At 41.3% G+C, this 123,535-nt stretch overlaps 8 protein-coding genes across 19 annotated transcripts; 3 read left to right on the forward strand and 5 right to left on the reverse strand.

Annotated features, from left to right (window-relative positions):
• Positions 1 to 9,781: 9,781 nt before the first annotated feature.
• On the forward strand, positions 9,782 to 35,005 carry xpo7 (exportin 7). Of its 2 annotated transcripts, XM_067483923.1 has the most exons (28): positions 9,782 to 9,891; positions 18,526 to 18,672; positions 19,700 to 19,793; positions 20,179 to 20,345; positions 20,438 to 20,503; positions 20,585 to 20,689; positions 21,530 to 21,695; positions 23,863 to 23,936; positions 24,027 to 24,146; positions 24,239 to 24,385; positions 24,501 to 24,673; positions 26,018 to 26,211; positions 26,428 to 26,533; positions 26,697 to 26,832; positions 27,744 to 27,817; positions 28,158 to 28,238; positions 28,954 to 29,017; positions 29,163 to 29,271; positions 29,436 to 29,542; positions 30,175 to 30,263; positions 30,362 to 30,469; positions 30,561 to 30,643; positions 30,760 to 30,974; positions 31,213 to 31,351; positions 31,440 to 31,597; positions 31,817 to 31,915; positions 31,994 to 32,121; positions 32,270 to 35,005. In XM_067483923.1, the coding sequence occupies exons 1-28, from the start codon at positions 9,859 to 9,861 to the stop codon at positions 32,361 to 32,363; spliced, it is 3,276 nt and encodes a 1,091-aa protein (XP_067340024.1). In that variant the 5' UTR covers positions 9,782 to 9,858; the 3' UTR covers positions 32,364 to 35,005. The 2 variants fall into 2 exon arrangements, with proteins under 2 accessions (XP_067340024.1, XP_067340023.1); XM_067483922.1 differs by having other exon boundaries at positions 20,438 to 20,689.
• A 377-nt stretch (positions 35,006 to 35,382) lies between these two features.
• Positions 35,383 to 39,569, reverse strand: pbdc1 (polysaccharide biosynthesis domain containing 1). Of its 2 annotated transcripts, none has more exons than XM_067483924.1 (6): positions 39,451 to 39,569; positions 38,908 to 38,973; positions 37,823 to 37,882; positions 37,168 to 37,308; positions 36,106 to 36,217; positions 35,383 to 35,728 (listed from the first exon to the last, which is right to left on the reverse strand). In XM_067483924.1, the coding sequence occupies exons 1-6, from the start codon at positions 39,556 to 39,558 to the stop codon at positions 35,637 to 35,639; spliced, it is 579 nt and encodes a 192-aa protein (XP_067340025.1). In that variant the 5' UTR covers positions 39,559 to 39,569; the 3' UTR covers positions 35,383 to 35,636. The 2 variants fall into 2 exon arrangements, with proteins under 2 accessions (XP_067340025.1, XP_067340026.1); XM_067483925.1 differs by having other exon boundaries at positions 39,437 to 39,463.
• A 3,282-nt stretch (positions 39,570 to 42,851) lies between these two features.
• On the forward strand, positions 42,852 to 54,205 carry dmtn (dematin actin binding protein). 2 transcript variants are annotated; one of them, XM_067485120.1, is made up of 16 exons: positions 42,852 to 43,008; positions 45,086 to 45,140; positions 45,321 to 45,401; positions 45,543 to 45,686; positions 45,847 to 45,891; positions 46,378 to 46,486; positions 47,118 to 47,162; positions 47,260 to 47,394; positions 47,981 to 48,075; positions 48,439 to 48,544; positions 48,630 to 48,685; positions 49,644 to 49,689; positions 51,262 to 51,272; positions 51,554 to 51,619; positions 51,993 to 52,073; positions 52,733 to 54,205. In XM_067485120.1, the coding sequence occupies exons 1-16, from the start codon at positions 42,977 to 42,979 to the stop codon at positions 52,844 to 52,846; spliced, it is 1,221 nt and encodes a 406-aa protein (XP_067341221.1). In that variant the 5' UTR covers positions 42,852 to 42,976; the 3' UTR covers positions 52,847 to 54,205. The 2 variants fall into 2 exon arrangements, with proteins under 2 accessions (XP_067341221.1, XP_067341222.1); XM_067485121.1 differs by lacking the exons at positions 51,262 to 51,272; positions 51,993 to 52,073; positions 52,733 to 54,205 and adding an exon at positions 51,908 to 51,948.
• A 3,892-nt stretch (positions 54,206 to 58,097) lies between these two features.
• Positions 58,098 to 84,427, reverse strand: ppp3ccb (protein phosphatase 3, catalytic subunit, gamma isozyme, b). Of its 3 annotated transcripts, none has more exons than XM_067485118.1 (14): positions 83,868 to 84,427; positions 75,008 to 75,205; positions 74,211 to 74,335; positions 72,458 to 72,569; positions 72,158 to 72,303; positions 71,046 to 71,185; positions 68,227 to 68,304; positions 67,722 to 67,816; positions 67,468 to 67,593; positions 66,115 to 66,192; positions 63,408 to 63,492; positions 61,416 to 61,513; positions 60,064 to 60,090; positions 58,098 to 58,806 (listed from the first exon to the last, which is right to left on the reverse strand). In XM_067485118.1, exons 1-14 carry the CDS (start codon positions 83,917 to 83,919, stop codon positions 58,631 to 58,633), a joined length of 1,536 nt encoding a protein of 511 aa, XP_067341219.1. In that variant the 5' UTR covers positions 83,920 to 84,427; the 3' UTR covers positions 58,098 to 58,630. The 3 variants fall into 3 exon arrangements, with proteins under 3 accessions (XP_067341219.1, XP_067341218.1, XP_067341220.1); XM_067485117.1 differs by having other exon boundaries at positions 58,098 to 58,815; positions 83,868 to 84,426; XM_067485119.1 differs by lacking the exon at positions 60,064 to 60,090 and having other exon boundaries at positions 58,098 to 58,815.
• Positions 83,623 to 89,532, forward strand: LOC137104201 (myosin light chain 5-like). Its single transcript, XM_067485122.1, has 8 exons — positions 83,623 to 83,840; positions 85,498 to 85,745; positions 85,978 to 86,085; positions 86,813 to 86,888; positions 87,663 to 87,767; positions 88,685 to 88,763; positions 88,843 to 88,891; positions 88,993 to 89,532. The coding sequence occupies exons 2-8, from the start codon at positions 85,743 to 85,745 to the stop codon at positions 89,095 to 89,097; spliced, it is 525 nt and encodes a 174-aa protein (XP_067341223.1). The 5' UTR covers positions 83,623 to 83,840; positions 85,498 to 85,742; the 3' UTR covers positions 89,098 to 89,532.
• A 13-nt stretch (positions 89,533 to 89,545) lies between these two features.
• hpse (heparanase) lies at positions 89,546 to 97,180 on the reverse strand. Of its 2 annotated transcripts, none has more exons than XM_067485116.1 (12): positions 96,741 to 97,180; positions 95,688 to 95,812; positions 95,236 to 95,364; positions 94,983 to 95,156; positions 94,274 to 94,445; positions 93,069 to 93,116; positions 92,653 to 92,746; positions 92,465 to 92,571; positions 91,753 to 91,867; positions 91,413 to 91,537; positions 91,184 to 91,324; positions 89,546 to 90,805 (listed from the first exon to the last, which is right to left on the reverse strand). In XM_067485116.1, exons 1-12 carry the CDS (start codon positions 96,971 to 96,973, stop codon positions 90,646 to 90,648), a joined length of 1,623 nt encoding a protein of 540 aa, XP_067341217.1. In that variant the 5' UTR covers positions 96,974 to 97,180; the 3' UTR covers positions 89,546 to 90,645. The 2 variants fall into 2 exon arrangements, with proteins under 2 accessions (XP_067341217.1, XP_067341216.1); XM_067485115.1 differs by having other exon boundaries at positions 91,184 to 91,330; positions 96,741 to 97,177.
• A 4,964-nt stretch (positions 97,181 to 102,144) lies between these two features.
• On the reverse strand, positions 102,145 to 108,576 carry LOC137104202 (tripartite motif-containing protein 16-like). Of its 3 annotated transcripts, none has more exons than XM_067485123.1 (2): positions 108,447 to 108,576; positions 102,145 to 107,971 (listed from the first exon to the last, which is right to left on the reverse strand). In XM_067485123.1, exon 2 carries the CDS (start codon positions 105,777 to 105,779, stop codon positions 104,031 to 104,033), a length of 1,749 nt encoding a protein of 582 aa, XP_067341224.1. In that variant the 5' UTR covers positions 105,780 to 107,971; positions 108,447 to 108,576; the 3' UTR covers positions 102,145 to 104,030. The 3 variants fall into 3 exon arrangements, with proteins under 3 accessions (XP_067341224.1, XP_067341226.1, XP_067341225.1); XM_067485125.1 differs by having other exon boundaries at positions 108,276 to 108,552; XM_067485124.1 differs by having other exon boundaries at positions 108,265 to 108,552.
• Positions 108,577 to 109,698: 1,122 nt separating this feature from the next.
• On the reverse strand, positions 109,699 to 120,932 carry LOC137104204 (tripartite motif-containing protein 16-like). 4 transcript variants are annotated; one of them, XM_067485129.1, is made up of 4 exons: positions 120,807 to 120,932; positions 120,430 to 120,480; positions 116,696 to 120,324; positions 109,699 to 109,893 (listed from the first exon to the last, which is right to left on the reverse strand). In XM_067485129.1, exons 3-4 carry the CDS (start codon positions 118,202 to 118,204, stop codon positions 109,714 to 109,716), a joined length of 1,689 nt encoding a protein of 562 aa, XP_067341230.1. In that variant the 5' UTR covers positions 118,205 to 120,324; positions 120,430 to 120,480; positions 120,807 to 120,932; the 3' UTR covers positions 109,699 to 109,713. The 4 variants fall into 4 exon arrangements, with proteins under 4 accessions (XP_067341230.1, XP_067341229.1, XP_067341227.1 ...); XM_067485128.1 differs by lacking the exon at positions 109,699 to 109,893 and having other exon boundaries at positions 115,162 to 120,315; positions 120,807 to 120,928; XM_067485126.1 differs by lacking the exon at positions 109,699 to 109,893 and having other exon boundaries at positions 115,162 to 120,324; positions 120,807 to 120,928.
• Between the last annotated feature and the right edge of the window lie 2,603 nt (positions 120,933 to 123,535).

The following is a 123,535-nucleotide window of genomic DNA, read 5'->3' on the forward strand; positions in this document are numbered from 1 at the left end:
AGTCTGATGGGGAAACTCGAAACCTTCAAGTCTGAAAAAAAACAGAGCCTTTATATAAGAAGACATTTAGTGTCCAGCAGTTCAACTTAAATCTACGCAGAAGATTCTGTGTTTGCAGAATATAGAGGGAAGAAGGAACAGATAGGTATTTAAGGTTTTGTTAAAGGAAGCAAAAAAGAATTTGAAAACGAGTTTTAAAATGTAACAATATGTTGTCCAGGAGCCTTCCAAGACATGTTGGCAGCAGTGACTCATCTAAGGACACTTTGTTCATACGTGTTTTTACTTTCCTGCGCCTTTAAGCTCCTCTGGGGATCAGCCATAATTCACTGGTAGTGTTTCCCAGGTCTGGATATGATTTCAAAATGTTCAGTGCTGGTTCAGAGATGTGGGGGCTCGGTGGTGCTGGTGCCTCACAACATTTTTACAAAAACAAGAGAAGGAAAAGAAATTCATTTCTTCTTTCACACCACATAAAAAACATATAGCAATAAATGTTCCTGCATCACGTTTGTCTCCCTCCACCAATTTGACTATAGGAAAACTGCTTTGGTTGTAGATAAACCGTCATGTAAATGTTCAGATGTAGATGTTGGTGGTTGTGTCCTGCTGAATTCTGATGTAATGATCTTTAACTGAAAGCTGATTATGTCCCTGACAGGAAGTGAAAACAAATGAGCCCAAACAAGCTGTCGTGTGAAACGTTTTCAGATTCTTCAGGCACATTAGTTAAAAAACATTGAACCTTTAGTCGTTGAGTTTCTGCCGTCTTCCTGCTCCAGCCCTGCTGCATGATGGAGGATCATCATTTTGTGATCCACTGCTATATGTTACAGGTGACAGTCTGTCTGCAGCTTTGTTTCAGATGGGAAAATCTCAACAACCACTGGATGGAGAGAATAAAAACCCAAGAGCTGGGTTAAACTAGAAACCCTCTGCATGGAGGAAGTGGAGAAAACACTCAGTTGGTTCAGATATGTAGATGACACCTGTGTTAAGATTAATCAAGGTCACAGCAAGGACAACGAAGAAAACCTGGTGATGCCTGACATAAACACCACGTACCTGTTCACTAACACCCTGAGACAAAGACTTGTCCACTTGACAGACTGAATACACAAGAAGAGCAACATTGCGTTGCAACAATGGAGAAAACCAAACAGCCTCCATTCGGGAGAAGCAACACCTCATGACCACAGTCAGCAATGAACCTACACCTGAAGGACAAGGGACACTCGTCTGGAACGTTGCCCTTTCATCAATCCCCAGGAAGGTTGAAACCACGTCAAGCGTCCACTTGGAGACCACACATAACTCATTTTAGGGGTAAGGGGGGGTGTTAGGATTCTCAGTTGGGACTTGACAGCAGATGGAAGTGTTGCAGCAGTGATTAAGATTTGTCATTTTGCAGTACCCCTCCCCTACACATGGACCGCGGTTGTCCAGGGGCCAACCCTGCACACTGATGTCCCTGGGAAGATGATAATTCTCCTTTGGCTGAGTAAAACACTGGCCGGTGGAAATAATGTGGCTGCTCGTGGCCAAGCACGTTAAGCCAGGATCAACAGCGCTGTCACAGCCAAGTGGGAAACGTGGCTTCATACTCCAGGATGCAGGACTCCAAAAAATCTCTGCATTATTTCAATATGTGAGAATATTCCGAGACGTTTGTCTCCAGCAGCTCCTGCAATGTGGAGTTTTTGGGAGGAATCCTGTCGATTGCTGTGCCAGAAATGATGGAGCTTTTAGGTCCAAGAAAACGGAATAAAGTGAATGATGAAATGTGACATTTATCAGTTTAGTTTTCTCACTCTGTGCCCTTTGAACTAAGCCACATAAAGCACATCAACTTTGTGTTTAGTGCTTCTTTTAAGACTCTTTCTGTTTGTCACCGTCTGATGATTTTCCAATTATTTGTCATCATTTTGTGACAATTTTGATTGTCTGATTTTTCATATGCTTGTGGTCATATTTTTTTGTCATGTGTCATTTTCTGTTTTATGTGTAAAATGTTTTGGTGGTTATGTCTGTCACACATTGCTAATATTAGCACATACACACATAATACGATGACTTGTTGGCCTCTCAGTCTATAATTGACAAAGTTGCTCTGTTTGCTAAAAGTGCACAGAGCAGAGTGAACTGTCAGATGAATGTGGTGCAGTAAGAACTACAGTTAATTTGAATGGAACCCAAGTGGTGACAGTGCTCATCAGTTTTTGTTTGTGGCTTTTTGAAAGCAAATTCGACAGGAGAGAAGATTTTTAACTGCCGTTTGAAAACGATTACACCTGCACACACACAGTCACCTCCACGCTGTCACCTGAATAAAGTGTGTGTTCCCGTGCTGTGTCCATTTTCAGTTCACTCGGAGCTGCACTGAAAGCCAACAGAACGTTCGATATACACGAGCCTCCTGTGGCAGGTCAAAAAACACATCATCACAACCTCAGGGAGGGAATCTTGTTTCCATTAAGCGCGTTGCGTGTTGACACGGAGGAACGTCAGAGGAGCCCAGTGTGCTGCTCTGTACAACACACACTTCGTATCTCAGAAACGCACACTGCACACACACGCTCAGACCTCCCTGTGCTAAAGCTTCTGTCGCACAATAATAAAGGTGAACATTTGGAACACACACAGGATTTTCTGTGCCACATAAAGTGTAGCTCTGTGTTTCACCACAGCTCGCTGTGTGCAGCCCATCTATTCATACGTGTTCTGTAACAACGTGAACACCCACACGCAGAACAGGCTGTGCTGTCAGTGCTCACTGCCTTCTCATACATTCAGTCAGGTAAAAGCCTGACAACGATTCAAACATTTGGTGTTTGTCACATGCTCGGCACGACACGTACAGACTGGGACAGAAAATAAATACAAGCCAAAGTGTCATGTCAAGGTAACAATAGTAAAACAGAGACACAACCAAGTGAGAAGACAACAACGAACTTTTTCTAACCAAATAATGTCATGAGATTATTGGATTTATGAGCACAACTAAACTCTGCATCATGTAAATATCCACGAGTTAATGAAAGTATTTGCAGGTGGAATGTTGATACACACGCACATCAGTGAAATGTAACGTTCATCTGCTTTTACCCAAACATCTGCAACATTATCTGCTCATAGTAAATCAGGGACATGGACACAGGCCAGAGTCTCTGAGGCTACTGTTAATACTTCATCTCAAAAGACTCACAACCACCACACGTGAAGTAGCACATTTTAGACTTGGACCTGGATGCAGACCACAGGGAGACAGTGTTTTCAGCAGGAGCTCACGTAAGTAGCTTTAATGTGAGAACAGCTAAGTAAGTTTTTTTACTTTTCAGAAAGTAACTCATTGTCTCATTACCATTACCATGTTTATATTCACTCATATTTTCTTTTGCTCCATTCACTCTTTATGCTGTTTGTGTATTTGATCATTTCAAGGTTGGTGAACAAAGGATTCTTTACATTTCCCTCTGGATCACTAGTATCTATCTGTGTATAACCAATATTTTGACTTATTATTTGAAAAATATCTAATTATTTTGACTTTATAAGTCATTATTTTGAGACACAGGATTGTGATTTTCCAGGCTAAACCCCAAAAAACAAAAGTACTGCAAACAACACCCAGTACTGTGCTGGAAAGACAGTCCGAGCAGCAGCATCAGAGCAGAATATTAAACACAAGGTTCAGACAAAGACAGGGTTCATAAGGATCACACTGAGCGTAGCTGAGGTTTTAGGCATCATCATAACCGAGGAGACGGACTAAGGACGGACTAAACAGGATTTTAAATACTGTAGTGATCTGTGGTGTGTGTGACTGGGAGGAGCCTTCACATTACCTTCAAATTAAAACCACAGGTCAGAAGCTCTTTGCGTGTCCACGGTCCATCTTGACCTTCTGGATGCAGCTGCGCCGTTTCCTCAAAAGAGCCTAAAATGCTTAGAAGCGGTAAATTTTGAAAACGCGGGACATAAATCAGACACTTAGCTTTCAGCTGTCTTCTCATTTTGTGTCACCTTTTGATCTCTTGTGACCCTTTGTGGTCACTTTTGGTCGTCAGTTTGTATCTTTATAGTCATTTTGCGTCCCCCTTTGGGCGTCTTGTGACTGTATGTGGTCGCTTGATGTCTTTTAGAGGACTGTTCCACTCATTACATGTACACACAGGACTCTTTCGCTTATCAGCCATAAATCCCACATGATGTCAACATATTTAGTAGTGGGGGAGTCAAAGGGAGTGAGAAGGCTTGAGGGCAGCTGAGTCCGAGGAGGAGTAGATGATGAAGTTGATGGACGAGTAGAGGACAGAAGGGGACATTAGTGTTCGGGGACATGTGTGAAGTAGCTAATTTCCTTTTTCTGCTTCGTCTCAATCTCTCCTCCACCCATCGATCCTCCTCCCCCTGTGGACCACAATCTCCTCTGCCAGATAGACTCAAGAGGGGCACCTGTGGCCCCGGCTCACAAAACCCCGTCCCCGTCCTCTATATCCATTAATGATTTCATCGCATGTGACGCTCTGGTTGTTTTAACCTCTTCCACTTTCATTTCCGTCTTCTATTTACTCTCCATCTTCTCTCCTACAGCCACAGCGTTTGGTTTTATTAATAACCTTCCTCTTTCTCATTCCGCACTCTAAATGCTCGTTTTCCTTCCTCTTTCAGCTCGTCTTTATTTCCTCCATCACCCTCCTCTCACTTTTATTTACACCGCCTCATCTCACCAGACAGAGTGCAGAAGACTTTCATCTTTAAACTCACACGTCTGTGCTTCCCTCTGCTCTCCAGCGTCCTGCAGAGAGGCTCTTACCCAGCGGGTGTGTATGAACACAGACACCTGCAAGCAGAGTAATGACCATATATGTGAAGTTCAAGGGAAATTTGAACACCTTAGCTTCAGGTTGATCGTGCGATGGATGATGTGTGTGTGTACAGATATGGGTGTGGTGGTGTTTACATGGTTCACAGCTATTTGAGGCCCAGCACACTGGTGTACCTGATCCTATACTGCCCCCCTGAGGAAGACAGAGCCCCCAGATCTGTGGCAGACTTATGCATGTCTGCACACATGCCTTGTTTCTTTTTGTATGATTAATGTTCGTGCATTAATACCAGGGCTTCAAATATGACTGGTAATAATGACTAATAAGTAAATATTTATTTTTGTCAATCCAGCCAATGAAACCAACCCATGAATGCTTATTATTGTAAATGTTACAAAGATATTCAGTGAACCCAGACTAGTCTGACCAATGTCGCAAATTGTTGCTACCTAGTGTTTGTTAGTCGATGGATTCTTCATTTTATATGCAGTAGGTCTGTCTTCATGTTAATGTTCCTGCCTCATCAGTCCCTTAAAGAACCCATTATCCGCTTAAATGCAGCTTTTTATTTGTATTTTGAACCTCAACTAAAATAGTTTTGGATGATTTATATAGGGCTTTATGCAGTAATTCTTCTTCAGCTCTGTATGAAACAATTCATTTTAGATTCTGTCTCTTTAACTGCGTTAAATATTCCATCCATATATCAATTTTCAGTCAGTCAGTCAGGTCGAAGTGGCAGTAGGTTCAAGTAGTCTAACTGATCTGGCTGATCCTGAGGGGTGTAATATAATGTCCCCAGCATGTCCTGGGTGTGCCTCTCATATCAGTTGGATTTGCCCGGAAACCTTCTGATGGAAGGCACCCAGGACACATCCTGATCAGATGTCCAAACCATCTTAACTTACTTCCTGTAACATCTGAAGCCCAAACCCATACGGAAGAACCTGGATTGTTCCATAGTTTTCCCTCTCGTCATCACCAGGTTAGTGGCATAGGAACATATTTTTTTAGGAGACGGGGCTGCTTGAAAACATAACATGTGTTCTATAGCTAGAGACATTAAAGAGTAAAGAGTCCTGAGCACATACTCACCCTCAAGTAAAAAAAAAAATCTGCTTTTACGAAATAATTAGCTTTAGAATTAATAATAAAAGTGTTTGGTCATTGTAACAGATGCCAAATAGGCAGATTTGTGTTTGTAACAATCAGAAACAATTATCAAATAACAATTTGGGAAAGTAGCATCCTCATCCCCTGCAACAAAAATATAATAATAAATATCTCTCCTTAAATGTAAAAATTAAATAATTAAATTAGGGGTTTATTATGGGCCCTGACCCCCCTCTACCCTGGCCCTGTGTTAGAGCTTAACATTACATTACATCAAATTAGTTTATGTTCCTGTAATGACTGTATATAGATAGAATTATTTTCCATCTAAATCAGGTTTTACAATATTTACACTAATGGGGAGTAAGTTTCCAGCCTGGCTGGATGTACAGCCTCAGGTAGATTTTGTTATAAATCAGAGTCTCCAGAGAAACCAGGAGTCTAGACATCAAAGACGAGACTCAGCTTTACCTCCGACATTAACTGAAGGCAAAGAAGAGACTGTTTGATGATGAAATGTTAAACACATCTGAGCGATGTGATACTGCAATTCAGCAGGATGGTTTCTACAAAAGGTCAACTCTAAGTGGACCACTTTACTGCTTTTCTCCAGCTGCTGAGAAAAGGGCAGATAAAAACAGCTTTGGACCCGTGAAAGATCATCTGAGCTGAACTGAAACTAGTTTACACCAAACTGTAAGAACTGGTCTTCAGGAAGCTTTTGTAGTTCTCAATGAAGAAGTGTCTTTTCATGTTGGTTGGAAAGTATGAATCTGGTGTTAATGGCAAAGTTTTGTTTGATTTCAGAAAGAACATTTTAAAGCAGCAAAAGGTGCAAATTATTCCGTTTGGATTATGCTGCTTCTTCTAGATCTTAGCTTTGCACCATTTGCATAATGTCCGCAACAAAACATCAAAACATGTTCAAATAGGCCCAAAATAGAAGAGAAATAACTAAAAAGACACATAAAACAAGACTAATATAAAAAATAACCAAACATAGACACAAAACCAGCACAAACAGAACAGAGATGTACACAAAACGACCGCAAAAACACACAAGAGCACCACCGACATAATACGACCACCAAGAGACACTAAATAACCACAAAGAGAAAAAACTAAATTATAAGCAATATTACTACAAAGCGACACAAACTCACGGCAAAGAGATGCACAACAACCCCAAAGAGTCACAAAATGAATCACAAAGACTCAAGCTGACTGGTTTAATGTGTGTGTGTGCGTGTGGATATGAAACTGATATGATATTGAAAAGGGGGCAGATGATAAATGATTTTTGCCCCCTTCCTCCTTTTCTATCATGATTTATGTTGTATCTGATGTGTGTTGTTGCATCTATTGGACCAATAATGCAAAGAACCAGAATTATGTGCTTCTTATTTGTTTATGTATTCTTATTTTTCCCACAGGAATTTCATAAAATATGCCTGTGATAAAGATGCTGCTGTTTTTAAAGCTACTTTTGGCTTTTTTTTTTTTTACTCTCAATAGAAAACACAAAACAACAAACACAAAATGCAAAACTCTTACAAATATGTAGCAAAAGCAAACACTGAATTCAAAAACTGTTTTTTCTTTCCTTTTTTTATATTTGTTTTTTTGCATCAGAATGACACACAGCTGCATCATATGATTAGACCTTTCTACCAACCAAAAACACACGGAATATCTCATCAAAACATTGATGTATGTTGTGTTTTCCAGTGATTTGCTGTGGCCAGTTAGAAAAGATCCACTTAAATGTTTATTTGAGTAAATATATTAAAGTAACAAATGGTTTTATTTTTTCCAAAATACAGTATTTTGGAAAGTTTTTATTAAAATATAAAGAAATAAAAGTGGAAAATTAGTTAAAACCCCAACACAAAAGTAAACCAAAAAAGGCTTGTCAGGCTAAGGAATTGAACCAGCAACTCTATGATGTCATCTTTAACGCTGCCCCTGTCCAATGGTGTGGGTGCTGTTGTGGGCACCAAGGTCGTCATGGTGATGGAGGACGTCTTGCTGCCTGGTGGCTGCACACATGGTAAAATGTCCTCTGTACTGTCCACAGACATTCACACAGTGGTCAAAAACGTCCTGTCCCTTGGTCTTATCTGAGATATCCTTCATCCTCCTCCTCCTCCTCCTCTTTACTCTCATTCTCATTCCCTGATCTTTAGGTCCTGCTTCACCACTATTCTCCAAAACAGAAGAGCTCATCTGTGGCCTTTTGACAGAGCTGAAACTCTGACTTTTAAGTGGATCATTTATCAATTTGCGTTTTGATTGGTTGTGTGTTGAAAAGGTGAGCAGGTCACTTCATGTTCCAGTTTTGTGTCTTGTGTTTTGCAAAGTCATGTGCCATGTTTAGTTTGTGCCATGTAAAAATTGTAAAAAAAAAAAATTTAAAAAATAAGGATCTTGATGTGTGTTTGCTGCCCCCCAGTGGCTTCAGTCAGGACCTACACTTGAGACAGGGACCCTGCGTCTCTGCAGTGTCCAGACTACAGTTTCTCCAAATTCATAAAACACATTTCCTAAAGTCTCCTCTGCTTTCCTTAAAACACGTAACAAAAAACCAAAACCAAAAAACTAAAAAGCCGACTCGGTTACATTATCTTTAGTAAAAACCAAACACTACAGTCAAATGACACACAAACGAGACTACAACACTACACGGCCCTCATTACACACTGCACTAAATAAAAACACAACACTGTGCTCTTAGCATAGAAGGAAAAAAAACTTGACTTGTATACTGAGCATATTTATATATTCATGAAGTACCGTGTTTCTTTTTAGAAAACCAACAGAAATAAAAACCTTTATGAACTGGAGATGGAGCCCAGGACATCACATGTCTGTCTATAACTCCACAAATACAGGTCATGTCACAGTATTAGAGGTCAACATATAGTCCTGCAGTATTATTTTGACAAGTTCCCTCTAAAAGCTGTTATCCTGTCCCCTAGAGTACAGCTAAGCAATGTACTGCGCCATCCTACTGTGTACCTCATAACTTCCAGGTGTAACTTTCTGACTGTCCTGATCATGGAGGCCACTGAATATTAAACCAAATTCTGATCTATTTGTCTGATATGCTCTGGTTCTGGGCCTGTCTTGTTCCCCTCCTCTTCCTCTTCTATTGTTTCCCTCCATTACTGACGTCAAACACAGACTCACATATGGCACTTCAAACCCGTTCTAATGGTTTTTACATTGTGTACTTACAGGGTTCAAAAGCACTGACTAGACACAAGTTTATGCAGTTAGTGTGTGAACTATGATAATAGTTCACTTGTGTTGTGTAGAGCATGTGGCTTTAATGTTCACCACCGTGCACAATGTGTTTTGTCACTGAGAAAATGCTGAGTGAGTTTTGGTAGTTGACTGTTTTGTTCCCAGAATGCAGTTCAGTGATTAACATTTCAGAAAAACTGTAAATGAAACACTTAGAGATTTAAAGATTTAAATGAAGCTGGGAAAATGACAAACAAACAATAGGTTTCAAGACCTACTGTCTAAATGAATCCAATAGTAGTGAATCCCTGACAGCTGAAAAGGCTCCAGGTCCCCGTGACCCTGAACACAATAGATAGATGGAAGAACCACATTTGAAACGTCAAGTTTTTAAATTGAATTTATTGAAACTTAAAAAGTAACTTTGGCTCAGACAAGAAAAGACAGGCTTATACTGTCTCTCTTAAACAGAGGCTAAACTAGGCAGAATAAAATAGAGGAAGAGAGAAGAAAAGGTGGAGGACGACTCTAAACGAAGTTGATGAAAACGGTGCAGACCTGCAGGAGCCGGCGCTCTGCAGGCTGAAATGAATGAGCTGCTGTCCCGGCAGCTGCCAGCGGGGGCGCTGCTGCCGCTCTCCTTACCCATAAGCGGGGGAGTGAGAGGTGCATGAAATGGAGAAAAATGGCGGATCATGTGCAGGTAAGCAGAGGTTTCATGTTTTTGTAGCCGATATTTTATCCAGGAGCTTGGAAATGGGTGTGAGCGCGGATTCGGGCGCCGTGTTAACGGCGCGGAGGCTGCGTGCGGCCGCTGGTTGCGGGAGGCGGCTGTGTTGGTGCTGTCCGGCGGTAAAAGAAAGGATGTGGCCGCCTGTGTTGACTTGTGGCCTGCTGTCATTGCTCAGGCTGCTGGATGCAGTTAGCATGTATTAGCACGAGGAAGGATTTCAGGCTGGAAAACGAAAACAGAAGCAGGTGGACGTTTTGTGCCGGTGCGACGCACATGGTCACCGGGTCCGCGCTGGGTTTTCTCGGTGAATTACACTGAAGTAAACAATAAAACGCGGATGGCTTGGCCGCGGACGGATAGCTGCCATGCTAACGCGAACGGGTTAACTGTCAGTTTGGCGCCAGTGAACATTTAAAGGCGAACATTTCTCATCTGCGGGGCACAACATTAGGACTTAGCCATTAGCGCCTTCCAGCCACAAACCCAGAGGTTTGATTGTTGCTCTGCTCTGCTCAGGCTAGCTGAGCATTTAGCCGGCTAGGCTAACGTTAGCATCAGCCCAGACGTCAACTTCTCCCGCCCGAGCCCGTTTGAAAACATGATTCGGTTCGTTTAACTGTTTGTCGGTAAATCGGGCTTCGTGCCAGTGGCTGCTAGCACCATGTTGGATGCTGTAAAGGCCCCGGAGATTTTACACCAATGTTGTTCCTGTGAGTAGCCAGGCAGCGCTGTTTTGTTTAGCTAGCCCGGCAGAAGCTAGCGGCTCCGACACATGTGTGTGTGAATAGCTGCCATTCAGAGAGGACATGGGGACGCTGGGTGAAGTTTAAAGTCTAATGTCCTCATTCTAATGCATTAAAATAATTCCGCGTACCGGTTAAAAGCTGAATTAGTAGCTTGTGCTGGTTTGTTTCTGTGAATGCGTTAGCTAAGAAACTTATAACTACCAACCCTATGTTAACTAGCATAACATCCCACATCCACTAGCGCACGTGCTAATTTGATATATGAAATATGTGTCAATAGTCAGAGGTGATCATTCAGCATCCGTGCTAGAAGCAGAGCAGCCGCACTGATGTGTGCAGCGGGGAGCAGCTGCATCACCGAGCTCCTCTGGAAGTTCTCCAAACAGGCTTTATCATGTTACTACAGTGGTGGATGAGGTATTCTGCTCATCTACCTCAGTCAAAGTATCATTAGGTATTTGTTTAAAAAGTACTCGTAATGCTTCCTCCCACGTTATGTTAGTATGTTTTTTTTTTTTAACCTTATCATTGCTTCAATGTTACACGTTTAAATGTTATATATTTTAATTCTAATGATTGTATTGTGATTTACCTCTGCTGCTGGGTGGTAATCTGCTTCTGCAAAGTAGCCATAGATATCAGGTACCTGTAGTGGAGTAAAAGTGCAGTATTTGTGTCTGAAATGTGTTGAAGTTGAGGGATGAAGTAGCAGAAAGTGGAATTATTCAAAGTCAGAATGCCGCAGCATTGCATTTATACACTGTTTAAGTAAAATGTGTAATTTTAACTGAGTTTTAAGACTAAATGCAGTATTTCCATTTGTAATTGTATTTTCACCATGTGTCATTAGGCTGCTTCTGAAGAAAAGGATCAGAGGACTTACTGCAACTTTTATTTAGTGCTACTTCTCTGCTTCTTTATTCTCCATAAATTGTTTGCTCTGTGGAATGTTTGGAATCAGAAGTTCCTAGAGCCCAAGATGATGTCAACCAAAACTCCCCTGTTTGAAACGGTTAAGAAACAAAAGTATTCATTGTCTGCCGAAAAAAGGTCTGTACCTTTTTTGAGCAGCATTGCTCCAGTCTTTAAAATATCATTTGAGGGGGAAAAGGCAAAAACTATTGATTTATTATAAAAATAGTTAGATATATTTGGTCCATTGCTCCCACAGTGAAACACCTGTTGTATCTGTAGTTCATTGGTGCATCACTTCATACAGAAGGAATATGAAGTTTAGAGTGTTTGAAATTTAAATATGGGAACATAACATTTCTTTGTTTGGAATTCAAATTGAGGTGCAATTACTTTGAAGGAATGCAAGGTGGCCAAACGGCTAATGTGGAGGCAAGTTGAATAGAGATGTAAACAGAAATTTAAAATTGTTACTGAAGAGCTTGCTAGCAAGAAAGAATAGCAGCAATTGAGTCCCACGCATGTGTAGATGAAATTCCATGGAGTCGTTCATAAACAGCTGAAAATGCCTGAGTCCGGACGATTTTGTAGAAGTTTCCCACACCTCTGCAGAGGAAAAGCATTTTTTAAATTCATATTCTATCGATAATTGATAATTTTATATGAACCTCGATTATCACTGTTTGGATCAAGTAGGTTGTGAGAAAACATCAACTTACATGAATTAACATGAATTGTACTGAAGGATGAGTCATGTTTTAGGACTTGAATAAGGAAAAACCTGATTGGATCAAAAAATACAAACTAATACACATTTATTTTTGTATTTTATTGACTTTTATAGACAATTGATTCAAATGAGGAAGGTAGCCAACTAATCCAGAATGAAATCAGTAATTAGGTCTGTGATCATTTAAAACAACAATTTTGGTCTTTGAAAACAAAAGTAGTGAATCTAAACTAAAACTGCAAAGATTAGTGGGACTTAGGAAATGACTTGGCTGTTCACAATTGATTAGTTGTAAGTTGTTAGGCAAAATGCAGAAATATCTGATATAATATGGAGCTGACTATAACTGCTACATTTCTTAAAGCGTTTGCTAAGCAATATTATAAAATGTAAAAGACATAAGATTTCTTGGTCCAGAAACTGTGGCTTCGGGACGATTCTTGAGGCAAACTCATTGAGGAGATCATCTTGGGCTCTGATATTTTTTAACCAAAGTACTGATGAATGCAGAAAATCCTCACCAGCTTCATCAATAGTGAAAAGCAGTAGTAGTTGAGACAGTCCACTTACGTTGCTGTGAATAATCTCAGGCTGGCTCAGTTAAGCCGTGCAGTTTAATGAGGTCCCATCACGCTTCTGGGTCTGGAAGTTTAAATTGTTTATCTTTGGATGCTTTCTGCAGTAGAGTTTCACATTTCAGCAGCAGTATGCAGTGCTGCTGCTGTCTGCTCCCTGATGGCTGATGAAATTGAAAGCAGTAAACCATAAGTGAGCAAGGCGAAGCAAAGCTGCTGAATGGAATTTTATTGTTGTAAAACCGGCTCTTTGATATAGACACCAATTTAAAATGGGTTTTTGACAATTGGATTCACAGAGTTGTAGCAGGTTGAACTTGTTGTCATTTGTTGTGTCCCTTTGTCTGTTGTCCCCACATTTCAGCCATCCTCCATTCAGCTATGGCAACATATTTGTCAGTGGGTAACTTTTGTTTCGTTGGACAGAGTGCAGACAGCGTACCCCCACTCTAATGCAGGATTTCATTTTTGCAGCCATCTCTGTTCTCTGCATATTAATAACAGCTCCCTGGCTCCCATGAATTATACACAATATCTTTGAAATGTAATACTGTATTTCTTTTATTTTTATTTTTGTCAATTGCCTTTTATGTTCAGATTTTACTTTAAAAAAATAGGAAAATTAGTACAAATGTTTCTACATCAGAAATGAAAGTTACATTTGTATTAATTTTTCAAGTCTTTGTTACTAAAACCTTTTTACTATATATTCCTCCACCATTTTTGTTACTTCTGATGATGAAAAAATATTTATATTTGGTGGATTGTGCAACTTCCATTGAAACTGCATGTAAATGGTAAATGCTCTGCACCTCTATAGCGCTTTTCTACCTGTTTGCATTCAAAGCGCTTTACACTGCTTCTCATTCACCCGTTCACACTCACAACCACACACCGATGGGGGAGCTGCTATGCAGCTGGCCAACGCTCAGTTGGGGTTCAGTGTCTTGCTCAAGGACACTTGGACATGTGACCAGAGGAGCCGGGGATCGAACCAACAGCTGGGGGAATTGGTGGATGACCGATCTACCTCCTGTCGCCCCCTGTAGGGGATGCAAACGTAACCCTTAACCCTAAATCTAGGACAATAACGAGTTTTTATGGGACTTTTTGACCATAACAAAAATGTTTCTTTCTATATATTTCTTTTTCATAATTGAATACAGTGTGATGTAGGACATACAATTTTGACAATTAATCTGGCAACTGGTCTGCTAGTTATTCTCATCTGTCATAGTTTCACACAGGAAACTATTACTTGATAAGGCTGTCGTCTTATCAGGTACATTTCTTTTTCAGAAAATGACGAATAAAAATCTGATTTACAGAATGTTTTAAAATAATTAATAATTCTCAGTTAATACACTATAGGATTAAATGGGTAATTACCTTTCTTCACTACAGCAGTGAAAATCCTCCAGAAACAAACACAAAACCATTGCATTTGTTTACCTAGACATAAATGCAGGACAGACAAACTGTAACATGTCTGAAGAGGGAAAATGTCTGTAATTTCAGATTTGGCAAACACAAAGATATTTATAATACTAGTTTCTGAACTTTTTCAGTCATTGTGTCACATGTGGGAAAATTCACGTATTAGTATTATGTCATTCTTTGCTGTATTTATGACAAGTTGAGAGGAGAGAAAAAATGATCAGGCCAGAAATCAGATCTCAATAATAAAGTGTGCACGTGCACACGGTTGCCGTGTTTATATGAACACCTCAGGCTGCATCTAGTGATTGTTTTCATCATCATAAATCGATTCATCAGCATGGATGAGAAACGTTTGAGGCTGTCACTGCTGCTTCCCCTGTGTGAAAACGCCACATTACTCTGCACATATGGATGTAAAAAAGAATCAGTAATTGAACATTAGAAACCAAAAAAAATGTCTGCCTGCTGTCACAGTGTGCACATACAGAAATAGAAATGGTTTGATTTAAAATTAGACCAAAAATTGTTGGTCGGCTGAGCAGGCTGAGTATCTGCTCTGCCATTTTAAAGCCTTCAACCCGGCACAAGTTATGATAAAGATTTGTGTGATTCAGTGTAAAACACAGGAACTTTATCTCAAGCAGTTCTTCCATCTGGGAAAGTCCTAGGTCATGAATCCTCTCAGGTCCCTGCACATAAGTGTGTTCTCAGAAAGCGATACTCCACCCTTTAAATATTTCTATTTATTGTTTAAACTTTCTGCACGTTTTGGATGGAAACCAGCTTAAAGCCCTGGAGTCATGTGGGGTTAGGAATTGAAACTCTGTTCCTAGTTGGGGGGTAAACAGTTAGGTGGCAGTAACAGAACCTTTAGACCCATTTTGCTCTATTCATTTTTGTTTTGTTTTAATAATCATTTTGTAATCGATAAGCAGAATTGGTAAAATTCGAACGATACCCAAACGTGGAGTGTTGACAATCCTGTAACGTGTATATTAAACACATTATCTCCATAATATGATATAGTTTGTGCCGTTGCCACAGTTACTCATTTAAAACTAACTCGAGGTTAAGAATTTTTCATTATCCTACGACTAATAAAAATAGCACGTCGAGCACAAAGATGGTGGCAGATGATGTGGGAAAGTTTAGGGTTAATAAAAGCAAGTGTCAGGTTGAATAACTTATTACTCTTATTCATCTTAGATCATTAGTTTCCTTGACTTTAAATGAGCACATATTTATGGCCCTTTCTGAAACAGAAGAATTAGCAGGACTTTTAAAGAGTGTTTGTGTTTGAGATAGTCACCGATAGTGTTTGGGACAGTGGCTCAAAGTTAGAACCTCAGTGTACATTTGTGGAGGCCTTTTATTTAGACAGAGCTCGGCCACTTTTAGACTTCGGTCTATTAGATGAAGCAAACCGATCTGTTGGACTGTCACAGCACCACCCATCTCTCGTGTTAGCTTCCTTCTCTTTGTGTGTGTGTGTGTGTGTGTGTGTTCGTTCATGTTTTATCACTTGTGTGATGCAACCTCTGTGTGTAAATTATAAACGAAGTATTAAGAGTTTGGCTTCATGGGGAGCAGCAGATGGCAACGTGCAGGCAGAGTTTGATGCCAAGCTCTTATCTGAGGCCACCAGAGGTTCACGGTCACACCTGCTGCAGATAACACTGCTTCTCACCTCCGTCACTTGTTCTCCCCATAAACACACTGTACCCCAAGTCCTCACACTGTAATGAAAGCAGTGAATGCATCACCAAGCAAAGCATGTTAATAACCAGAGAGGTGCCCCCCTACCCCAACCCCCTTATTTATACATTAAACCCAGATCTTTAACCGGGTGGCCTCAACATGTTGGATGTAGTTATCTTTATGTAGCTGGCACCTCAGTGTGCATTGCTGTCCATGACTCTACATTTAATGATAAAGGTTCACGGTTCATTAATGGCTCAGACAACATGCAAAGGAGTCAGCTTCAGTTCCTTGGTAATGGCTGAATTTTAATACATAAACATGGCCTGTCTGACTGTTGGGGTCCTGTTGAAATAAAAATCCTGTCTTTATTCTTAGAATATTCTGCCTCTTTATTGTCTGAATATTCAAGAGGCACTTGGCTGCTGACAAAGATTGAAGTCGCCAAAATGCTTTACTTTAAAGCTTTGTCTGAAGTTGTCAACTTTATTCAGAAGTTGATATTTGTACAATGTTCTCGTGGCGAATCACCATGACTGTTTTTTTTTTTCTATAACCCTAAACACTCAACCATATTGCCCAAGGTCCAACCTCTACCCAAATTACCAACTTCTTTTAATATCCACTCCTTCGTGCCAAGGTTGGTAGTCTGCTTTGTCTGTCTGGAACCAGATACTCCTGGAACAGTCTGCTTATATGTCAGAAAATGTCACCTTTTATTTTGAGAATATTTTCTGAATGTTCCAAACATTATTATTAGGACATTCCAACAACAGAGTGAGAGTATTCGACTCTTGGTTTTTTTGTACTTTTATAGTACATGGAAACAATACTGCATTCTTCCCTTAACAGGGAAATTCCTGGAGGGTAATGAAGTATTTATCTATTTATCGAAGTTGTTGTTGACAAATGTTATGTTTGACGTAAATTGGACGTAACGAAGGGCTGAGAGTAATGTCACTCAAACAGCAGCAGCAGTTCTCCCTTTTCATTGGAGACACCTGCACATGTGTTGGTTTTGCAACAAGCTGGAGTAATGGTGGCCACGACAGGTGAAGACAACCCAAGAAAACCAAAGAAAAGTCTTGTCCTCGTTTGCAGGCTTCCCACTAACACTGTGTGTTATCCAGCTCTCGGCACTGTCACCTGTGTTTGGAAGCCTTCAGACCCTTACATCCAATTATTATGAGTGGCTTTACTTTTTGGGTTCTGTGGCACAGCTGCTTTGGTAATTCTGGTGTGAGATCAACTCATGGAGATGATGTCTAGTTCTGTTAGAGGAGCTGAAACAGCAGAAAGACTCTTGATTTGTTTCCGTGACCTGAGGTTTTGTGGTGTAACTGTCCACATAAAGTTCTGCACCACACTGTAGCTGCCATAGTACCTTGTTCAGCCACTAGTACTGTTTGAGATGGAGTCACGTGTGTTTGGTCTGAACAAGTGTCAGTGTCACTTTCTCTGCTGACTGTTTTCTGGCCGCCTCACGTTAACGCTGTGGCCGTTTTTCAGTTTTTTATTTTGTGGTGTTTATAATTCAGTTAACTTGTTTGGTGAAGGTGAACTGCTTTATTTGTCATTGTACGTACAAGGTGGACGACCAAATTCCGGGAGATGATCAGATGGAGGGTTAGTCCTGAGCCGCTGCGACTGAGCGCGCCGCCACTAAGGGCCGACCTGACCTGCTCCCTGACCTGCTCCCTGACATACATGCTTTACCTATTCTGTTCTTTAAATTCCCCATTTACTCTTATCATGCAGCGAACAGGGGTCACATCATTGGTTAACGGAGCGCTGTATTTTATTAATTGTTAATGATTAACCAAATGGGTGCGACGGAAACGGATAATCCGCTGTGACCGCACCTAAAGGGACCGGCCGAAAGAATTTAATAAATGACCAAATATCATTTATAAAAATGGGTTAAAATTTCTATCTCTGCTTGACAAGTGACATTTATTTTGGCTTATACTGATCCGTAAAATGGCGTCAGATCAACTCTGATACTGATCCTTATAATTGGTTTGCTACATCTCTACCTAAAGTCCCAGATGATTATGATTTCTTTTTAAATCCCAAAATACATAGAAACAATAAATCTATTTTATCTGACAAATTTTAAAATCAGAAGATAATTACTGTGTTGAAACATGACACAGTTGGTTAATTATTGAAGTTGTATGTTCATTTTCTGCCAGACTTGCTTTTAAGAAGCTAGAAATATGACATGCTAAAAAAAAAAGTTAAATATTGTGTTGATAATTGAAATGAACTACATCAAGCTGTGGTTTATTAAATGTAAAGCTACCACCCAGAGTCCCCTCCCATGACTAAATTATCAATATGTAGGTGAAGTTATCATACATATTGGTCTTTCTGTGTTCGTGTTGTAAGAACATGATGTGCTTTGTGAGTTGTGAAATTTTGAACAAATGTGAGTATTGAGGAGACTTGCCTGGTGCTGACTGATAAGTCCTGTGTCTTCCATGTTTCTGTTCTTATCTAGGGCCTTGCCCAGCTGGAGATTCTGTGTAAGCAGCTGTATGAGACCACCGACACCGCCGTCCGACACCAGGCAGAGAAAGCTCTGGTGGAGTTCACCAACAGCCCTGACTGTCTCAGCAAATGTCAGCTCCTGCTGGAGAGAGGCAGCGTAAGTAGTTAGTTGGTCACAACTGCATCTGTGGTGAACGGATGTGGAAAAACCAATTAGTTCATTTTGGAGTAAAGGAAACCTGAACAAATGTAACAGCTTATTTATTAAAGTATAAATCAATTACTGATATAGATATCCATTAATTTAGCTGTCAGTTAGTTGGGTCTGTGCGGGATCACTGTGTGAGTTCATCACAGATGAGTCCAAATGTTTGAAAACTGGTGAAAGAACAGAAGCAGGTAATGTGAGAGAAGAGAAAACGAGTTGGAGTCACATTCTAGTTCACGAGCAACAGGAATTCTGACAAAAGCAAGAATCTATAGTCACATAATAAAACAAATATAATACTTGGAAATTTTAATGTGATGAGTTGTGGTACAAACATGCTGTGAGTGAGGTTTTTAATAATGATAGGAAAATATACTCTTACAGGTTTTTTTTTGTTTTTTAAAGAACTAAAAATTAGTTCCATAAATAGTTTTATTTTTTAGAAATCCCTTCTGAGTTGGTGCTTTGTCACCAAGGTGAACTTCAGGTTTTTTAAAGCTTTCTGCTGCTGATGAACTGCAGTGAATATGGTCGAGCATGAGCACTAATTATTTCTCTTTGGAAAAATGTAAGCGACCACTCACCACGTTCAGTCCTCTGTGTTCTTGTCCTCGTGAAACTAGACAATGAATAACGTTTTTGAATAAAAGAACATTAATGTTTTACGAACAGTTTGGGTTTTTTAAAATTTTTGAGATCTTCATGGCAGCATCACAAATGTATAAAAGTTGGTCTGTCCATGTGCAATATTATCACAGTTTTGACTTTTTATGTTTAATTGTCCTTGTTTTTCATGTCTTTAATCAACTTCTTTATCCTCACTTTGATTAATGTAAATGGATTGTGGAGACCAGTTAGACAGCACAGTTCAACCTGAGCTGTCGTTTAAAATAAAAGAACTTTCAAAATTCAGCAGTGCCCAAGTTCTTACCCTGCACACAATATCCAACCTGCTTTCTGTTTTTTTTTGTCACAGTCGTCATATTCGCAGCTGCTTGCAGCCACCTGTTTGTCTAAACTGGTATCTCGAACCAGCAACCCTCTCCCCCTTGAACAACGCATTGATATCAGTGAGTATTTCTGAACATGTGAAACCGATGTAGCATTTTGTGTCACGTTAGTCCCAACTTTTTTTTTATTACTTTTGTTATGTATAATTAGCCTTTAGGCCCATTCTTTATTCACACAGCTTTTAAACCTCACACAGGACCAAAAAGCAGGTTCATCAGTACTTACTGATGATCATAATCATGATAAAGACTAAGCTCTCTGATATAATGAAGCGTCAGTGCTTTTCCCAGCATCTGAAACATCTTTATCTGTAAAACTGAAACGTGGTGACTAACAGAACATACCTGTTGCAGGATGTCCCGTGAAAACGTTGCTCTTTGACGGTTAGACTTTGAGGTGTGTTGTTGAATTGTCCTGAGGCTCTTCGTGTTTTGTGCTGTACAGGGAACTATGTGCTGAATTATTTGGCTACACGGCCAAAGTTGGCAGCGTTTGTGACCCAGGCTTTGATCCAGCTTTACGCCAGGATCACCAAACTGGGCTGGTTTGACTGTCAGAAAGACGACTATGTCTTCAGAAATGTCATTGCTGATGTGACGCGGTTTCTGCAGGTCAGTATGTGTTTAGTCCTTTGCTATAAAACCTGCAGAAAGACCACTGTTAGCACAACATTTGTTAATAAGCTGTTCACGTGTGTTTACAGGATAGTGTTGAACACTGCATTATAGGGGTCACCATTCTGTCCCAGCTGACGAATGAGATCAATCAGGTACGCGCGTCCTCTTCTTTGTCCTTCGTCTTCTTCCTTTGTCGCGTTAGAAGTGTTGATGCAGTTTGTCTGTCTCTGCAGGCTGACACCACACATCCCCTGACCAAACATAGGAAGATAGCCTCATCATTTAGAGATTCCTCCCTCTTTGACATTTTTACTCTTTCCTGCAACCTCCTCAAACAGGTAGGTCACCGCATACACTTCTACAAGTGTCTATGATGGACCACAAAGCTAAACATTTCTATTAAAGCAAATGGCTACCTGGATGCAATGGAACATGGAATATGTTGCCCTACAATATGCTGCAGTTTAATCGAAGAAATTCAACTCTCACGTTAATGTAGTATTAGTAAAGCTAGTGACAAGGCCCTTGTGGGTTATTTTCTTTGAACATCAAAATAAAACCAATTCTCAAATTATTCCCATCAGTACATTTCTCATACATTCCAGCACAAATGTACTGTAAATACCATAAACTGCAGGTCTTTGTGTAGTTTAAGCAAGTAAACAACCTAAATTGCAGTATTTCTTTACTTTAACCATAAGCAAGCTACCTTTTGTTTTTTAATTGTAATTTTAATGATATATGGATTTATTGGATCCTGTGGAGAATAGTTAGCTTAAACTGGACACGTGATTGCAAAGACAAATCATTGTTGGTCTCAATAATGTGCTACAAGAAAAAGACACAGGTGACTTCATACCAAGTTTCTGTAATGTATTAATACGACCAACACTTTGACTGCAAGTCGTCTTTTTCAACTTAAATTTGGTGTCAGACAGCCTATAAACACTCGCATACGATATTAGTTTCATAAATATGTAGCCCATTGTTCTGAATGTACCGTTTAGATTTGTTTATGTGGTAATTTTAAGAACATACTCTAAAACGCTCCGTATTGTTATTTAGGACTTTCACTGCTTGTGGATTGTTGTGGACGGTTTCCACTTAGAGAAAAAAGTAAAATATTAACCAGAGAGCCCTGAACAAAGCTGAGGGAGGTGTTTCATTTTTATTTTCAGGCTTCGGGGAAGAACTTGAACCTGAATGATGAATCTCAGCACGGTCTCCTGATGCAGCTGCTCAAACTGAGCTACAATTGCCTCAACTACGACTTTATAGGAACTTCCACAGATGAGTCATCGGATGACCTCTGCACCGTACAGATCCCCACATCATGGAGATCAGGTAGCTAATGTGGATGTGGAGACATCTTACTCAGGCTCTGATTGAGGAAGTAGGGCTGAACAATATGGCCAGACTAGTGAATCTGGTAGTGTTCTGGATAATTCACAGTTAGTGACGGGTAGATCACTAGTTGGAGTGTATGGCACAGTTACAACAATGTGCTGACACAGTGTTGGTGTATCACTTAATAGCGACGTCTGCTGAATTACAAAACAAGGCAATGAGGATAAATGCTCCTGTTTACATAACCAGCTGATTATAAAGTGCTAACTGAATGAAAGAGAAGTTAATATATTCTAACTAGTGTAAATAAAACCAAAATAATATGACTATGACTAATAGTGTGTTGAATTCAGAATGTGCAGAAAAATTTGCAAGGGAGTATCAGCGGACAAAAATGTGAAGTTGTTCTACTTATGATACTTACTTAATACTTAAGTGAGCAGAAAAGGCAGGTTTGCACATTTTTATTTAGAAAGAAGTTTTTGTAGTGTGTTGGGGTGAAGGCGATTTTGCCTCTTTGAGACCAGTTTGAGACTCCTGCTTTGGAAAAACTCCTACACAAGGTACAGATGAGGCAGGAGAACATACAAATGTTTGAGGAGGTGCATTGATGAAGTTCTCCTGCCTATGTTAGACACATTTTACCTACAAATTAAGTTAATTCATTAAAAAAAATGTAAATGAACATCAGAAAGGAATTTGAACATAACTCTAATGAAAACAGGCAAGGAAAACATTTACCTTATTTGGTGTTATAAGAGCAAAATGATCTCAGACTGGAGAAAATGTCCTTTTTCTTCTACTTCACAATAAACACAATTTGGCTCTTTACGACACAGCAGCTGTATCAGTCAGTGGTTTTTCTCAAAGTGATACACACATCGATATGGGATTATGCTTTTTGTGCTCAATACATGCACTGATGTTTCTGTATTGTGTGACCCATTACTCTTTTTTTTCTTTCTGTCCACATGAACTCAAGACTAAACATGATTTATAAATGGATGTATTAAGACTTTGTGCTTCTCCTCAGTAACTAGGGCAAAGTGTGCAATATCTAACATAATGTAAACATAGTAAAGAACAGAACTAGTAGCATAGTAATTGCAAAAGATATGTTTTTGATGAACTAATAAATGTTAAGGTAACAGGACCTGTTAACCACCTAAAAGCACAGTGTTTAAAATCACCTGCACCTTTACTAACAGTGACCTCTGACCCTTACTTTTCATGAATTACTGTACATGCATAACCATAATTATTCAAACTATAAAAAACATTTTCTTAGTCAAGAACTTTTACTTTTGGGCTAAAATGTAGAAAATCTGCTCCTGTACTTGAGTAAAAGATATAGCACAAACCTTAAAGTGGTAGTGGAGAATTTATTTAGGTCAATACTTGCACCTGAGTATTGAGTTTGTGTACTTCTACCACCTCTTTACACAGTGTGTGACATTATGCTGTGTGGCTGCTGACTGCTCAGTGGCCATGCTGACCCTGGGTCTCCATAACATTAATAGTTGTGGCTGATTGGTTTATGAATCTGAAAGCTTCTAAAACCATGGTGAGCTTTTGTCAGTAATCTGACCCCCAAACAGCCCTGTTGCACAGTAACTGCTGTTTACATGTAGCTGGGTGCTACACTGTTTTACTTGAATTTAATATTAAACCTGTGCACAAAGCCAAACAGAAGACAGAGTAGGTGGGATGTCAGACATTTTACAGACGTGTGGCTGAGGTATCGTGACCACCTCTCGTTGGTTTCATGCTGTTGTCGTTACCTTCAGTGGCCATTGCTCTGTCTTGTTGATTAACTAAGCCAGTACACGTGGAGGTGTCTCTAGGGGAAGTGGCCAAAGCTGACATTACTGCGAAACTCCACAAAGCTGCTGATGCTCCCATTTCAATGACTTCCATTCGATTTCTTTTTAAAATGCATTTAAAACAATAATTCTCATTCATTGAATTAATTTGGTAAGACCGATGGTCCCACTGCATTTGTTCATTTCTTCTTGAAAATGCCATAGATGTGAAAATCCACCCTGTATTTCCAAACATTTTAATTTGGAACAAATGATCCAAACCTCTCTTTTGACCTACCTGCTATGTTAAATATCACCAGTATGTTGACTGTTGAACTGACATATTTATATCTCTCCTGCAGCGTTTCTCGATTCCTCCACCCTGCAGCTCTTTTTCAATTTATATCATTCCATCCCTCCGTCCCTTTCCCCATTGGTGAGTAAAGCAGTGATGTTATAATACACCCAGGATAAACTGTCAAGCCTCCTGTGTGCAGCCGGACATTGTGTGTTTTTGTGTGTGCAGGTGTTGTCGTGTCTAGTTCAGATAGCGTCTGTCAGGAGATCTCTCTTCAACAACGCAGAGCGAGCAAAGTTTCTTTCACATTTGGTGGACGGAGTTAAGAGGATACTAGCAAACCCCCAGGTTCACGACACACCTGCTTCCTGCAGTTATCTCACTGTCCTGACTTTTGCCAGCTGCTTGTTTTAACGGATTGAAACGTTTTTGGGTTTCAGTGCTTGCCAGATCCTAATAACTACCATGAGTTCTGTCGGCTCTTGGCGAGGCTGAAGAGTAACTACCAGCTGGGGGAGCTGGTCAAAGTAGAAAACTACCCTGAAGTCATTCGACTCATAGCCAACTTCACTGTCACCAGTCTGCAGGTGGGTTCTGATTATTTGCTGAGTTTTGGACGACGCAGAATTTGGATATTGTGGTTAAAATTAAAAACATGTTGTAAATACAGTGCCCACATGTTTGTCTCTTCCTCCTCTTCAGCACTGGGAGTTTGCCCCAAACAGTGTTCACTACCTGCTGAGTCTGTGGCAGCGTTTGGCAGCATCAGTCCCCTACGTTAAAGCCACAGAACCTCATCTGCTGGAGACCTACACTCCTGAGGTCACCAAGGCCTACATCACATCGCGGCTGGAGTCGGTCCATGTCATCCTCAGGTAAGAGCTGCCGGCATTGGAGGAAGGATATGTCCAAGTGGTTTGTTCAGCTGGCAGGTTGCTGCAGATGTAGCTACTAGCTCCAGTGGCTAACTCAGTCAGCTGACGGCCTGAATTTGATTTGACATGATCGCTCAGAGCACTGTTGATGACCAACACGATGTCTGCTGTGCAACATGAGTTATTGTGTTTTTGAATCAGTGGAGGCAGTGATAATAAAATTTGCACCTATAGAATCAATATACCCAGCAGTTTGGGGTTTCTTCAGCTAGTTTCTTCAGCTAATCTTTATATCGTACGGGATACTATGATCTATACAGAATTCCTTTGTTAGTGACACAGAAGTATGGTGGTAGTTAAAGAAACTTGCCATCATTACCATAATGATTAAGATGGTGGAACTTGTGTTTTTTGTTTTTTCTTACACTCAAAGGCATTTAGGCAGAAGTTCTGGGAATCTGTAGTATGTTACATTATAGTATATTCTTTCCTTTGTATTTGTCATTAGTGAGCCCATCACTTGCCTTTGCACTCAAGCTTTAAGTTAAGAAAGTGGAAAGTTGGTAGTAGCAGCAGTAGGGCTATGCGTGAGGTGTTCAGTGACACTACAGAGTGTTGGTTATTGCAGTTTTGAAAGTGCTTGGAGTCAGATATACAGCCTAGTTTCTTTGTGATTTAAAAATGCTGGTCAAGAAACAAGGTGATCGCTGAATAATTACAGAGCAGATCACAGAACTGCAGCATCCTGGATTGAGTCTGGCTCATGCACCTCAGGTTTTTTGTCTCTAAGCTTCAAGTCTCTATTAAATAATAGGGGAAAAAATGCCCAGACTAAAAAAAATCACTACTTTTGACTGGGAGTACAATAAATATTGCCAGCTTTTTCTCATAAATATTGTAACGATAATGTTTGAAACCAACGTGGAAAGAACCACCACTATTCTTCAACCCTCTGTAAACCTGTGGAAACACTGACAGTCTGTTGCTTTTAGCTTTTACCCTGTTGAAGTTGGTTTATCTTAACAAACATGACACAGAAATCAGTAGTTAAAACAGCTGCTCTGTCATTTTATAAAACCAGAGGATGTTTTCAGCGGTGGATGAATCAACATTTGGTATCTGTTGTGCTTGTAGTTGCAGAACAGTGATTGTAAACTATGCTGTGTGTTCATGGTGCTGGATATGGAAACATGTTTGAATGTGTCTTTAATAGTTTATGGACCTGATGGAGCTCTGAGGAAGAATATTGATTAGTGAGCATTGCTGTTTTAAGCCTGAACAAAAAGAACATTTGAACCAGGCCATGAATGTAAGAACCAATCTGTTGTAATGTCTTCTCCACAGAGATGGTTTAGAAGACCCTCTGGACGACGCCGGCCTCGTGCAGCAGCAGCTCGACCAGTTGTCCACCATCGGGAGGTGTGAGTACGAGAAGACGTGCGCTCTGCTCGTCCAGCTGTTTGACCAGGCGGCTCAGACTTACCAGGAGCTGCTACAGTCCACCAACTCGAGCGCTGCAGACATAACTGTGCAGGAGGGTACGAGCTGCATGCACATTAACACTTTTGATTGTGTTTGATACATTTAATTTAATTTATTTATTTTTTATTCTCATTGGCTTAGAACCACAATCCCCTGCTACTGGGGATTGTAACAATTAACACAGCCTATTTTTGCTTACTAGACAAAAATGTCCATGTCTTAACCGCACATTAAGTGTGTGTGTGTGTGTGTGTGTGTGTGCGCGCGCTCAGGTCGGTTGACGTGGTTGGTTTATATAATCGGGGCAGTGATTGGTGGACGGGTGTCGTTTGCGAGTACGGATGAGCAGGACGCCATGGATGGAGAGTTAGTCTGTCGGTAAGAATTCAACAAGCTTAAATTTAACACTTGAAATATAATCCTACAATATAAATCCCCACCCGAAATAAAAAATGTCTGAAAGGATTCCACAATGAGAAGCCGTTGCCCTGACGGAGACAGAGATTGATGTATTAAAACTGTATTTGTGTGCACACCCCAGAGTGCTCCAGCTGATGAACCTGACCGACTCTCGGCTAGCGCAGGCTGGTAACGAGAGGCTGGAGCTGGCCATGCTTAGCTTCTTCGAGCAGTTCCGGAAGATCTACATTGGCGACCAGGTGCAGAAATCCTCAAAGGTGAGAGGAGTGTTTCTTCTTCCGATAATGCTCCAGAAGTTTACCAGAGCAGCTTTCCCTGCATGTCCTCTGTTAACTGGTGTCCAGGTGGTGACAGTGAGCAGATCTGTTGTCCTGTGGTGTCTGCTAGTGCTGACTACACTCATGTCTATAGAGTCACAGTCTCCCATATACTGTTGTGGTGTAGAGCCGACTGCTTCATGCTGACTGACAGTGTTTTCTTTTTCTGTGGGGCAGAAACTTCAAAATGTGAACGTCCCAGATAAGTGCTAAAACGTAGAATCTGTACTTTGTCTCCATGTGTGCCCGTCTGGTTTAGTATTAGATCCTCCACCCCCAACATCTACAAGTTCATCAGTGTGAATCTGGGATGTTTGCCACACGCTTGCTAGTCTCAGCTCAGACGAGATCCTGGTGTCCTCACAGCATCAGCCTTTACTAGTCCTGCATGTTTACCACATGATTCATACTCCAAGTTCTTGTTGGTGATTTCAGTCAAGGAGGTTTTAGGTTTCTGCAAGGTGTTGGTTCCATAAAACTTGTGTTAAAAGAGCAGCCTGCAGCCTGCAGCCCAGGAGGAGTCATCATCAGCTCTTCTAAACCCAGCAGATCCTCCTTAAAGCTGATTTACTGTAGTTTACTGACTCTGTCCAGGAATAATTTGACCAGCACCTCCCTACGAATTGATACTACTGATTTAGGTCTGTCCCAGAAAGTGGCTTCATCCCAGTATGTGTTTTATCTTAAGCTGTTTAACTGGTGGGGAAATATTTAATTTTGTCAAATGGACATAAACACACAACAGTATGTGCAGATTTCATTTTCTCTTAGCTATGAAACATTCTTGTTCCTGTAAATGTTTACCATTTACATTAATGTGTCTTCATGTGTGTTTTTTTTGTTAATTCCAGCTTTATCGCCGACTTTCAGAAGTATTGGGCTTGAATGACGAGACGATGGTACTCAGCGTCTTTATAGGGAAAATGTGAGTAACAAAACAGAAAAACCAGCACAGTCAACTTTGGAGAATAATTTAGTTAGAAGTTAACTTCAAATGTATTCAATTAAATTGAATTTGAAAGGGAACCTTTAAATTCACTAAATGAAAAAAATAACATTTAGGGGAAAACGTGAGATCCAATGTTTCCAACACGACCTTTGGTCTTTTAAATGATGTCATGTGACCACGCAAGTGTTGAAGGCCTCGGCAAAAAGCCAATTTAAGGATTGTTCTGATTTTACAAAGTGGACAGTCAGGTTTATATCTATATAGTAATAGTGAATTTAAAATACTGATGAAGTTGCCCTTTTTTGTTTTTTCCCAGCATCACAAACTTGAAGTACTGGGGCCAGTGTGAACCGATCACCTCTAAGACACTCCAGCTATTGAACGACCTCTCATTAGGATATCCTTTATCAGTGTGCATTGTGTGAATGTTTCAAGCTCCACTGGCTCATCATTTGGACAAAAAGGACAGAGAACAAGTATTTTAAAATAAACATTGGAGAGATTTGATTCAAATACACTATAATCACAAACCAAATCATCTGAGCGCGTCACACAGCACAAGAGCCAGAAGAGTTTTATTGTGGACTGAAGAGAGAAGCTTTGAGGCAGAGACAAAAGATGTGTCATGTCATTTGTTCCAACCCCGTTATGCACAGTCACACGATGGTAAAAACACTGGAGCTGAGAAGAGGATGGGGCATCATTTCTATAGCAGCACAGGGCTCTGTTAAACTATTATTTAAGTTTTCTATCTGATCATTTGAATGGAAGGTTTTCTCCTCAGTGATATGCTTTGGGATCTGGGGAGGTTCTACCATGATCCTGTAGTGTCTGAGTGAGAACTTGTCTCATTAAGGCTGGTCTTCATGTTTAGTTCCAGCTTGATCACTGGCTCTAAACACTCAATGCTAAACTCTGGTTTTTAGGAAAAGTAAGCTTCACATGTGGGCTGTTGTCTGGTGCAGGACACATCTGGCTACTGCATTTGTTACGTGAACTTGCAGTAAAGACCCGCTGTGAAAATACTTTTGCAGCCCTGGCAGTAAATCCAGTGCCGGCTTTAAATACCATCCTGGATCTGTACGTTTATCCTTGACCTCATGCTTGTGCACATACAGCAGTGTGAGAAAGTTGGTGAAGCTCAGTGCTGTCCAGTTCATGCTGAATAACCACACAGTAAGTACATCGTCCATCTCTAGGTTTATCATCAGAAAGGTGCAGCTGCAGTATTGAATTGCACAGATGGTTGTGATGTTGTACCTGTTTGGTGCATGTTGTAAAACGAACCACACTATCAGTAAAGTCTTTCCTGTTGTGTCAGAGCGAGCACTTCTCCTTTCTGGGAGTGAACAACCAGTCGAATCTGAGTGATATGAGATGTCGGACGACCTTTTACACTGCACTGGGACGCCTGCTAATGGTGGATCTGGGTAAATGCACACACACACACACACACACACACAGTGAGAAAAGGCGAGAATAAACTGACTGAAAAAGGTTTAGTGGTCAAAGTGAAGAGCTCTTTTCAATCATTTATTCCAGGCTGCGAACCCTAAAAACTGATGGCTTGTTACTGTGTTTTCTGTGTGTGTAGGTGAGGACGAGGACCAGTTTGAACAGTTCATGCTGCCCTTGACAGCTGCGTTTGAAGCTGTGGCTCAGATGCTGAGCACGAACACCTTCAACGAGCAGGAGGCCAAGGTGACGAGCCCTTCTACACTCGAACTGCAGCGACAGCAGAGCCACATAAAACAATCATTACTGACGTGTTCTAATCACTGAGCCACACATGGCTGCACATCCTGCCACTGACAAACAACTTTTAAAAGGTTTCAGGGTCTTATTGCTGTGGCCAAGGACTTTTCTAACTCTGACTAGCTTCAGATAAAAGTCCATCTTGTGTCGAGATTCACAACTTCCAGCTATTATCTCCTTCTTTCTGTTTCTGACAAATTAAACAAAAAGTTAGTCTTTAATTAAGAAACTAAGCTGATTTATTGACTGCGTGAAAATATTTTAAACAGCCTGCAACTGTGCGAACTGTAAGTTGTAGTAGTGAATCTTGACAAATGTGCTGATACTTTAAAGACAGAATAATATACATTCATTCAAGTTTTATGGCAAAACCGGGAGAAGCGATGTAAAACTAGTCTCTGATTTCTCATTCAGTTAACAATGTCCTAATTGCTCATGTAGTAAATCGGAAACCTTTAAGTCTTTTTATTACTATTTCCTCCAGTCACTTCAGAAATAAAGCCAGTTAGAATTAGAGCCAGCTGTAATGTCAGACAGGTGATCTGTCCTAACGGTTTTCTTCTGTGGTCTTCTTTTAGAGGACTTTGGTGGGTTTGGTAAGAGACCTGCGGGGCATCGCTTTCGCCTTTAATGCCAAGACAAGTTTCATGATGCTCTTCGACTGGATGTATCCTTACAGCTCACAGCTGCGTAACTGTAGGAAGAAACTACTCGTAATGATCAGTCCCAGTCTCTGTGAAAACGTTCTTTAACCCAAACGCTCAGATATCCAGCCTACATGCCCATTTTGCAGCGGGCCATTGAGCTTTGGTACCATGACCCAGCATGCACCACACCTGTCCTCAAACTGATGGCCGAGCTCGTCCACAACCGGTAAGAATGCTTCCATAGTATGTGGCACAATTAAGAAGACAGATTGGAATTAAAGACTGTGATGCTACGTTTGGCCTGTTTTATTGTCCAGATCCCAAAGGCTACAGTTTGATGTGTCGTCGCCCAACGGCATCCTGCTGTTCAGAGAAACCAGCAAGATGATCACCACCTACGGTATGTGGACAAGTAGGACAGTCCTGAATACTGGCACCACCTTAAACTCCACTCCTGTTACCCTGGCTGGTTCTCAGCTGTGAAGTGTTAGACCCTCACCAGTCTGATCTCTTTAGGGAATCGCATCCTGACGCTGGGCGAAGTCCCGAAGGACCAGGTGTATGGAGTGAAGCTGAAGGGAGTCAGCGTGTGCTTCGCCATGCTAAAGGCGGTGCTCAGCGGGAACTACGTCAACTTTGGAGTCTTCCGTCTGTATGGAGACGACGCTCTGGATAATGCCTTACAGACCTTCATCAAACTGCTACTGTCCATCCCTCACAGCGACTTACTAGTACGTTCATCTGTGTTTTTATTCACTTGTGCAATGATCATCATGCAGTGTAGACCTGCATGTATATTTTAAATCAGCTGCACAAACCACCTGTGGTCATTTCAAAATGCAAAATGAGCTTCACCGTACAGAGAAATGGAAAAGGGCATTAAAGTACAGTACTACGCTGCGTCATCAAGCTAATAGACTCTGTTGTTCTGAATGTTCTATGACCCTGATTCTGGTCCTGTCCCTGCAGGATTATCCTAAGCTCAGCCAGTCGTTCTACTCGCTGCTGGAAGTGCTGACACAGGACCATATGAACTTCATTGCCAGCCTTGAGCCTCACGTGGTCATGTACATCCTGTCTTCAATATCAGAAGGGCTCACTGCACTCGGTAAAACACTTGGAGGTCAGAGTGTGCATGTGTGAAGAGCGTGCACGGCACTATATTTTTTACATCTGTGTGTGTGTGTGTGGTTCAGATACGATGGTGTGCACGGGCTGCTGCTCCAGTCTGGACCACATAGTGACCTACCTGTTCAAGCAACTGTCGCGCTCCACGAAGAAGCGTCCGACTCCGATGGCAACAGACGACCGCTTCCTACACATCATGCAGCAGCACCCAGAGATGATCCAACAGGTCAGATGATCTGCTCGAACTTTAATATCGGAGACATGTTTCCGCTCTCCAGTTAGTAGCTACGCAGTCAGAGTTTGATGATTCGTGAATAAAAATTTTGGAAACAAACCAAACTTGCAGCTTGTTCACCAACAGAGCTGAACATGTAGAACCAGAAAATGATCTGGACACAAGGTTGACAACTACTGAAAAAAAAAAACGATTCTGTTTATTGTGCAGATGCTGTCCACAGTTCTGAACATCATCATCTTCGAGGACTGTAGAAACCAGTGGTCAATGTCACGACCTTTGTTAGGCCTCATCCTGCTTAACGAGAAGGTAAACGTCAAACACAGCCTGGATCATCTCACAGAAACATCCGTGTTTGTGTATTAACTTTTACTTAATTTCCTGCAGTATTTCGCTGACCTGAGGAACAGCATCGTCAACAGTCAGCCGCCAGAGAAGCAGCAAGCAATGCACTTATGTTTTGAGAACTTGATGGAGGGAATAGAAAGAAATCTACTAACAAAGAATCGGGACAGGTATGTCCGATGTCGCCAAACATTGTAGCACGGAGCTTAAAAGAATGAACTGATAATTGTAAACGTTGACCACATTTATAATTTAATAATTTTAATTTTGGTCATTTTCTGCAGAAAGTGTATTCACACTCGTGGCCTCTCTCTGCAGGTTTACTCAGAACTTGTCGGTGTTCAGGAGGGAAGTCAACGACAGCATGAAGAACTCAACATACGGTGTCAACAGCAACGACATGATGAGCTGACATTCCACACACAGTCTTACCCAGCTGCAGACAGAGCTCACCCCTCCCCTGACCCCTCCCTCCCTCCACTACAGCTTCCCTCACCTCTCTGCATCCGCCTCTCCCGCCTCCCTCCCCCCCCGGGCCCGGATGCCTAGGGATCATGTCCTCACCCCGATACGTGACGTACGGGACTGTTGATTAAATTCAGCGAATAAACCCCCGCCACCGCCCACAGCCCCTCCCCCTCTTTTTTTGATATAAGCATATATAAATATATACAGATCTATTTTAAAGCCAGTCTGCGTTGGCCTGACTCGTCCTGACAGTGGAGGGGTCGCATGTCTAAGCACTCGCAGAGGAAGGAGTGGGTGCTGCGGGTGGGAGGGGTGAGGACGGGGACAAATGCTGGTAAGCGTAGTAATCTGCTTCTGCCTGCCTTGTATAGAAAAACACACAAAAACCCAAGTGTACATTTTTTTTCGTAACATTTTGAACAATGTTTATAATGATCGAATTTAAAACACAAAGGTGACAAAAACCGTGTGATTGAGCTTTTTACAGTGTAGTGAGTTAACTGTCTGTCTGCGTGGGGAGCGAGCTTTCCACAGGAGCTGGAGGTGAGAGAGGGAAGAAGGGTGAGTCGTATGTGGGGATGGGGATTGGGATTTAAGGGGTGGGGGGGGGGCACAGGAGCACTCAGGCTGCAGAGCCGTCACCGTGAAAAGGAAGCAGAGGCGCACACACTAACAGAAAGGAGGGTCAGAGCATCCACGTTGTACATTTATCTCGGCCTCTGGTTGAAGTGATGTAAATAGCCACGTACCCCACGGCTGCAGGCTCGACGGCCTTTAAAGGGTCACATACACTATTTTTCAATGAGGGTCTCATTCTCCTTATTGTGTCTTCTCGAAATCTTGTGCCCTAAAAACGCTTTCATTTTAAAAAGTTTCTGCTGGAACAAGCTGCTGTTAAAACATTTATGAGGACAAGAAGCTGCCTGAAGAGTCCCACATTTTAAAAATACTTACCCTTAACAGAACTGTGTAAAACGATAAAACAGACTGATCAAACTTATCAATTATCGATTAGTGGATAATCTATTGCTTTGGTAACTTCTCAAGCAAAAATGCCAAGACTTACTGTTTTCAGTTTCTCTGATGTGAGTTGGGTTTTTTTCCCCCTTTATCGAAACTACCAGTTTTAAACAAGACCTTTGTGATGGGAGGTGCAGAACAGACACTTTAGAGAAGCTGCAACTCCTGATTAATCAACTGACCACTGTTTTGTCTCGACAATCGAATTTCGGGAGAGGAAGCCTCATTAGTTGATGGGTTTAAAAAATACCAGCTACAAATGAAAACCTCAATTTCCCAAACATCTTAAAAAGCGAATTCTTTTTTTTTTTTTTTTTTTGGTTTTTGTGTAAACGGTGAAATGAAAGCTGATCATAAGAAGTTTGAGTAAAATAAAATGACATTTCATTATTTTTGTCTGTTGGTCCAAAATCCAAAGATTCAGTTTAGTGTCTTACATTTGACTTTTAAAATGGCTAAATCGTTATACAGCAAATTACTCAACTCTTGATCAGTTTTATTCATTAATCATCTGTTTAACTCCGACCAACAGCCCACAACTCAGATGTACTGTTTAAAGGTGTTACAGCTTACATTCACCTTATTTCAAATTCATTTTTCAGCTCTAGACATGTTGATTTCTTGTTTTGGTAATTTTAATAATGATTCTCAGCCTCACGATCAAACAGCAAAGATCTGCATTACAGCACAGAGCAACAGTGAATATTTGGCATTACTTTTAAAGACGTTTCACTTGGTTGGGTTAGTGGAAGGGTTGTTTGAACGACCCAGAGCTTGAGAACCCCCTCCCCCCCTCAGTTAGGTCCAGTCTGGCCCGGCTTCGCCTTTCTCCTCTGTGGGTCTCGTGTTAATGCTCGTTTCCCTGCAGCGGTCGACGTGTAAGCAACATGGTCACGGCTACATTTTCCCCTCTGGTAGGCCGGATGCAGTTTCCACCATTTTGTTTACACTCTGGATTCCTTGGACCAGGTTTTAGGACTGTTCCCCTCCCCCTTCTCTTAGGTCCTGCAGCAGAGTCCTTTTGGTGTGGGTGTGTGGTGGTGTCTGTGTGTTTGTGTGGGTGTGTGTGAAGTGGCTCTCTGTTGCCTGGTGTGTATGTGGCATCTCATGGTGCTGCGAAGGCTTGAACCCATGATGGAGCTCAAATAGCCAAGGTCTGTGCCATCGAATGGGACAATGTCACAATGGAGGGAAAACTACCGTAGTTCCCGGTTGTCGAGTCAACTGGCCATCAGAGCTCCATTGAAGAAAACCAGTTTAAATATCTGAAGAAAATTGCATTGAACCTTGGTAGAGGTCAGAACAGTGTACAAAGAGAAGCAGGAGTGGAGTCTATTAGCAACTTGTGTTACTCTCTACGATGTTGCTGCTAACTGTTTGTGACAACTAGCTCATCTCTAACCATGTCAGCACTCATGGATGTTTATTGAGTTCCTAATTTTTTGGTTTGTGTCCCTGATGTGAATGTGTTGGGTCCATAGAGTGAGTAGCTGTTTGAGTTGTTTGGATGTCTGCTACATATAGTGTAAGCATTGTGACTGCAAATAAACCTCATTGATTTTTAGAGCGCGCTGCTTCTGGCTTTTTATTTTCGGTCATTAATGTGGAATCTGCAACTGCTCAGGTTTTAAAAACCAAGGTCGGTCATTAAGTAACTGCCTTCCCCTGTTCTCTAAGGTAAACTGGCCCTGATCACTTCAGTGTTTTCAGACCAGATTGTTCTGCAAAGTTTTAAAAGGCCTTCGTTGGTATTTTAAGCCCTATGACTGGCCACCACTGCAAAATGATTTAAGGTGCCTTCAGTAATCAAAGAAAACTTTTAACAAGTGGGAAATGGCTGAAAAGGACATTTAAATCAAACTTCTCACTAGCTGAAGGTTTTTGAATTGAACGGTGAAAGTGTCGACTGACTGCAAATGTTCACGTGTGGCTGACAGACCATCAGTGGTAAAACATGTTTGACTTTTATTTGTTGTTTTACTCAATTTCAGGCAAACAAATGCAACTTCAGCGTTTTTCTAAAATGACGCCCTAAACAAACACTCATGACAATTGGCAAAATGAAACTTTACAGTAAATATAAAAGAGAATGAGGAAAGATTCTTAGTTATTAAACAAAGTGAAGGAGGTTGAGTCAGAAAACGTGACTGAGGGGTTTGTCTTTTAAATACACTCAGGTCTGGGTGGTCACTTAAACCTAACTCTTTGAAGATCTGGCCTTGAACACTGTGTTGTTGTATCCTTCTCTGTTGCGAGTGATCTCAATAGCAAAGAACTGGACCCTGGTGGCTAAAACAAAAAATAAAATAAAATTATCAGTATCATATTTCTCTGCAGGGCTTTAAAATCCCTTCACAGAAATCTTATTTTTCTACCCAGCTGCAGTCAGGAATGTACGTACATTTTAATGCATTTTTTTTCAAAGATCCATCTATTTTGTTATCAAGATCAAACATGTTTTTAATTCAATACAAGAAAATTAACATGTCCAAGTGAGGTGAGGTGGGTATTTATATAAAAACATTTAAGTAAAAGTCTGTTATTAAAAGTGGGCTAATACATTAAAGAAAGTCCAACGTGTATCTGCACACAAGTGGCTTTGGGGGCCACCTGAAGTACTGCAGTACTTTTTGTTCAACTATTAACTGATCTAAATAGGAACTTACCAAATATCGTGTTTTCCTCTGTATAATCTTTCTCACAGTCCAGACGCAGCAAAGTGCCGTAGTTGAAATCTTCCACGACTCCTTCAAACTGGTTACAGAACGGACGCCACCTCTGCACACAAACCGTTAGCACTTACTACTGCATCAGTATCTATACACTCAGTTACTGAAGTACTTCACACTGTCCTGTAGTTCTGATCAATGCCAGTTAAGACTTCAGGTACATTTTTACCAACTTTCTCTTATTGTAAGATTCCTGACATTTGCTTATTATTGCTACTAACTAAAAGGCCAATTGGTAAATAGGAAAAAAATTACTGAATGATTTTTCAGTCAGAAATCAGGTTCTAGTTACATTTAATTGATCTACAGACTTAACATCTGAACATTTTAGATTCTTGCAGAAACTTCATGGGTCACATGTGGAACAAACCTGGACTAGACTTCATCAACAGCAACAAGTTCAGTAGTCTTGCAAATTCTAGTGTGCAGTTACAGTAGTACTTCTACTTGTAGCAAAGTACTTTTTGGGCAACTATTTGCATTTCTTTGCACGTCAGCACCTCTGAACCTGACACCGGTTATAAACCAGTACATGTGCAGAGCTGCTCAATCATTTTTACTCTATAAGTCATGTAACTTGTTAGGTGAAAAACTGGGGACCTGGTGGTTCAGTGGCAGAGCATCGGGTTGTGATGCAGAAGGCCGCGTGTTAGAATCCTACCCCACCCGGTGTGGCTCCGCCCAGCCATCAAGGGCCACCTTGGTGCCGGTCCTGAGCACGGATAAAATGTGAGGGCTGTGGCAAGAAGGGCATCTGACATACAAACGATGGCCAAGTCAACGTGCGACGCCTGAAAGGGTTTTTTTTTGTGTGTTAAATTTCCCTGCTGCCTAACACAGATGCTGCTGCAGAACCTGAACTGTGCTCTGAGCAGCACAAACTAAACTTCTCTTTGTTGTGCTGGTACAAAGGCAGAAATGGGGAAATAACAGTGAAACAAGCTGCACAGAGACATGTTCCTACACTACAGGTGAAGATGTGGTGTTTGTGTCACCAACCTCTTTGGCCTCGTCAGACTTCAGGTCTTCTTCTTTCAGCAGCTTTATGTCCAGATCTTTGAAGGTTTCTCTGAATGTTGAGTAAATCCTATCGTCCTGCTTCGTCAGCTTCAGGAACTTTGGATCCACGGAGGAAATTAGCTGCAGACAGAAGAGGAGCTTCATTAACACAAGTTCTTCTTTTAATGTTTCTGCCAATAAATGACATAAGATATTTTTATGCTACTGTAGATGTTAGAACTTTATAAAATAAACAGGAACTTATTATCATATTTCCACACAAACTTTTATTCGTAAAAGAAACAATGTTTACTGTTAGTTGTGCAAAAAAAACAACTATTCAAGTGGCGGTAGAGCAATGTACAGGTAACAATGAAGCACACGTGTTATTGTATGTAATAAACTGACTGTATGTGAAAAGTGACTGTATTTATATTTTGGTGAAACAGTATCCCCAGAATCTTTTTATCAAATGAAATGTGTATTGTTTCATTAAAGGGTGCTTTACAAATAAAACTAGGAAAATCTTACATTTGTCCTTAAAGTTTCGACACAAATTGGAACGTGCATATTGAAGCCCAGCACCTTGTGTGGACCTGCTCAGATGTGTGTGTGATGTACCATTAATAAAAAATGAGATGATGGAGGGACTTACATTGAAGTAAACCTCGGCGTGGTTGTACGCCTTCATGGCCCACATAGCCTCAACCCGCGGCTGAGAGAAGAAAACAGATGCAAAAGGTCAAAGGTTAATAGAGTCACTCCTCTACTACAGGTCTGTGCAACAGTGTGAATCAGCAAAACATTAAGTCTATTTAATTCTTACATGCAGAGCTTTATGGCGTCTTTGTCCAGAACAAAAACAGAATAAAACAGCACATTTTTACCAGTACAAGTTTTGTATTAAAGCTCCATAAGCCATTTAATCACTTGTGTTAAAGACGAGACAGTTCATTTTTAGTTTTAGATTATTCTCAGATGTTTGAAGGCAATAAACACACGTTCAAGAAAAAACACCACTGTGTATTTTCTGTCTCACTGTAAAATGAACAGCTTCTCGAAAGAACGCAATTGTTTGACTTTACTTTGGGTTTTAAGGAACTACAACTGAAATCTCTTCCTTTTTTTCCTTACATTTTCTGGACGTAATCAGAGGAAAAGATCTGCACATTTATCAATTACAAATTCTAACTGATATGGAAGCACATTTCATTCACCAAAGAAAACAATTAAACGACCTTCTCTGGTGATTTGTGCCTAAAAAAGTCAATTCAATTTGCAGGACACTGCATGTAAACTGCATGTAGTGAGGCTGAACACTGAACACTTCTTAACCTGCCTGGAAATCATGGAATCTCTCAGTTTTCTCAGTTTCAAAGTATTTCAGTGACCGCTGTCTCTACATCTAGTGTTACTCTGGACAAAACTATTAATATCTACCCCAGCATATGCTACAAAATGTAAACGTGGGCTAAATAAATAAAGCCCAGGTTTTCTGCTGACTGTGTACATTATAGTATGTTTCATAATCGTCTGTATTCATTCCAACTGCTGATCTTATGTAAACGTGTCAGCATCATTTGCTATGGAATGAAAAACAAAAATGAAAAAACAAAAAACAGCACATCTTACATTTTTTTTACCACTTTCTGTAATATTACTGACTAAACAGTATTTGGAGTGAACCTCTGGGTGCAACTGCACGTTTGATCAGACAATGATGAAAACACGTTCACTTACATCGTTTCCATAAGCTTCTGCTGGAAGAGACAGAGCATGTGCAGCTGCTGAGGCTCCTTCCACCCCCTGCAAACGAACACGAACGAACACACACACACACACACACACACACCATTAATACAGCAAGTACAAATACACTCAGAGTGTCACAGTGAAATGTGACCGTGTCAGGCTCATAGGAAGCTAGACATGCAGGTTTTAACACGAGTAACCTGATGTAGAGGACAAACATCGTGTTATATTACTACAAGTCACTGCTTACGTCGTGTGATTCACCTGAACAGGTGGCAAAAAATGACATTAGTAGAAACACACGTCAGGGTTTAGGGTTTATCCATAGGAATGTTTCTACACGTGTTTTCGTCTCAGCTAACCAACATTAGCAAAGTTAGCAAACAGCCCTGTTTCGATAAACCGTAGGATTTGACTTGTGTGCACTTCTCAGAGCAAAACAAAGGTTAGAATAAATGTGGTGAGTCCGCTGATGAATAACAAGCGGAAAGACGCTTAAGTTCTGTGCAAACCCTACTTTTGAGTCCATACCAGAGAAGCTAGTCCGTTACCCGACGCCATTTCTCTCAGCCAAAGATCATCTATGACGAGATGAACCACTGGACGCATGCGCCTTGTCGTCCTATTTGGAGAAAACATTGTTATTTTAAAAAACATGTTATCTACATATTAAACATTTATACCTATAATATAGTAGTTATATACGTCGATACCGTTGCTGTTTTGTTAATGTCACGCTTTGCTCCCAACGAATCTTTCTGTTTCAATTAAAAAGGTTTAAGTATGACGTTTAACATTTTAACGATACGTCACCAGTTCTAATGATTCGTGAGCAAACGTAGACTGTATCGTTGGAGAGTAGTGGAGCATCTTCTTCTTTCACGCTCTTTGTTAAACTCTGACACTTTGCAGACGTCACGTATTAAAGAGCCCAGTGTCACATTTACATTTAATTGGTTTGTTGTATTTTTGAATTTAAATCAATTGTTAATTTTAGTCAATCGAAGATTACATCTACTGGATTCTAAAATACAAAAACAAAAAACTAACTAGTAAACACTGGACGAAGCTCTACAGGAATTACAGTTTTCATTGATTTGAATTAAAATAAAATACAAAAACTCCCTAAAAGATGGTCACTCGCATTGTCGCCACTGGAAGCACATTAAGTTCAAAAAGTTTTACGCACTTAATTTGTAGACTCTCAATGACATAAATAAAATAAAAAGTGCATCTTAGTACAACACAAATCATAGTTTTAAGCATATACATGAAAGGATATAATAATAATAATAATAATAATAATAATAATAATAATAATAATAATAATAATAATAATAATAATAATAACTTATAGCTTTATAAAGCACTTATCGAACAATGCACAGAAAAAGTGCTGTACAGAAAAAAGGGGGAAATGTAAATATAAATAAGTATAATCAGGGTAAATATAAAATCAAAGAAAATAAAACAGAAATAAAATGTACTATTTGCACTAAAACAAGAGTCTCACATCTCAGGTCAGAGAGCCTGATTTCTTCAGGCAGGTCGTTCCACAATTTTGGAGCCATGATGGAAAATGCTCTATCCCCCTTGGTTTTTAACCAGTAAGTTGGAACAGACAACAATCTACTGTCTTAAGATCTTAAGTTTCATAAAGGTGCATATGGATTAAAAAATCAGAAATGTAGGATGGAGCAAAACCATGCACTGCTTGATAAGTAATCAATAAAATCTTAAAATGTATCCAAAGATGAATAGGGAGCCAATGTAGAGATGCAAGTCTTTTTGCTGAAGTGAGGACAATAGGCTATTGCAGCAAAGTAGACGAGAGGCGATAAAAGCATAAATAATGATGTCAGCATCAGTAACATTTACCATAGGTCTGATTTTTGCAATGTTCCTGAGATGATAAAAGCAGGACTGAACTAGTTTAGTGATGTGATGCTCAAAACTCAAGTTACAGTTAAATAAAACACCAAGATTTCTGGCAACTGGCTTAACGAATTTTATCAAAAGCCCTAAAGTAATTAACACATTACAAAACATGCTAACATAACTGTTCCATTTATAGAAAACTATGGGATTACAATATTTAATGATACATATTAATCTATGGGATCTCAGATGATGTAAAGTGGAATCAGTGACTAACACACCTTGTGGCCTGAAACATGCATTTCATCTTCTCCTTATTTGATTTTGACAAAACATTTCATCATATTGTTTTATTCACGTTCAGTATGTTTAAACCAACCAAACACAAATAAATATTATGAAATATATTTTCTTCAGATGAGGGACCCGGTTAAAAGATCATAACTCAAATAGGATCAGATAACGCAGGACCTGCACATTAGCGACTGAATCCCAAAGAAAACCTGGGAATTTAAACCTCGCTGATCAGCTGTTACATAAACTTCCTGACTCCCGGCGCGCCGCTGGTTTCCTGCAGCGGCGTTATGTGACGTCATAGCATCACACTGTCCCACCCCCAACCCCCCCCCCCCCTGCTGCTTAGAATGGACCGACCCGCCGGAGCAACAGGAAAGCAGCTTCCTCCTCCTCCGCCTGGTGGGGTCACAGCAGCCCCCAGCCCGGACACATCACATCACACCTCCTCCTCCTCCTCCTCCTCCTCCTCCTCCTCCATCATCTCCTCCTCCTCCGTCACCGTCGCTCTCCTGGATGCGTCCATCCCGGGCTCCCCCAGCCTCACTGATTGATTCCGCGCCGTTTCGAGGTAGGAACTGCTTCTTTTCCCGTTAATGGTTTATCAAGTTCACACCGGTCCGAACCCGGGTTTTTGCTGGCTTTAATCCGGGATCTACGGGCTGTTTTTATCGCGCTGCTGCAGACGCACTTGTCTCCTCTCCCTCCTCGTCCATCCGCGAAATGAAGCCTCAGTTACTGGAGGCCACATGCTCAGCAGCAGCTTTACCGTCGAAGGATCGTCCGAGAAAGGCATAAATAGTGATTTGTTGTTTTTATTGTGGGCTCAGCACATTTACAATTTGTTGTAATAAAACGCACAGGTGGACGCAGATGTGATGCAGGCTGCAAATAACATCGTTTCTACTGTTTAGTTGTTTTATTTGTGCTGAGGAAATGATGGAAATCGCTTTTGGATGATATTCCAAGCAGCAAATGGTTAATGTGTTTAGGCCTGCAGCTGATTCTTCACCCTCAGGATTAATCTGCCGATTGTTTAAGTCCCCAAATGAGGATGACACGAGCAAAGCAGCAGATCTTTATATTTTAAAAAGTCCACAAAGTGTCTCCACGTAATGAATATTCGAAGTTAATATATCAGAAACAATATGGTGCTGAGAAGAAAAAAATAATCTCAGCAAAAAGTCTCTATGTCGTTCTGTAACAGATGTTAGTTATCCAGCTGTTCTCATATTTAATTATCTTCCCCCTTTTCAGAATGTGAGCAGACAGTTTTAGGTTAAGCTTAGTTTACACCTACACGGATATTAATGTCAATGAGTCCATTTACAGTCATGTATTATTAGTAGTATTGAAGCAAAAATGCCAAATCATTGCCAGAATATTTAGCTTTTCTCTGTTTCATATGAGAGTTTCAGTTTATTATTTTTGATTTTGGCCTGTTGGACAAAAGACATTTTCACATTTTAGACCAAACAAATAACAAAATAATAAAATTAAAGCCTGAAGTAAGAATAACAACAATCTAACAGTCAAATTTAAATGTTCTGTCTCACTATGATTTTACCCAGTCACTTAGCATTTACACTGTGTGTGTGTGTGTGTGTGTGTGTGAGGGGGGGTTATAGGAGCTACAGTAGGACTAATGGACCACACACACACACACACACACACACACACACACACACACACACACTGAGCTCAGCTCCATCCAGCTCTGGCAGTTAAAAGCTCTCAGAGATAAGACTATCGGACACGCAGAGCACTCACTCTGCAGCTGATCACATCCGTCTGTCCTCAGAGACACTGACACGGCCTCTGGAGCAGAGTAACTAAGTAACATTTACTCAAGTACTACTGACAGCTACTCGAGTATTTGTACTTTATGCTGCGTGTACCTGTGATGAGCAGATACTGGTCAGTACAGTTTTTCTTTCCTTAATATTTCAGAGGCTCATGAAGACTTTACAGGTGTGTTTCTTACAGTAGAGACGTCCTGAGGTGAAAGTTAGCAGACGAATCGTCCACCGCGAGTCTTTTTGTGTCTCCGTTAAGTCATTTTGCCTCTTTGTAGTTTGAGCTGTCAGTGCCCATGTTTGTGCTCATGTTGGGTCTCCAGGACGTCCAGCAGGCTACAATATTTAAATTTAGAATTATTATTTTTTTGTCTGTGTCCCAAATAAAACATGCAGCGTCGAATCACGCGAATAATTACAAATGAATGATAAAAATGAAGAGAAACAAACGAAGGGAAAGATGCATCAATAAGACTTCAGGGTGTCCTAATGACAAGAAGTCTGAGTGGACATATGGTCCCAGACTGTGTCAGGCCTTAGTCAAACAGGGAGCAGTGGAAAAACATAAGAGAAGTTCTTTAACTGTCTCCTAAACCTCAAGCATGGACAGAAAGGGGACTTAGGGCCTAAAACATCTCCACAACGCTTCTGTAGTTTCCAAGTTCGTACGGCCGCATCAGAAAGAACATTCCAGTAAACATCACGTCCTTCAGTGAAACCAGGATTTTCTACGAGAAGCTCAGGAAACTGATCTGCAGTGTGAACGCGGGGATTTACAGCGAGAGACGTTTCCTTTTCTTTAGTTCAAACCGTTCAAACTTTGTGCTACGACCACCAGAGGTCACCTGATACACTACAGGACAGTCCCGTCCAACGTGTCCAAATCCAGCCAACATGGTCTAATGGGTGGGTGAGGGTGGAACAACAAACAAGTTGTTTGTGGGACTTTTACTGCTGGCTGAGTATTTGTACAGTGCAGCATTTGTACTCTGTTTGAAGTAGTCTGCTTACAGAACCCAGATCAGGTTCAGTCGAGGACAAGCAGCAGAAATTGCTCCTCTCACTCAGCTGGTGTCAGACTTTTGGTGGGGGGGGGGCATACCTAATGATATTTGATGGTTAGAAATAAAAGAACAGGAGGGGGGGGTGAAGCCGTCCTGTCTGTGTGCTGTTGGTTCTCTGGAGGGAGGAGTGTAACCACAGCAGTAACTGGTGAGCACCGGCTGGGCGTTGGCCCGGCTGGGCGAGCTGATAAACAGAGCGTGAGGGGGGGGACGGAGGGTGGGATGGAGAGAGAGAATGAAGGGGAGGGAGAGAGACGTTCGAGGAGGGGGTTTACAGGAAGTGGGGATCTTTCAGGGGGAGGAAATCCTCAAGCAGAGAGGCTCTGTGTTGTTTAGGAACAAGGTGAGTTTCCTGTGAACTGCCCCCCCCCACCACCAAACCACCTCCACCGTCCGTCCCCTGAGGAGCTCTGATAACAGCCGGGCCTAGACCAGGCTTGTTTTACACACTGTCCCCACCCCGAGGGACATAATGTCTCTGAGAGCTTTGAAACAGGATCAGCGGCGGTGAAGCAGCTCGGAAGGACAAAAGACACGTTGCTGCCACTTTATAAGGAACAGTTTTTACCTGTAGCCTTATAGGTCAGTTACAGGCCATAAAAACCACCCGTCCAGGGGACGTTTGACGTCTCGTCTTCTGGCTGCATGACTGAATTGAGTTTACAGCTGCAGGCTGATTCTGATATAACAACTTATTAAGCTGAACTCGAGGTCTGACGTTAGCTCTTTACATCTAAAATGAAAACAGTTTTCATTCTGCTGCTGTCATCACACAGATACACAGTAATAACACCGACGTGGGTCTGAACCCTGAATCACGGCTTCATCAGGTTTGCACGTCAAAACAAACTCGTGTTAGTCACCTGCAGCTGGACATTGTGGCATAAATGTGAAATAAAAACACATTTTGGTGCAGCAGCTTCTTTCTCAAACGGTTCCATGTGAGAAGTCTGTGGGATGATGTGAGGAGGTGGCTTACACACAAACATCTGGACCGAGGAAGTGAAAGAAAATGATTCGAAACCAAGCGTTTCCTATAAAACTGTATCTCTGACTGATGAGTCATTCTCCAAATGTCTGTGAATGAGGATGTGTAATGGCTGATGGCCTCTCTCTGCTCTGATTTCTCTGCAGCTGCTTAAAGCCACACAGGAGGAAGGAGGAAGGTTTTTCTCCAGCCATGCAGAAGGTAATCGATCATGCCGCCGAAAAGACAACGAGGAAAAACAAAAAGTGCGAAACTAAACCTCGTTCTTACTTTGGCAGCAGCAGAAGAAGAAGAAGCAGCTGATGTTTGTTGTTGGACGGATTTTTACTAATGATGTATGAAAGACCATAAACTCACGTCCTGTTGGTCTCTGTGTCACAGGTGGACGGACAGGTGAGCCCAGTCCACCTGCCTACGTCCAGTGGCCCGAACAGCCTGGGGTCTCCTGCCACTGGCATCGTGGTAAACTTACACGTGCTCAAACACACCTGTGCGATCAGTCTTTAAACACTAAAGCAGTCACACACCTGATCCAGGTGATCAGCAGAAAACAAGCAGCCACTGCACTCAAACTGTCACCTGTGTGTGTGTGTGTGTGTTCAGGCCCGAGTAAACAACGAGGTGGTGGGCTACAGAGACCTGGCAGCTCTGCCCAGAGACAAAGCCATCCTGCAGGTGGAGAGACCAGACCTGATGACCTACCAACCGCACCTGAGCTTCTCGTCCCTCGACCACCCGCGCAGAGAGGTGCACACACATCAAACACACACATTCACGTGCGCTGCAGAAAACCAAAGTGCTGCAGTTTAAAGGGTCTCAGCACATTTGCAGCAGCTTCTGTGTCTCATAATCAGCCTCCCATCACACAGTAACGTGCTGTTAATGTGTCGTCACTGTGTTTCTGCAGAGATCTCTGTCTCCTCCAGCCACGTCTCCCACCATGTCTCCTGAGGTAAGAGTCCCAGCTGTTTGTGACATCATCAGATTCTCCCTCTCATGTAGTTCCCAGGATTCACTGCTCAGTCCAGGCTCCTTATCAACGTGTCTCAGTCCAGAAACTTTGGTAATAATGTCTCACTGTGTGAATGAACTCTGGCTGATCCTTCTAGAATCTTCCCCTCATGCATCATGATGTCACGGACTGATGTCTTCATGCACTTTTTTACTTTCTGAGCTTCAATCACGGCTTTGTGCTAAGATGTGACATTCAGAGCCTGAAGTTTTCCTGCTGCACAGACAACAGAAAGTGTCTTTGTTGTCCGACACTTTCCATCAGTCACGGACATATTTCTGTGTTTGTACTTTAGTGGAACATCAAGTCAAATAAGATTCAGGCTTAGACGACAACACCCACAAAATCCCGCCTCAGCAGAAGTTGCAGGAGTGTTTTACACAGTCGAACTGAAATCAAACTTCAGTGTGTGCGTTTGCTCTTCAGGTGAAGGGACGCAGAGCAGGAAGTGAGAGTGGGTCTCCTGGAGGGTCCACGCTGCAACTTCAGGCTGGACGCAAGATCAGCACCAGCCTGCAGCATTTCCACAGACCAGGTAACACACACATTAAAATATGACACACAAACTGACAAAGATCACAGACAAATGTCAACAGGTGCATCTACGAACTTGTCCTATTAAGGGTCGAGTCCTTTCCTAAACATTTATGAGATAAATACATAATCATATTAATAAATAATTCTTTAAAAATTTGAAATCAGTGTTCAAATTGGTTCATCCGTTTCTGATGAAGTCAAAGTTAAAACTAAGATAAAAACTCATTACATTTGCAAAGGAATAACAACCTGCATCTTTAATTTTTTTTTATTGTCAAATTAAAATTAGTATTATAGTTGAACTGTCCTAATATTTATTCATAATAATTTGAATGAAAATGTAATTCGTTAATTAATAAATGGTAAATTAAGGGATGTTATTTGTGCCAGTGACATCAAACTGCAAAGTGGAGTTCGCTGTTTGATTTGATAGGAATTAATGAGCAACTATTTTAAAAAACTGTAACATTTTAAAGATTTATTTTCAACATTATTCTCACAGAAACACAGATGTGAAAACCGATGAGAAAACTTTGGCCTTTTCAGCATTTTAAGCAGGAAATGAAATGTAACTTTCAAAATCTAAGTTTTCCATCTTTCAAACATTGGTGAAATATTCACGTTTTCAGAAAGTGGAACCAACATCTACATGAAACCTCCCATCTACAAACAGGGTGAGCCGCGATTCTTGTTCACCTTCAAGTTTCCCTGTGCGTTCGGCTCCGTCCTCACGTCCTCTGTCTGTCTCTCTGTCTCTCTGCGTCTCTGCAGATGTGGGCAAACATGTGGAAGGCAGCGGAGTCATTCAGTCAGCAAAGTTTCCAGCAGCTCAGCCTCCTGATCCCAACCAGCCGTCCAAGATAGAGACCGAGTACTGGCCCTGCCCCCCGTCCCTGGCTACGATGGGTAACACACAAACACACACAGTCAGGTCCACAAGTATTCAGACAGTGACACTGTACATTAGCAGAGAAGGGAGCTGTCAGTACTATTGTCAGAACACTTTTCTCAGGATTCTTTGAGCCACTGTCCGTCTGCAGCGAGAACATCATCAACACCTCCTGGAGCCTGATCCCCTTGTGAGGGTCTTTAGGGATTTTCTTTTTAACAATGAACCAAACGGTCGATTTCACCGAACGTTTTAGCATCTCTGTAGTTTTCCAGCCTAACGATGACTTACTCCACAGGCTGTGACAGCTCTGACGGCTCCCTATTGACACCAATAACAGGTTCTAAATGCAACACCTGACGTCAAAGGGACCTGTAAATGAACTAATGGGAATGAGCCCGCCGAGCACATTCCAATGTTGTTGCATTTCTGACCCACTCCAGTATTTTCAAACTTGATAGCATCAAATCCAGTGAGGTGGTGCACGCAGTCAAAAAGATGAAAACTGTGTCACTGTCAAATAATTGCGGACCTGACTGAGGCACATGCTATAAACGCTGCGTGTGTGTGGATGGAGCTGACTTTAAGGCTGAACTCCCGCAGAGATCGAGTGGAAGAAGAAGAAGCTGCAGGAGGAAGATGAGTTCGAGGACCTGACAGAAGAGGCCAGGACGCTGCAGGAGCAGGAGCTGGAGAAGGTTTGTGACGTGTTATCTGCTCAGACCACAGCTCTTTTCTCCACACAGACCTGTTGCATGTTGCTGGCGTCTGTGGCTCCAGCCTGAAACTGGAACTGCTGCTGCACATGCACCATGTTATACTGCACCCGTTGCTACATCTAGCAGGGACGTGTCACAGTTATCACATCACTTTCTACTAAATATACAGCGAGAAAATGTAAAGTGCAACGAGCTGGTCTGACTTGTTTCCTGTTTAACTTAGACACACCGGGTTAGGAGCTGTTGTCGAGACACTTTCTGATTATTTGCGCCCAATAAACTTTGACCACATTGAGACGGGACGGACTCACCGTGACGCCTCTGTGTTTGTGTTGAATCCAGATCAAGTCCAACATGGGCCGTCTGATCCTGAGGGAGGAGAAGGAGAAAGCCGTTCATTTCCGCAGGAAGACACAGTCACTGCCTGACAGAACTCACATGCACACCAGTAAGACCGGCGGCGGCTTCGCTCACAGTTTGTGGCTTCACGATGAAGCTCTTCTCAATGAGCGTCTGTTTTTTTTCACCTGCAGGCTTGTCAGGAAGTGCATCAAAGTCTCCTTCCCACTCAGGCTCAGGCCTGACCAGAGTAAGTGCCTGTGTGAGTTTGCAGACTGTAAACCTGGGGCAGGAAGAACAGGCCTCATATGTTGGAGTATTTAAATGCTCAGTTTGGACATTTGAACCAACCTGAAAACCTAGAAACTGAAGCAGCAGGTTCAGGCACATGCTACATAACTGAAGTGTCTTTTACTGCCCGTCATCCCCCATCTCTCCCCCACGACTGCCCTTAACTTAGTGCATGCAGTTATAAATCTAATGAAGCCACAAATGGCCTGTAGAGGCTGCAGAGTGGAAGCTGAGAACAGCCAAGTGTGAGGAAGTCATTTTAATGAATCCTGATAATGATCCCATGGTCTCAGGTCTCTTCTTTCAAATCAGCCATCAGGTAAAGAGTTCATGTCTACCGTGTTGCCTATTTATTTACTAAGGGATCAGGCATCAGAGGCTTTTCGAAGGTAAAATGGAAGAAACACAAGTGATGCAAATCCAAACTTTTCATTTGGTTTCATGTAACATGCCGAGTGGGCAGAAGTTCAATACTCAAGTACATGTAGAAGTGCAAGTACTCGCCCAAAACAGTACTCCTCAACAAGTAGAAATACCATTTGAAATTCTTTGCTCAAGAAAAATGACAAAAGTGCCAGTACTGCACTCAGGCAGTCAAGTCTCTGGGAATCAATCCGACTGAGCTCCTAATAAACAACACAGTATTTGAAACAATATCACACATACGTCTGATCCAGATTTCGACCAACTCTCAGGTCATTTTTAATACTGTCTGATCCAAACCAGTGGACCAGTTTGTAACCTTGGTCCATTTTCCCTCTTGGTTCAGTTTCCTTTCGTGTCTTGTCGTCTCATTGGATCTCATGCGTTTGGATGTGGGGCAGGAACATGAAAGTAAACACAGGAAGTTGATTCTGTTTTGTGTGAAAATCCTGACTTCAAAAGTGGATTTAACTCAACTGTTTTGTGGTTTGCAGATGCAGTCTGCAGAGTTCACCACAGAGGGAGATAAAGGGCAGCCAGGTACTTCTCCTTTCTAACACTTCACTGTTCAGCTTTCTGACAGGAAACGGCCAAATGCGGTGCAAAGAGCAGTTGTTCTTCATAGATAAACTCCTACATGAAGAGCTGTTCAGTGGCAACTGGTCCTGCTTCTGCTTCTTGGAGACATTTCACCTCTCATCCAAAAGACTTCTTCAGTTCTGATCAACTGACTCAGACAGTCCGTCCTGTACTCTCTGTGCAGCCTTTAAGTCTTTGCCACTTTGATGGACACCTGGAGCTTGTTGTCACCCCACTTTCACGTGTGTTGTTGGAGACACAAGTTTGGATGACTGTGCTCGATAAGTGTCCACCTTAGTCCACCTCCTCTGATCAGACGGGATCGTTCCAGTCTGACATAAATCAATTCTTTAACACCTCGTTCGATGTGTCTTCCCTGTCCAGAATGTGGACATGTGCTGTCTTTAGAGTAGTGACTGTTGTCCTTACGATGCAGGTGGACTGCAGAGTCTTGTCCTGAGGTGCTGAATCTCCTGTGATGTGCCATGTGTTTGTGACGTGGCTTCAGACTGGAAACAAACAAGAAGCACAAGCTGGTCCAGTTCCCACTGAACCCACGACCTGGACGACTGAGAACAGGGGCTTAGCATCACTTCACAGATGTATCACAGCATATGACCAGTGACCTCCATTAATGTTTAAAGGCAGGACGCCGCAGTCCCTGCACCACTAAAAACCACAAACTGGGGTTTTTCTGTCTGTCCGTGTGAACAGATTTTTAAATTGTGGCTTCTCACCAACAAGTGCAGACACCCCCCAGCTCTTAAACGCTTCTTTAACAACTTCTCATAAATATCAAAGTTTATTTTTAGAGCTGCTCACTGTAGTTTTTAACCCGATGAACAGGAGCCAATACTGCTTTGGACAGGGACCCTTTTTCAGATGTGGGTTCATCCATATTATAAGACTAATATCTCATGTCTCAAAAAATGATTCAAGTGGAAATAAAGACGCATCAGGTTCTGGAAACTAAGACTATGTCGGTTAGTTCGTCTCTAAACGTGGGACTTTGGTCTGAACTGTGTGCATTGACACATTACAATGTGCTGACGTGATCTTCGGTGTAGTGGACCAATCACCACTGTCTGTAGTGATGCTGTGAGAGCTGTGAGCAAATATTGTCCCGGAGAAGGAGCAGAGCACCAGGGGGTAGAAAAGTCCAGGTCTGAGGTTTCCAGAGACACCGGGGCCCCGTATTTAACCTATAGTTACCAAATGATCTATTAGCAGCTCCTGCTCACAGTGTGATCGGAAGCGATTACTCTCGTGATTATTCTCTGTTTTTCGGTTTTAGCTGATTCATAAGTGTTTTCAGTGCAACAGACATAAACTCGAGTTTTGACTCAGAGGTGATGCAAATTCCCTTCCTGCAGCAGCTCTGCTTCACGTTTCTCCCCCCAGAACGTTTGTGTCACAATCATGTGAGGCACTTATGTCCTCTGAGAAAGACATTTGAATGCACAGGATCGTCTGAGACAGGAGTTTTCTTTGTTCTGGTCCTCACTGTCTTCTCTTCCTGTCATTGTGTTTTAGCACCTGCTCAGGTAAGTTTGTTTGTGTAGCATGTGCATGGCCCTCAGCAGCCCTCTGTTCATCCTGCCATCTTTATCCCAACTGCTACAGCTCCTTACTGCACAACCCTGATTCATGTGAGTGTGTGCACACGTGTGTGTGTGTGTGTGTGTGTGTGTGCGCTACACGTGCATCTCTCCCCCATCGCCATCCATTCATTTCAAACGCTGCTCACTTTGGCTCAGCATCGCTGCGACGCTTGCACAGCGGAGTCTTCCACACATGTTGTTTTGTTGTACGTGTGTTAATGTAGAACGGAGACAGTCGACGGGACAGGATGGACAGAGGAAACTCTCTTCCGAGCATCCTGGAGCAGAAGGTGAGAACAACGTCTCCTGCACCGTTTTACAAATCACAATGATCCTTTGGGTGTAAATTCACAGCAGAGCCTGATGCCGGAGAGAAAAAAGAGAAATCAAAAGACATTTAGTTCTAAATGTGATGTTAGCTACTTTGTGTTGTTATACTCTGCATTTCTTTTATTCTTTTATGTCACAACTGCTGTATGAAGCAAAAAGGAAAATGTGTGGCCAAAGAAACTAAATCCCTGATGGATTCGCTCACGTTATTTTTACACAATCTCCAACCTGCTGCTTTATTCATTCAGATAATTGCTATGATTTTACCGGGTGAGGTGACAGCATCCTGCATGTGCCATAGTTAGTGATGAACATCGTTGTGCATGTGTCCAGATCTATCCCTATGAAGCGCTGATTGTGACCCACAGGGGGCGCTGCAAGCTGCCACCAGGAGTCGACCGCACTCGCCTGGAGGTTTGTACCTGAGCAGACATGATGGTGAGAGTGTGTGGACGTTATGCGGAGGAGAAGCTGTCAGATAAAAGGGGGGTGGGGATGATTTGTGTGTGTGTGTGTGTGTTTCGTGTGACCTTGGACTCCAAACTTACGTTAGAGCATTTGTGTGCGTTAAGATTATTGGGCCTAGTGTTGCTGTGGATCTCGTAGGTCTGTACACAATATTTAGTTTGAATTATTTTGTCTGTAGTAATAAATCCTCAGATTAATGCATTTGTAGCGCAGCATAAACTGGGGCTTACGTGGTGATTAATGATTCATTTCTTCCGTTCTTTTACACTTCGATTGCAAAATAAAGTGCAAACTAATGTAAAGATGACTTTAGTGTGTAACAAAGGTGTATGTGGCCTCATGCAGTCAACAGCAGGTCAACAAGGAGCAATATCAAAGTTCAGACAGAAATAAATGAGGCTCTTTACTGAGTGTTTTCTCTCCCACACGCACCAATATTTGCACTTTATCTGAAAGAAATCAGAGTGACAGTAAAGGGAATTGTGTCTTCTGGTAAGTTCACAATCAGAACCTAATTGTTTTCCACCAAGAAAAACGCCCTGAGAGCTGCTGAAAAGTGACCCCCGAAGCTAAACGGGACTCTCCCTCTTCTTCTCTCCTCTCAGAGGCATCTGGCTCCGGAAGAATTTGAGCAGGTGTTTGGGATGCCGATGGCCGAGTTCGACCGCTTGTCCCTGTGGAAACGAAATGAACTGAAGAAGAAACTCTCGCTTTTCTAACAGGAAGTGACCTCGCTCTCTACCAATCCTGCTTTGAGGGTGGGGGGCAGGCCATAGCATCAGATATCCAAACCAAACACACACGGATTTATCATGTTAGCAAACGTGTCCTCAGACTAACTAACCGGTCCCTGAAGATCGGGTCCCGGTTGTCCCCGTACGTGACTAACCTTAACTGATGCACGGACACATTACCTGTGCTGCACTTATAACCACCACTGCTTGCAAGTCATCTTCATCACATGTCTGCTCATCTCAAACATCATCATGGTGTTTTTGTGTTAGTTTGTTTTTGTCGTTAAACCTCCAGAGGTCTGCATCATGAATAGTCTAATCATTCCTGAAGGATCCTGGGATTTTAATGCATACACACAAGTAATAAACAGCAATAGAGGAACATCTTTAATACATGGAAAAAAAAAAAAACTCTTATTCCCAGCAGGATTCATGAGATGGTCAAGAATGCGAAAGTTTAACTGTAAATCTAAAATAAAAGAACAGAACGAAGCTTTTTCCAGACGCCATTTCCAGTAGAAAGAGTGAAGAGTTGTGCAGAGCAGACGGGGAAAAGCATTGGTTTTTGAGTCTCAGGCTAGTTTGAGTTTCACACTGCAGCCTTGAATAAAGTAAACAACCTCACTTTTCTGCTCTCTCGTGCATGAACCGAGTCGTTTCTGCCGAGTTCCAACAGGGTCAGATCTTGCACTAATATCCAGTTTTCTGCAGTGTGACGTCCTACATTGTCCTTCAGGTGGTTCATTCAATCGCACCTCACTGTAAAACCCTTTTTGCTAAAAGTTCACGGGACCAGTTAATGAGCAGCTCCATGAGAGCAGTGTCCAGGACCGATGAGAACCACACAGACTCTTCATGATTCACACCTCTGATGTGTTTCTGCTCGTAACTTGAATGCCAGCCGATCAACGTGAGGAGCTACGGTCACATATTAAACGCGCTCTCGTACAGCCGATTGTAATATCTCTTTATTATGTGAAGCTTTTTATTTATTTGAGGATTGTAATTTTTACTGCCAAGTGTCACATTTGCTACTGTGAACTGTTCTTTTGAAAATGATGTGTTTTTTTTTGCTGTACAGTTTCTACGAGCACTTACTGATGACTTTATTCTTCCTCACCAACATTTTCCCATACATTCCATCCACATACCTGACATGTTAAAGGAGTAGTTCATACTAATCAACATGGTAGCATCTCTACTGGCTCGTGTCTTGAGGTAGAAAACGTCTCTCTCCTGATCCCCACGCTTTCGTCTGGCATCACCTTCATGCCATTCAGTCCTCTTTGTTTCTGTTGTACGATGTAAAGGAGCCAAATAAACCAGAGAAAAATGTTAAAATCACCTTTTGTTGTTGTGCATCCTTTAAACATCACACCCATGTTCTGTCTTTAGCAGGACTGAGACCATGAGAAACTAAATTCTCTGGTCTGATGAAACAAAGATTGAAGTCTTTGGTCTGGATGCTAAGTGTCATGTCTGGAGGAAACCAGGCACCGCTCACCACCTGGCCAACACCATCCCTACAGTGAAGCCTGGTGGTGGCAGCATCAGGAACTGGGACACTAGTCAGGATGGAGGGAAAGATGAATGCAGCAATGTAGAGAGACGTCCTTGATGAAAACCTGTTGCAGAGCATCTGGACCTTAGACTGGGGCGACAGTTCATCTCTCAACAGGACAACGACCCTAAGCACACAGCCAATGTAACAAAGCAGTGGCTACAGGACAACTCTGTGAATTTCCTTGAGTGGAACAGCCAGAGCCCAGACTTAGATTGAACATCTCTGCAGAGATCTGAAAGTGGCTTTGCACTGATGCTGATGAACCTGATGGAGCTTGAGAGGTGCTGCAAAGAAAAGATGAGAGAAACTGCCCAGAAATAGGTGCCAAGCTTATAGCATCATATTCAAAAAGACCTGAGGCTGTAATTGGTGGTAAAGGTGCTTCAACAAAGGATTAAGCAAAGACGGTGAATATTTATGTACATGTGGTTTATTTCGGTTTTTACTTTTAATAAATTTGCAAAGATTTCAAACAAACGTCTTTCACGTTGTCATCATGGGATATTGTTTATAGAACTTTAACAAAAATAATGAATTTTAATTCATTTTGAAAAAGGGCTGAAACATAAAATGTGGGAGAAGTTACGCATGTGAATCCTTTCTGGTTTATGCAGAGAAACAGACTCCGCCACCTACAAGCATGTTGGACAAAGCTCCAGGTTTTGGTTCAGAGTTCCTGTGTTTACAAAATGGCTCCAGAAAGAGTTTTGCATTTCTTAAAGGGTAGTGAGCAGATTCTGGAACATTTAAAGTAAAGTGTGTTACATTTTGTCCTTGTTCATGGAACAACTTGCAGACCCGACTAAAACTGAAAACTTTAATTCCATTATCCTCTTTTAAACGGAAACGAACTGCAATTAACGCCACATCCTGCTCCCGTTTGTTTTCTATTGCGTTTTGTCTTTTGTTGGACTTTGTCCTGTATTTTTGGTTTAATAGTCATGTGACTATTCTGTCCTTTTACCTGGTTAAATAAAAAATGTACAGCCAAACTTGTCAGTGCCCTCTGGTCTTCAGTAAGTGTCACTACAACAAATGCACATCATTGAGATTTACTGGCAGATATTGCTCCAGCTGATCGTTCACACTCATTAGAGCACAACAAAAAGAAATGTATGGTTTTCTGAATATTCTACTTTTTATCATAACAGTGACAGTGAGCTGCTCCACATTCTGCAGCTTCTGCTGTTGCACAGTAATCAGCCCTGGATCTAAATATGCCCTCGAATTCCTGCTATTTTCAAGCCAACAAAACACACTGTCACCGATTTCATCCATTTGTGGCTAAAGTTTCACACCTTTCACCTGTGACTGTTGTACAGTGGTTTCTGTTCGAACCCCCACAGCTGTACTTTTGTACAGCCGGCGTTTTCTACGTGTCTCTGGCAAACTTGAAGCTGGGGACACTTCATCTGGAGTGAACAGCAGGTAATAATGCGGAGGGTTTGTGTTGCTAAGAAACATATGGGGCCTGCACATAAAAGCGAGGAGCTGGCAGCGTTTCAATGCCACTTGTGTCCTCGCTGGAATAATCCGCACAAAGCAATGCTTCCCACGCCGGGCTTTGATTGGCAGCCGCTCGGCGACACAGGGACCGTGTCCTTGAGCTCTGAAAGCAGCAGCAGCAGCACACAACAGACACACAAGCACCGTTACTTTTCTCTTTTGGTTTTTTTTTTTTTATTTGAATGGAGTGAAACATCTACATAAATCAGAGGCCTCGCAATACATGTACTCGACAAAAAAAAAAAAAAAAGAAAAAAAAAAAAGAAAAAAGTTTTTGCTTTTTCAAATTTAGCAGTAAAGTAGAAGAGAATGTTGATTTTTTTTTCTTCTTATTTTCTTTTTTAAACTGTTTCTGTACATTCTGTTAGATATGTTCTGAGACTCGAACACGCCTCAGAAATGAGGCCCGCACACTCCACCCACCTCCCCAAAAACACAGAAAATAATTATTGTTAAATCAAACCCACCTAGGTCTTCATCATCCCTGCTGAAACACACCCACAACACCCACTCGTAACTTTATCTTCTTAAAGGATTACTAAAACATGGCTCCTTTGTTGAGATCTTTTTTCCATGATTTCTATCAGCAGGGTTGATTATTTTCATTTTCCGATTAATCTGATGAGTAATGTGTGTATTAATTGTTCACTAAAAAATCTCAGGTGATGTCTGCTAGTGTCTTGTTTTGCCAAAGACACTGTTTACTCTGATATGACGAAGAAAAGCTTCAAAATTCCACATTGCAGCACCTGAAACAGCAAATATCTGACATTATTATCTTAAAGACCAACTTATTTAATCTTTGCAACATCTGACATCTGGGAAGATGCTGAAGTCACTAAAAAGAACCCTGACATGGGACACGATTAGAAACCAACTTCTCAGCCTTTTGTACTAGATTGTATTTAAGTTATTCTTAACCACTATGAAGACAGTAGTTTCTTCGATTCCTATCTTTTAACTTGTGTATTATAACGTTATCTATCATGCTAAACAGAAAAGGAGACATTATTAAGCAACTAACGCAGGCTGGTCAAAGGACTCTTAATGGTGCTTTTGAAACAGTTTTTTGGTTTTTTTTTTTAAAGGGTGGACAAATGTTTAAACTGTTAAACGCCTTCATGTTCTAGAAATAGTCTGTTTTGATTTCCACTGTTAGCACCCAGACAAAATGTTTGCCGAGCGATTCGTTAAAAAGTGAGCAATTATTTCACTTTATAACGAGACATCTGTCACATTATTATGATCCAGAGTTTCTGAGAATTGCAAAAATACCAATTTATTCTGTTTTTTAACAAGAAACATTTAGTTTTCTAACAACATTTCTCTCTTTATCTAATATCATAAAACCAAACTGTAAAGAACTAAGCTTTTTGTTTTTAACACAATAAGTAAACCGTTTGGAAACGTTTGTCTGAAAGAGACAAAGGCCCATTATAACTTGAATAGTCTGTAGACTCAAGCACATGAATGTGATGATGTGGCCGTGTCGTTTGTTAAGACTGTGGCTTGTTTTTGTCAGTGAGCTGCAACCACTGATCTGAAACACTCATGTTGTGTGTGTGTCAATCATTGAACGGCTCTAAACTACATTACCTACACCTGTGTTCTACTTCTTGTAATAAATGGAATGAATTGGCATCAGCCACCATAACAGGAAAAATCTCTGTTATAACGTAAACATGAGAAACTGATGAGGTTTTAAATGTTTAAGTTGTTGCTGTACGTTTTCGACCGGTTCGACTTCTTTTTAGTGCATTTCCCAGATCTCCATGTTTAACTTTGATGAGCACAATGTTACTGCTACTGATAGAAACGACGGCCAAAGCCACAAAAACAAGATCCAGCTGCTTTCACAAAGAAAATATCAACTCGAGGTCCAGTTAGTAGCTTTTTCTTCCTGGAGCTTCCAAAGGCACCTTTTGGTCTCATTTGTAAGGCGCCAACGTGGCGTCTTCGTCCCAAATGAAAACGGCAGTAAGAGAACCTCGAGTTAACATTTTCCTTCTTATAACGACCCTCCACACTCAAATCTCCCAGTTGCAATAAAGTGTAATAACCCTATAATTGTCCTATTCTTATCCGTCTTCACCCCTCCCTCCCTCAGACCCCACCCCCTCCCCCCCACTCTGCACATTTAAGCCTAGATCTATGTGCTGTAAAAAAACATCACATTGAAAAGAGGGAACAATTAAAATATACATATATAATATAAATGTCAATACTTGCTCCTTGGAGCTCAGTCACACTATCATTGGCATAAGTAAGGATGGATTTTATGCAATCTGAATCAGTTGTTTCGGTGTGTGTGTGTGTGTGTGTGTGTGTGTGTGTGTGTGTGTGTGTGTGTGTGTGTGTGGGCACAAACACAGCGTTTGAATGAGCGTCACTTCCTCCCTCACAAAAAACCAAAACCAACAAATAAAAAGTGGTGTTTTACCAGCCTTTACCAGCCTCCTGATTATAAAATGTACTCGACTGGGCAGTGATTGCCGTCAGGTTGGTTGAGATTTTATCCTGTTCAGTCTTAAACTATGATTCTTGGATGATAAAATAAATTAAGCATGGTGAGAGTTGCTGAGACTGAACTCTTTCTTCTCCTGCGCTTCAAGAAGAAAAGAAGGAGGGAAGAAGGGAGGAAGGAAGGAAAGGAGAGGAGAGGAGAGGGGAGGAAGAAGAGGGGAGATAAAGGGAAGCATCTAGGCCTGTGCGTTGGTGCCATTCTTGTCTGGAGGTCCAGCGCTGGCTGGCAGGTTGTTGAGGCTGGGGGCGGCCTCGTGTTGGTTGCTGTCACGGCGCGGGGGCATCCTCTCATTAATCCGGTCCAGACCTCGGGCCTCCTCGAAGCTCTGGATCCTGTGCTGCGGTTTGAAGCCTTGAATGGCTGACAGGAAACAGATGTCTATGAGAGCAGAGCTGCAGACGATGATGATAACTAGCACCAGACAGCAGGGTCAGAAATTCAGGCTGATTTTAGCACCAGACGTATAAATTTAGACTTAACTTTGGTTAAAGTAATATCTTGAAGTTTTGTTTCTTGTTCAGTTTTACAACAGAAAGGCGGATTCAACCCTGATCTTTTTGTGCTGCTGTTAAAACTGTAGACTTTTAGGTTACTTCTTACGCGCTTGTGTTAATTTGTCTGAGCGCATCAATGAGGCTGAGCTTCCTAAGTGAAATACTCTGTGTTGTTAAAAACATCATCACCTTTATGGAGGGAATACTCACAGGTGCAATACAAGCTCTAAATATGTCAGAATTACATGTTTGCACTGAGAAATTATTTTCAATAACTGTTAAGCAGCTGGAAACTGGCGGAAAACAAAAAATCTGCATGTGTGTTTTGGTTTGTTGTTGTGCTGCAATCGATTTGCTGCATTTTCTGTGATGAATGTCGATCAGTAATCGGTCAGCACATAACATGGTGCAGCTCACTTAAAGAGCTGCTGCCAGGAACATTCATGGCTTCTTTGTTTATTAAAATAATTCTGCATTCACCCAACTGTCTTTAATTTCTGACCCTGACACTCACAATTATTATTGCTACATAAATAAAGAGAATACTGGGAGATCTGGCTGATCCAGGAGAGAACACTTACTTCAAAACAGGACAAGGACAGCATGAAGACAAAAATACAGACTTTAAATAAAGGGCTGTGTCACAGTTTTAACTCACAGGAGAAAAATGCAGCTGTGCTTATGCCATAAACATTCATAAAAGAGTTAAATGGGGGGGTTCAAGTGAAGTACACAATATATAAAGAACATCATTAATCAGCACTTCAACATTCATTTTTATGCAGACGATGCACTTTTCTACATGTGTGAGACTCATCCTTTAGTCTGATACAAAGATCATCTGTGTCTTACAGATTTGTTTCAACGTGTCACTAAGATACATGACATTCGCATCGTCCCTAATAAAAGACATAAGACGTAAAAAGGAAAACAGTGTTTAGCTAAGTAAACATAGTTGATAAATACGAGCTCCCAACACTCAACAAAGTGATAAATTTCGCCTGATTTTCATCAGGATTCAGGTTGAAATGTGGTAAAGTGGCCCTTTCACAGAAAAGCATCACTAACACACGACACAGAGCTGAGACAGAGACAGATGAAGATGGTTGCATACCTCGTGCTTCTTCTGCTTCTACGGTGGCTGTGTAAGCGTGAGTAGCAGTGCCATGCCCAAAACCAATGGAGAGAGAGTGGGAACGTTATCAATGCATTCAGTCAGTCTGTTAACATGAAGTCAATCATCAGACGACCCCCCCCCCCCCCCCCCCCCCCCCCCCCTCTATTATCCCACTAAAAATACAGTGACCATAGAAGTAAGCTCAGAACTACATGATTAAATCATCATTAGGGTTTGTTGGAGGAATAAAAAGTTTTAACACCATGCTGCCATAAATGGATCAACTGCAGTAGGAAAAAACGGATTATCGGGAAACAAACTTTTGGTTCAGTTGAGAATTGACTAGACAATTAACCAATATGCTTATCAATGAAAAAAATTAATGAGAAAAAAAAAGTAATCCTAAAATCTTATTCCATCCTCTGAAATGTGATCATTTCTTATATGAACTCAACATTTAATCCCATAGTCTTCTAATTTTCTATTCACATAATATTCTGCTGGCAATTTACACAATCACGTGCACACTGTACCTCTTACTTTCCACATTTTCATACTTACATTTGAACTCACTGTGTGGAGAAATAACACACTTGCAAAATCGTAATAATTATTAATCACCAATAGTGGAAGGTAGTGTAGAGAAACTATTCGAGTTGTTTCTCTGGCAAAATACTCACATGATATTAATTGCAGACAAAATATATTGAAAAACATCAGAATGCAGTGTTAATAGTGACAAATTAAGGATATAGAATTTTTCTCATGTTTTAAAAGAAACAAAAAAAGTATACAGTACTCTGCAGTTATTTAGCTCTATGTGCTTCTACAAACTGGAGTAATGTACTTTAGCTGAATGTTAACCTGTAATATGTTTGGAATCTGGCCCGATTGCTACAACACCAGTTGTCTGATGTTGTTTGAGGGCATGAAACCCGATTAATCACCTGGACGATAATTAGTGAATAATTAATTGCAGCTTAATTCATTATGTTCTTATTAGTATAGATTGTATTTGATAAACAGAAATATGGTTGATGATAAAACTAGAATCTTTAAATAATCCACTTTATTACGATCTGGTTGTCAGAACCACCTTAATTCTCTGTAGATCTGTCTTTATAGGGCAGCATGGTGGAGGTGTTTGATTAGAATGGTTCTTTAGAAGAGGAAGGGAAACCACTTGACATTTCCATTTCACAGTGTGTATGTTTGAGTATGGGGGGCGGGGGGAGGGGGGGGGGGCATATCTAAGCTGTTAGTGTCTCAGTGTGAGTGCAGGCACAGGGAGTTGGTGTTAGCTGGACTCCGTTAGCGTTGGTGGGATGCTCGGCTGCGTTCACACTCACCGCTTTGCAGAGTTTGCCGACCTCCGGACAAAACTCCTAGTGGCAGTGTTCCTGTTGGGGTCAACCCCTTGAGCTGCAACACACTCTCATTCTCCTCTCTGCCGACACAAAGACACAAACACACAATGAATGACCTACTGCATGTACAGAACATTTTACAGCTGAAAAGGTTTTAATGTCATTGATAAGTGAGTAAACAAAGTATGAGAGTACACAGAACAGGATGTGAACACAGCCCACCACAGTTTACCTGCACTGGACTGTCTGATTGTGCATTGATGAAAACCTTTGTGTCAAGCTGCTTTGTGTTATGCAGTTCTGTTGTGAGCCTTAGTCCGTCTTGATTTCCAACTGTTACCTTCATATTGTCTGAACACAGCTGATTCAGGTAGTCAGTGGTGCATAGTGATGGAGACTTGGAAAACGAACTGGGTTGACTTAAGGACCAGAGTTGACCAGTCCTGTTATACAGAGCATCGTCTCTCTGATCCTCTTTTTTTCCTCCACTTTCCAAGATAAAAAGTGTCAATAATGGAATGATCACAGTAAAATTTGAGCCCACAAGCTTGAATGTCAACAAGAATGAATGTTTTACTGTGGTGTGTAGTGTCAGTAACACATTACATCTAACTGGTGTGATGGCAGTGTCACATTGGTTTACGGAGAAAGTCTGATGTTAAATGTGCTGTAAGTAGTTGCACCTGGTATGAAAAAGTGCTATTTATGCAGCCCTACATCTAATAGAACGTAGCTTTTAAAAATCATACGACCGCACCACACCACACCAGAGTGCTACTGACAGTTTTCACACCAGCTTAAACAAACCACAGAGTTTTCTTTTCCTTTTTTTTTAAGGTGTGAAAGCAACATTGGTTAGTTGTTGTAGGTCCTAAAACCAGAGACAGGACATTTACTACAACCTGCAAAACAAAACACTGCTTTTCAGACTGATGTTAAGGTCTTTCTAAAATAGTGATTATTTCCTCTCACAGATCAGCTTTTTTAAGACTTACTGGGTTTTTATGTGAATCTGATTCACAGAAACTGGTTGAAGCCAGTTAATTCAGGCTCATTATTAGCTACTGCAAACATGCATGTGTCTGCGGTTTGCGTCGGTGGGCTGCATGTGGGTTCAGAGCTGTTTTCAGGTGTGTGGGCATTTTTTTTGCATTTCTTATGTTCCTTTGTTATGCTTTGTTGCTTGCAGTTTAAGGTAAAGCACACGGTTCCCATATGATAACACGTTCTGCATAAAACAAAACTGTCCCCCATATTATATAACACACAGTCACACAAATGCACTGCTGTACCTAATATTAACTCATGTATTTACATAGCAAGGGTGGTTCCCTCTGAGCAGGGCAAAATAAACCAATAACTAAAGCGGAATTAACAGCCAACAAGGCACAAGTAGCTGAAATATCTTTAATAATAATAATAATAATAATAATAATTCACTAATAATATTTAAAAGTGGAATCAATTTGCCTGCAATTCTTTTCTACGGCTTAAAATAACAATGAACAAAAATATTCATCATTTTAGGGCATATTCTGACACAGTTGCCCAAGATTAAAGGAGGACACATGTAAAACAAGAAAAAAGTCATTAGCCTTTTACTAAATTGGAGCAAGACAGGAAAAGGGATAAAGTTTTAGCATAACTTCAGTACTCTGAACAACCTATATTCTTGGATTTTTTTAATGCTTTTTTAAATTATAAAAGTCCCGCTGAATTAATAAACACATTTTTCTTTTACTGCCAAGAAAATATAAATCATTCAGAAAGTCACAACTGTCATAAAACTCCAAACTTAACCATACAAAAGGTGCAAACTTCCCAAACAGCAGCAGTCTGCATGCAAACCTCATTACTCCTCACTGTGTATTCATGTTCTACACATTAAGCTAAACTGATGGTCACTGCTTCAGATTACATTCACATTTAAAAAAAAAAAAAAAACTAAAACGCAATCACGCAATAAGAACACACCTGAGCACAGAGAAGACACGCGCCATCTTTCCAATCGCCCGGATCTTATTTCTGATCACCTCCTTTCTGACGGCTGGAGCTCCACCTGAACAACATGGAAGTGAGTGGAGAGAAACTGTAAGAGCAATAAAAGAAGGCAGAAGATGATAAACGTTTTCTGGATCCATAACCATGTTGTAATCTCCTAATGATTACACAACTGCCTCTTAGCAGTTCATAAACCTTTTGTCCACACAAACAACACGTTGTTGTAACAGTGAGAAAGGAGGCCAGATTCCTCCTCTTTAAAACCCTGTCTGTGTCATGTAGAATGAGGGTTAGGGTCCTGCTCATTATGTGTAAAGCACTTCATCATCTGGCCCCTGATTACTTCTCTGCATCTCTAAGGTCTTGAGACAGAAACCTGCTGGTTGTTACAAACGCATGGCTTTCTATCAAAGCACCACTGCTAAGGAAAAACCTGGCAGAAAAAGTTCTTCAAAGTGATGTCTGATAACTCACATTTAGCATCAGCATCAGCACAGAATTTTATATTTGCCAATTTTGACAAGTGCATTATAATTAAGTGCTATTATTAACTCAGAACCAACTCAGAGGGAGCTCCGTTAAAGAAAAGTTACTGAGCTGCTTCAGATCAAGCTGCCAGTCTGGCAACACACGTTATGTGAGTTTGCTGTTGCTCTGGGGACAAACCATGAGGACTTAAGAGCAGACTGGAGAGACTCAGCTCTGGTTCCCAGCCGCCGTCCGTGGATAAACACTGTGTTGTGTTGGCAGCAGCTTGCAGCAGCTACAGCAGGAGAACGAGCTTCACCATCATACCGACACACAAGCCATTTTAACCGCTGATACCAGTGTTAAAGACTGTGTAGGTCAACACACAGATTTCACCCAAACAGCTTCTGAAACCTTTAACTGATCGCTGCAGGTCTTTTGATCCAGAACATTCAAAAGCTGGTAAATAAATTCCACATCTAGCTGCCACAGATACTTGCGAGAGAAGAAACGTGGTTTAATTTTCTGCTGAAAATACTTCACAACGAATTAACACCACAGCTATTTTCTCGCTGTAATCTTGTTAAGTTCTGGCAAAGAGATTTTTCCTGGGTTCTAAGCCTGGTTGAGATATCTTTGCCTGACCTCTACAGTACTGTGCAAAAAGTCTTAGGCCATGATGATCATAATATAAAATATGTAAAAATAAATAAATAACAAAATACTGAAAGAGACTGCTTCTAAGTTTGCGTGATCTCTTCTTGCACTTGAACTCTCTTGGCCTTCCACTCCTATTTTTGGAGCAAGAAAATTGTCAAAATCTGTTTAAGTGTTTCTCAGTTTCTTCGAGAGAGACCAGAGGAAGTTCAGCAAGGACCTGAATCAGCACCTGGCAGCTTCATCTAGATGCCAAGTTGGTCCTTTCACAGTGGGAGGAAGCTTGTTTGGCTGCCTTCGTGGAGTGATAGCAGCCATAAAATAGTGTTTCAGAAGGGGAACAGGATGAAAAAACGGCGGAGATAAGGCTGAGATATGCAGAAGCTCACAAAGACTGAAGTGATGATCAGTGAAAAAGAGGATTATGGAGTGATGAAACCAAGTTTAACATTTTCAGCTCTAATTCTCGACTATACGTGAGAAGACGAGTTGGAGAGAGGAGGAAGAATGAGTAGTGTCAGCCTCATGTGAAACGTGGAGGAGGGTCTGACATTGTTGGTCAAATTTTCAGAATATGAATACTGACAATTACAGATTCATTATTCCGTCATTCCTTTTGGAAAGTTTCTGATTGAAAGCAGTTTTATTTATGATCCCAACAGCTGATAAACCCTGAGCCATGGACTGGCATCCATCAAGTCCAGGCTTGAATATCATAGAGGCAGGGTGGGATCACCTGCCTCTATGAGAAAATAAAAAATAAATAAAATCATAAAATAGTCTAAAGTAGAACTCTGGGACGTGCTGAAGGAACCCAAGTATAATATATTATAAGATTCCTGCAGAGGACTGTCTGCCAGAAAGAACGGAGATGTTGCAAAGTACAAAGGGATGATACAGCAAATGGCAACATGTTAAAAAAAAAATCGTAGGATTTTCAGGTGAAGAATTACGACTTGTTCAAACTTGTTTCTGCTTTGAGGTTACTCATATCTGATTTCCTCTGAGAAGGGACAACAATCCAAATCAGGTTTCTTCATGTCAGATCTGGTCACCTTTAATACGTTGATTCTGTTGTGTTGGACACTAAATAAAACCCCTTTTCCCTGGAAAGAAGGTTTGAAAAAGCGAGTATATTACATGTTTACAACATTGGATATTCTTTGGAAATTCTATAAAGGCTATAGAACAAAACATGTCCATGACTGCCCAAGTCATTATAATCTGGCTTGTGCAAGCAAACATGCACATAGAGAAGAGGAACGTGCAAAGTTTGTTAGCTGCTGTTTGAGCAGAATAACTCTGGTTGAAGTGTCTGGTGTCCAACAGCAGGAAGAGGTTTCATAAGTCACACCCTCACAATCACACAACTAGAACTTGGCACAAAACACAAAGGTGACAAACTGCTTCACATCTTTGCAGGTTGCTCTTCACGATACTCCAAGACCATGGGGAAACTAACAGTTTGTGATAAAATACGTTGAAACATCTGTTAGGACTTTAATCCAGTTCAATTAGAAACACATGTGATGGTGAAGGTGTCACATCCTCTTACCCTCGCATGTGTCGTCCCCTTCAGACATCAGCTCGTCATCAGAGCAGATGTTCAACACGTTCACCAGCATCTCTGTCACTGTGTGAAAACACAAGTACAGACCAGTGTTACATGCAGCTCATGGATGTTTGATCTTTAACGGCTGCAGGAGAGAGAAGGACAAACAGCAGCTACACAACAACGTCAAACTTAATGCTCCAACGTTAGTCACGAGGTTTCACAGCATTCAAATCAAGCAGATTCAAATTCAGTGTGTCAGATAAGAATTGAACAGGAATATCCTTATCACGCTGGAGTGCGTTATATGAAGAGCTGCTTCATTATTTTAAATAGAGAGGCCAACACAAACACTCCACCGCCCACTGTGACCTCATAGTAGAAGTATCAGCTTTCTGACAGTTTCAACTGAAAAACTGAGAAATTATAACCTTTTAAAAAGTCTCATTCACGGCAGAGCTGCTGTGTTTGATGGCATTAGATGTACAGTTGTATCTGAGGAAGTAACGAGTGCACATTTGTTTTTTAATTAATTGCCTTTTATTCTGCCTTTTTCTCTGGTTTCATACATGTCTGATTGGTCACATGCATCAGAATCCTTTTTAAGTTCAAGTGACAATTATTGAACTTCACAATTAATTGTTGAAATTGGAACGAGGGCTGTAAACTGTTGCCCTCAGATTTTAACGTCGTATTTCAGACTCTGCAGAAAGCAGGAAAAGGTTTAATAACCACACAGCATGTTCCATAACAGAACTCAAGTTTCCATTAAGACTAGGTTGAAAAATCTTAATCCTAAACTATTCCTTTAATGACATCCCTCCTCAGTTATGCTTATGTTATGTCATATGATACATAACTGTGGTCTGTGTCACAGGATCGAGCGTCTGATTTTAGCTGAGAGGTGAACACTTGTTTGCTACTTCAGAAGCTTATTTTCCACACACACACACACACACACACACACACACACAACTGTCTGCATGACATGGTACATATAAAAATAAGCTTCATACAACTATAAAATGTGAATATATTATGATTCTGTTATTTCTCACCTTTCAGTTGTTGAAGATGCCTGATTCATTACTATGTGTACATGTGTATTTGGCTTCGTGAAGATACCAGGAATGAAATAACAATTGTACTTCATAACTGTAGTGACTCTTATTTAAATTTGAAGGTTACTAAATGTATTATATACACTGTTTTTGTAAGTAATTATAAATTGGAGTTTATAAATTATTCATGATTGACAATTCTTGCTTGCTAACATTTACAACTGATGCTATATTATTCAGAATTCTTTTTGCAATACTGTCATAATTTTGGCCTCAGCAGAGACAGAACACTCACCTTTCTCTCCAACGAAGGGCAGAGACCAGGTGAAGACATCCATGAAGTTGGGCAGCCAGTAGGGGTGGGGGGAGCAGTTAAACTGGCGGATATTCATCACATTATTCTCGTATTTCAGCACCGCAGCTGATGAGCAAACACACAACACGCACATTAACATTTCTCCTACACGAAGCTCCACTTTCTGCCTCCTGGTGCCAGGGCTCCCAGGTTTCTGAGATGTTGCCATGGTTTCTGTCCTTCACCTCTCTTACCTTTGTTATTGTACACATCCAGGTAGTTAGGAGCAGAGAAGATTGTAATTAAAGAAGGGAAGCCTGTCGTCTGGCTCTTTCTGTACATTCGATACCTGACAACCACAAAAAGACATCAGTCGACAATTTATCTTCCTTTTGGTATGTTCACTCAGCCCAAGACGTAAGAAGACGTAAGCAAGAAATAACATTGAATAAAGAAATTACATTTGATTTAAATTGTGGTTTGATTCATTAAACTAAAGCAGCTTCTACATGAAAGCAGTTGCATTAATGCATTTCATATAATTCAGCAGTGACCACATGAAGAAAAGGTTTCGTTTTTGTTGTCGTGAAAAGGGACAAATTAAACAGACCTGTGCATTAACTACAATTTCTTTGTATTCAAATCTCAAAATAAAAAAAAAGGGGAATATAATAAAACAAACCTGATACAAAGTGGAGCAGAAAAGCAAAACACAAACATCAATGTCCAGTCAAAGAGACAGATTGACTTTGGACTCACCCTGCATCCTGGGCTTCATGTGCTCGTATTACAGACAACAGGTTGTTGTTCATCAGGAAGTCACATACTGCTGGGTAACTGAAAAACACAAAGAGTTATTATTTATTAAAGATGGACAAACATCAGGAGATGGTGAAAGATGTCAGTTTGGCAAAAGAACAGTGGCTGATTTCAGAAGATGGTTGTTTCATAATGTTGAGCCATGATGTTTCCTCCTACAAGCTCGCCTGTCTCTCCATCAGCTCAACTCCGTTTACAGCACGGATTCAAGTTGAGTTTAACAAGAGATGCCACAAGTGCTAAAATTAGAGGTTAATTAAGGTCGAGATTTTCATACGGGAGCACGGACCTGCATAAAATTATAATCAAAAGCCTTTTACAGACGCAAAACACTGAATTCATTTCATGCACCGGGAATAAACAAGACTCTGTTTGCTTCTAAAGAGCATCTGCTGCTGTTTTTGTCAGTATGAGAGCATTTGTATTTGCATGAATCACATTGGTGTTGGGTGCTGCTCCACACATCAGACATCAGTCAAAAAGTGTGGCACCAGAATTATCACCGTACTTTTAATGAAAACTAACATAAAAGCGAATGTTAAATTATGTAACAGTTTCCTAAAACTGAAAATAAAATTATTTACCCGCAGAAATGAAATGAAAGAATGAAAACAATTTAAAGAAACAAAAATATTAATGTCTGTTTAGAAACTAATGGAAAAAAAATTGTCGTTATTCTTTACATTGTTCAATTCAAGGCAGCAGAACTGCTGGGTGCTCGTGTAGCTTTTACCTACAGTCTTTGCTGGAAGAAGTGAGAAAGTAAAGTCAGGATGTCGGGGAGAAAACTTGGGAGAAATAAACAAATTTACTAAAAATTACCAAAACAAAAAAAAAGTGTTCGAAATAAAAACTAAACTGAAACTAACTAATACTTAGTGGAAATCCTGTATGAATCCTAAAATATTATCAAATAAAGGACTAATTTGAAAATGTAAAAAGACATTAACCTTAAATTTAAGTAACTGTAGTTTCCTGCTGCCTCGGCAGTTTCACCAAACATTAAGACGTTTAAATACAAAGAATGCACATTAATACCTGCTGCATAGATAAAACTGGTATTGATAACATAAGCATAGACTTATTTACACTCTAAAGAAAAGTCTTATGTGAACACTGACATAAATCAATGACGGAGCTGTTTAATTCATCTGTGTGGTAAAGTCCTTTGATTTTGTAACCAGTCTAAGCAGTTTCATTCCAGAAAAATAGGTACTTTGGTAAAATGTTCTGATTTAACAAAATGTTGGGGATGAAATTCAACAGGGAGAATAAAGACTTGAATTAGTTACCAAATGCATTTTTATATTTTTAACCAAAAAAAATCTCCATTACTTCCTGGCATATTCTTATAGTAATACACCTCATTACACACCACCTGACTCCTACATGAAGAGCAGAAAATGGATTCATCATTCACAAAAATGATTCATTAATTTAAGTCAGAGGTCTGGAACAGTAAGAACCTTTTTTTGTGTGGCTAAAATCCAACACAAAAATGTTCCTCAGTAAGGGAAAAAACACAGTGACAACATTTAACGAGTGGAATTTTTAGAGAAGAAGAAGAAACAACGACTCGATGTCAGCTCACTTAGCTCATTCAGATTCTGGTTTCCTGCTTTATTTGCATTTTCTCAGACGATCTTTGACGATGATGAAATAAACACTTCATGCACATAAACTAAGTCTGAACTGCTTGTCACTTGGGTCGGGACAGTTGTGAGAGTCTGAACATTTCTGTAATTTCTGTTAACACCCATCTCACTGGGATGTATCACTTTTGACATCTGAATTTCTCTCTCAGCTTCTTTTTTCATCCTTCACACAACTATTTCTGTGACCTTTCACGTGAACAAGTGAGGTCAACGCTATGAAAGTCTTCCAGGAGACACTAAAACCTGGCCCCTGAAGTCCTATGTGTTAATTTAAGTGGTTAGCGATCACAAAATGCTTGTAATCCACTTTGGAGAGGAACATGATGCTAGACTTAAGCTCCCCACCTTGTCTATGACAACTTTCTCCTACTTCCCCTCTGACTCAGAATGTGTATAATAACCTCCTGAGACCAGTGCACTTGTGTCATTCTGTATTAAAATAATGCTGCAGCCCTGTGCAGAAGACGTATCTTATCAGTGGGGATGATGTGCACGAAACTTCCTCTTCTGAACTCCCCGTGTCCACAGCAACTACTGTAAATCACATTGCGCTTTCAAACTTTCACTTATCAACATTTTTAAACATAACTGTCTTCATTTAACTAGCAAGAAGCTAAAACAGAAGCCAGAAACTACAGCACCCGTGCAGAATTCATGGCCTTTTACAGTGTTGAACAATGACTTTATAGAACCACGGCCAAATAAATCTCATGAAAGGAGGCTGAAATCATCAATAGATCCATTAGGGACATCAGAGAACAAGCAATTTGGCATCCTTCATTTAAAATGTTGAGCTACTAAAGCTAACGCAGACTAAAAAGAGGCTTTTGAGCAGCAGCGGCAGCTTTCACTTCACTTTGACCTCCATGTGGTGTCAACACTGCAAATTCAGTGCAAATATTAAGACAGAGCAGATAATGCTAATATTTATTTTCAGTATCTGTCTGACAGCGGATTTAACCAGCGGTCACTTATCCAGAGATAAGCCATTGTTTAGAAAAGCTTTAATCAGCTCACATTAACAGGCCCAGCTGCTTTTTGTCTTTTTTTTTTTTTTTTATGTGGAAATGTTTCCAGCAGCAGACAGTCCCGATAGCGTCGTACCTGTAGAAATACGAGCAGCCTCTGACACTGTTGTGGCAGAAGTGTTCCTGGGTCTTCTCCGAGCCATAGTCCTCCCCCGGGTCCGACCACAGCAGGTCACACATCGGCCCAAAGGCAGGTGGCTCCTTAAACCGGTCCAGCTGCACACAGCAACAGTTTAAACAAATGAGAGTAGACTGGGCCTTAAAGATTCAGATATCATATAAGATGATACTTGAAAGTTTGTGAACCCTTTCAAATTGTCTTTACTACTGCAGAGATATGGTCTAATCCATGTGGGTGTGTTTTCGATGTTTTAGTAAACTGTTGGATGAGGCCAAGACAATAAAAGTGGATTATATCCTGCTGCCAATAGAAATTTCCTGCCAATTTCTAATCACACACCCTCAGGTGATCGCTGCCTCCTACCTGTAAACAGGCTGGTGTTTTTCATCTAGCTGCCCTGAAAGCCAACGTACATCCTATGACATAAACTACGTGAGCGTCCACTTAGTAACAGCAGTTTAGGTCGTCCCTGTGTCTGCCCCACTCTCGTGAACAAAATATCTCATGTGTGCAATGACGGAATTTCTTCTGGCAAATTCGGCACAAATGTTGAACTCATTAGGCCATTGGTGAGAGAGAGTCACTGTGACTGCACGTCTGGCCCATTCTTGTCGAAGCAATTTCTCAGGAAAACCCGGAGGGAATTTAGCTACATCTGGCACAAATGTCCACTTGGACTCATAGATGAGCTGATTAAACACGAATTCTAGGTTTCAAAACTTCTGAAGGTCACCTGAGAAAGCACCAGACTTGAAATGCACAATCCAGGCTTTGTGTGTTCTCCATGTCATTTAGTGCCTGCGCTGATTGACCAGAAGAAAGTCTCTCTACTACATTTCATGTCTACATTCTTTTCCTCCGTACTTTTTCTGCCAGGTTGGGAAATGCTTTTTTCCTCCACTATTGTGTGTGTGTCCATTCAATTCCACATCAAGTACACCACTCATGTTTCTGCTGTTATTGCTTGTGGTTCTCTGTGCTGTAGCTGCAGTCTGTGACCCAGTTGGATGATAACTAACGCAAATAAGAATCAGACCCAGATGCACTTGCTCCTTTATCCAAGTTACCTTTCGGATGTCGTCCAGGCAGGTGATTTCAGGGCTCAGACCTCCGTGCACACAGAGGAACTGCTGGTTGAGCAGAGCAGCCAGAGGCAGGCAGTCGAACGCTTCCATACAGGCATCGTATACTTTCTCAGAGTACTTTATTTTACCTGAAGGACGCACAAACACATTAAGGTCAGAGGACTGAATGTTTCCTATTTGCTGAACATACAGCACTACTCCCTCCCTCATACAGTGAGATTAGAAGTTTGTCTATGGTGGGGACTTTTAAAGACAAACACAATCAAACCACAAGAGACCTACACTCCTGTTTGAAGGTGAAATACTCTGTGAGATGCCGGCACTCATGGTTGCCTCTGAGGAGGAAAAGGGTCTTGGCGTGGTTGATCTTCAACGCCCACAGGTACAGTACACACTGAGGGGAAGGGGGAGACACAAGAGGACAAGGTTAATCCTGCAGTAAAGCTTAATTAAAATGAAAGATTCAATACATTTGCCATCAGGAATAGAGTCCCAACCAATATGATCACTGACTGCTGAGAAGCTGCACTAAACACTCTAGAGAAAACTTATACTTCTCATATTAAATGTATTCTAGAGCTGGATAATTATCAATAATGTCTGTGATACAAGACTAGATACAATCTAGTGTTTCTGGTTACTGACCTGGACTGTTACTCCGATCAGATTGTCTTTCCCTTATCTTTTTTAATGACCTGGCACCTGCGAGGTAGCAGCCGTATCAACACCACTTTATCGTGGTGATTTTGCCTCCAAGTATTCCAGGAGTCAGATACAATGAAGACATTTTCCTTGTAAAAGTGGGTTTGTTATCAGGGAAAGGAAGTACTGGTGGACACAGTCATCACACTTAATGTCCAAACAAACCCACTCTTTTCAGCTGCCAGTCATTCAATCACTGTTTTATGCTGCGTCAAACCACCTGTTCAATTTCTCTCTCTCTTTTTTTTTTCCCTTTCCTGAAGGCGTCAACAATGAGACAGAACTGACCACCTGTTCATCCAAACTAAACAGGCCTGATCACAGAGGAAATGCGAGAAGAACAACAGGCAAATGGATTCGCTCTATAACAGCATGGACACTAAACACCAAATAGAAAGTTTATCGTGGGTATTTTTCATTTATGATGCAGAGCAAAAGAGAGAATGAGAGGATTCTGTGGATTAGATCACTCTGACACCTGAACTCTCCCATCTCTAGCTGCAGAACTTTCAATATGCTTTGTGATCTTCTGCACCACTGATGCCTCAGCAGTCTTAGTCTGTAGCAGCATAACTATGAGCTGCTTCAGAGTCACTCAGCAGCAAGTTTTAAGTTTAGTCTTAAAAAAGGGGAAGGTGTCGCCTCCCAAATCTGATCTGGCAGCTGGTGCTACAGGAGAGTGGCTTAATAGTTAAAAGGCTCTGCCTCCCATTCTACTCAGTAATTTGTGTTTTAAAGAAATATCTTGACTGTACATCACAATATGTGCCAAAAGCAACACTGACAGGAACATTCAGAGCCACATCAGGCAGCACTCAGGTTGTCTTGCCGTGTGTTTTGTTCTGGAGATAAATGACTTCTAAATTAATCTAGTTCAATGGGGCATGTGTTACTCTACAAAGTATCTGACCCTGATTCTGGCTGTGTCTTTCAAACAGGATAATGCAGCACTCTGTGGCCCAACCTGAGCTGGGAATACAGAGCTCCAGGATATCCACTAATCCTAACAAGGAAGCATGACAGCAGCCAATAAAAATGTCATGCCATCCATAGCTGCACAAGACACACAAAACTCCTTCCAGAAAACACACTCGGTCCTTTCCTCGGATTGTTTGAGAGGCAACACGTGAGGTATGTGAGTGCAAGTACACTGGTGTGTCTCAGCATGTGTGTGTGAGTATGAGGGTGGGGCGTTAAGTGTGGCAATCAGACACTGCACCCTCCACTTGCCACAACTATTTAAAGACTAAGACTAAGCCATGCATGGCCGAGGCTGAGCAATGGGCCACCGCTCCAGATGTCAGATGAAATGGAACAAGTGTGAGGCATCTACCTCGATGCTGAAGTACCCTCGGTCCACATAGTCCCCGAGGAACAAGTAGCGGGTGTTGCTGGGTGATCCTCCCACCTCAAAAAGCTTCATCAGGTCAAAGAACTGGCCATGGACATCTCCACACACTACACACACAAAAAAGTTGCTCTTTGTTAGCGTTTCTAATATTCTGTAGCCACACATGCATATAAAGACAAACCAGCAATTTTTAGCTCTTCCTGTTCACAGTGGCTTCTTCAAGAGTTTGCCTGAAGATGGCTGCTAAACAAAAAAGGAGGAAACCAATCATTTGTGGGGGACTATTTTCAGCGGTGGAGTAATCCACACTTGGTCTCTCGTGAGTATTTGTGGCAGCAGGTTGCTGAATGTGGGTCTAAATTAACTGCAGTGTATGTTCATGCTGATGTATGAACCCAGTGCAACAGTGTGGCTCATTCATGTGTTTCTAGACAACAATGAGCTGCAATAAAACTTTAATAAATCTTACAGTCTGAAAAAACTTTACCAGACTTTAACAGGGCCCAAGACAGAAAAAAGAAGAAGAGGACAAATAAACCATAATGTGGCAACAATAAGGCAGAAAGGACAGTGCAGAAAGAGATAAAAATAGTCAGAAGGCATGAGGGTGGATACCTAAGCTAAGCCACATGTCAGGGAGGGCAGCTGCAGAAATACACTGCTGCATCAGAGACTGGGTGGATCTCGGAGTTTCCAGAAAACACTGCTGCACACAGACCGTCTTCGCCTCACTTTACCCGACTTCAAATCATTTTGGTTTCAATGGTGTGAGTGTTCACCTGTGATGGGGGCTTCCACTTCCAGCATGCACTTCTCCTGGCGGAGGATGTTGGCACCCTCATTGATGATTTGAAGAGCTGCCTCCTCCTCCAGCCGGCCTTCCTTTACCAAATGGGCCTTCAGCACCTCCACGCTGGGCCTCCCGTCCACATACAGATCTTTGACCGTCAGGCGTGTACCTGGAGGATATGGCACCGCTGCACAAAGGCAGGAGAGAGAATGGAAAGAGAAGCAAGTGAAAAATGCAGCTCAGTCATATTCCACTGTGATTTTGTTACAAGTGGTTTCAGAACGAAAACTAAAAAAAAGACAAAAACAAGTAAATTACACGTTGCAGCAGAGATGCTCATAACTGAACCTATTCTCATTCTTGATTAGCCTGATTGTCCTAACTGGACTAGACTATAACGTGGTAATTTGTATGTCTTCAAATGTCTTGCTCTGTCAAACCAATTGCATAAACTTACAAATAGTCAATAATCAATTATTATAATAATCAATAATAGTCAACAATCAATTAGTTAACCAACAACTGACCGAGATTTTATTGGGAATTTTTTACTAACAATGCCAAACATTTGGTGGGTCCGGCTCTCATGAGTGAGAATGTGCTGCGTTTCTTGCTTTCACATGAAAATAATATTTGTGCGTTATGGATTTGTGCTCAGGCCAAAAAACAAAAACAAAAACAAACACATTACCTTGAGCTTCAGGACGTAATGAATGTTTTTCACGGTTGCCTGAACATTTATAGAGAGCAGATTAATTAATAATGAAAATGCACATTTATTTTCAGTCTCATAATGAAGAGACAACCATCATGTGTCAAAGCTCAGTCCATTTATTTCATCATTTAGTCTTAACAGTGTTTACTGGCTGACACAGCCCTAAATATTTTAACATAATTTAGTCTAATTTAATCCATTTGAAACAGTATGATGGAAAGATGTACAGCCAATTAGGGCTAATGAATTTCATTATGGATTAATCTGTTAATTGTTTTATTGCTTCTTTTCGGTGTCTATAAAATGTCAGAAATCCTGAAATGTGTCTGCTGCAATTCCTAAAAGGCCAAGATAATGTATTTACTGCCCCAAATCAGTTTACAATCAGTTATGCCAAACCAAAGCAGAAAATCCCATTTATGAATCATTTTTTAGCCCATTAAACAAAGTAAATTAATTCATTAACAGTTAAGGACATTTACGCACATAAATTATGCATTTTAACTACAATTCACTTGCAGAACTCCTCACATTTGGGAACATATGATATTTTCAGTACCATTCATCACCTTTTTGTGCTTCCTCTTGTCCAGTACTGATGAAATTTATGTAAGGTAAGATTCACACCACCTGTCTACAGGTGAAGTTAAGGTGGCACTGTACAACTTTAGGGTGGGGCTGCTTCTTTACCATCTTACTGTAGACTTGGCTGCAACCTAATCTGTGTGTTTATGTGTGCGTGCGTGTGTTGCAGGGTGATGAGTAACCCAGCTGGAGTAGCACAGCTGCCAGCCGACGTTATTGATTTTAAATTGATCAGTCATTAATCGGAAACCTGAAAGTGAGCAGCAGTCAGCAGCACTGCAGGAATTGGACTAAAGAGACTAAAGACTTCTGCAATCAGATCAAAAACAAAGTCCTCCGAGGTCTCAATGACGTGTCGAGGCTCGACTCGAAGACAAAGGAGCACAGTTTGGCAGAACACACCAGGCCCTGCAGGAAATTCCAAACTGCTCAATTTCTGGAAAACACCTTTATTTCACACAGAGACCTGACAGATCTGAACTGAGATCAACACTTTGTTTTCATATCTCTGGCTTTGAGATTTTAAATCATGACTTCCACTGTTAACTCTTTAATTCTCTCAGCTGTTGTCCGGTTGATTAGCTCTGCATGTGGCAGTGTCCTGTATTATTGCAAAGCCATTAACTGTTTATACAAGACTGAGTTATTGGCCTGATAGAAATGAGTCACATTCTCAAGTTGAACAATCAGCTTGAGAGAGGGCGTTTCTGTTGGAACTACAGAAACATGTTTTTTTATCACTGGTGTTACAGAGTGGAGCTTCCTTTTAAATGATCTTTGGAGGAGCCGACAGAAAAATGTTCTAACAAATTACTAAAATGATCCACATCAATTATTGGCAGACACAGAGTTCACTGAATTGTGCACTTTGCAATCTCTCCCCGCTCAGCCCGAATAGTTTTCCTCATGGACTAGTCTCCCCCCTCATGAAGAGGTGCACGAAGCACTAAGGTGGACTGTTTTATTCATGAATCACAAATAAAATCTTCATTTAACCACAAGAAGTGTCTCATTTGTGAAGAAACCTTCCTTTACAGGGAGCAGCTGCAGCAGCAAACAGGACACAGAGGTTACAAAACCACAGACCACAAACTGGTTCAAATATTAGTTTGCTTTATTTAACCCCTCAGAGCATAGATGCTGAGGACGTTTTGGTTGAAAAGTGTCATTGCCTGTTTAACTCCAGGCCTTTTATATTTAGAAATAAAGTTGTCTTCAAACGTAGCTTTTAGTGTTAATGTATTATTATAATTCTCGTCTATGATGACGACAGGGTAAAGGTTTGTACAGCAGTGATGCAAACTGTTAAATGAGGAACTGTGCTTCACTTAGAGAAAAACATATTTACACCAACCAAAGCAGTGACATCTTTTGAATCGCTGTCCAAAACTGCTTTTTATATTTTATAGATTTTTGTACTATGTATTTTTTTTTAAGTCCTACATCACTAATGAGTATATCTTCACAATTTAACTGTGATTTTCTTCGACCATCTGCTCTCCTGAAAACTTCTAAGTAACTTAACTTTGAAACATGCTGCACCTACAGTTTTTATTACGTCTCAATAAATAAAGGTTTGTCGAAACAGAAACTGTTTTCTCCTGTAAGAAAACCAAATGCATCGTGTGTCACACAACACTAAATCAACACTACTGCTACTCACTTTTCACACTTATGTACACAAAGTATTTCATAAAACACCGTGTCCACACACACACACACACACGCACACACAGCCTAGTGGTCTAGTTCAGTGTACAACTCTGAAACCAAACCAGGTCACACATATATTTAGCCAATCGTTTCCTGAACTGGTTCATCATCACCAGCAGGAGGAATCCAGCTGGGCTTCAAGCTGATGTCAGTGTGATCGGACAAGATCAACTACCCAATAACTTAAAAGCCAGGATCGTGTTTCTGAAGAGAGGAAAACAAAACCACAGTCAAGAAAACGAGGTGTGACAGACCACTGTTGTGAGTGGTATTCAAAGAATCAATGACAGAAGTTTTTTCCTAACTGCCCCAAAACACACATCACAACAGCTTCCAGGGTAATTAGCTTATACACAGTCAGGCCCATCAGTTTCTGAACTGTGACACAGTTTTATCATCTTGACTTTGTAAACAATTTGAAAAGATGTTTTAGTGTAGACTGTCAGCTTTAAGGGTTTGGCCACAATGAATGAACTGGGTGGGATTTACTACTATTCTTGGACCCTGTAGGAGTGTTTATTCCCTAATTCGTTAGTTTAGAAATCAGCAGATAAAAAGCAGTCTGGATTTGAAGTGTGGCATTTCCAAAGTTCTGTCCTCGTCAGAAGACACTATTATACCAAAAGACCCGAAACAAATCCAACAGAGAAAAGACTGAAAGTCTTGGGACAATCACTTATGTTGTTAAAAAAAGAAGGTTGCGGTGAGCTCATGCAGAAAAGTCCCAGTAAACCACAGAAAACAAACCGGGGCGGACAACAGAAGGCGAAGAAAGCCCCAGAAGCAGCGTATCATCTCCACATGATACGCTGAATCTACAAATTCTCTACAAGATATATTTAAAGACTCAAGCTGACACCCTACATGTAAAGCAGAGTCCAAACATTTCAAACAATGGGAGCTGTGTCACCGTCCAAATACTTATGCGCACAGCAAAACTCAACAGGAGCAAAAACTGTATCCTGTAAAAATCAGTAAAACGCAAAAGAGCAAAAAAGAGACGACATTAAATGTAAAAAAACCAACCAGATGATGAACATCCCACAGGAGCTCAGCATACGCGTAATCCTAAATGATCACATTTTGATTTTTAAAACTCGGCTTGGGTTTTTGCTCGTTGTGCTTGCAGGGATCTTTGTCCCTGTTGGCCACTGTTCACCCTGTGGCCACGAGCCAGTCAAATATTAGTAAAACAATGAGAGCATCACACAGGCTCCTGTTTTCTTTTTCTGCCGCTCTGCACAAACTGGCACCTTCTCAATGTTTCTCCACCGCCTGGATGGTTGACCAGCAAACATCAGCAGGAGCAATGTTACAAAGAGAGCGGCTTCACCAGTAGAGGACAACGGTAACACATCAGGCTGTACGTGACGATACAGGATGTTAAGCGTGCGACTACACTGGGAAATAACAGAAAGCAGCCAATGAGACGATCTGCTCTGTTGCAAGGTGCAAATGGTGTTTCCCCAGCCCACTCTGAATTTTTATTTCAAGTATTTCTAGATACTTTTTAGGTAATTAAATTGTACTGTACAGGTCTGTGCCTGGATAAAATGATTTTGGACTTATGCATCTATTGTTAGTGTTGTGTTACGTATCTGAACAGTCACACTTGTTTTCAATATTTCTTCATCTGCCCAACACCTTTAACTTCAGTTGTTCTCTGTAGTCTGTTACACCCTTTCTGTTATTTAGCCAACCTTTAGTAAGATAAATGTGAAGGACCAAGCAATAAAAGCCTCCTTAGTTAAATCAATAATCTAAAACAGTAGAAAAATTGGACTGACTTTTGAGATGACTGCATGACTTTTACCTACGTGGACATAATAAAACTGGCAATGAGTGTAATATATACTTGATACTGTGCAGTGACCAAAGTAAACAGAGTGTGATGTCTGTCCGCCTCTGGCTAAAGCCTAGTTGACATTTCTAACAAAAGATTTAATACAAGTCAGAAAAAGGGAGAAAGCCTGAGAGAAATTTGGGACTCACTAACTGTGAAAGAATCATTTTAAATACTGGACCAAGTCTGAAAACACCACAGTGTGACCGTGATTCAGTGACTAGTACGAGCCCAGAATTTATTGTCTTTATTACTCACATCACCCTGAGGCAGACAGGCAGGAGCCCAGAGCAGAGAGTGCTATTACAGGACCTACAGGGCCCAGTGCAGAGCTCCATCCTGGGGCCCACCATGAGACACTGAGCCTGCTCCGTCCTCAGGTCCAGCTCCATGAATCATGAATGAGGACAGAATCATTACAGATGCCAGCCAACGCAAACGGACGGACTGATTCGATTACCATCGGTAACTAAGCCAAAAAGCCTGAGCACCCTGAGCAGATCCACTATGTGCGTTCAGAGCAAAGGATGGACACACACGCACACACACACAGTCCATTGACTAGGTTCAACAGAACACAGTGTCAGCCAGCAGGGATGAACCCTGAGCATGAGGATTATCAGGTTCATTATCATTTGTCGACTGACAGAAAGTGTGACGTTAGAATGGATAAAACATTAGAAACAAACAAAAACAGCCAAGGTCAGCGCCACAAACTGCCCAACAAGAACCAAAGGCTTAAAATGGCACCAGTCTCAAAGGAAACATGCTAAATTAAAGATGCATTTATGAAATAATAGTTGAAAGTGACTAGTACATTAAACATGTAAACGAGAGCATTTATCTGCACTAAAGTAACCATGTTACAGTCTGCTTTCTCTCTTAACTGTCATGCAAACAGGAAAGCTGGTTTCCTAAATGGGGGTAGGGGTAGGTAGAGACCCCTAAATCATTAAAAGGGGCAAGTCTACATAAAGTCTGACAGAAAATGTAACTAACACAAAGTGACTCGTAGACGTCTAAATAAGTCACTTTCCCCTGTGGATTTTTTAAATTCAGATAGTTCCTGTTGTGGATCAGCTTTGTGTCTCCCCCCCCCCCTTTATTTTGCTTTCTCTTCCCCTGTGCTGTGACTCTGCTGCAACTAAAACATTAAAAAAAATGATACGTCAGAAAGCAGCATTTTCTGTCACTATACATTTCAATTCTGAGAGCCAGGCTTCACAATAAGTCAGAGGTGGAGGAGAAATCAGGTTATGCTGCTGCATGTAGCAAATCAAACCTGGTAACATTACAGTTCCACGTAAATACACTCTTTTTTTATTTTCTTTAAACAAGAGGACGCACAATAGCTAAACTGCAGGATCAGACTGGGTTTGTCTTGAAAGAGAATTCATCAGGTTTGGGTTCATCTTGATTTATCTGTGACAGTGTTCTGCAGACCCACATTATAGAAGGTGTATGTTGTTGCATCACACCTTTACATACACTATTATCATTTATGCTGTCAATCCACATAGATATTGCTGTTGCCACTCAATACTGTAGTACTGCAGTATAGTGCCATACTGTAAGTGTTGCCCCTTGGTTCTGTATTTTTTTGTCCTTCTTCCTATAAACAAATGTATCGGTGCATGTAAATGCTAATATCACATAAAAAAAGTTTTTACTGCATGTCATCCTGGGTGTGGGTGCCTCATCATACGATCCCCAGAAACACAACTGGCCTGATGATAACTAATTAATAAAACACCTCTGGGTCTAATCCAAAAATCTATTTAACAGTAGATTCATGAACTAGACACTGGTGTCTTTAATGTTAGTTGATGAGAAATTTCATTTACTTCAACACCACAAACTTAGCTGCAGGCTGCAACTAACAACATTTTCATTATCGGTTAATCCACCTACTTTTTACTGGATTATTTTTATTCTTGTTTTATTTAGCATAAAAACATACATGGACCGCATATATAAATGTGATTTATCATTTTGCTTATAGGATCATTTCAGTCAGGATCTCCGAGAGCAGAGTGTGTGTGACAGCTTTACAAACCTTGTTCGGTCCTTTTCACTGTCCAATATTCAATTTGCCCTCAAAAAAGCAAAACATCTGATGAGCTGGAACTTGGAAATGAGAAACATTGGCTCCAGTCTTAGCACTAATAAATAGTATAAACATAAAAATGTTGTGTTTCATGAACAGGAGCAACAGCTTCAATCTTATATGGAGCTGCAATGATTCGCTCTGTCATATGTCATTTACGGAATATTTTTGACAGCCCTGGAGAGACAACACCACAAATCGATTAATCATTAGTTGCGATTGGGTTTGGACTGATCTTATCTCGGGGGAAACTATCTCTGCAGCTGGTCTAATAAAAAATTATTTTCCAAAAACAACTATAGAAGGAACAGGAGAGGACATTGTCTCACACACACACACACACACACACCTCCTCCTCCTGCACTCAATCACAAACACTGCAGCGCTGCAGTTATAGCAACACAACCATAAGATAAATTACTGAGGCATTTTGAAATAAGACATGTCAAATTTGTCCATTGCAGCTTCTCCAGTGTGATTATTTGATTGGGGGGGGGCACGTTTGTCTGTGCTAAGTAACGTCTAATAAGAAATGTTGAATTTCTCTGAACGTGTGATGTGATGGACATCTTTACCTTTTTTATTTTAACAATTATAAAAATAAACTACAGAATGAACATCTGCAGAAATGCTTGGACTTATTAGCATCTTGGGAAAACTGTCTTGGTGTTACCTGTGCTTTTCCCCCCCAAACAATAGCTTCTGGAAAGAAAGGGCCATCTTACATTCAAGCCGAAACTTAAACATCCCTACATTCACCAACACTGCATCATTACAGTGACAACCACAACTATAAAAATTGAATATTCTGGGCCTTAAGATACAAATGATAAGATTCCAGCGTCTTTGATGGGATTCCTGATTCCTTTGGTCTTCTACATACATTATTTGAACATTTACAAAACAAGACACTTAAAGACATCACTGTTAACTCTGGGAAACTGATGGAAAATATGATTCATCAAAAAAAAAATAAACAGCACGTTAACTGGTCATATAAATATTATTTTGGTTGCAGTCATCTCTGGACTAATATGTTGTGTCTGCAGCTGATGCAAAATTGTAATTAAAAAAAAACAAATGTAAAATGAGTCCTGAAAAATGTCCTACAGTCACCAACACTGCAGCATTGCAGTTACAACCATGAAATAAATAAATGATAAATGAGTAATTTAGAGCAAATATTTTCCAAATCTGTTTTCTTTGCAGCTTCTCACGTCATTGTTTAACGTTTTCTTTGATCCCTATAACAGGCAACTAAAAATCTTTGGGTTGATAGTTGCACCCTGGGTTAAATCTTTAGGAAATTGTTTATACAGCTGCAGGAATAACGCGATTCTCATCTTGAAAACGTCGTTTTTCTACCAACAGCTGTTGGAGGGAGAAGAGGGGGAGTCGTCACACATCGCCTGCATTCAGTCACCAGCACTGCAGTGTTGCATTCACATGCACCACCACAGAACGTTTCATCACACCGCGGTGGCTGCTAGAAAAAGCACATTCCTCCAAGAAACAGAGCAGTTTTTGTTCCCCCACGGGGGCTCGGGCTGTAACCTGCTCGCTAAAGCGGAGCCGCGTGTGCCCGTTAACCGTTTGACATCTGGCTCTCCGGACAGCTGGCTACGAAGCTAACTCGTTAGCAGCCGCTGGAGTCATCCACTTGCATAACGTGGCGACCTTCCCCTCAAGGCGGGGAGATGTGGCAGTGAGCTCTGCGATCCGCCTGGCTCCACGGCAAATTAATTAATTAATTCATGAATAAATCCCCCAGCAAATTAACTATTAACGGGGCTGACCTGTCATCCAGCGGCGCGTTAGCAAACTAGCCACCGTCAACTTCCTGCACCCGAAAAGAAAACGTACGTTAAACGAAATCTGTCGCTTACCTTTAATAGGCCGCTCGGTGGTGGAGAGTTTGTTTTGGTCTTTCGCCGACATCCTCGCTCCTTGTGGGCTGCGGGTCGGCAAATGAGCTAAATTCCGAACTAAACTTGATATTTCCCGACTAGCTAGCTAGCTAGCTGGACAGAGCTAGCCGCGCTAGCTAGTTGAGTGTGAGCGGCAGCGCTCCAGTCCGCAGACAGGGCAGCCGAGCCGAGCCGAGTCGGGCTGGAACTAAGCCTGACGGGAGAAGGGAGAAGGGAGAGGGGTCTCCTTAACCAACAAATTAAGGCTTTTTTTCCCTCTGTGCTCTGCGGCGCAGTGATGCCAAGCCGCTGTCAGTGTGTGTGAGACGGATCGGTCCAGGAAACGGCCCGAGCACCGCCGATCTCTGGCTGCAGCAGCACCGAAGAGTGCGTCAGATCATATCCCAAGTTTATCCCTTTATTATCGTAGCAGCTGCATTTGTTACAGGCCGCTGAGCTTTCGCTTTTTTTTCTGTCGTGATCCGATGTGTCGTCCAGACCCTCTGTCGGATTACAATAATCTGCCGCAAACGGATTTCCTACAACATGGCCCGACGCGGTGGGTTGTGGGTAATGTAGTATCAATGTGACGCTAAAGCGACGCATTCACGCGCCGCTGAGCCCCGGACAAACCAGCGCCTTGTTTAAAAAGGTGTCAGCTTCATGTAGATTCCAATTTTTACAAGTACACAGAGAGCATATTCTCAGCGTTTGTATGCAAATTATTACAGTTTTTATTACAGTCTTTGACTAAATTTGAACAACATCACGGTGACAAATCCGTGTATAAACAGTTGTTAAATTGGTCTGTTTTTTAAGGGAGTTTGGCGCCGGGTTGGTCATAGACTCCGTTTTGCAGATAAACATGAAGGTTTCAGTTGGATGTAAGACATCAACATCAACTCCTAAATCAAACCTACTGAAATCAGGCTACTGGTAATAACAACCCGGCTCACTCCTGTTTAAAACAGACATTGCTAAACGCCAGAGGGCCACACGAACAGAAAGACTGTAGCGCCATCACGCGGACGCTGAACGAAATGCACCACAATAACATGAACACTTTGACTTTATTCCCTTTTCTCCTTTAGAACAATAAAGAAAAAAAACGAAAGTGGGATGTTTTCCTTTTTTCTGTCAAAATTTCATATAATCAGTTGTGGGTTTATTCGGAGAACTTAAGAAAGAGGATGTTGAACAGTGTTTTAGTGACAGGTGTCTCTAATATTTTGTCTGCCCATACACTGTAGGCCTATATAAAATCTAAATATATGTCAACATTTTGTTGTTACTATTATTCCAGACTTGATACCGGTAATCTTTTTGCTTGAATCTGTGTTATTGACTATAATGAAATTATTAAAAGATTGGTTTTGTAGACATTGTAGATAGAACTCTACAAATAATCAAACATACCATAAAGATTTATTGAGAAACATTTCTTATTAAACCCGTTTTATTGTGGGTAAGTGTTTTCTTAAGCTCAACCTAAAATGTTAACACCTTTAATTTTCAAATTTTTCTTAATAAAGAGTAAAAGAAGGAATGTAATATCAGTGATGTCTCTGTTTCCTTTCCTTCTGTCTCCAATGTGAAACACTGGAAATAGAATCACTTTAAAAGGTTTGTGGGCAGCAGCAGCAGTTGTCGAGCCTCCGGAGAACCACAGATTTACCAAACATCTTATCCATGTAAGGGGAACTCTGTGAGGCTAGGGGGGTCCCAGAAGACCCGGGTTCATCCACACTATCATCACATAGCCTCTCTGTGTCTGAGACAGCTGCTGTATATAAACTGCCTGCTCCCAGAGCATCACTGCAGAGACAGCTTCACTGACGGGGCAGCAGAGGACAGATGGTATGTGCTCAGACAACTTTATCAGATTTTAGTTTAGGGCTGAATATTGTATTGTTTTAATGCCTTAATATCCTGAGTTCAAAGAGTGCAATACTCATACGTACAAAAATAACAGCAGCAGTCAGTTAAAATGTAAAATGTAAAAATGTAAAAAAGTAAAATGTGATATGTGCTGCAAACTGATGTGAGATATAATCCACCAATCGTTCTGCGTCATCTCTGTCTTTATCAGGCGAGCAGAAAGACAAAGAAGAAGGAAGGAGGCGCCAAAAGAGCTCAGAGAGCCTCGTCCAATGTTTTCTCCATGTTCGAACAAACCCAGATCCAAGAGTTCAAGGAGGTAAACTCATCACTGTCACACTTTAGATTACAGCATAAGTACAGTGACTGACTGTGTACTTATTAGTAACAATGGTGTAACTTGTTGTTACCTGATAACAATAATCAAACTCTGGGGAATAACATGGTAAAGATATGAGAGTAAGAAAAATACCTACAGTCTAAGTATTGTGTGAACTATTACATGATAGGTGTGAATACTTACAGTGTAACTACTGTGTAGCTACAGATACGAAGCGTGTGAGAGGTTCCACTTTGAATTACTGACTTGTTGTACCTACTACACAGCAACAGGTAACAAAGGGGTTTAGATGTGTTAATTTTTGACAGAATAGCAATCAAGCTTTTATTTTTATTGCCTCAAAGCATCGAAAACCAGTTTTAATCTGTTGAACTTTAGTATTCGAAATAACAATTGATAAATAATTAAATATTACACGATAGGTTTAAAGTGGAGCCTCTTACCCTCTTCTTTTCTGTAGTTACACAATAATCATGTAATATGCAATGAGTACGTAACTACAACATACTCACTCTGTAGGTATTTTACTTATTCTCATCTTGTTACCCTGTTATTCCCCAAAGTCTGCTTACTGTTATCATGTACTGTGATGTACTGTGGAGGTTTTTACTAATAAGTACACAGTAAGCTGACTTTACATACCCTGTAAGTCGTGGGCTATAATTTGTTAATGAAGATTTTTTCATCCTGTCTCTTTCGGACTCAGGCTTTTACACTAATCGACCAAAACCGGGACGGATTCATCGATAAAGAAGACCTGAAGGACACATACGCCTCTTTAGGTTTGTGTTTTGTTTTGTTTTTTTCTCCCCAACACACTGTCCAAACATCATGTGACTGCAGTGGTGGACAGTAACAACCTAAATCAGGATGCACATTATAAAATAATGTGTGAAAATCTGAATTTTAACATTTAACATAAGCACATACATGTTATTTAGTACAAAATAAAATAATTTAATTCATTATTCTGCTTCTTATGTAGATACTGTTATATGTTTGGTGAAATTACAATACATAACTTCTGTGATCAGTTCTCTACCTAATGTCACTTCTTAAAATTATTCAACATTATTGTGAAATACTGTAAAAAATATATTATGAAATTATTTACTAAGCAATTTAAAATAAAATAGCCAAAATCACTTCAACCACCACCTGTTACATGGGAGAAAAATATACACAATAATGACATAAGTGTAGTTACTTTTTAGATTCAGATTATTAATAAATATTATAATAGATTTGGTATATTATTATATTGGATTTAGAGTTTTTTGCCCCTGACATAAAATTCACAAAATCTTAGTATTAAAACATGAATGCATCTGTAATTTAAATGCAATAATAGATATTATTCTAAAGACTTTAATATGTGGTACTTTTGTACTAAAGTAACTCACTTGTAAGTCGCTTTGGATAAAAGCGTCTGCTAAAGGACTAAATGTTAATGTAATCAACATTTTAGTTTTAACAAAGTCTGACTTCACTGTGTACGTCGCTAAAAGATCTCAGTAGTTCTTCAACCCCGGTGAGTGTTAATGCTGTTTCCTCAGGTAAACTCAACGTGAAGGACAAGGAGCTGGAGGACATGCTGAAAGAAGCCACTGGTCCCATCAACTTCACCATGTTCCTCAACCTGTTTGGAGAAAAGCTGCACGGTGAGAAACCTGAATAAAATTGGATTCACAGGTGAGGTTGCAAAAATGTCTGCTGGTGTCAGGTTTGGAACTAGGACAAACCCAAATGCAATCACAGGGACACAGAATGTGATTATACAAGTGAATCTTTATTCTGAAAACACAAAGGAGACAAAGGAACAATGAAAATTCAGAGGTCAGAGGCAGCATGTCAAAAGACGACCAAGAAACTATCGAGAATCCAGGAATGGGTGCTACGGAACTTAACAAGGGGAAAACTGTGGCTGTAGAATCGGAAAATGAACACAATATACAAACAATAGGAAATAAACCCCAAACTGGGGCAGTAGGACTAAAGTATCAGGGCATTAACACAAATAATGTAAATCAAGGTCGGCAAAACTGAGAATCCGATTGAGAGTAAAAATACATTAAAGCAGGAAATGGCATGAACAGAGCGGGGTAACTATAGGATCGTAGTTATATACATATATATATATATATATATATATATATATATATATATATATGTATATGTATATATATATATACACATTATATTAAAGAAGACAGGATATGAAGACAGGAAAAACTAAAACAAACTAATTCACTCGCTTGACCTTAATAATAATAATAATAATAATAATAATAATAATAATAATAAATGCATACAAAAACACAAATCAGCAACAGAAGAAGACACAATACAGGACAAGTATAACTAATAATAAGATAACCATAAGTTCATGTCTCAGAACAGACTGGAAACGGGTGTAAATTAAAATGTGTTCGTGCAAACAGAGCAAAATATGGAGATGAAAAAGCAAAACTCAGACATAAGAGCAAAAAATAACAAAACAAAATAAGAGTCCAGACCAAGAAGTGAAGCTAGCGAGGGCTTAGGAAGCAGACGTTCATCATTGGTTTTGTCTGTGCAGGCACTGACCCTGAAGAAACCATCCTAAACGCCTTCAAATTGTTCGACCCTGATGCCAAAGGCTTCATTGGCAAAGACGAGTGAGTTGTCGTGTTATAGACATTTAATCGCGTCTCTTTGCTGTGTCAGAAAACTAATACTTCCTTTTTGTTTTTGCAGATTACAAAACTTACTGATGACACAAGCAGACAAGTTCACATCCGAGGAGGTAAACAATCAGCTTCTTTTTGTGTTTCTCCAAGCTGAAGGGCTGTGAATCTCCGTGTGCACCGACATGGCTCCTCTGATATTAAACCTGTCTGCTTTCAGGTGAAGCAGATGTTCCAGTCATCAAATATTGATGCTGCAGGAAACCTGGATTATAAGTCTCTGTGTTACATCATCACACATGGAGAGGAACAGGAAGAGCAATGAACTGAAACATATCTGCTGCAGTTGGGGTTTGATGCATTAAAGCTTAATGTTTAAAATACAAAGTGACAGAAAATCGGATTTGCAATTAAATGAGATCTCAAGCTACCAGGGCAGTGGACATGATAGCAAAGCAGGGTTGTACTGAAAAACAAAAGGCGGATGGGTCATGATATCCATCTTGTGTAGATCTACATGACTTTTCTGCAGAAAGGTCATGTAGACATAGTCAGAATTGGTGAAAATAAATACATTTAATTAAAATTCAAGTTATTGCAGCCTTTCTTTGCCTTCACGCATGTATGGGAGCAAGTTATTCACAACACTTTTTGCAGTAAAGAACAACCAAAGGTGAATAAAAGACATCAACCCAGAGAAGCCATGATTGTGGTGGAGCTAATGGTGCAAAAGATGATATCATTAGCATGCAAACAGATATTACAATGTTCAGTTCGAAAATAAATATTATTTATTAATACAACAAAAGCACAGGGCCCACACCTGTGCCTTGTGGGACACCTTCAATAACTGACAAAGTAATAAATGCCTCTTTCTTTTTATTGAAACTGAATTCTAAATTACGGTGTCAAAAGCCTGAATCCTGCTTGGAAAACATCCCACTGGAGCCTCTGTATAATGGCATAAATTTCACAAAAAGGTACAGTAGGATGCATTTTCAATAAATACCAAGTGCTAGCATTCATTACATGATAGACATGGATGGAATTGTTGACACCCTTTCCCAAAAAAGAAAAACCTACACTTTACTAAGATAATTAAAATTATTGTAAATAATACAACAAATGAAAATGGCCTGGACAAAAATTATAATGCCCTTAGTCTCATATTTTCTTTGTTCATCAAACCAGTCCAACTGTCTCAGGTTTGAAGGGGAGGTTGCAGGTTGTAGATACAGGGATGAATGTGGTCTTAATGTCCTAAAAATGCTTTACTTTCTCTGATCCATGTTCAGTGTGGTGCATACAATGATACCAAACAGCACAGTGACCACATTTCTCCAATTTAAGCATTAGAGACATGATACTAATTTCGGTAAAGACAGTCAGAAATATCATCATTTTAAAATGGGCCATTTTTATTTGTTCTATGACTCAAAATATGTTGTTTAATCAGAATTCAATCTCGGTGTTTTATTATGGTTGTATGAGTGATCTTTTATAGATTTTATGGTAGTTTATGGTAGAGCTACTGGCATACAAGAATACAAAAAGACATTTCAGTTGGAAAATCATCATCTATTCATAGAATAATTAGCAGAGGACCCAATACTGAGCCCTGTGGGACACATTCAACCAATTTAACCTGAAGCAATACGGGAGCCATTGTAGAAACACTAGTTTTCTAAGTGTGAGGTGGAATGACAAACTTTCTGTTTTGAAATTTTGAGAAAACAAATTGCACCAAATCATCCTCGGTTTGTCATCTGAGTTTGTCTTACATCCACTGAGGAGCAGCTGTCAGTGATGTGAGTGACAGCTGACTGTGTACAGTTTGTCCAACAAAGAGCTCACACTCGTGTCTCTGTGAGGTTCACCGACAGGCTGCAGCCTGAGCGTCTGCGAGGACGAAGAAGGCCAGAGAATAAGCAGGAAGCTGCAGGTGTTCAGCTGGAGGCAGACGGCTTCCTTTAAGATCGGGAAGCGTTTTATCATCCACCATCTTCAACACCTGTCCATTCAGCTTCACAGACCTTCATAAAAACACAGAAATCCAACTCATCAGCCACGTGTACTTTGGTACTACTTTATATGTCACTGCATCTAATAACAGCAGTGGGTGGATTTGTGTGTACTTGTATTGTACATATGGTATTAAACAGTTTAGACAGTTTTAACAATGTTCATTACATATTCTTGTTACTGTCAACGGTGAAAATCATTCTTAATTCATTTTTTTCCCCTCATAATTTTGGACTAAGGCATTTCCCAAAAGATTGTAATGTAAAAAGAAAGCTGTGGAATCATAAAGACAAACACTAAAAATATGAAAAATGACACAAACAGATCAGATCTGAGGCTCTAACTTGGAGATCGATGGTTATAATGAGGGAATTCAGGGTAACTGGCACCTGGAGTTGAGCCCCGCCTCCCCTGGCTGGTCCGACTGGAGGACAAAAGCGTCCACTGTGTTGGAGGAGACGAGTGCAGGAACAGAGATCCTGGCTAGTTTCTTACTAAGGTTCATGGATATCAATGTGACTGCTCCACTTCTGTAACTGCAGCAAAAAAACAAAGCCCATGATCAAATGTTACCGGCAGAAAAAACCAAGAGGAAATGGGATGTGACAGCAGGACTACCTCTTTGTGTTAGTGCAGTGTAGATACAGCCTCACTCTTTTACTGCAGCCAAAATCACAAAATGCTGCAATTTTCAAAACGTCTGGTCCAACGAGTCTCTTGTAGAGAACAGACAACCAGTAGTCCTGAAAGCACATGAAGAGCAAAGTAAAGATTCTCCAAAAGTCCTTTGTTTAAAATTAGACTGTAAACAATGATGAGAAGATGTAAATAGTCCCAATATGCAGATTTTTCCTCTGAATCATAAAAGTATAAAACAAAGTGTTGATTCTCAAGTACAAATACTTAAAGTGTCGCACTGCTGTGTGCAGTGTTCATTAAATCATTAAAGATGTCTTACAGGCAGAGGATCCAGGTTGTCGTCGACCAGATGGTAGAACCCAGAACCAATGAACACCTGCCTCATCACAACATCCAGGCCAAGTCGGGCCCCCAGTCCTAATTTATCCAACCACCTGGAAACAGCAAGTTTACGTAGAGACACTGAAACATGTCACGGCTGCAGCTGCTAGATGTTCACAGTGGTGAGTGAGGAATTCACATCCTTCACTTAAGCACAGCTATAAGTCCTCAAATTCTCCATGATAACTAAAAGGTTTTTATTCATAAATGTACTGTATGAAAAGTACAGATGTATTTGTAGACGTTTGTAGCATGAACTGTTTGGAATTTAATGGGACATTAAAATCTGAATTTGTCTTTTGAGCATTCATCCATTATCTTACACCCTTATCCTCTTCAGGGTCACAGAGGGCTGGAGGACAGAGGTGGGGTCCGCACTGGACAGATGTCCACATACAGACAGACAACAACCATTCACATTCACACCAACGGACAATTTAGGCTCAGTGGGAGGAACCCGGAGGAAACCCACGCAAGTGCAGGGAGAACATGCAAGCTCCACACTGAAAGGGATTCAAACCTCAGACCTTCTAGCTGTGAGGCGGCAGTAGTAACCACTCCACCACTGTGCTTCTGTCATTTGAAATCCTTTGATTATTTCTTATATTTTTTATTATTTCCATCCCTTTGTTGCCGTTGTATAAACTCACATGAATCCTGCTATGAACGTGTCTGACAGTCCTGCAGCTCCTCCCCCAAAGGCTGAACTCGTCTCTCCCAGCCAAACCTTCTTCCCCGGAGACACCAGCTTTACTTTCTGGACCAGGAGGGAAAACACGTGTGCTGTAACGCCTGCACCTCACACACATCAAGCACTAAGGTGTCTGTCTGTCGTTACCTTCAGGACCTCTTTGGTCTTTAGGGTCAGGGTGTCCAGAACGTCTGGATCAAGAAAGTCGTCCAGGGATGCATCTCTGCCGCTCACATAATAACTAGGAGACAGGAGCGGGAGTTTAGTTAGTGGACTCGGTGAAACCTTTGGCACAAATCAGACCCGTGTCTGCTGCTTCGAACTCACCACAGTGATTAAACATCTGTGTTGAGATAAAAGTGGTGTGAAAATGCTAACGCTGCTTTTTTCACAGTGCTTTTCACTTTCCTTTAATTTCATGCAGACGCAGGACGTACATCATGGCTGATCGCTGGCTTTGGTATTTGTATTCAAGTGAAGCAGCTCAATGTGTCACTGCCATAAACTTTCGTTTACAAGCAGACAATAAGTCTGAGCAGAGGTTAAAGTACAGATGAACTCACTGGTGCCAGGTGCAGGCGTCAATGGCCTCAGCTCCAGTCTGCAGGAACCTGTTCAAAAAAAAAAAAACACACAGGTGGTGAGAGAACTCTGCTACTATCACACCACTCCAACAAAAACTGCTGCTTTTAAAAGACGGAATAAAGGCGTCTCTACTGACACACTCGTCGATCTACTCGTCGAAGCTCGTAAGCTTCCAGAATGTATTTTTTTTGTCTTTGAGGTGAAATTTTAAAAAGGCAAAGTTGAACTGAGAGCATCAAAGAAGAGGAGGAGAAACACACACACACACACACACACACACAATGCATGCTTAAAAGTATTTGGACATGTAACAGAGTTGGTCTTTGAATGCATCTCTCACTAAAATGGCAAAAACTAAACATAATGAAACGTATCCAAACAAACAGCCTTGCTGTAATCTGCTGTGATCAAAACATATTTTGGTGTCTTAACCTTCAGTGTGACCGTCAGGAGCTTCATGCTACACTACAGGAGAATTCACCCCGTCATCAAACAACGGAGCAGTTAAACAAGTAAAGCTCACAGCATGTGACACATGTGATTCAGTTATAGGACAGAAGCTGCTCTGTCAGCACCAACACAGGCTTTTCTACATTTTGAATCAGCCGTTTATTACAGGTCCAACTGTGGAGTGGACCCACAACACGAATCTCATCAGGCCTGTGAACGCATCAGGATGCAACAGGAGGAGCTGGAGAGCGTGTCTGGGGACTGGGACTGGGAAAACTGCCCAGTAATGTAATGTAGTGCAAATGAAAGTCACAAATCAAATTAGCCCAAAGTCAGTTTGGAGTCCATGCTAGAAGATCCAGCTGTAGGTAAAGGGGAGTCGGATCCAGCAGTTCTGCATTAAATCTTCCTTCAGGAAGGTGATAATGGTCTTTTTTATGGCTGGGTTTGGCCTCAACTCTTTTGCTTTTGCAGTCATCAGACTGAGATTTATCATGTGACCAAAAGTTGTTTACCACAAGAAAATATGAATAAATATGATTCACTGATGGAACAGTTCTCGCTTACGTTTTTCACTACCTTGAAATTTAGCAACTTTTTTTAAGGAACTGAAATTAGGGGTCCGTTATTTATTTTGTGTGAGTCGTGGTGGACTGTAAATAAGGAAACTATGAAGTCAAACGATCTTAAAACTTTTTCCCAGGCTCTGCTTTGTCTCAGAGTGACCTCTCACCCCGTCAGTATGTCTGCCCTGTGGTCTCGCGGCTGACCCACGTCTGGACCGTACAGTCCAGCGTCGTGGTAAATTTTGGATTCTGACATCAAGTCTCTGAGATGTTTAAAGTCCCGACCCAGCTGGTCTCCATCCACCCGAATCCCGGCCTTCTTCTCATAGCTGTTTGGTTCTAAAGACAAACAGGTTTCAATCAGAAACACATCGTTTCAAAAAAAAAAAAAGTTTTCTGAAGTTACACTTCCCTCCAGCTTTCCTGTGTAACTGTGACAGAAAGCCATTGAAACCATTTCCCCAAGTACATAAAACAACATGAACTTGACACATGCAGATACGGACATGAAACTAAAACCACATACGAGAAACCACCACATTTCAAAAGTACTGGGCCACCTGTGCAACAATGAAGAAGAAGCACAAGAAAGAAGTCAATCATACACAAGCAGAAGTAGCAGGTTGCAGAACATGTCCAGGGGACAGAGTCACAGTATTTTAATGTTCATGTTGTTTTATCCAATCAACAGCTAAAAACCCAAAATGATTCGGTTTATTACACATGAAACAAATACGAACATATCATCTTCTCACAGGAGAAGCTGAAACCAGGGACAGAAAAATTGCTTCACAAGATGAATTAATGTCCCGTCAGTCAGGCTGCTGCAGCTCTGTCCTCAACAACTACAACAATTTAGAATATGTTTGTTTGTACCGTTTCCCAGCTCCCAGGACATCCTGTACCGTCTGGACTCGCAGTACTGCAGCAGGGAGCGGGCGTTGCTGCTGTTCCAGGTGTTTTCGGCTGTTCTGAGCAGAGCGTTCAGCCCAAAGATCAGATCCATCCCAGAGCAGTTGGTGAAGGAGTTCAGCAGGTCGACGGTGTTCTCTGCCACAGGAGGACGACAACGGTTACCAGCAGCTGTGCTGATTAAACTCACCGGGTCCACAGAGTGTCAGAGTTGTACCTGTAAACTTGACTCGCTTGTACTTCTTCTCCTGATCTTCTCTCATCAGGACCAGCTGCTGCTGAGTCCACTCTTTCTTCAGCTTGTCCTCCAGCCATAAGGGCAGCTCCACTCTATCACAGGACTGATCTAGGAAACACAGGAACACGGAGTGAATGTCTTCATTTCCCAGCAGAGGTGTTTGCTCTTTTTTAGATATTCAGGTGAGTATTAGAACCATGAAGCTCCTCAAACAGGAAGTGAGTGACGTTCAGCCTCGTGTGTGTCTGTGACTGTGTTTGCAGTGTTTTGAATGTGGAGCCTCTATTGTTGGAATCAGCTTAAATGATAAATATATGAATCACAACTTTCAACGCTCAGATCAGAATCCAACACAATCCTGAACTACTCGATTTATGGAAGTTATAGTTCAAACACACAATCAATAAAATCAATAAAACATCCGACGTTACCTGCAGTGACACCTGAGTCCTGATGATACCTCTGAGGAGTGAACACCATAAAGTCCTGTCTGGTCCCCCCAAATCTTAAAAATGCTGGACTTAATGCTTTAGCCAATGTCCTTATCTTTGGAGAGCTAGCGATGAGAAAGGAAGCAAACATTTTTGTGTTAATGTGGGAAATGTAAAGCCAATGCCGAGAAACACGGCTGCAACATCGGAAGCTACAGTACTGACTTCATGTGACCCATTTGTCTTCAGATAAACTTGTAAAAACTCTGTATCTCGTATTGGAGCCACTTCCCAAAACCTGTTTCACTGTTGATGCAAGCAACTGCTGATTGTTTCGAGGCAGCATTGAAAACCTGTTGACCTGTACTGCAGGAACCATGATGTCATCTGGTTGGCTTTTAAACCAAGATCGACAATATCAGTCGACGCAGCTCATTTCTTGTCCGTGAGACAAATGATTTTCTGTGTTTTAAATCAGTGTTCGGTGACGGTCTTTAAGTTGTGGGAAGCTGCAAATTAGCTTTTTGCTTAAGGCTTAAAACACACAGCATCAGCTGATTAGATGTGAAGATTTACTTGTTTTGTCGCTCTAAAAGTAAATGACACAAAAGAAAGATTCACTTTCACATGATTTTTTATTTTACTTAATAATCCATATATGTGTAAAAATCACATTTATGTTGCAGCTGAAAAGGCTGAGTTGACTTATATCAGTGAGTAGTTTGGGAATTTATTGCATGTTGTGTTGAAGTGGGTTTAGTAGAAGGTTCAATAGAAATGCAGCAGAATAAAGAATCATAAAATGGACAGACTCAGCTAAATACTTATTATTATTATTATATTACAGTAATTAGTACTGCAGTTTCACACTGTGTTACATGGTTGATGTAGGAAACTGCATTTCTCTCTTAAACGTGTGTAGGACGAACCTGAGTGAGATTCCACAGTAAGAAGCGGAACCTCTTCACCCCTTCACCTCTTCACCCCTTCACCCCCTTCACCCCCTTCACCTCGCTCCCTGTGCGCACAGAGGAGCGAACCGTCGGAACTCACCGTAACAGTTCCACGAACTTCTCCTCCGAAGCCAGGCTGGCGTCGATGGTGACGGACAGAAAGCGCCGGTCCACGCGTCGGATCACCGCGGACAGATCCGCGTCCACGGACACGTTCAGCGAACCGAAATAGTTGCCGGTGGAGTTTGTGTCTCCCCGCGTGAGAAGAGCGTCCGCTCGACGACAGAGGAGACACGGAGACAACAACAACAGCAGCAGCAGCACGAGCTTCATGACCGCACACTGAAGCTGCCACTTCCTGCACAGCCCCCTTTACAGCGGCTTCACACCTGAGCCGGAACATATCCGGATCCAGCCTCACACGCCTAACATTCGTGTGGACTGGATGAATGGCCTGGTCCGTGCGGGGGCCGCAGTTTGACGTTTAGGTCCAATCCAGTCCACCACGTAGGTTAAAGCACAAGAAGGAAGTGGAACAGAGTTCAGCAGGAACTTCCTGTGAAAACATGCTGCAACATGTTTCCTGATCAGTGAATCTCTAACTGACAAAGCTCAGTCTGATCTGTGAGCACAGGAAGACAAACGTACTGCAGGTGAGACTTTATATGACTCAGTCTGCTCAGCCTCACCTGAAAGGACAACTTCAGTCGTGTCCTAAGTGAATCTCACAGTCCACAGTCACCTTCTCTCCTCACATTTGGTTGGTCGCAGCCTGGATTCACTTCTTTGTTGGTGCCATAGTCCTCTACTAAAACACATCGGCCACACGCTGCTGACGTGTTTCTTCATTCCAAAAACCAAGACTCTTGTAAATATTGTCCACACTCTTCGGAGTCACTTTCATCGCAGCTTATATGTCACAAGTGCACAGTTCAACGGCAAGAGATAAGTCATCCACTGCAGCGGTGTGCGAACAGCTGCCTCCTCTAAAGTGAGGCCCACTGAACACACAATCACAGCTGAATTAATGTGATGATCATTATTGTCACAATTATTTTAAATATTACAAAACTACAAACACATTAGACCAAACCTCTTTACAGCAGATTGTGTTTAGTTGTGTGTTTCTCATCCTGCCGAGCAGATTTCCAGCATCACCCTGATCCTTCCACTTGGTTCTGTAGGTTTGTTCTCTCCATGTTTTGTTTGACGGCGGATATTCATACACATATTTTCAAAAGGCTGAGCCACACACACATCCGCAATTCCTATTGTGAACGAGAGCCGTGGGCCTCCTGCTGAGCTCGACGGTTTCAAACGGAGTTCAGCTACGTTGCACAGTGAAGTCCAGCCGCTCGAACGACGATGCTGTCGCAACGGCTGTCCACTCAGCACTCACACATCTAGACAAAAAGGACTCACACTTCAGTTCAGAATTCAACACTACCATCCCTCAACAGCTCATTCACAAACTGGTCCAGCTGGGGCTCAACACTTCGCTGTGCAACTGGCTGTTGGACTTTCTAACTGGAAGACCTCAGGCAGTACGGGTCGGCAGTAACACATCCAGCACCATCACACTGAACACTGGGGCCCCCAAAGGATGTGTGCTGAGCCCCCTTCTCTTCACCCTGCTGACCCACGACTGCACACCATCACACAACTCCAACCTCTTCATTAAGTTTGCGGATGACACGACTGTGGTGGGTCTCATTGGCAACAACGATGAGACAAACTACAGGAGCGAGGTGAGACGCCTGGCTGGGTGGTGCAGTGACAACGATCTCTCTCTGAGCGTGGAGATTGTTGTTGACTTCAGGAGAGCGCTCACCCAGCCCCCTCCTCTAACCATCAACGGTACTAATGTGGAGAGGGGGAGCAGCGCCAAGTTCCTGGGTGTGCACATCACAGAGGACCTCTCCTGGACCAACAACACTGCAGCACTAGCCAAAAAATCACAGCAGCGTCTCTACTTCCTCCGCAAACTGAGAAGAGCCAGAGCCCCACCCCCCATCATGTGCACCTTCTACAGAGGCACCATCGAGAGCATTCTAACGAGCTGCATCACTGTGTGGTTATGGGGCCTGCAACGCCTCCTGCCGGGAGACTCTACAACGCATAGTGAGAGCAGCTGAGAAGATCAATGGTGTCTCTCTCCAGGACATTTATGGAACCTGTCTCACCTGCAAAGCCCTCAGCATTGCGGGTGATCCCACTCACCCGTCACACAGCTTCTTCAGCCTGCTGCCATCAGGGAGGAGACTGCAGAGCCTACAGGCCAGGACCAGCAGGTTGAAGTACAGCTTCATCCATCAGGCTGTTAGGAAGCTGAACTCGCTCCCGAACTTGCCCCCCCTTCCCTCTTCGGCCTCAGTACTGTACTGTACAGGCACAGAACTATAACCCCCTACTACCTCACATGTAAACTTAATTTTAAGAACTGCTCTTGAGCCCTCTGCACTCTGCCACTTTTACCAGTCTGAATAAGCCATTTTTGCACTAATTCTGTTACCTGCACTGATGTACACTTTACTGGTTTCCACTCCATCTGCCATGTGCCTTGCGCTGCTTTTACTTTATTGTACTTTGTATTGTATTTTTATTAGTAAACTCTCCAATGCCCTTATTGTATAGTTGAATTGTATAGTGTATTTTATATTTTTATATTTATGTGATCTAGATCTTTGGCTCCACTGTTAGAACTACCTGTAAGCACCATGGATCCGAGAGAAATGCAATTTCAGTTCCCTGTATGTATGTACTGTACATGTGGAAGAACTGACAGTAAAGCTTGACTTGACCTGACTTGACTTAATGAAGTCATGCGGTCATGGTGATTCTGGTAGCTTAAAACAAATCTCCACCAGTGCTGCTCCAGAAAGCAGGTGTCCAGTTGAAGCAGAAGATGGAAATTAATGCTCAACATGACACAGAACTGCAGAGTCATGAGAGGCCAGATGGTAACAGCTGTTTTGTATTGTGTGAACACAGCGTTACAGGTTGTATCAGTGGAGTCACTGCAGTGCTAAACGCTTTGGAGAAGGGAAACTGAAGTGTTGTTTCTACTCGTCATCATCGTCTTTCTGTTCTTCTTTTGTCTCGTTAAGGCACCTTACTACCAACTTCTCAACTGGAGTGTGTCTCAAGACAACTTATCAGCCACAATCATTCAAAGTCCTTTAAAAATAGTGTTGCTCTTCTTATTTTGTCCACTGTAAGTTGTATTTTTAATTTCTTTATATAATAACTATTATATATGAACTTTTTGGTCTCATACGCAGCATATACTGTAACACTATGTTGGTTCTGAGGCAGGAATTTGCAGGCAACAGTTCAAAACTTGCCTGAGAATTATCAAGTTACCTTCATTGATACGAGAAACTCAGTGACAGTTATTTCTAGAAGCCTCTCTTTAGTATTTATACATCTAACAATTTGTTCCCTTGGACATACTGTGGACAAAACACCCCTCGTTGTGGACCTTTTTTCTTGGGACACTTGGAATGTGAAACTGTCTGTTTCCGGGTTCCACAGGACTCCAAGTCTGCGCTGTAGGTGGGGATCATCTAATCTAAGGTCTAAATCTGTCAAATCTTTGGCCTGCTCATCAGCTGGAAAAGCTTCCACTATCTTGTGGCTGTTGGATGCTATTTAATGTAGTTTCAGGTTGGACTCTGATAACATCTCCTGAGTTTTCTTCAAGATGTCAACAGCCTCTTCATGGTTAGGGGCAGATGCAAGTCCATCATCAACATAAAAATGTCTTACGATGACCTGCTTGGCATCAATACCTTGTTCTCTCTCTGCTTCCATGCAATAAATAACCACCGCTGGTGATGGGCTATTTCCAGATACATGAACTTTCGTTCTGTAGTCCCTCACATTCTTGCTGAGGTTGTTGTCTTCATACCAAAGAAACCTAAGGTCTCTGTGGTCTTCTCGTACTACAAAACAATAAAACATTTGTTGAACATCAGCTATGAATGCTACAGGCTCTTTTCTGAACTGATTTAAACATCAGGGCCACTTAGCAGTACTTTGTTCAATGAGACTCCTTCACATTCTGCAAATACCACTCTCAACTGATCAGGTTTCTGGGGGTGGTACACACCAAATGATGGTAAGTACCAGTGTTCTTTATGTTTTTCCAGAGGAGGTGCAGGCTCTGCGTGATCATTGTCAAACATTTTCTGCATGAACATATTGTACTTGATTGCTTGCTCTTGGTTACTTGGAAGGTGCTGTCTGAGGGAGATAAGTGGTAATGGTGCCATCCAGCTGTTTGCTTGATCTTGATAAACTTCTCTATTCATTATGTCAAGAAAGGTTTGATCATCCACTGACAGTGCTGGCTTGTCGTCATCCCTTGTTTTGTCAAATACTGCATATCCCAGTGTGTCCGTACACCCACTACTGCATCCATCCTGTGTACACAAGGCTGGAGAACAACAAAGCTCTGCTAATGTTACATTGAATGTCTCCTTCAGCATGGACTGAGAAAAGATGTACGACCATTGCTGAAGACGTGCGTTTTTAGGACACTGACACTTGATGGCCTATGTGTTGCTCCCAGGCATTGATCACCCACGATGACCCACCCCAAGTCTAGCCTTTGTGCTCCCCACAAGGAGCACTGAGGGGTCCATTGATTTGCTCCCTCACTTTGTGCACTTGAAGGATGTCTCTACCCAAGAGCAGACGGATGGGAGCGTCTGGATCCACAGGAGGTATCTTGTCTGCAACTCGCTGTAAGTGTGGGTGCTGACGTGCCACTTCAGGTACTGGGATCTCTCCCCGGTCATCAGGCATCATGTCACACTCACACTCAGTTTGGAACGGGAAGTTTTATTTTGCCATCTACTGATTCAATCATAAAGTTTGCAGCCCTTCTGCCTGCAATTTAAGTTATCATTATTATTATTATTAGTGTGTGTGGTACATGTGTATAGTGCACTGCTTATCAGGGCTTTCAATTGTCTTTTTAGACAAAGTACTTTGCAGGGTTGGAGGCTCTTTTTGAAAAACTGATTTGTGCACATTTATACAGGTTCTTTTTGCACTTTTTGTGCAATTCTCATTTTTTGAGCTCTGGTTGGTGAAAGTTGTTAGAGCAAAACTGTAGTTGTTCCTTACTTTTGCCTCTTTTCTTACAAATCTAGAGAAGCACCTGAAAGGTGCAAAATGGAAATCCACATTCTTCCTTATAGTTGGATCACACAACAATTCATTTCTCCACAATTGGATTTACTCCACGAGATTAACAAGACTAAATTCACTCTTATTAGATAGATGGGCGGCTGTGGTGCAGGAAGGTAGAGCAGTTATCCACCAATCTCGCAGTTCTTGGTTCAATCCCCAGCTCCTCCGGTCACATGTCAAAGTGTCCTTGAGCAAGACACTGAACCCCAACTTAGTTGCTCCACGTGAGCGTTGGCCAGCTGCATAGCAGTGTGTGTGTGTGTGTGTGTGTGAATGGGTGAATAAGAAAGCGCTTTAAGTGCCAATAGGTAGAAAAATGCTTTATAAATGCAGAACATTTATCATATCTCATCTACTTCATAAGCTTCAGCTTCAGCTCTCTGGCTTTGTAGAATGTGAAGACTGGCTTCATAGTTGGCTTTTTGATTTATAATATTGCCTTCTTTTTCTTTACATGCAAGTTGGGCGCGTGCAGCTTTTGCCTTAGCACAAGCTTTTACTGCTGAGGAACTAGCAGAGGAAACTCGACTTGACTGCCCTGAAGAACGGGAATGAACTGACCAAGCAAGGACATCAGCACCTTTACTAGGCTCTTGCTGTTTGTGAATTTTCTCATCCTTCTGCTAATGAGCTGGCTTATACTGCTCGCCTGACCGTGGACTCATTTTTATGGCTTATTATCTTGTTAGGTTGTGCCTGCTGTGCAGTTGTCCTTTTACTTTATTGTCCTCGCAAAGAGTGTAACTTGTTCTATGCTGGACAGTTAACTAACATGTGAGGGTGAAGTCCTCCAATAAGCACAAGGCCATAACTTCTCTTGGATGTTTAATGAAGGCTCACTTTCCTATTTCTGTCTTTATCTTACTCACTGTAAAACTGAAGACAAATAACAACAGGAATTAAAATGAAATAAAATACATCTTACAGGTACAATTCAAAGTTTCAAATATTGAAATAGAAAAACGCTGAGTGACAACAGCAATGATCACCACAATTTACTATAGCTCTGAATTTCTGAATTAACGATTTATAATATATATATATATATATATATATATATATATATATATATATATATATATATATATAAATAACAAAAATAATAATGCAGCAACAATATTATGTTTACAGCATCAAAAAGGGTAATAAACAAAATACTTATGGACAAATAATGTCCAAGGCAACAACGTTATAAAGAAGATTAGCAGCAGGCGATCAGCCACGGTCTGTCCTCTACCATCCTTCAGAAACTCTCAGGGGAATTCCAGCTCTAAACCTACTGCTGCTGGCTGACCAGGAGGAGGCAGTGCTGTAAACTCTATGCACAAAACTATTTCAAGGTTTTTTTAGCACTTAAACAGTGTTCATCAGTGTGAACAACTAAACACAACTCGATGATGATGTCAAAGACAGAAAAATGGACAAATGAAGTGTTAAGCTGCAGCTAAAACAGTGGAGCTCTGATCAACCATTACTGTCATTAACAGTGAAGCTGCATCAGAAAATACTAAAAACCAACATTTACAACCATAGAAAACAAATCACAACTGAAAAAAACCTCTGATCACATGATTACGATCACTGAAATCTGCTCACTTTAATTAGGAAAATGAAAACAAAAATGAACTCGTCATTTAGAGGAAACAGCTGACATGAACTGTTTTTACAAACATTAGATAAACTTTATCATTTCCCAGGAACAAGGTACATGCACAGTGGATATTTAGATGATGATTATACTTTAGGTAATGATTCTAATAATGGTCAGTACAGTTTCAAGAGGTTTTAAAATGACAGATTTACATGGTGATTAAATAAATGTTCACATTCTAAACATAAAGTTTGGTTCTTTTCTCTGTTGATGTCCACGCAATAAAAAAAACTACAAACATATCAATACAAATATTCATCAGAGAAGTTTAAATTTCCATCTGGAGAAATGTTGGTTACATAAACAGAAATAATCCTGAGCAGTGATGTTCATGTGTGAACACACACAGGAAATACCCACCTACAGAAAGTCCAACACTAACAGGAAATGAGAAGATGAACTACCTGAGTACTATCAATAAAGTTTGACTGAAAGTGGATCAGAATCAAGTGAAGAAACAACAACAATGAGCTCTCAGGAAAAATGATGGAGACAAATTCAAATACACATTTTGATCCACTGCAGTTTAAATGACTTTTTCTATTTGAGTTCACACAACTCAGCAATGTCTCCATAACAATTGAAACAAAGTCCAGCATGTAGAGGCTGAGTGAATGTGGTCTGGACTCTGTGGAGGAGAGTCATGGTTTCAGAGACGCTGTAGAAGGACAGAATACCTGCTCTGTGATCCAGGTACAGTCCTACTCTGGAGGACTGAGGACCTGAGACGGGAGTTTGGATGTTGTTGTGATAATAAACATATTTGTTTTGGATACAAACTAATGTCCAAGATTTGTTATTGCTTCCAAATACACAATCATTACTGTTCCCTGTTCTGCTGATATTCTTATATGCAACTGCTACAAAAACTCCTGTCCCTGTCCACTCCACCTCCCAGTAACAACGTCCAGTCAGACTCTCTCTGCTCAGGACCTGACAACATATAGTGAATCTGTCTGGATGAGGAGAATAAGACTGTTCTTCACTCATCAATGTTACTTTTCTGTTTCCTTCAGACAATAACATCAGTGTGTGTGCTGTGTTTGGATCCAGTGAGATTTCACATGAATATTTTAAGAACTCAGCTCTGGTCTTGGGTTCTGCTGGTGGCAGTAAAACATCGACTTCAGTCAGTCTCAGTGAGACGTGTGTCCATGTCTCTCTCAGGACGTCCTGTAGTTGATCTCTGAGCTCTGACACAGCTACTGTCACATCCTCAAAGTATCTCAGAGGACGGATGTTGATGCTGGTGGAGTCTGTAGGTTCACTGAGTGCTGACAGTGAGGGGTAGCTGTGGACAAACTGGATGTGATCCTCTGTGAGTGAGAGCTGCTCCAGTGAAGCGTCTTTCCTCTTCAGCTCAGTGATGTCCTGCTCCAGCTTCTCCTGAAGCTCTTTGACTCGACTCACTTCAGTTTCCTGCTGGGATCTGATCTGCTGCTTCACATCAGACCTTCTTTTGTCCATGAGACGGATCAGCTCAGTGAAGATCTTCTCACTGTCCTCCACTGCTTTATCAGCAGAGAGACTGATGGCCTCCACCTCCTGTTGAAGCAGCTTCACCTCTTTCTCTCTGTCCTGGATTCTCTGCTGGAGTTTTTGTCGACTCCCCTCGAGCTCTGTCTGCCTCTCAGTCCTCTCTGCTGCAGCTGAGACTGTGTCGTGGCCTCTATGTTCATCCATGGAGCAGAGATAACAGATACACTGCTGATCAGTGCGGCAGAAAATCTTCATCACCTCATCATGACGAGAGCAGATGTTCTCCTGCAGCTTCTTGCAGGGCTCCACCAGCTTGTGCTTTTGAAAAGTTGGCGATTCATAATGAGGCTGGAGGTGATTCTCACAGTAAGAAGCCAGACACACCAGACAGGACTTGAGAGCTTTCAGTTTTCTCCCAGTGCAGACATCACAGGACACATCTTCAGGTCCAGCATAGCAGTGATCAGCAGGAGCAGCTTGGAGTCCAGTCTTCTTCAGCTCCTCCACTAAAACTGCTAACATGGTGTTTTTCACCAGGACAGGTCTCTGTGTGAAGGTCTGTCTACACTGAGGGCAGCTGTGGAGTTTTTTACCATCCTCTTCATCCCAGAACCTTTTAATACACTTCATGCAGTAGCTGTGTCCACAGGGAATAGTCACCGGATCCTTCAGTAGATCCAGACAGATGGAACAAGAGAAGGTATCTCGGTCCAGCTGAACTCCTTTCTGAGCCATTTCACCTCTCAGCAGCAACGACTGTCTGACTTTCACTTTCTCTGAAACTAGTTTGAGCTCTGATCTAAACGTCATCAGCTCTGACACTTCACCACATGTTGGTTACACCCATCTTCAAACTGTAGATCTGAAGGGGAGGGAACAAGGACATATATGGACAGAGTGGAGCTCACTGTGTTTGAGAGCAGGAAGAAGAGGGAGGGTCATCAGGCTTTGACTCCAGGAAGAGGAGCAGTTTCACTCAGATACTGTGTGTTTAACTAATTTGTTCATTTACAAAGAGGGGATTTCCCAGTTGAAGACATTCTGGGAGGACAGACCAACTTTGAGTGGTGTGTTTACTGACAGCAACGGTCAAATCGTGCTCATTCTGCCTTTAAGGAATCTGACTTGAGGTCTGCTTCTTCCTGTAATTACACAATAGTTACCTCATAGTAAAAAACACCTACAGTTTACTTTTATGTGATTAATCACAGGGAGTTTGTTCACTACTGTCACCTCCTCTGTTGTCCACCTAACAAGCCTATTCAGGTCAGGTGAGAAACAAAGAACCTCCCTGGAGGATCTAGAACTTGTGGCTGAATTCAGAAAGTTTGGTACAGAAAACAATGTCAAATAGAATCGACCCAAAAGGAAAAGAGCTCTTTGCACCGAGTTCAGTTTCTGCTTTTTACCTGTGTATCTTGAAACGGGACGTTATGTTGGCATTGAAGAACATGATCAGATCTGTCAGGTTTGTGAGCCCCAAAAAATTGAAAATGAAATATGTTTTGTTCTATATTGTCCTTTGATAAACACTTTACAGGAGTAAAGAGAAAATCAAAAGGAGGTGACTTTAGTGTGGATGATGCTTATACGATGAAATATGCTTTTTGAAAACGATACTTTTTTTGAGTATTTTTCTGAGTATTACATCCTGGACTTTCCAGGATGGCTCTGGTTTTTTCCACCCTCCTCCTGCACACTGTCCAGTTCCAGATTCAGCCTTCCTGGTCAAGTTGTCCAGTCTTGGTGTCTCCCACAGGTCACTTATTACTACAGACTGAGCGAACATCAGTAGCCTGTTGCATCATGTGTTAAATAAGAGAAGCTCACGCACAGTGTCCAACATTTTAGCTGTATTCTCGTCAAACTAACTTGGACCTGGTTAATCAAAGAGAAAAGTTTAGACTGCTCTAATATTATAGACTGTGTCTTTATATAGTCTCTTAAAAACAGTTTTTAAAATCTGAATGTAAATGTGAACTTACAGCCTCCAGAAAATAAGTCATGTCACAGTCCAACAGTAATGAGAAAACCCATGTTCTGGTAAACATTAAACACATCGCTCTTTCCATGTTCTCTTTTAACAAAAGGTTTTAAATGCTGTTGAAGCTGAAGGTGGCAAATACTGTGACAGCAAGCTGGTTGTCTCTACATCAGGACTGTACCTATAATTCCATGAATCCGTTCAGTGGGAAGGTTTTTACACAGTTATTTTCACTCAGAGACGGGACATGAACAGTTTGAATATATTAAACAGCGTCATCTCTGTGTCACTACCTTCCCTGAAACTGGGACCATTTGGAGTTTGGAGACGTTTTTTCATGGCTTCAAACTCACCAAGCATCTTATTATACTGATTAACTACCTCGGTCATACATGGTGCAGTTGCAGACGTCCTGAGATCTGCACTGATGGCAAACAGCTCCAGTATGTTGATTTCCAGTCTGATAAACTTTAAAGCCTCAGCTCCAGTTGTTCCTCTTCGAATTTCCGCACATGAAGTCTTTACATCTTCCAGTTCACTGTTCAGTGATGCAACAATCGTCCTGAATTCCTCCATTTCTTGTGAACATTCTCTCTCTTTTTGTTTCTGGTTTCCACTCAAAGCGATAGCAGCAAGAACTACAAGATAACAAATCATGAACACACCTGCAGATATTTTTATCTGCAAACCTGCGACAAACTCAAACGGAGCATCAACTACCAACAGTACAGCAGCTGTGGATCCTACAGCAACAGTTCCTACAGCAACAGTTACTGCAGCAACTAATTTGGCAATCTGTGCTATGTGCTGAATGCGTTTTAATGTTAAATCCAGCTTCTGCAGCTCGTCTAGAATTTTTCTCATCCTGGGTTTTTTATTGTCTAACTGTGTGATGAATGAAGCTGCATTCAGTCTGTTCAGTCTCCAAACTGGGTTTGGTTCCATTTTCAGGCAGGTTCCTGTGACCTGGACATGTTGAGACCTTTGTCTTTGCAGAGTCAGAGTCTGAGGACTGAGTCTGTGAAAACAATGACAGACAACGTTTGCAGGCGTTCAGATTAAAGTATTTCTCTCATTGTGTCTTAGCTGATGTGTGATGCTGTGATTAATGCATGTTGGAATTCTGAGTTTCCTCACTCATCGCATGACAGACTCTTTCCACAAATGTTTGTCAGACAGCAGGTGAAAAAATTGCATCCACAAAACTGAGGAGCATGAAAACCAGAACAGAAACCGAAAGGAAAGAGGCTGTAACATGTAGTACTTTAGGCTCCACATAGTATATCTTAGCCAGAATACTACAAGAATTACCTTAAATGTACCTTAGTAGATATAACCAACAACCAGTTGTTAGTTGATGAGTTAGTATGTCTTCATTCTTCTCTGTCAGCTCTTGGATCAGCTCGTGTTACACCACACACACAGAACTCAGCAAAGTCTGAATGAACCCGAATCCCTCAGCATCAAACAACATTTAATGTGACTCCACTCACTTCAAATTCACATCTGCTGTGTCCTCGGTCCACTGGTTAAATCCTTCAGAATGAATCCATCAGCAGAAACATAACCAGTGTCAGAGCAACGTGTCCTTGCAGCTGAATGACTCACCTGTGTGTGAGACACACCTGGAAAATCATGTGATCAGACTTTCTGTCCAATGAGAGTTTTTGATTTGGAGGCTGCAGACAATCTGTGTTTTATTCTCACTCAGTCTCTGGTTGAGAAGGTTAAGGACATTTGATTTTGATGGGGTCTCTGTATTTTGTATTTTAAGTTTAAAGTCCATCAACTGAGAGACTCTCCCAACAGAGTCTCCCTCACACTGCGTCCACAAATCTGACTCCAGTGAGGAAGAAGCCCTGAAATGACTCCTTTTATTAAAAGTTATAGTTAATAAACATACCTACTGTACAACCTGTGTGGCTGCATTCACTTTTCACACACACCAGTCATCCGTCTTTAGAGGTTTAACAACAGTACATTTTCTTCAAAAACTCCCTCAGCTCTGCTCAGTGGAATGTGGCTCATCAATGTGGGTCGATGCTTTGTAAAATTGGGCCTTGTGGTCGCTGGCGTAAAGGCTTTTAGGAGGAAGACAGAGAGCAGCTGGGTGAGTCCTTTCGTTTCAGCCTCTATCACTTGAATGAGCCCTAAGAAATGTTAATCATTGACACTGTGTGCAGTAATATAATGATCTCCAGTGTATTCAGACAGTTTTCAGACCTTCACTTTATTTAACCTTGTTATGCTGCAGTCTGATACTACAGTTGTTTAAATTATTTTCTTTCTCATGAATCTACACTCAGCCCCACATAACGAAGTGACAACCAAATTTTAATAATGTCTAAGTTTAGGAAAAAGAACAAACTGAAATACCACATGTACATAAGTATTGAGACCTTTTAGTCTTTTGTTGAAGCACCTTTGGCAGCAGTTACAGCCTAGAGTGATTTTGGATACGACGTGACAAGCTCTGCACATCTGGATTGGGGGATTTTTTGCCATTCTTCTTTGAAAATCCTCTCAGTCATGTTGGATGAGGACTGTTGGTGGAAAGCCATTTTCAGGTCCGTCCAGAAATGTTCAATAGGGTTCTAGTCAGGGCTAGGACATTCACAGAGTCTCTAAGACAGTCCTGTCTGCTCTTGGTTGTGTGCTTAGGATTGCTGTCATGTTGGAACCTTTGGGCCAGTCTGACTTCCACAGCAGGACGACAGGGAACCATCATCTTCACTGGTTCAGCCTGAGACGGCTACTACTCTATTTGAGTTCACACTTCAGCAGTGACTCCAAGAAAAAAGGAAAGTCCAGGAAAAGTCCAGCATGTAGAGGCTGAGTGAATGTGGTCTGGACTCTGTGGAGGAGAGTCATGGTTTCAGAGACGCTGTAGAAGGACAGAATACCTGCTCTGTGATCCAGGTACAGTCCTACTCTGGAGGACTGAGGACCTGAGACAGGAGTTTGGATGTTGTTGTGATAATATTCATATTTGTTTTGGGAACAAAGTAATGCCCAAGATTTGTTAATGTTTCCAAATCCACTTTCCTTCCAGTCCCCTGTTCTGCTGATATTCTTATATGCAACTGCTACATCAACTCCTGTCCCTGTCCACTCCAGCTCCCAGTAACAACGTCCAGTCAGACTCTCTCTGCTCAGGACCTGAGAACATGTAGTGAATCTGTCTGGATCAGGAGAATAAGACTGTTCTTCACTCATCAAAACAGTTCTCTAAAACAGTTCACTGTGATTTGTGATCATATACAACAGAGACAGAGAGTCAAGTCGACCTGAAGTCTGGCAGCTACATTTCAACTAGTGCTCACTTTGCTGAAAACTCGCCCGGTTGCATAATCAGGAAATTGTGCATGGCACTAAAAACCACTGTAAAACACAAAATGAATCGGCCTCTTTACACAATAGTCCACAAAGTGACATCTTAACTCAACAACTGTGATGATCCATTGGTGGGTGTCACAAATGTTCACGTCTGTTACAGACCAAATCTTGTCCTTTCACCAGGGTTCAAATATCATCCAGAACAATGACTTAAATTCCTGTGAAAAGCTGTTTTTGTGTAGTTCTTAAAACTACAACTTTTTCTTGTGTCTGAACCACACAAACTACAAATCAGAAAAGTTCTTAAAACTTTGATTTGAGAAACAACCTGGACATGTCATCAGTCAGTCAATCAGTCAATCAATCCTTACTGGACGTTTGATTTGCAGCCAGGTGAATAAAAATCAGGAAAAACAATCAATCACACAGCATCAAACAGGAAACAGGGAAACACCAACCACCAAAAGCCTCAGACATGTACAGCATATTGTTGGAAATAGTTCTAACAAGTTTTTCAGTCCTACAGCCACTGAAGCAAAGACAGATCGAATCCTTTTTGTCGTTGCAACAGGAAGTGAAATGATGATGTATGTCAAACTCTTTAATCAGAGGGTGATCGGGACAAGAACAGCCTCAGCCTTCCTGCACACAAGCTTTTTAAAGATGTCAGAGAGCTAAACTGGGCCTAAACCAGAAATGAGTCTGTTGTTACAGGACAAGCTGAGGTTTCTATACCATAAAAATACAAAACATAGTCACTGTATTTCCACAGGCCTTAAATAATTAATTTCTCCAAGAAAATAAAGGTGCTGCTTTACTTTCCTGTAAACCAAGTCAGCATGTTCTTCAAATTTCACTTTACTATCAACAACAGAATTTCAGAAGTGAAACACTTGTATCAAATCTTTTGTAAAATGCATTTAATTCATCAGCAAGTTGTAAATCTGGGCACCGTGACATCCACGCTGCCAACGACACAGCTGTAGTCTCAACAGCCTGTAGCCCCACTGTTGAGAGCACTACTCAGTCTGTGTATGTGTCTTCCAGGGGGAGACCAACTACTCCAGCAGTGACCACGGACAGTTTAATTATATGTTACCATTGGTCTAATTCCCTGATCTGCCCGATTCCTCATTTTAGACTCGGTTTCCTTTTAATTTTTTGTCCGAGGTTTGGTCACGTGTTTATTAGTGTCGGGACAAACGAAAGGGAGCAGAATAGTAGCAAAGTTATTTGTATGTGTACAGGGAGTTGTGAGTGTGTACTCAGATTTCTGTGTCGTACACAAATCTGTAACTGTAAATAATATCTGTATTTATGTTAAATAATGTGCAAATGTATTCGCTCAAAAAACTCAATGTGAATGTGTAATTATCTGAGAAAACACTCAGGTTTTAAGTAAAAGGGCTGGAAAGCCTCACTTTGCTACTGTTCTGCAGTCTGCAAGATTTGCCTGTATGGGAAGGTTTTCCTTGCCCTCATCTCAGACTCCTAGGCTCATCCTTACAGTCTGTGCTCAGGCTGGAGTGAAGATCACTGAAGCTCTGCGGCCGGTCAATGAAGCCAGTGATGAACGGAGGAGCACAGAGCCGCTACTACAGTCCCTCAGGTGAGTCTCACCTTTACCTGTCTTTGAGTTGGCTGTGGAGATTTGCTCTTGACTTTCTCCTGCTACCAGATTGAAAACATTTGCACATTATTTTACATACACACAAATATTATTTACAGTTACACACACACTGAAATACAAATCGGAGTACACACACACACACACACACAAGTCTGAGTACGCTCACACAAATCCCTGTACACATACAAATAACTTTACTATTATTCTACTTCCAGACTTTGGCAACATCTGCTGTGTAAATGTGTGTAGCTCTTATAGAAACATGCTGATTCAAAGCTCTTGAGAACATTCTATTGTTTGAAGAATTTCTACATTTGATAATTCTGCAAACAAAAATGTGTGGAGCCAAGTTCCTGTGTGACTTAGGTCGGAAGCAGTGTTATCACTGTTTCACTCATTTTCAGAGTAACACTGTGTGTGAATAAACTGAATATTTGATTACATGTCATAGTTATTTATATGCATGTGTTATACTTTGATTTGGGAATGAATGACATATTTTTTGTGGGAAAATATAAAGTACGTTGTGGAATCTGAATGCTTGTGTGATTGTATTGAGAGAAACAATTTGTGTCTTATTTAGCTTAAAACCTCTTCAGCTTTGGAGAATATTATCTGCAATCAAACTTCTCCCACATGAGAGACTTAGTTATCTTTCTTGCTCTCTCCAAATATTTTCTCTTTGCCTCTGTCTATAACTCCTTTTTAAAAAACAGGCATTTTGAGGTGTTTTTTTATAGTGTCAGTGAGTGAGACATTGTGATTTGTAGTGAGAGCAGGGAGCAGGTGGAGGAAAATCTAGAAAGGTGGAGGTTTGCTCTGGATAACAGAGGAATGAAGCTTAGCCGCAGTAAGACAGAATACATGTGTGTGAATGAGAGGGACCCAGGTGGAACAGTGAGGTTACAGGGAGCAGAGGTGAAGAAGGTGAAGGACTTTAAGTACTTAGGGTCAACGGTTCGAGTGTGGAAAAGAGGTGAAGAGGCGAGTGCAGGCAGGTTGGAACGGGTGGACAAAAGTGTCAGGTGTGTTGTGTGATAAAAGAGTATCAGCGAGAATGAAAGGAAAGATGTTCAAGACGGTGGTGAGACCAGCAATGTTGTTCGGCTTAGAGACAGTGGCACTGAGGAAAAGACAGGAGGCAGAGCTGGAGGTAGCAGAGCTTAAGATGTTGAGGTTCTCTTTGGGAGTGACGAGGATGGACAGGATCAGGAATGAGGACATCAGAGGGACAGCTCATGTTAGATGTTTCGGAGATAAAGAGAGGCCAGATTGAGGTGGTTTGGACATGTTCAGAGTATTAGAGACTGGTTCATGGTTCAGAGGAGAGACTGTGAATGTATCGGTAGAAGGATGCTGAGGTTGGAGCTGCCAGGCAGGAGGTCTAGAGGAAGAACAAAGAGGAGATTTATGGATCTAGTGAGAGAGGACATGAAGTTAGTTGGTGTGAGTGAAGAGGATGCAGAGGACAGAGTTGGATGGAGGCACATGATTCGCTGTGGTGACCCCTGAAAGGGAACAGCCCAAAGGAACAGAAGAAGTGAGTGAGACCTTGGAGTTGGTCTTTAGCGGTGAGCTGCTCAAATTTATCATTAGGACACAACCACATGACTGATCACATTGATACAGACTTCAGAGCAGAGTTTCAAAACAGAAGCTTCATATATGTTTTGAAGCGCTCGACGCAGTGTTTAGTTTCCACCATCACCAGTGTTTATCCCTGTCTATCAGACTTGGTTTGGTTATTTGCTTGATGGTATATTCCTGCCCTTGTTCTCCTCTGAATGTGTGCATCGTTTCCTTGCACTCTCCTTAGTTAATAACGCAGAAGGTCAGATGGTGGTTGACTTTGCATAGAGGATGGAAATGGCTGTAGTGAACACTTTCTTCCAGAAGAGGCAGGAACATTAGTTGACGTATAAGAGCAGAGGTAGAAACACTCAGGTGGATGACACCTTGTGTAGATGTTGTAATCTGAAAGAGACCCGTGACTGTAAAGTGTTGGTAGGGGAGAGTGTAGCCAGACAACACAGGATGGTGGTGTGTAAAAGGACTCTGGTGGTGAGGAAGATGAAGAGGACAAAGACAGAGCAGAGGACGAAGTGGTGGAAGTTGAAAAAGGAAGAATGCCGTTTAGTTTTCAGGGAGGAGCTGAGACAGACTCTGGGTGGTTTGGAGGTGCTTCCAGATGACTGGACTACTACAGCTAATTTGATCAGGGAGACAGGTAGGAGGGTACTCGGTGTGTCATCTGGAAAGAGGAAAGCGGACAAGGAGACTTGGTGGTGGAACGAGGAAGTTCAGGAGTGTATACAGAGAAAGAGGTTAGCTAAGAAGAAGTGGGACACTGAGAGGACTGAAGAGAGTAGACAGGAGTACAGGGAGATACAGCGTAAGGTGAAGGTAGAGGTGTCAAAGGACAAACAAAGAGCAGGTTCCTGAGCCAGTAGTGGTCTTTTCTCTTTCTGGGTCAGTTGACAACCTGCCTGACCCTGAATCCGTCTCTGTGTCAGCTGATATCAGACCTGCTCTTGAATCAGCTTCTGGGTCGGCTGTCACCCTTCCTGTTCCACCATCTGTGAGGCAGGTGGTTATGGGTCCTGGATCCTGTGATGATGACTGACTTGACAAGTGGCTCAGTAAAATGGTGGAGTGGAAGTCTCTGAGGAAGATGCAGGGGTCTTGATCCGTAATACAGAACAGACCTGGTAGTAAGTACATGGGTCCCAGTAATGGTGAAAAGCCAATCCCAGACATGAGAAAACTCCAAATCCCTCTGATGACAAGGTTATCAAAAACTCCCAACAACACAAAGTGCATGAAGACAAGATTCGTCCTTTAACTCTCGGTTTTCTTAAAATACTTCTGTGACACAAACACGGGTAAACATGAAAATCCTTCCATGATATTAGCTGGTTCATTACTACAGCAGTCATTAGCACTTGATGAAATCATGGCTTGATGACACGAGCACACGGTGAATGCTCGTCTGAACTCCACATGTAAGAGTAGACAGGCCCTCATGGCTTGGTCACACGTCTGCATGCTGAGATCAAACAGATACATAACGTGGTTAAACATGCTCCTTAAAAACATGGTAACAAGGGTCCACGTTAATCCTAATTCTTTATGTGCAGGCGGCAATTATCCTTAATGTCATTCATTTAGTCAGCAACAGAGAGAATCAAGGCCGAGCAGTAACCCACAAAAACAAGGTCAGCTAGAAAACTTGATGAAGGCCATTTAGATCTTCAAGTAATTTATTATCTTACATTCAATTATTGTTCAAAGATTTGCTCATATATGAATCAGCTTCAGTCAGTAGCTGTGTTTAAAGGAGCAAAATAATCCAAATAACAGCTCAAACTGAATAAAAATGCATCATGTCAACTGTCAACTCCATCACCTCATCATGACGAGAGCAGATGTTCTTCTGAGGACACAAATTCAAACTATCATCAGAAGAAGCTCAGCTGTCGTCCACAGGTCTGTTCAAGTCTCTTTCCATTCGTTAACATTTTGCCAAATTGTCTCTATTAACAGCAGCTCAATTATCTGTGATCAGCTTCTGTTTGCAGGATCAATGTGATACAGAAGAAAACGAACAAACAGGAAAATTCTCAGTGACCTTCCACAGCCTCTGATTTCTCTGATTTCTAGGTGGATTAATGGAGGTTTACTCTGGATGGACGTCAGTGATAATGATTTCTTCATCAAGTGGAAGTGACATGAAGGATTTCAATGTGTTTCATGTTTGCATGTTGACAGTCTCAGTTATGAGTCTGCATCACCCCCTTGAGGACACTTTTGTCTTTTTCCTGATGTCCACTCGATGATGACGTCAAAGACAGAAAAATGGACAAATGAAGTGTTAAACTGCAGCTAAAACAGTGGAGCTCTGACCAACCATTACTGTCATTAACAGTGAAGCTGCTTCAGAAAATACTAAAAACCAACATTTACAACCATAGAAAACAAATCACAACTGAAATAAAAACTCTGATCACATGATTACGATCACTGAAATCTGCTCACTTTAATTATGAAAATGAAAACAAAAATGAACTCGTCATTTAGAGGAAACAGCTGACATGAGCTGTTTTTACAAAGATTAGATCAACTTTATCATTTCTCAGGAACAAGGTACATGCACAGTGGATATTTAGTAAGATGATGATTATACTCTGTAATGATTCTAATAATGGTCAGTACAGTTTCAAGAGGTTTTAAAATGACAGATTTACATGAAGATTAAATAAATGTTCACATTCTAAACATAAAGTTTGGTTCTTTTCTCTGTTGATGTCCACGCAATAAAAAAAACTACAAACATATCAATACAAATATTCATCAGAGAATTTTAAATTTCCATCTGGAGAAATGTTGGTTTAGTTAAACAGAAATAATCCTGAGCAGTGATGTTCATGTGTGAACACACACAGGAAATACCCACCTACAGAAAGTCCAACACTAACAGGAAATGAGAAGATGAACTACCTGAGTACTATCAATAAAGTTTGACTGAAAGTGGATCAGAATCAAGTGAAGGAAAATTTATAGAGAAAAATTAAAAAAAAACATTTTGATCCACTGCAGTTTAAATGACTTTTTCTATTTGAGTTCACACAACTCAGCAATGTCTCCATAACAATTGAAACAAAGTCCAGCATGTAGAGGCTGAGTGAATGTGGTCTGGACTCTGTGGAGGAGAGTCATGGTTTCAGAGATGCTGTAGAAGGACAGAATACCTGCTCTGTGATCCAGGTACAGTCCTACTCTGGAGGACTGAGGACCTGAGACGGGAGTTTGGATGTTGTTGTGATAAAAATTGTGTTTGTCTTGGTAACAAACTAATGCCCAAGATTTGTTATTGCGTCCAAATACAATTTCCTTCCAATTCCCTGCTCTGCTGATATTCTTATATGCACCTGCTACCGAAACTCCTGTCCCTGTCCACTCCACCTCCCAGTAACAACGTCCAGTCAGACTCTCTCTACTAAGAGCCTGAGGACATGTAGTGAATCTGTCTGGATGAGGAGAATAAGACTGTTCGTTACTCATTGCTATTACTTTTCTGTTTCCTTCAGACAATAACAGACGTGTGTGTGCTGTGTTTGGATCCAGTGAGATTTCACATGAATATTTTAAGAACTCAGCTCTGGTCTTGGGTTCTGCTGGTGACAGTAAAACATGGACTTCAGTCAGTCTCAGTGAGACGTTTCTCCATGTCTTTCTCAGGACGTCCTGTAGTTGATCTGTGAGCTCTGACACAGCTGCTGTCACATCCTCAAAGTATCTCAGAGGATGGATGTTGATGCTGGATGAGTCTGTAGGTTCACTGAGTGCTGACAGTGAGGGGTAGCTGTGGACAAACTGGATGTGATCCTCTGTGAGTGAAAGCTGCTCCAGTGAAGCGTCTTTCCTCTTCAGCTCAGTGATGTCCTGCTCCAGCTTCTCCTGAAGCTCTTTGACTCGACTCACTTCAGTTTCCTGCTGGGATCTGATCTGCTGCTTCACATCAGACCTTCTTTTGTCCATGAGACGGATCAGCTCAGTGAAGATCTTCTCACTGTCCTCCACTGCTTTATCAGCAGAGAGACTGATGGCCTCCACCTCCTGTTGAAGCAGCTTCATGACTTTATCTCTGTCCTGGATTCTCTGCTGGAGTTTTTGTCGACTCCCCTCGAGCTCTCTCTGCCTCTCAGTCCTCTCTGCTGCAGCTGAGACTGTGTCGTGGCCTTTATGTTCATCTATGGAGCAGAGATAACAGATACACTGCTGATCAGTGCGGCAGAAAATCTTCATCACCTCATCATGACGAGAGCAGATGTTCTCCTGCAGCTTCTTGCAGGGGTTGGCCAGTTTATGTTTATTTAATGGAGCAGCATCGTAATGAGGCTGGAGGTGATTCTCACAGTAAGAAGCCAGACACACCAGACAGGACTTGAGAGCTTTCAGTTTTCTCCCAGTGCAGACATCACAGGACACATCTTCAGGTCCAGCATAGCAGTGATCAGCAGGGGAAGCTTGGAGTCCAGTCTTCTTCAGCTCCTCCACTAAAACTGCTAACATGCTGTTTTTCACCAGGACAGGTCTCGGTGTGAAGGTCTGTCTACACTGAGGGCAGCTGTGGAGTTTCTTACCATCCTCTTCATCCCAGAAGCTTTTAATACACTTTATGCAGTAGCTGTGTCCACAGGGAATAGTCACCGGATCCTTCAGTAGATCCTGACATATCGAACAAGAGAAGGTTTCTCGGTCCAGCTGAACTCCTTTCTGCGCCATTTCACCTCTCAGCAGCAACGACTGTCTGACTTTCACTTTCTCTGAAACTAGTTTGAACTCTCATCTAAACGTCATCAGCTCTGACACTTCACCACATGTTGGTTACACCCATCTTCAAACTGTAGATCTGAAGGGGAGGGAACAAGGACATATATGGACAGAGTGGAGCTCACTGTGTTTGAGAGCAGGAAGAAGAGGGAGGGTCATCAGGCTTTGACTCCAGGAAGAGGAGCAGTTTCACTCAGATACTCTGTTTTAAACCTTAGAGCTTATTCTCCATTTAAAATATAATGTTATCATCTTTGAAGTCGTAAACTTTTTAGAGATGAGGCCACAGTTGTCACAATGAATGACTCTGTGCTCATTGAGGTTGTTTTTTCTTGGTGAAATATCAGAATATGAAACCAGTGACATCCTTGTTGAAACTTGTCACATCAAAGCAAATGCTGTGTTATCCTGCCCAAAGCCAAACCAGCACATTTGAATTAAAGTCTGGTTAATTGTTTCTCAGCTATATGGAAATAAATGTGCATACACATGAATGAAAAGAAAGAAATGTATATTACCACCACTACACCGTCCATTTCAAACAAGTATCACTGTAGAGGCAGTTTGCACAGTGACAGTCTCACTTGCCGGCACAGCAGGTCAAAGAAAAAGCTCTAGCATCAGATCCATGTAGTTAGAAGACAGATACAATGCAAAGTGTGATGTTCCATTATGGGCGTGGCCCTGGGTACTTTTTATAATGTTAACTTGTTTTAGCAAAAAAAAAAATCTAATTAGAGGTTTTTTTCTCTTAACTGAAATATAATTAAGGAATTTAAATTTTCCCAATATTTATGTTTTAATTCTTATTTTCCCATTTGTGTTCTCTATTACTTTCTCATTCTAATAAAGTTTAACAATCTTATTGACTTGCAAACAACACTCACACCACAGGTTAAATGCTAATACTTTTAGTAAAGAACAAAAAATTCAGTGTAATAATTCAGTGACGTCTCCTCAGCAAGACCACTGGCAAAACATTGAAGCTCAATAAAATTAACCACAGCGTGATCATATAACTTCATCATATAACATTGGCCAACTGTGGCACAGGAAGGTAGAGCAGTTGTCCACCAATCTCACAGTTGTTGGTTCAATCTTAGTGTCTTGCCCTTTAGCAAGCATGTCTTTACATAAAGCAACAGGTCTCAGTGTTTTACAGTGAAGAGGAGTCCTTCACTCTGCAGTCTCTGTTCCCACTCTCTCTTTAGTTCTTTGTAAACTCTCTGAGTCCTTCTTTCATCTTCTTAAACTCATCAATGGTCTTCAGGCTCTGATCAGCTGACTGGATGATAGCATCTGTTAACTTTTGGTCCTCTTCAGTGGTGGGAGTGACTCTGAAGACCCCCAACAATAACACGAGCAGATCACGTATTATACCCACCATTGTTACAGCAACAATCAGAGCATTTTTAGTATTTTTACCCAGTTCAGACACTCGTGTAAGTATCCTCTGAAACACCTCCATGTCTGACAGAGTGTTCTTAGCCTGAACTTCAGCTGATTTCTGCTCCAATTTCTCACATGTCCTATGGATGTCTTCCAGATCATTCTTCATTGGTTCAACAATGTCCATGAACTCTTTTCCCAGCTCCTCCACTATTTTTGCACTTTGTTCCTCTTCTGACATTTGCTTCACATTTGTATAACCAACAGTAGCACCTCCAATAGCGGCCAGTGCTCCAGCAGCTGCCAGGCTGATCCCTCCAGTCAACGGAGCTAGAGCCCCAAGTGTGAGCACAACTCCACCTATTATCCTGTAACTGTTTTTTAACATCTGCATGTGTTTTACATCAATAGCGAGCTTCTGGATCTCTGCCGCAATCTGTCTCATCCTGTCTTCACTGTTGTCAAACAATTTGATGAATGAATCAGCCGCTTTACAGAGTTTGTCCATTAATTCTGAAAACTCAGGAGGCAGATGTTTGCTGTCTCTTCTTTTTGGACTTGAGGCCATTTCGAGAAACGTTCTTCTAAATGTGCAGAGGTTTCCACTGTTGCACAAGCTGATGCTTTGGGCTCTGATGGTGAATCAAACTTCAGTTCAGCTGATTAGAAGGACTCTGTGAAGACTGACAGAAACACACAATCAGACATTAGAGTCATAATCCGCACGTGTGTTTCCAATGGCTGTTAAGTCATGGAAATCAAGAATGGACAATGTAATCAGATCTTACCATATGTAGCCTGGTGCTGAGACACTGCTTAGTTAATCCACAACAAAGTGACTTTAAAAAAAGGTTAAAATAACACCAGTGAGTCTTAACAGATGAACAGGAAATCAGGTTATTAGAGAAAAACAGAAACTGGAAGAAGACAGTTTGTTACATCAGTCTTCTCACAAAGTTCTCAAAAAGTTGCTGTTCAGATAAACTGACAGATTTAATCAACATATCATATATATAAGTTTAACAGCAACGAGAATGAAACCACACAGGTAACACAGCAGCACAGGTGTCCACAGGTGTGTCTTCCCTCGGATCAGCATCTACACTGTTAAAAAACAACAATATTCACACTTTATTATGTGTGTTAATGTTTAAGATGGTCTCACCTGTTTTTCTGCAGAAGCTGTGGCGCAGATAAAGCAGCACTGAGCATTTTCAGTGCACTATCTCTCAGAGGACACACACTCTGTCCAACCAGCTTCTACTTTCAGTATCTGAAGTGACATGATGAGGTGGAGCCGCTGAACACTCAACGTTTGAAGCTGTCTGAGCAAGATAAAACCAGGAAGTAACACACGTAAACCAAACAACTACTCACAGAAACAAGAGGTCAAAAGATGAAAAAACACAAAGATGTAAAAAGAGACAGGGTCCTAATTTCATAGAAAAATTCAAAGCAAAGGAAAAAAACATGACTTTCTTTTTAATACTTAAATGCACAGGAAGTCACATAACAGTTTTGAACATTGGCAGTGAGGATTTAGCATTTAGAGTTTGGGAGCTCATTCCACCATCATGGGACCACTGAGCTGAAAGGTTTTTGCTTGGGATCTTTTGTGTGGTGAAGGGACCACCAGATGCCAGGCAGAGGTCAATGGATGGGAGGGATTGTAGACCTGGATGAGGGATTTCAGCTAATACAGTGCTGTTAAGTGGACCACTGTGTAGGTGAGAGTCAGAGCTCTGAACCTGATGTGTGCAGCTACAGGAAGTCAATGCACAGATCTGAACAGGGGTGTGACATGTTTCCTTTTTGGCCGATTAAAAATAAGACATGCTGCTTCTGTAACGGTTCAAAAGTAATGAGGATCCAATGATACGCCAGACACAAGCTGCTCAGTGCATAAAAGGTTTAATGAGGACAAGGTTGACAAACATAAGTAATGTACTGTATGTGGTTTGAGGACACACAGGGGTTCCTCCAGCTCACTACGTGGCCCTGTTGCTCCGAATTCAGGGAACAATGAGTGTATAACAGTGACGAGGGTGGATAGTGGTCTGAGTGGACTGCACAGAGGTGGATAAGCAGGCGAATGGATTGTGTGAACAAGATGGCTGCTTCCTCTCAGCATCTTCCATGTGGCTGCTGATAGGAGAGAAAACCAGGGAGAGAAAAACAGTAGATAGTGGGGAACAGAGGTGTGCATGAGAAATGGGGGTTACAGGGAATATGTGATGGCAGCAAAGCATTGCAGAATAATCAGGGAACCACAATATAACAAACTCCAGTCCAGCTCTGTAACACAGAGAAAGGCCAGGGTAGTTCAGAATGGAAATCCAAATATCTTCATCCAAATAAAGTTGGAATTCTGCCTCTAATCACTGAGTCCAGTGCCAATAATACAGAACATCTTAAAGTCAGAATTCATACACAGAAAACAAGTTCAATTGTCCAGAAATATATGATCAGAATGTCAGAAAGCAGGTAGATACAGGTTTTCAAAGAGAGCCAGAGGCAGAGCTCAGAATCCAAAATATCAGTAATAGTCCAGGTTTCTGAGGATCAGATCATCAGGTAATAACTTATAGTACACAGAGAAGGCAGGTCAACAAGCAGATGAGGTGAAAAATGAGATGAGACATGAGCAGTCTGATCATTCAGATGTTGTAGAGGGTAAAGCTGCCACCTGAGAGACAGAGGAGATGTGGTTAGTAAAGCTCAGTTGGTCATCGATGATGGCCCCTAGATTTCTAGCAGACTTAGGGGGACAATCACTGAAGACGCAGTGTTGATGCTGATGTATTGAAAGTATTCTGTCTCGTCTTTCTCTCATCCAAGACAAAGACATAAAAACTTGAGACCTAAAACTTGAGTCCATCTCTTGATGAGTTTGTGAAAAATCTGGTCGCTTGGGGCAACCTCATCTACTGCAAGAACATTAAGAAAGAAATGTGTGCAGCAGAGGACGTCCTGTCCCTACAGAACACCACACTGACTGACTGGACTGAGTGTAGAACTGCTTAGATTCAGATGGTCTGATATCAAGCACATCATCTGTTTCAGCTAGAGAGCTAGATGGAGCAGTCTAGTTGGAATAGGGTCTAGCAGACAGGTTGTTGGTTTAGATGAGGTAATAATTGAAGTTAGCTCAGAGAGATCTATGGGTAAAAAGCAGTCTAACAGGGATTGGGGCCTTATCGATGACTCTAGCACTGCTGTACATGAAGCTCTATCTGTAATTTTTGGGGGGAGGATCTGGTGAATTCGTTCTCTAATAGCTACAATTTTATTCATAAAGAAGGTCATGAAGTCATTGCTGCTCAAAGTTAAGGGAAAACTAGGCTCAACAGAACTATGGCTCTTAGTCAGCCTGGCTACAGTGCTGAACAGAAACCGGGGGTTGTTCTTGTTTTCTTCTATTAATGATGAATAATATGCTGTTCTGGCATCACTGAGCTTTTCGTACATTTTTAAACTGTTTTTCCAGGCTAAATGAGATTCTTCTAAATTTCTCGAACGCCACTTCCTTTCTAACTTTCATGTTGCCTGTTTTAAGTTGTGAGTTTGTGAACTATACCTTGTAGATCACCTCTTCTGGTTTACTGCCTTCTTTTTCTGAGGGGCAACACTATCGAGTATTTAACTTAATGAGGCTGCAGAATTATCAAGAAGATAATCTACTTGTGCAGGAGAAACATTAGGCTACTTTCCATTGTACTGATATATGGTGAAACAAATGATGAAAGAATATTTTCTTTAAATTTGTTCACAGCATTTTCAGATTGTTCTGTAAGAGCAGTAGTGTTAACTTTTATAAGGTCACCATGATTAACTCCCCTTGTGGTCGTTTATGGTTTGTGTCATTTGTGTGTATGATAATTTTATGATGTTGCA

This window comes from Channa argus, chromosome 18, assembly GCF_033026475.1.
Source record: "Channa argus isolate prfri chromosome 18, Channa argus male v1.0, whole genome shotgun sequence".
NCBI classification, from domain to species: domain Eukaryota; kingdom Metazoa; phylum Chordata; class Actinopteri; order Anabantiformes; family Channidae; genus Channa; species Channa argus.

Bases quoted from the DNA above. Each gene is read 5' to 3' on its own strand.
- xpo7 (XM_067483922.1), top strand. From the start codon at position 9,859: ATGAAATGGAGAAAAATGGCGGATCATGTGCAG. The intron at 9,892-18,525 runs GTAAGCAGAGGT...GTTCTTATCTAG, and splicing joins AAATGGCGGATCATGTGCAG to GGCCTTGCCCAGCTGGAGAT. The intron at 30,975-31,212 runs GTACGTTCATCT...CTGTCCCTGCAG, and splicing joins TCCCTCACAGCGACTTACTA to GATTATCCTAAGCTCAGCCA.
- pbdc1 (XM_067483924.1), bottom strand. From the start codon at position 39,558: ATGTTTTCTCCAAATAGGACGACAAGGCGCATGCGTCCAGTGGTTCAT. The intron at 38,974-39,450 runs GTATGGACTCAA...GTTCGTTTGCAG, and splicing joins GTAACGGACTAGCTTCTCTG to GGGGTGGAAGGAGCCTCAGC. The intron at 35,729-36,105 runs GTAAGTTCCTAT...TTTTTGTTTTAG, and splicing joins AGAGGAAAACACGATATTTG to CCACCAGGGTCCAGTTCTTT.
- dmtn (XM_067485120.1), top strand. From the start codon at position 42,977: ATGCTGCGTGTACCTGTGATGAGCAGATACTG. The intron at 45,141-45,320 runs GTAATCGATCAT...TCTGTGTCACAG, and splicing joins TTTCTCCAGCCATGCAGAAG to GTGGACGGACAGGTGAGCCC. The intron at 45,892-46,377 runs GTAAGAGTCCCA...TTTGCTCTTCAG, and splicing joins CTCCCACCATGTCTCCTGAG to GTGAAGGGACGCAGAGCAGG.
- ppp3ccb (XM_067485117.1), bottom strand. From the start codon at position 83,919: ATGTCGGCGAAAGACCAAAACAAACTCTCCACCACCGAGCGGCCTATT. The intron at 67,817-68,226 runs GTGAGTCCAAAG...TGTGGTTGTCAG, and splicing joins CATGAAGCCCAGGATGCAGG to GTATCGAATGTACAGAAAGA. The intron at 67,594-67,721 runs GTAAGAGAGGTG...TTTGCTCATCAG, and splicing joins GGATGTGTACAATAACAAAG to CTGCGGTGCTGAAATACGAG.
- LOC137104201 (XM_067485122.1), top strand. The intron at 87,768-88,684 runs GTGAGAAACCTG...TTGTCTGTGCAG, and splicing joins GTTTGGAGAAAAGCTGCACG to GCACTGACCCTGAAGAAACC. The intron at 88,764-88,842 runs GTGAGTTGTCGT...TTGTTTTTGCAG, and splicing joins GGCTTCATTGGCAAAGACGA to ATTACAAAACTTACTGATGA.
- hpse (XM_067485115.1), bottom strand. From the start codon at position 96,973: ATGAAGCTCGTGCTGCTGCTGCTGTTGTTGTTGTCTCCGTGTCTCCTC. The intron at 93,117-94,273 runs GTGAGAGGTCAC...TTTTTTGAACAG, and splicing joins AGGGCAGACATACTGACGGG to GTTCCTGCAGACTGGAGCTG. The intron at 92,747-93,068 runs GTGAGTTCATCT...CCTGTCTCCTAG, and splicing joins GACGCCTGCACCTGGCACCA to TTATTATGTGAGCGGCAGAG.
- LOC137104202 (XM_067485123.1), bottom strand. From the start codon at position 105,779: ATGACGTTTAGATCAGAGCTCAAACTAGTTTCAGAGAAAGTGAAAGTC.
- LOC137104204 (XM_067485129.1), bottom strand. From the start codon at position 118,204: ATGGCGCAGAAAGGAGTTCAGCTGGACCGAGAAACCTTCTCTTGTTCG. The intron at 109,894-116,695 runs GTAGGACTGTAC...TCAGGTCCTCAG, and splicing joins CAGGTCCTCAGTCCTCCAGA to TCCTCCAGAGTAGGACTGTA.